Below are 144179 nucleotides of genomic sequence, written 5' to 3' on the forward strand. Positions count from 1 at the left end.
TGAACTTCCTCAAACCTTGGAGGTTAAAGGCGGAAAAAAATGAGGAAGTGAAGATGTTGATTTACCAAAACAACCGCTTCCAAAGAAAAGTCGTTTGTCATGGACACCCGACTTGGACAAACTATTCTTATCGGCTGTGAATCAACTTGGGGTTAATAGTATTAGTATGAATCTTTCCTCATTCTTTTCTTTTTCATCGCTATTTGTTTGTATTCTTCAAAAACTCAATAATGATAATCAACTTATGTGAATGTTTCTCTATGTTATTTTTCAGATGCAACACCCAAAAAAATTCTTAAGCTGATGAACTTTCCCGATTTGACAACAGGGCAAGTAGCTAGCCATTTACAGGTTTGCCTTAGTTTTAATTTCTTTGTTTTTCCTTAAGCAGATGAACTTATGTGTTTTAATGTTTGTTAGTGTTTTGCATGACTTGAAATTAACATTGTTATTCCAATGTTGTTTGTTTTGCAGAAATATAGGAAGTATTTAAAAGGGGAAATCAAAAAATCAAAGTTCAGTAGGCTATCTGCTTTTCAAGGTCACGATGAAATTCCTACACAACAACATTTGACCGAAATTGGCGAATGCGACATCTTTTTTGACCTGTCCGAATTGTTCCCAGATCTTGTCGAAAACTTATAAAAATGTTATGTCGTGACTATTTCTGCCTGAAGTAGAAATGAAGGCAGACTTTTTCCAAAAAAAAAAAAATGAAGGCAGAGAAGGGCAAGAATGGAAGTCCACATTAGCAACCTATGTTCTTATCTTTATCATTTGTTTTACATTGTCTTAATGTAATGTACTGTAGTTAAGCTTTAGGTATTTTAGCCTTTTAGACCTTTGTTTTGAAACAATGTCATATTGTAAAAGGTCGATTTCTATTTTCACTTTTATTGTTCATATTGAATCCATCAATGAAATCTTCTTTTTTACTTGCCTTCCATTAGTATTATAGTGATGTCTTCCATTCTGCATAATTGTGATTCTTACCCAAACTGTTCTGGAAAATCACCGCTCAAGAATGAGAAAATAACATAAGAGCAAGAGAACCAGTTGAGACCATAGAAACCAGCAGCATCAGCTGCACAAGTAGTGTACACTGGACAGTCTCTAAAGTCCATTACATAGATGAAAGATGACTCTCCATTTCGAGACACAATTTGAAAACCATGAACAATGTTGGTCAATTTAGTCTCACAAGTTTAAAAACCATGTTAGTTGTCTGTTATTTAGCACATTGCCACATTTGTAATTATTTGTGTTTTTCACGGTATGAACTTACTGAAGTGTATGTAGAATAATGCAAATTAAGATTCACCTGAAATGTGAAATTTTATTTTTAGGACACAGGAGGAGGAAAAGAAAAACCAAAAATCATGGAAATCCATTTCCGATACATTACCAATAAACAATATCATGGCCCTACTGACTGAATATTACATAATTTCGGGAAAATGAAAAGAACTATACAAATAAAACAAGACATAACAATACACACAATGGTCATAGACAATACAATAATGCAGATTAGTCTGGCAAGTGTGAATGTTAGAAAACACTTGCCAACCAGAACACAGATAAGTCAGGAATGTGCGAATTAGTTTGTTAGCAAACACTTAGCAACCATGGGGAGCTCATCATCAAATGTGTTCTGTTTGTTTAGTCCATTAGAAGTTATCTCCGGTGATTCAGTAAGCGGATTGGCAATTAACCTGAACAAGTTCTTTAGAAATTTTATGTAGTGTCCTATCAACCCCAAAATCATCTCAAGGCCTTCATATATTTGGGCTGGCCATTGCATCATTGATTCAACCTTTACGGGTCTGCCTGCAGGAACCCTTTTTTGTGACACAATGTGGCCAAATACTCTACAGATTCTTCAGCAAGTTTACATCTTCTCCTATTCACAACCAGATTATATTGTCGCAACAATCGAAAAACCTTCTTTAGGTGCTCGACATGCTTTTTAGCCCTCTACTACACCTTTTGTAAGGCTTCACAATTCGTTTATCAACTCTTGGAGGGCAAAAGGTGGTTAAGTAAGGCCGAATGACATGCTCAGATAGCAATTGACTGTATCAAACTATCAATTGCAATTTGTACCTCTTACACCCCCTGTTTCCTTCTTTAATCTCTCATAAACAGTCTATACCTTCAGCTAACTACACTACAGTAAATACCTCCTATTAAGTTTAGTTTTCTATTTGTTATAACTTCTCTGCCCTGTTTGCCCATTGCCTGGTTTATTCTCTATTCTTTCTATAAAACACACTCTTCACAACAGAGTGCATATCAAACACACTCTTTACCCCTGAAGAACAGAACTAACAAGGATATCAACTTTGAAAAGAACAAAAAGAAACCTTGAGCGGAAAAAATAATATACCAAGAGATAGCCTCATGTGTTTCATCTGTATGCTCAATGCTATCATTTATCTTCCCCTCGGATGCTGCCAAAGCTTCATATGGATGGAAAGCTTCATATGCCCTGTAAAGCTATTGATTCAAATAAACCAATATATAAAAATGATAGGTGAGTTTGTGCTGAATTTTTCTTAATACCTATTTTACCAATAAAACACAGTTATGTTAAGGTTATCATAACTGTATTTTTACACTCCAATTATTTTTCTTAATACCTAATTTGAGCAATATAAAAAATTCAGCTCAAACTCACTTATCTTTTTATATATTGTTATAGATTAGAAGTTTAAAGCAGATTTTATTATAAGGTTTGGTAAAATAATAAATAAATGAAAAGGTTAAATATAATTAACGTCAAGGGTATGACTTTAGTCTTAAGAATTTGAGGCCTCAATTTCATCAATTAAATTAAAAAATACTTGAAATTTAAATGTTATATTTTACAGGCTTAATTGCATTTTTGGTCCCCTGTCTTTATTTTAGGTTTTAAGTCAGTCCTTATCTTTTAAAAGTTTCAAGTTGGTCACTTATCTTTTCTGCAGGTTTCATGTTGGTCCCTTCCGTCAAAATTTTCACTATTACCGTTAAGTTTGGACACAAACGTAAACCACACTTGTAAATTTTTACTATTTTATATTTATAATAAATGAAACTTTTTATAGACTTTTTTTTAATCTAAAATTTTAGGGCCTAAAACTCTTCCTTGGATTGTTTGGCCCCGGCCCTGCCTTGACTAAAAGGGTGATTTCAGCATTGATTTTGTTATTGCACTCCCAAAATCAAAATGGTTTGATATAAACTTGGTGGTAGTTAAATTGATTATCAATATATTATATGTAAAACTTAAGCATCCATATTCAATTATTCATAGTTATAGCCAGTCACATTTTTGTTCACAAGGGATAATTGAAGTTAATGGCTCTCCTATCAAATATCATGGTACTACTAACCCATATAATCACTTACTATGGAAGAGATATCAACAACCACAAACATCTCCACAGCATTTAACATGTTTACATGTCTACTGCAAATGTGCAATTGATGTACATTTCAAATGCAACAAGTGCTTCCAATTCCAACCCTTCTATTGCATCATGCAGGGCTAATAATTACTACAGACGAGAAAGACAATTCTTTCTCGTGCAGTGAAGCATGCTTGTAGTAGAAGGGAAGTCATGACTCATGATAAAAGAAAACCATGATTCATATTTTTCGGTTCAATACTAAATGTAGCAGAGCTATCATTGCTGAATGTTGAGATTTCTATAATGCTATCATTTTGTGAATTTACAAGGTGATAGCACAAAAAAAAAATGTTTGGAAAGTACTTGTCTATTTGACATGGAGAATGGGCTAGGAAGATTCGCCTGCAGGATTGTCTAAAGTTCGTATACCAACCTCTTTTTGTTGCGAAGTCAAGTCATGTGCAACTTTCATATTCTAATTGCATATTCTGTCAATGGAGCTCAGGTAATATTGGAGGATGATAACAGAAACAATTACATGATGATTATGAATTCTAATAGGTAATGAATGTGTAAGAAAGCTGAAAGCGAAGGGTCCTATTAGAGTTTCAGTTAGTGATTCAATTAGTTAGATCTGCTATTCATTTTGTTTACGGTGGTAGTAGTTATTGGATGTAAATATTGCCTTAGCTTTAGCTTTCTATATATTGGAGGCTTGGAGCAGTGAGCAGTCCTTCTCCAATTGTATTTGATCATTATTTTCTTAATCAATGGATGAGTTCAGTTCTATCATTTTTTCTCGAGATCTTGTGTTTTGCACTCACTTTTTCGGTTTTCAATCGAATGATCTCAGATTGATTATGTTATTTTACAGAAATACTGTCAAGACTCAAGATGCACACAAACAAAACTGATATATAATAGAGATACATATTTACAAACCTCCTCTCTCTTCCCAGTTCCCACAATAAAGCAATACAACAAATGGTGTAATGACCTAGAGGAAGTAACTACAACGAATAAGATATGCACAATAACTCATGCCGGCTTGTTCACAACATAATGAAAATCATAAGAACAAATAAATTTGACGACCTTAGTTGCACGATCAATTACAGACCAATCATCTATGTGTTGATTTTTCCGCAGGTTCTGCAAGCTTTCTTTGATATGGAACTTTGATGGAAACATCTGCTTGAGAAGGCGCAGAATCTTTGTCCCTAATTGTACGTAGCTCCTGTTAAACAAGATAAATTTGGTTATTCATGGAAACTGAAGGAACATTTAAACAATGCTTAATAAATATGTACTTTCTTTTTTTGGCGTGGTTTCCAGGGGAAGGGAGCCCCGGTAATCCACAGTTCGGTCGGGAGGTAACTAAAGTCTAGCCAAGAATTGTTCCCAATAGGAATCAAACTCGGGTTCTCCCGAATGATTCGTCCTAGGGGGCCCAATGTCTTGGTTAATATGTACTATCTTTATGAGAGGGATGTTTATATAGCATAGTCTAAATGAGTTTTGGTCCACAAATTGAACTTCTAAATCTAATAATCATTATATATGAACAAAATTCATTTAGATCATACTCTACCATACTCTCCCATGAGAGAAAAAGTGGTTGAACTTGAAGCATAGAGGGAGAGCTTACAGAACGAAAGGGGAAATCATCTGACTCAAGCATATGAACAATTTGACCCATTTTCGGTCGCTTGATCACATCCAAATCTATACAGCGTAGGCAAATCAGTAAAACCCGCTTCAGAGATCTTGGACAAGGTGGAATCTCAATCAAAGGATCAACGAGTTCGTCACTGCAGCGACTGGCTACCTTTCCCTTAAACCAATCAACCAAATTCATCTGAAGCGAATCAAACAAATATGCAGGTAAGACTCCAATGTGTTCATGGAATGGAATGCAAAAATGAAAAAATTTGGACAAAACTAAAATCACCTCTCCGGGTGGTTTTGAATAATCAATAGGCGTTCTTCCTGTGATTATTTCCATGAGTAGAACTCCAAAACTATAAACATCGCTACGCTCATTAAGCATACCCGTGCTTGCGTACTCAGGCGAAACATATCTGTAGAAATTTAGTGTTAAGAATAATTATCATCCACTTTTATATAAGAATAGAAGTTGAAAATAAACTCAGATCCTTGAGAGAGAACTAATTACCCAAATGTTCCCATTACACGTGTGGTTACATGGGTTTTCTCGGATCCTAAGAGCTTGGCAAGTCCAAAATCTGAAACTTTGGCATTCCAGTTTTTGTCCAAAAGAATGTTGCTAGATTTTATATCTCGGTGCACAACTTTGGGTTCTAAGCCTTCATGCAAATAGCTTAGCCTGTTTCATATAATGTAGAAGCATTAAAATTTTCATGAAAGAACATCATGATTAAATAAATCGAACAATCACAGATGATTAGAGAAAATATGGCACATATATATTAGACTCGACAAACATTATATAATTCAATTAAAGGAAATCAACTAATAAAGTGATCCTTGACATGAAATTTCAAAAAACATTAAATTACACACCCTTTCGCAGTTCCAATGGCAATCTTCATTCGAATATCCCATGTCAAGGGGCTAAATGGTCCTACATTACCATGCAGCCATTGCTCCAAGTTTCCATTTTCAACATATTCGTAAACAAGCATCCTGAATTATCAGTAAGAACATCAATGAAAGAATTTAGAGGAATTCCAAATTTTCATCATGTAGTCAAAAGAATAACAGCCATGTAAATAGAATAGTACCTTCGAGCACCTTCTGCACAATATCCTACTAAACGAACTAAATTCTTATGCCTTACTTTTCCAATGGCTTCAACTTCCACCTTAAACTCCTTCTCAGCTTGACCCCTAGAGTCACGGTACAGTAACGCACATGATCAATTTTCAATAGGATAGGGATGGGACAGAACGCGTTAGTCAAAATTATGGTAATGTGGCATTGAAAGTGAGACTCGTGAAAAACAACATACTCATTTTATGTGACATGTCATAGCCTCTAACAATATAAGCTAATAGATGAATCATTTTGTCTAACACGCCACAATTTCATAGATGTATTTGTCGATTTATAAAATTTAGTTACTATTTTGATAGATAGTCACAATTTGATTATTTGAATGACTAAATTTTCCTACTCACTCCAAAATAAAAATAACCAAGGAAGAATTGAAACAAACTACCATAAACTTTTTCTTAACACAGATCAAAGCAAAACAATCCACATTTCTCTAAGTGGATTTCCTGCGGGACACGATAATTGATCTAAGCCATCCAATTTCAAATTGGCGGCTGAGATTGTTAGTTAGTGTAATGTTGAGTTTATAATCTGAACCGTCCGATTTAAAATTAATAGCTGAAATTCAGTACGGTGTGAAACTGCGTATAATATCTATAGCACGGAATTTAGATCCCACATTTCTCCAAATTAAGCAAGAAGTGTAGTGTAGTAATAAACATCAAGATATAATAAACAAATAAATTAAACAAACACATATATGAAGAAATTGAACTAGTAAAGCAAGAAGTGTAGTGTAGTAATAAAAATCAAGAACATACTTGTTGTTGTGAAGATTCTTCACCGCCACAACAGAATCTTGCAAAACACCTCTATAAACAACACCATACCCTCCTTCACCAATCACATTCCCTTCAGAAAATCCACGTGTCGCCATTTCCACTTCCTTCAAACTATACCACCGACCCCACCCTATATTTGGATCCTCCTCCATGTGGACCCCACCACCTGACACGTCACTTTTCCTAACTCCTCCAATTTCAACCTTAATCTCCGCCTCTTTCTTCTCATCAACAACATCACCATCATCAAAAATCTGAATCCGCGTTTGTTCAGTGGAGCGCGTGAGATCAATTTCCTTAACCACCGCGATTTCCTTAGAAACCAGAGGAGTGGTTCCGGAGCTATGTAGCTTCGGTAACAGCTTCCGTTTCTTGCTGGTTCGGTTACTTCGAAAACAGAGGAAGATGAAAAGCACGATTATTATGACGATGATGAGGAAAATTCCTGCTAGAATAAGTACCTTCAAACTCATGAGAGAAGTTGATGTGGCTGTGGACTCCGACATTGGTGTGACTGGTTGTTTGGAAGTAAGGTTTTGTAAGATATGTGAAAATTGATTGTAGTTTTAAGCATTGAAAAGGTGAAGAGAAAAGAGAAAAATTGTGTTGAAAAGAGTGGAAGTGGTGTTTCAACGGATAGAATAAAAACAAAGGAAAGTAGAAAAACATTTACAAACGAAAGGAGACTTGGTTGTTGTTGTTGGTTGGTGTGTTGTCTCTGTCTTTGGAGTTTGGAGTGGGACCGTGATAATGTTATGGGATGGCCACTCTCACTCGCTAACTTGGTGAGTGATGTATGTGCCAATGTTTCTATGAATTGGTGTGGGAGGGGAGGGATTCATACTAAGGAAGGGAAATGATGAAAGTTTCATTGTGGAGGAGACTGTGTAACGGTGTGCGATGTTGGGTAATGATGTTAATTGGATTTTGTATTATTGCATGGTTTTATTATGGTCCATTTGAAATAATTTATGCAACTCATCATTACTATAATACCTTTGTTAAGAAAAAGATACACTAACCCACAAATTGTTAAGGTGGTAGTTAACGCTAGATTTCGTAGGATTACGGTTCAATCTTCCGCAACAATAATCGGAAAGGAATTGTAAACACTTCGACACCACATATTTTTAGTTATTGGGTTAAATTAATTTTTAATTATTACTCTATCCGTTTCAAATTACTTGTCATTTCAGAAAAAAATAATAAATTAATAAAGTGTATTTATGCATCTTATTTTTCTATTATATTCTTATTTTAATTCACCAATAACTTTCTTTGTCTTGCACACACTTTCTCTTTTCAATAAATTTAATATATTATGTACCCAAAAAAATAATATGTTATGTACCAAAAAAAAATGAAAAATAAAAAACTTTAGTTTTTCAAATATATACTATATTAAATCTTTTACGGTTTCAACAAATTCTCCTAAATATTTGAAATTTATATGAGGTATAATAGACAAAATATAACCTTAAATTATCAAAACGACAAGTAATTTGAAACAATTTTTTTTTCTTCCTAAAACGACAAGTAATTTGAAGGATGGAGTATAAAATCACTTGTTTTTAAAAAAAAATTATTCCTTTTTTATTTTTATTTATATTTTATAGAGAATATTTTAAGAGATAAAAATATCCATTTTGATTGATAAAAATATCTATTTTAAATATAAAAAAATTAAAATCTAAATTATTTTTAAAAACTACATTATGAAGTACTACTATTTTTATCCACGGGTACTAACACCGACGTGTCACCATCGAAAATTTGCATAAGTCATGTTAATTGAATTGGGCAGTTGTCTAAGATGTAAACATTTCATTTTGTTTTGAACTAGTTTTTAACCCGTGCCTTCGCACGGTACGTTAATTTTAATATTTTTTTCGAAAAAAAATAAAAAATACTCTTAAAATAAAAATCGTGATTCTAAATTTATTTATTAAGATACACATAACAATAACCATATTATACATACCAACAATACTAATAACAGATATATTTAATTCAAAAAACACAAAATTATCAAATTTAATCTAAATTTTTTGAAATACTTCAGGATACACAACATTTATGGTTGATGTTTTTGGCTTACCATTATCATCAACTATAAGTATCTTCAAACCAGACCGACTCTTCACTCTTGATATAGCTACATATAACTGACCATGTGTAAAAACAGGTCTAGGGAGATACAAACCAACATGAGACAATGTTTGTCCTTGACTTTTATTAATACTCATAGCAAAACAAACACACAGTGGGAACTGACGTCGTTGAAAACTAATAGAAACATTAGCATCTGATGGAAATAATCTCATTCGAGCAAGATAAACAACATTACCAACATACTTTCCAGTAACAATTCGAGCTCCAATAACACTTTCTCCAAGATATGTCACCGTGAGACGGGTACCATTACAAAGGCCAGCCGAAACATCAACATTCCTTAACAACATAACAGGTACACCAATCTTCAAAATAAGACTATGGTTAGGTAAACCAGAACACTTAATTTCATTCAAGAACTCAGTTGTAATCCAACGATGATCAATAATCGAATCATTGTCACATCTTGACACAGAATCACAACTTAAATACTCCCTATCCTCACCAGGAATTAAAGATAAGACATAATTATTTACTTGTTCAACAACTTCCAGAGTGGGACAAAGAATAGCTCGATTCTCAAAAAAATTTGAGACAAACATATTCTTAAGAAAATCAGGATAAATCGCATCAACAATGTCCCCAATTGGATTAGTGATATTATGAACCAATATATCATGAGGAATTTCTACAATTGATTCACCATCCATAATATCACCAATTTTCCCATCACCAATATCAAGAATCCATTTAGCAAAATTAATAACACTTTCATTTTCAACCTGAATAGATGAATACTGAAGTCGCATGTTAATGAGAAGCCTTAATACCCGACAACTACGCCATAGATAAGAAGAATTAATGGTAGCATGAACAATATCAGCACGATTACCCTTAGGAACAACTGGTAATATTTGACGAAAATCTCCACCCAAAACAACAGTTTTTCCACCGAATAATAAATTAGCATTCTTCATATCAATATCACTCATCAGGTCCTTAAGAGTTCTATCAAAAGCCTCGAAAGCAAGTTTATTTATCATTGGAGCTTCGTCCCATATAATCAAACTCGCCATAATTAATAACTGAGCTTTATCGCTATTCTTTACAATTTTACAACAGGATTCTTTCGATAAAGCTAGCGGTAAAGCAAATAGAGAATGGGCAGTTCTACCACCTGGAAGAAGAATAGACGCGATACCGCTGGAAGCAACATTCAATACAATTTTACCCTCAGATCGAAGTTTATATGAAATTGTTTTCCACAAATATGTTTTACCAGTTCCACCATAACCATCAACAAAAAACATTGCACCAACTCCACTATCAACCATGCTAATAATTTCGTGATATGCAGCCATTTGTTGAGTATTCAAATTAGAAATGTGCTCTTGAAATAACAACTTCATTTCATTATAGTCATATTTAAACTCATTTTCAATCAAAATATTGTTAAAACGTCCATTATTTGATGAATGGAGCTTAGGCATGCAATCATAATCATTAAGACATTTTCCATTATCTCGAAGGAAATTATCAATATCAAGAAGACAAATCTGTTCCAATTCTTCCGAGGATATCACAAGATCTAAATTAAAAAAAAAAAATTAATAATACAAAAAAAAAAAATCCAAAAAAAAAAAATTAAAACTGAATTTTAAAACGATAAAAAATATAAATAGACTTACCAGGATCATTCAACAATTTGCGTTTTTCAAATAAAATACCATCGACCAGAACATCCTTTAGCTGAGACCATACATTAAAAGGATCACTCATAGTATTAGACATTAGTAACTCTGCAAACATCTGACGAATAGAATACCCCGAACCAAGCAAGGCAACCTCATTAATTGCATGTATGAATTCAAGATCATCATCTAACAAATGCAATGCACCACAAGCTTCTCTAAATGAATCATAAACATGACCATTAACAGTTCTTAAATCCTCATAACTTGTACAACCAACTTTAACATTCAATAGCAATCTCAAATAAAACAAATCTCGATTACTATGAGGTATAAATGTCAAACGACCAATAGAACAACCCTTTTTTCGAGGTTTCCAAAATCGACCATCGGAGTCATAAGTAAACATAGATGGATACTGACCATAAGTCAAATGCCGACCATGAGGATATCTCTTATTAGCTTCCATCCAAGCCAAAAACATAGTAGGTTTATTTCTATTATTGCTCAAAACAGATGTCAAATCCGATGAATCATTAAATACAACCGACTGCTTTCTTTCCTCATGAAAAGTTAATCTCATAACAGAAGGATATCTATTATGAATACTATAACGAAAAATCCTCCAGATAGATTCAGATGGACTAAGGAATCGACAGTCATAATATTGTTGTATCTCATCAACACACTCATCATCACGCAAATTCAGTTTAGCAGTAACCCGATCAACACCTTTATGTATATATTTGAACAAATATTTGATGCAATTCGATTTATTACAATATTCAATATTCACATGAGCTTGATACTTCATCAAAAGCTTTGGATTATAAGGAACAACACTTCGATTATCCAACACTATTTCTTTTTTTATCACAATTTGACCGAAATCCCTTCTTCTATAAACAGGATATCCATTGGCATCGAAAGTTGTTTGAGGTACAAACTTTTTGGGATAAAATTTCGAACAATGCTTATCTTTCATGCAAGGAGAAGCTTCAAATGAACTACCGCATGGTCCATGAACCATAAAATTACAAACGGTTGAATAAAGCTTCGGAAACAAATTCTTATCTGGCAACTCAGCACAAATAACAGAATCAATAGACTCAGCCGAATGAAGCTTATCTCGAGAATCCAACCATAAAAGAATATGAGCATGCGGTAGACCCCTTTTTTGAAATTCAATAGTATACATGCCTGCACAAAATAAATAAACAATATATTTGAGTTTTTTATAGGATAACAATAAATTTAGAATCAAATAATAAAACAAAGAAAACTCACTTGCAATAACTCTACCAAAAAAATTACCCTTCCGAAAATCAATCATCATCTCATTCAATTTTATTTGAAATACTCGACAACTGATGTCAGGTCTATACACAGCATAATTGCGACATTTATCCATATGACGCTGAATTTCGGGCCATTTAGGATTGCATGTAAAAGTCAAAAACAAATCCGGATAACCAATTTTTTTGCATATAGCCATCGCATCCTGACAATTATTGAACATATAACGCCTTCCTCCAGTAAAAGATGAAGGCAAAACAATTCGAGAACCAATGGAAGATGCAACTACATCACCACGATTTACCGCCTCCTCAATTCCAGACAAAAAATCAGATCGAATCTTGGGCTGATTTTGTCTAATATACGATAATCTCTGGGATTCAATCATTGAATACAAATCAACAACAAATTGCTGAAATAACCTCCTACTTTTAAGAATAACAGTATCCTCTAAATTTCTTTCCATTAATCGATACGCAATGAATGCCCGTAAAGACACGCGAACCAATTTTTTTTCTGAACAGCTTGTAGTTAATAAATTCAAAGGTATATTTTCTTGATATTGATCTTCACCAAAGGGAAATAATAATGGATATTGTAATGGTAAATACTTTGGATGTGTCTCATGAATCCTTTGTAAGAAGCCACCACACTTAGGTACAATTATATCCCTACCATCTTCTTCATCACCAATATCTCCAACAATCAAGGCAGCAACTTCATCAAGATGAGGAACATTATATATCCGAGGATCATATTGTCTACCACGAAACAAACGCAAAGAAACAGGAATAGCCTGATCAACTTGCAGAAAATCTCGAACCATCCTAAAACCTTCAACCAACAAATTATTCCCATCCATAACTTGCAATAAATCTTGAACCAAAATAGGATCAATAGGATTCTCTAATTCATATGATCTACATATAAAATTTTAACAAACTTTATGAAACACCCTAAAAAAAAAATGAAAAGAATAAAATAAAAAATTCAAAAAATAAATTTAAAATAAACCTGAAATGTGATAAGCGATTGGAAACTTCATTCTCAGTATCATATATATATAATTGAGCAAATTTTGGACGTTGACCAGGCAATGGAACTAAAGATCCAATTTGATGATAATTTTGGCCAGAAATAACAAAATGCGGAGGTCCAGGACTATTATCAGATTCAATTTTTCCACCAATTGATGTGAACGAAAACATATTATTATATGATCTAATATTTAATAAAAAATTCGAACTTTTTGGATGAAGACCATTGAAAAGATTTCGTAACAAAGAAGGAGGTTCAATCATAGGAGGTAATGTTACGTTCCCTTTTTTACAACACAATGAAATTTTAAGATGAGATTTTCCTTTATTTTTATCAGCCCTTTCTTGATACCAAATAAGAGCATTACAATCAACGCAGCAAACATCCATGTCACCAAAATCCATGTAATCTATAATTAAACAACCACCAATAACACAAGTAAGTAAACACACAATAATATTATAACAAACAAAACAGAAGATAAACATAAATTAGACGAAATTTACATGCACACCTACCCTGCGATTCACTTGATCGAAAAAGTTTACTATTTGACTCATCATACTGAACATGATATAGCTTTTGATACAAATCAATAGTAGAAGCTTCGATAAAATACAAAAATAAAAATCAAAAACCAATTAACAACAAATGTATACACAATAAAACATAAATATATAAAAAAAATAAAGGATTCTATACATGATGATTGATTTTCTGTTAAGTTCAATTTTTTCCCTTTCAAATAAGATGTTCCTGCCTTTGAACGATGCACTGCAACAAAGAAGAAATAAATAAATAATAAATATTATTATTGCTAATAAATTTAATTTAATAAATTACACCATATAAATAAACAACCAAAAAAAAAAAAAAAGCAAAATCTGAACACAAGCAAACTAATAAAATAAGAAATACACCATAACATAGTGCAAGTCCCAAATAGAATTATGATCTTACGTCCACGTCTAATACTAATCTTTTCCACAGCAACTCGAGGTCTCATACGCTTATTTTTCAATATTTGTTTGCGTAGATATCGCCTTTCTTTGCTAATGCTTGCAGCATACCGTAAATCATCCATTTAATTTATACTAAGTATGGATGCTAAATATTATATATAACGACCAAACCATAAATTACCTAAATCTAAATTTTTCAAACGAAACAACATGATTAACTATGATCTCTTGTTTTTTTACAATGTGTGGAAAGGATCACAACGATCACAATATATATAGCCAGGACTCAAATAAGCAAAAGTTGGACAACACACCATATTTCAAATTAATTTTCATTTTAAATTAAATTTATCCAGAAATAAAATCAAAACTACATAATTAACCATCAAATAAAATTTTTGTTTTTATTCCACGAAAAAAGAATCAATAGTTAACTTCTTTACTTGTCAGCACAACATGTTTAACATGTCAGCACAGAATGAAAAGATTCTACACTAATATTACCCTATTAGTATAGGTATCACAATAATAAAACCTAAACATAATCCAATTTTATTTATTATTAAATATATCAAAACTTCAACAATACAATTTTAACATTTTAACAGATGAACAAAACCAACAATAAGTGAAAAATACATGAAAAACCCCTAGGAGCAACTTGACACGAAACCGCCAAAAGCAAATAATAGCACTAACAGTCTAGGTAATAGGCTCAAATAAAAGTAACGCATGCAGATGTACACCACACCACATAGACAGGTGACTATATAAGCTATACAAAAATACCTATAATTTTCAACAAAATAACCCAAGTAGAAGTAATATCTACAACGCAACCCTATGCCATTTACAATCTACAACCTACATCTACAATCTACATCTACATCTACAATCCTATGACATGAAAATACAGACACTCCACGTGAAAGAACCAGAAAACAACACAAAACAACAATTTAACAAATCAACCATTTTAAGTATAATTTAATTATTACTTAAAATTTAGGCAAAATTATAATACAGGTCCTTTATCTTATTTTTTTGTAACACTTTGATCCTTTATCTTTTTTTGTAACATTTTAGTCACTTTTTTTGTAACAGTTTGGTCCTTTATTTTGTTTTATTTGTAACACTTTGATCCTTTATTTTTTATAAATAAATAAGATACGGATCAAAGTGTTACGAAAAAAAAAAGATAAAGGACCAAATTGTTACAAAAAAAATATAAAGACCAAAGTGTTACAAAAAAATAAGATAAAGGACTTGTAGTGTAATTTTGCCAAAAATTTATTTACACAAATAAATAAATACACACATACACATGCATACCAAAAAAATATTGATCAATCAAATCAAATCTCCATGAAATCGAAACAACCTTCCCATCAACGTTTATTAATTAATAAATATCTTCTTCCAAAGTTAATCACACCAGAATCAATTGATTTAATTGACATCTCTATAGAAATAATAATCACACATCTAACTCGATTAAATCACTTTTTTTAATCAGACAAACCAGACCACCTACTAAGCTAAGTAAACGAATCCATAAACATCTTTTAATCTTTTAAAGATAAACACACTGCAAGCAACCTATTTATTTGACAACGCAATAGATAAAACCGACACGTTTAAACAAACACCAGAACATTAATAAATTTCGATTAGCATTAACTCCTCCTAATAAAAATATCTAACAACTCGTCTAATCACAAAATAACTTAACACGTATATAAAAGTTTAGACGAATTATTATATTATTATATCATATCATATATCATACATCTATCATATACCATACATCACTAAGATGCACATATATCATTATATATTATATATCATTAAAATAGCAAAAAATTAAATTTAACGATCATCCACAACAAATTCAAACATAATAACTCTCAGTACAATTTAACATCTAATTAAAAATATTAAAAATAAAATAACCAACAGGAACATCTGTTAAAACATTAAACTGATGAAATCAACATCACTTAAGCATAATTTATTAAACAACAACACCAAAATTCGAAAACTAACTTCACTCAACATTAAGATGTGCGACGAACGATCTGCACTTCCAAATAATTGTCTCCTCTCGGTGCATTAAATATGACCTTGTCTTTAAAAAGCAAACATTTTTTCTTAATAAACTTCTTCCATCCAGAATAAATAAACTTATCCTCATCACTCTTTGACGAAGTAAAAATAGGAGATCTAAACACTTTCCCAGAAGCTACATCCAACAAATATATATGCCTGTGAGACTCCAACAAACAATTTCTTGAATATTCTCTTGGAAAATTCTGCACAAAAAAAACAAAATAGAAAAACCACTGAATTTTTTTTTCATTGAGACAAAAACAAAAATAAAAAAACCTTTTAAAACCAAAAAAAATAAAATTAACCAAATACCAGAACATTTCTACCCCTAGCAACAGCAGTAGTAACTTTCATCTCCCAAGAATAACAAACAGGAACTCGTTTCCTGCCACAACAACCAACCCACTCTAATCATAATGATTAACTAAACCAAAAAAAATATTATATCACCAAACATCAAATAACCAATATACAATCAATAAAATCAAATAGAATAAAATAAAATAAACATAAAAGCAAAACCAAAAAAACCCCAAAAGAGTAAAAAACTCACCTCTGAGCATAATCCATAGCGAAAACAAAAAAAAAAAGGAGATCTAAAAAACCCCAGATATGAATAAGTCCTTCAAAACATTTAAGATGAAGCAAGTAAGGTAGACACATATATATATATATATATATATATATATATATATCACGAGGATTCCAATTAAAGCTACATAAAAAACAATCAACGCTGACAGTTGCACATTAAAGGTATCCGACAATAAAATAAAGTAAAGAATTTATTCCTTACAAAAAGGAATATATTCTCCATTATTCAAAGCACATACATCCAAAAATATCCACAACAAAAATACACTTTTGGTCCATATGGCCCACCAACAAAAATACAAAAAACAACCCAAAACTTATCCATAAATAGAAACAACAGTAGAAAGGCCCAATAACGTCTAAAACAACACCATGCATCAACGTAAAATTAAAATTGTAACAATTGAACCAGACGTTGAACCAGACAAACCAGATAAAACTCAATAAAACCACAACACATTAATAATCTTATAAAAACAAATTCAACATTCACCATTCAAACAACTGTAACAAATACACCACAATCCACTAAAACCAAGTGGAATGCCATAATATAATACAATACATACCAGCATTTCCAAACCTATTCAAAATAAACTAAAACTTAGGTAATAAGTTACCGCAAAGACATCAATATTACAGACACACATCAAAATAACTAATACCATACATTAACAGAGCAATCCATCAAAATATTAACTTAATACATATCATACAATAAAACACAGAAACATAACATTCCAAATCCATTTCATTCTCTTGGACGCTTTGAACCAGATGAGGAAGCACGATCGTTGTCCAAGCCAATGGGATAAGCTGCTGACAAATATAGATCCTCAAGATCACTTGTTGTAGTGGTGGATGGAAGCAACTCATTTAATTCCCCAGCAATTACATTACTCAACAATCTCCTCCTAACAATCTGAATCCACACAAAAATGGTATCAATAAAGAAACAGACATCAATACAATCATCTACATCTATATCTATAATCTATAACCTATATTCTATATATTCTTTATATTGTATATTGTATATATACCACATATCTATACATATCTATATCCATATCCATATCTATTACATATATCTATTTATAAATCTATATAACACAAGAAAAAAACATGATCCAAAAACAGAAGATTACCTTAGATGGAGTAGTATAAAGTCCTTTCCCTCTAAAATATTCAATTACAGCTTTATGATTAGACACACGCACCAGATCAAAAGAACAACCAACAAAATCAGGCCCATGAAACGTTTTCTTGACAATCCACATAATACTCTTTCCCATGATAGCAGCAAAAGCGCGATAAAAGTTATCACTATTAATCTCCTACACAGAAGAATAATTTACACGCAAAAGAGCAGACTACATCAGAATAAGAACAACTATCACATAATCAAAAAATTTATCTGATCAATAGACCATTACCCGAGCAGAAGTATCATAGACAGCCAGTTTTGCCATTACATGGTCGAAAGAAGTAACCAACGCATATCCAGTTTCATCCTCTACTTCGACAGTTAACTTCACCCTATCCATACCAACACGAATAAAAATCATCAACAAAACATATCAATTGTGAAACACATATTTTAGATCTTCCAAATAATGTACTTACTTAGGAGCTGCTTTAAAATCAGCTGCATTGCATTTTGTACAATGGAATGCCCCAATATACTTATCAAATATTTTATTACACTTGCAGATAGGGTACCACCAAGGATCCATCTTAACAATATCAAGCATTCTTGCATTCACAATAAAGGTACCAAGCTCTGGATCAGATTTCAGCTCACCAATAGTCTTCACAGGATAATCCTTCAGGAAATCAAGCATCTCAGAAAGACGTGGTTCAAGAGAGGAACGAAGAAGACCACCATAATTTGCACTCCTACTTAAATATAACACCAATCTACAAAAAGATTTAAAAACAAAATCACTAACATATATAATAAAATTAGTTAATCACTCCTAGAATTCATACTCTCATCATAACACTCACCCACTCTTAAATCTCAGCAGCTCATCCGTGGCTGGATTCACATGAATTTTAGTAACATTTTCAACACCTTGAACTAATGTCCCACCTGCACTACACAAAAAAGGTTTCAATAACTTCGCAAGATACAAATAGCTAACAGAAAAGTATAAATATGAAAACTACTAAATGATAACCTTGAACATAATTGATCCTAACAAACTGCAACACCACTATAGGCAATCCATTGGAACAACTCTTCACAAGATTCTTGAAATCATCCACAAGACTACCATATAGCTCGCAGCAAAAAGATTTCCTGTACCACAAAATCAAAACATCAAAACAAACACATAGCTTACCAACCTCACAAACTACTCAAAATAAAAAACTTCAAACCTTTCATTGTTTAACTTAAAAGTCACAGATCTGATAACTTTTCCATCGGGATAAAAATCCTTATTATGCTGAACTTTAGTAATAACACCAACAACATCTAAAATTATACAAAAAATATTAATCACTTAGGGATAATACCAAAACAAAAACTACAAATTTCATAAAACACACACACAATAACAAAGAACAACATTCACTCACCAACCAAATACTTATAGCATTCCTTTTTTTCTTTTTTCTTAAGAACATCATCAGCACCAATCAAAGATAACCCGTATGTTGGGATAACAGCACAGTTACTACATGGTTCCACCTTTGTATTCTTGTTAAACTCAAACTTGTACCTGTGAAAAGTTGAAACGGAATGACCAAAATTCAACTTCACAGAAAGTGATGAAATCCTATAAACCCTTCCCTCAACAATCTTTTCGTCGAACACACAGAGAAGATTTTCTGGGATCACCGCTTCAATTTTGTGACCCTGCGAAAGACACAAGTAAAATCATCCAAAAAAAATTAAGAAAAAAAACCCAACAAAAAATCCTAATGTCCAGCTAAAAGCAAATAAAGTCACAATAGATCTAGGCAAAACAACTCACATGTTTGTCAATCAGAACCATTGCAACAGAATCAAACATCTCAGGCTTAAAAAAGTCAGGAACTCTCCATCTTTTGAGAACTCTAACCTCATAAATTCCATCATTTTTTGAGGATCTAACACTCAAGATGTTGTCACAAGAACTCTTTCCTTCGATGCATGCCATGATTCTTCAAATCTCAAGAACTACAACAAACAAAAACCCACCGAAATATTGTAAGAAATAAAAGAAATAAACGCTTCAGCACACATTCCAGGACAAACAAACAAAGAGAGCTACTCTACCCTATGCCAAATATGGAAAACTGAACAAAGCACACGCTCACCTGTCACACTGCAGTGAGCAAATAAACAACACAGCAGCTCTAAACTGAATATATAAGCAAAATGGAAGTATGAATGACAACCATGACATCACTTATAGCAATAAACAGTATAAGTTGAAATTTTGACTTCTAACCAATTTATTAATGTATTTTAAAATATTTTAATACACAACATAGAACCTTCTTTCCACTGATATATAGTAAAAATATAATATTAAGCATTAATATTTGATCCAAATAAATATAAAAATATATATATATATATATATAAATTTTGTATACAAAATTAGCAAAAAAAAAAATAGCATAATTTAACTTAATGAATAATATCATTCTTCATATATCAAATTTCACTCACTTATCTTTACAAAAATTCTTTTAATTTTGAAGCCAAAAAACAATACTCAAAATGTAACACAATAAACATAAAATCCATTTTTTAACTTAATATTTCATTTCTTATAGAAATCTTTTTTGGATGAAAAACACCAATACAAACAAAACGCCACATATATACTGGAAAAATAAAACTAAAACATAAACCAAGATACTAATAGACTGATCATTCTATTAATTTATCCAAACAGACAAAATACAACCACACATTCACAGTAATCGTTCATACTAAAATACCCCCACTTCACGAAATTCATGTTTCCATCGAATTCATTAAAAAATCAAAAAATTACAATAAATAAAAATATAAAAATAAAATCAACAATATGAACTCAAAGGTCGCCCAATCAAAGACACACCTAGATTTTAAATAAACTGCAATATTTCAATCATCTAAAATCATTAATAATATAACTATTAATATATTTATTAATTTCTTAGTTTCTTAATAACCAATAAATTATAAACACTACATTGAATAAAAATAAAAACTCATAAAACAATAGCTAATCAATAAACAACCATTAATAATTAACACTACTTAATTAACTAAATTAATAATTCATTAACAACAAAAGGACATATGTTTATACATATAGTACATAGTACATAATACATAGTACATTACACAAGTGATCACTAGTTAAAAATACCAGAAATACAATTAAAACTTAACCACAACACAACATAACAACATATTTTACACATATTTTACACAAACTAAAACTTAGATCTGGATACAAAACATCCTACTAACAGAACAACATCCATTTATCTTCAAACACAGCAAGCCAAGAACAGCTAACAACCACATCCACAAACAACACACCAGCTTATTTGTCATCAAATTCACAAATCTTAGAAATCTTGTTCTTGTACACGACATCAACAACATCATCATCAAATTCCAGCTTTCTTTTAGCAGATATTTTCCTCCTAGCACACATAAATTTCTCAACAACCATTGATCTTCCATTCCTATTTTTTTTTCTCTCAAAATCAACAGGAGCATCAAACATTACAGGACTCAAATTCAGCTTCTGAGAAATAAACTTGTTTGAAGAACTCACCTACAAAACAAAAAATAAAATAAAAATAAATAAATAAATAAAAAATAAAAAACTAAATTCCAACATATCAACTAAAACCCGCAAAAAATAAATAAAAATTGATACTAACTTCTTCATCAACAATTTGCATGGAAACAATACCAAGACCATCATTCTTGGAATCCACGTTCCCTTCAAACAAAGAAGACTTACCAACCTTGCTATCATTAATAAAATTTGACAATGAACTTTTCCCACATGCAATCTGCTACGCCAAAAAAATAAGCACCAAAAAAATAATCCAAAAACACAATAACAAACACAACAAAATTAGATAAAAGCTACTAACATTATTATCAACTTGGGATAGATATTCTTCATCAAACATAGTAACAACATCAGAATCATTGCACAATGAAGTGACTTGGAATGAAGGTAAATTATCAAAATCAGCATCATCCCTCTGTTTAACCTTACAAAGGTAAAAACCACCACAAATAGACTCCAATTCAGCTGGATATAAAGAGCAGCTTTCATTCTGCAAGCATTTAAACAGATCATTAGCAGAAAAAATTAAAAAAAAAATCAACAAAAACACAGCCAAACAACCACAAATACCATGGACAGCAAAATAGGACATGTCTCTACTGCTAATTTTTTAACATCTTCGTCGAAAATTGCAAACACAGCCATCTCATCACCATGCTTCACCTTAAGCTTCAACCTAAATCTATCACAAAACAAAGAAAAAAAAAATTATCTCCATGCAGATACTTAAAAAACTTTCAACAACTGTCTACAATATCAATATAAATTAAGTAAAATTTAAAAAAATTAACTAACAAAAAGGAAAACAAACCTTGCCATATTCTTTGATTCATCATCATTAAACCACATATCAACTCCCTCAACAACAGAATCGAAGGAAACAACTACAACAGCAACACCATCAAAATGTGAATCAAACAAATCAGCTAACTTTCTTACCGGAAGCCCAGCGACAAACTCATGCAATCTCCTTGAAAAATGATTTCGATTGAATTCCATCTCTAGCTATGCATGCAAATAACAATTGACTTAGGTGTATGCTATAGAACAGAGCAATACCACTATAAATAGGCAAAATAGTATGACAATAATTAACTTTAAATTTGCATTTAGGAGGGAAAACATTAACTGAAATAATGAAATTGAGCCAAAAAATAAAAATAGACTATAGTCAACGTAAAACAAAATCTTCCAAAGCTCCACAGTAACTAATAAATCACACGACCAATAAAATAAATCAACAATGGGCCCAAAAAAAAAAAAATAACAACTCAAACAAACAACAAAATAAATCAACAATAGGCCGAAAAAAAAAAAAACCTTCACACCAAAAACAAAATGAAACAACAATGGGCCGAAAAAAAAAACGAACCATTCTCTCCAAAATTACTAATTAAGCCCACAACAAAAACAACACACCCCCTAATAACAAAACACAAACCCACACCTTTAACACAAATCATTCTTCAAATATTTTAAAATTAAATTAAACTACAAAATAAAAAATAACATTCCCAAACAACAATCTCTTGACTAAAATTAAACCATTCTTCATTAAAATATCAACAAACTTATCTATACTATTTTTTTCCACAATAATACAATAAAGAATGAGCACCACCAATAAATAGGTACAAATTTTCAATACAAATTCATATAATATAAAACATAAAATATAAAATATAAAATCTATAACAAATAGAATAATAATAATAATAGAACAAAAATCATAAAATTCCTAAATACTACTAAAGATAAAAGCAAAAAACAAAGATCACTTAAACCTCCATCAATTGGGATTGAATATATAAATAAAAGACACACAAAAAAAAAAGTCAAAGTATAGTATTTGGGCCCCACATTTTAACTTGATGTCACATATGTGAATGAAATCTAAAGTGTCCAAAATCTGTATTCTTTGTGTCAAATATACATAGTTATATATATATATATATATATATATATATATATATATATATATATATATATATAATATAATGAACAAATAATTAACAAAAAAATAGTATCAACATATATAATTATCAATGCACTAAAAAAAATAAAATAAAATAAAATAAAATAAAATAAAAAAACACACAAACATTTAAACACAGCCAAACACAATACATCAAAACAATGATTTACTTCCAACCAAACACAAGATTATCACTCCGCCAAAAAAATATATATACCTTATTATCCAATTATTAGACAAAATAAAAAATCAAAATAACTACAACTATTAATATATTATAAATTAATTAATACATTTCGAAGGCAACATAAAGAAAAGCACCAAATAATTGCATATAAAAAGACCACAAGGAACAACTAAAATTAATTAACTAATTAATGGAATAACACAACCAAAAAACTACAAACCAATAGATAAATTGATACTCATAACCTGAAATACATATTGACATTGTTATAGATAGTGATAAATGGATCTGATATATTGATACTGAGCTACATAACAAACAAAATAAATCAAAAATAAACCAAAAATGGAACACACAAAACAATAGAGGAGACCCATAACCAGACCCAACAGATAATTCCATGTGAAACCATATTTCACTCAATTTATCAACTCATGCCATAAACCAAAATGACTGAAGGATACCACAAATTTTTTTTTTCTTTTCAATTGCTCAATTCCAGTTTATTATTTGAAAACAACATCATATATATTACAATAACATATTGTAATAAAGGAACAAAAAATTAAAAATTCAAACCAAATCAAATAAAATTCAATTCAACAATCAAAATTCAACTCAAATTTTCAAATTCAAATTCAATTCAAATATCTATACAACACCAATATAGTTGACATGAATACTTGACATGAATATAATTCTTATTGATATATACACAATACTGGAACTTATTTCCATTAAACTTAATATATATCTTACATATCTTGCATCTTACATATCTTACATCTTACACATCTTACACAAACAAACATAGATATAAATAAACAATATAAACATAGACATATTAAACACAACAACTAACATTTGTAGGACTTATTGATACGTTGATATATATACAATATACAATAGGTTCAACATACAAACAAACAACCCTACTATTTCTCAAACATGATTACACATCAATCCTTCTCAATTTTGACTTTTTTTAGACGAATACTACGCTTAGGCTTAGCAGCTCCATCAAATGCTTTGGAGAGATTCCTCTTAACAACAAACGGACCATCACTTTCATCATCAATGTCAACACTTGAAGTAGGTGGAGTAACTATAAGATTGTCAACAAATTGGAGAGCCTCAGAATCATCATCAGCAACATTATCATCACTCAAGCTTTCGGATTCGAAATCAACAACAGGAGACATCACCTAATATAATAATAAAAAAAAAAACACTCAATCTAAACAGCCAAAACAATCAACCAAAAAACTAAGACAACTAAAACGAAATCCACAGCATTCAAACAAAACTCACAAACAAACCTTTGTTGGAGTACAAAAACCTCCTTGAGAACAGAACTTCTCAATAATAACAGGGTCCATACAAATTCTTCTTACCCTATATGAACCATCACCCATAGAAGACTGCTTACCAGACACTGCAACAGCAAACAACATTTTCTTCCCAATCAAACCATCAAACTCAATAGGATGTGGTCCACCATTTCTAGCCTGTAATATCACCAAACAATAAGAAGCCATAAAAAACCAAGCCAAAGATCAAACACAAAATTAATTCCATACTTTACCTTTGATTGAGCAACAAAAAATGCACATGATTTTTCAAGAATATAGCTCATTTCAGAATCAAACACAACTACAATGCAAGATGATTCACCATCCACAATTTCAAACTTTACCCTAAACCTGCAAATAAAAAATCAACTACCATCAACAACTACACTCACAATAAATATCCAACTTAGAATATAAACTACAGCAACATAAAATCATAACAATATATAAAAAAAATAAAAAAAAACTCAAAAAAACAAATTACATTACCTTGGTATAACTTGGAAAACATGTCTGTCACAAGAACTACAGAAGTAAGAACCTGAATCAGGAACTACAGCTTTGTGACATTTGCACGCAGGATACCACCAATTCTGACTATCTACTACACCAACAACTTCACCACAAACAGCAAAAACACCATCCTCAACCAAAACATTCAACTGAGCCACCGTTTTTTTGGGATGCATCTGAAGAAATTCTTCTTCAAGAGAAGGTCTTGGCTGACTACCAATCAATGGAACAATAGTATCGCTCTCAATACCATGCACCGCAATACTGAATACAAACAACCACCAACAACCAAACCCAAAAAACATCAAACAAAACTAAACTAAACCAAATCAAAACAACTAATAAACAAAAACATCAAAAGAACTAATAACCAAAAACATACAATCACAGCATCAATGCAAACAACTAAACATAACACACACACACCTGCTCTTAAATGATTCGAGCTCTGGAATATCAGCATTAACAAAAATCCTAGTAGCATGTAAAACATTTTGAATAGATGCCTTGTCTGCAATAAATCAAATATCATCATAAACTATAAATTAGAAATCACAGATATAAATTAAAAATTACAAATAACAAATTACAATCAAAAATCAAAAATTAATAATAATCAACCTAACAATAACTCAGTCAAACACAGCAAAATACCTCTAAACATCTTCACCTTTGCAAATTGAACAGCAACAATGGGCAACCCAGAAGTCAATTTCCCCATCTTCTTATTTAAATCATCAACATAGTCACCAAACAAAGCACATTCACACTTACCACTGCATAAAATCAACAAAAAATAAATAACATATAAACAACCACACCAGAACTACAAAAAAAATCACCAAGCTAAACAACACATATCAAACAAACTTACGTGTGATCAGTAAGCTCAATGTTAACCATCTTAGTAATCTTGCCATCCCTTATATACTCTCGCTCAGCAGATATCCCAGTCATAACGCCAACAACATCTGCAATTAAGTTGACTAAATTATTAGCAACAGACCTCATAAAAAAAACATTAAAAATAAATATACCCTTAAACTAACACCCATCCACCACCACTTACCAACCAGAAACTCATAATCATGAGTAAACGAACAAATCTCATCAATGTTTGTGAAGCTAAAACCATATTGCGATATATCAGAACTCTGAGAAGGTTTGACTACAGTCTTACTTTGAAAACCAAGCTTGTATCGATGAAGAGTCGTTCGATACAAACCACTCTCGGGAAAAATAGACAGAGAGGATATCTCATACACTCCGCCCTCTTCCAACTTCGAATCAAACATATTAATAAGTTGCTTCCTAACAGAAGCATGAATTTTCCCCCCCTATCAATAGATAAACCAACAACTCAATCAATACAAACAACACGCATGAACAACAAAACAAACACAACAAAACTATATTAAATTAAATTAAATAGAAAACAAATACGTACCTTCCCATCACATAGAACCATCTCAAGTGAATTGAACTCCATTGGATTCATAAAAGCAGGTACTTTCCACAGACGAAGAACCCTAACCTTAATAGCCCCAATTTCTTTCCCAGGTAATAAATCAGCAACATCTTCAAACTTACAATCCAACTTCTTGTTTTCGCAAAACACCATATCTTCGGTCTTAACTATACCCTTTAGTAATCAGAACACAAGAAACAACTGTCCACAATCACCAATTTATAGGCAACAAAAATCCAATTAGGAGGGAAAATACCCTACAATTCAAAATTCAAATCACGAATTCATCTTTGGGGGGAAAAACTTAATATCCAATCCCTCCTCCCCCAAATCAACCTACCCAGATAAACCTTCTGACGAGAAGACGATTCCACCTCCACCAAATAAACCCAACCCAAACAAACCTACTCGACGAACCACGAACAACTTCACGGAAGACGACCAGATTCAGCGAAAATACACACTGGCAACCCTAAAACTGCAACCTAGACCTACGCAACCTCTTCCAGGAAAAAAAAATAAAAAAAAATAAAATAAAATAAAATGCAATATATTGTATTCTATTCACACACCCTACAAATACTACTCACACACACTAAAAACTTAATCACCTTGGCCCACCAAACATAATCCTACGTGGCATACCTAATATCAATCTACAGTTGCAAAAAAACGTATACCCTGTGTCAAGTATATAGATTCGTAGAATATAGATAATTAGATCCTTTGTGTACCCAAAAAAAAAAAAATACTATATAGATAACTAGATAGTAGATATAGACAATTTTAGATATAGTTGGACCTTATCCACATTGTTTTATATATTAATTTAAAATATTCCAATTATATTGTAAAAAAAAATCACAATCTATATAAAAAAACAACGATAAATTAGTTGAAATAGTAAGAGTTTTGACTTCTTAAAGATGAGGTTATGATTATGGATTCAATCTATGTCTTATGTATATGGTGAAAATTAGTTGGAATAAGAATCCATCTTACCTCACATGTTCTCAACAAAAATTAATCACTCTTAATGTCGATAGAAACTTTTATTTTAAAAAACGTTGACAGAAACTTCGTACTAATCATGGTAAAAAAGTCACAATTATATATGATGATAAGTAAAATAATTACCGCAAGTAATTTTGAATGAAAATTATTACGAGTATTAAGAAACTCAAAATAATTTATATTTAGGAAAGACAATCAACAAAAGGAAAGAAAATTAACAAATTAATTATAGAAATTAAAAAAACAATTAATGAATTAAATCCAAGAAATAAACAGTGGCATCTTCATCCAAATCCAATTATCCACTTCTCCCAAAACAGAAAAATCTTCACCAATTCCTTGCCTTCCAATTCCATTCATTTCCCTCAATTTTCTCCCAGAAATGATCCCCACCGCCGGTGTTCTCAGGAAGAGACAGCGCACCACTACCACCACCCGCCTTTCCTCCACCGCCGCAATTGCCAACTCCTCATTCTTCGACATAACTCATAACCGCCACCGTTGTTCTCCTACCACCGGCGACGTCTCCTCTCTCTTATTTAACGATGCATCCACCGCAGACGTCGTCCTTCGCCTCTTCACCGACGTCATTTCCTCGCCGGAATCTCCCTCATCTGTCACCGTCGATTCAGCGCCAATCTCCGATCTCCATGTTTATCTCCACTCAGACATCCTCCGCCGGTCCAAATACTTCTCCGCACTCTTATCCGATCGATGGATCGGCAATGTCCATCCTCAACCACCGTCGCCAAATCAATCCTCCGATCACGAACTCTTCCGTCTCAATCTCGGTGTTCCACCTTCTCCAGGCTCGATCCAGAATCATCTCACGGTTCTTGAACTCCTTTACACAAACGATTTCCCAAACGCGGTTGAAAATGCATCAACTGCACTCGATCTGCTTCCGGTGGCGCTGGAATTGCTCTTCGAAGACTGTGTTCGGTGGTGCGTGAATTACCTTGAAGCCGTACCGTGGACGGAGGAAGAAGAAAACAGAGTCGTAAACCTAATTCCATTCTTAAGCGAGGAAGAATCAAAGGAACTCGTAGCTAGGGTTTCACCTGTAGGAGAAGACGCGAGCGAGGAAATGCTGCAAGGTTTAATTTCATCGGCGATGAACAATTACGGTAACACAGCGTTCGTGAAAGCATTCGTAGGGAAAATACTGAGAGATGTATCTTCAAGGGAAACGGCGAAGAGAGTTTTGGAGAAAGCGTTTAGGAAGAGTTTGAAAACTGTGAAGCAATCATTGGAGGATTATTCGAGTCCTGTTTTCAGAGGTGATCATAATGAAACGGAAGCTATTCAGAGATTGAATCTTCATAAGGCTTCTACTATTGGGAAACAACTTTTGTGGCTTGTGGAGAGGATGATTGAGCTCAGGGTAGCTGATGCCGCGGTTCGTGAATGGAGTGAACAAGAAGCTTTCACTGGTGATTTGAAGAGGGCGTTTCGTGATGATGCTTGGAGGAATATTGTTCCTGGTCTTCCTGCTGTTATTCTTCGTTGTACTTCTAAGCTTGCTCATGCTGTTTGTGCCGGCACCATTTTGGCTTCTACTCAGGTACTTCTTCTAAGCTTGCCTTTTTGTTTTTCTATTGCATGTTAGTATATGTGAAGCACAAACACGGACACAGGATAGGTATTGACACACTTTGTGAAAATGGAAATGATCAAATGTAAAACGTTGAATGTTGTCAAATACCAAAATATGCCACATATGTTCAATCTGAAGTGACGGTGTTAATTACTATCTAGTGTGTGTCTTTGCACGGAAAATGCGGATGTGAAATGCTTGTTCAAGAAACTTCGAGAAAATGGGAATGGTGCAATATAACAATATGTGATGTCGTATCGTTTGTGTCAAATACCAGACACGTGTTCAATATGAAGTGTCGTCTATGCATGGAAAATGTGAAATGCTAGTTCAAGAAATATTTTGATAAGCTTCTCATTTAAGTTATATTTAAGTGGCAATAAACGTATCAGGAATTTTGCGTAGGCTAAGAACATGATAGATATTATAGTTGAGAAGCTTTTGTATGGCGTATGCTTGAAGCTAATTGCTTCTAGGTCATAAAACCTGCAATGAGGGTTTAGTTTAGCAGCTCTAAATTCCTGATTGCAATGTGGTAGAAGTTTATTAGTTTGAATTGTTCAGAAATAGTTAATTATTCACTTCCTAGTCCTCTTGGTTTGAAACTTCAAAAGTTACTTTGATCTGACTGATGCAAATTTGAAGTCTTTTGTCATTTTTCCCAATATTTGATTAAGAGACCATCGATGCGTCACGATATTCAATTGTGATTATGTGAGACCATATTTTAGAAATTGTCTTCGAATCGAACAGTTTAATCTTATATTTCTATTATGAATCTTTTGCTTGACTATATTACTTAAATAGAAAATTAATGCAATACAGACAAATATTGATTTTTTTTAGGTGTAGTGGCGTGATATAGTAGGTACAGGGGTTGCCATGACCACCCCAAACTCCCGTTTCCCCCCTTCTTAATAGGGATATATATGTTGGCATTCATATTTTCTATAGAGTAGTGTTATATTGACAACAAATTAGTGACAACTTAATGGACAATGTAGGTCCAAAGTAATAAAATATGATTATTTCTCTTTCTTTTAATTTTTTTGAGTTACCATTTTATTTGAATATAGAAAATAAAAGAATTCCCAACTTCTCTCTCCTCTTCGTGTTGTGTTAAGCAACCAGTCACAGGGACCATGTTGCCAACTCTCTTTTTCACTTCTAAATAGTAACTCGAATCAAAATTTCCAGCAAGCTAAATGCCCAATCAATTTTTGCACAAATAGTATCAATCACCACCCTGTGCTTCTTTCTGGAGTTGTACAATGTTGAATGAATATTCGTAGTCATCGACCGTTGTTGCTGAACAGATTTTCATAATCACGGCGTTGTCAGCTACAGATTTGGATTGGATTGTGACGGTGGAGAAGTGGTGGTGGTGGTGTGCTTAGGCTAGGTGAAGAGTGAAAACGGTGGTGAGAGTTAAAGAAAGTTGATCTGATTTTTTTTCCCACCTTTTTGACTCTCACTCACCCATTGGATTCATCAAGTGGCTGAGATTAACAGATAAAACAACAGAGAGAAATTGCAGCAGTGGGCCCCACAGTACATAAGTTGGCGATAATGTTGTCTAGATTCTGGTGTCAAAATATCATTACTCTTTCTATATATACACAAATCAAATGTTATAGGCCCTATGCATGCATAGTAGATCAATGGACTAATAATGCTTTTGAGAATATGAAGAATCTTAAAATTCTTATTGTTCGTAATGCAACATTTTCAACAGGACCTAGTTGTTTACCGAATAGTTTGACAACTTGATTGGATGGGGTTCCCATCAAATTCCTTTCCACCTGAATAGTTTACCGAATAGTATACTATTGCATAATATTTATAGTGGCCCAGTGTTGGCAGTCGGATCCTTCGCCTTTCTCAAGTTGAATTCGGTGTTTCTAAAAGCTCACATACCCTTTTCTTTTGCAATCTGGTTTCTAGCCTGTACGTGGGTTTGCTGGATTGTGCACCTGGTGTGTGGATTTTTTCTCCGGATTGGGATTTGTGGTTTCTGTACGGTACCCTTTAGGGTTGTTTTTGTACTACGTATTGCCCATCTAGGCTAGTTGTTTTTTTGTTTCTACTAGGTAAAGCTTTATGTCCCCCCAGTCTTTTGTACTTTCTCCCCTTTTAATATACTTAGGGTGTCGCAGATCCATCTACGCCCCTTTTGCTTTAAAAAATATATATTTATAGTGGCCCAGTTGTTAAGCGCAGTGGTTAAGCGCGCCTTTCCAACTAAAATGGCCCGGGATCAAACCTGTTTTACAACATTATTTTTATTACTATTTTAGCATTTCAATTGTATTTTTTAGTGTAAATAAACATAAGATTTTTTGGCAGATACGATTTTAACTGCAGTCATGATAACAAAAACACTTGAATCTTAACACTGTACCACACATAATTTTTAAAATATTTATTGAATTTATAATATGTTATAACTCTTTGGCCCCCTCCAAATATCCACTCAAGCTCGCCACTGCTTGGGTACCTTCCAAAATAGCCTATAGCCTGGTTGTTTTAACTTTCGAGAGATCTCAAATAAAGCAATAAAACTTCCTTTGATACAAGGTGTATCGCAAATCCCTTTTCTTTTTCCGCTTGCTTCTGCTGTAATCTAAGGCATACAAGTTTGTTACTTACCTAATTTTGATGTTTTCTTTCATTTGATAATGATTCTTAATCATGTTAGTTGCATGCCTTTCCAGAGTTTATTGTTAAATTTTCAAATATAACGATTTTCTGATTTGTTATGATTTTTTCCAACCATATAATTTATTTTGTTTGTTTCATTTTAATATTTGCATGTTTAGACAATGTTGACGTGCTTAGACAAACTTTTCTCTACTCAATTCAGGTGAGAAGGAAGCTCGTAGAAGATTGGCTTCCTGTTTTGGTTGTATGCAAAGACAATGTTTCACCTGCCAGCAACAAATCATTATATCTAGAGCTGGAAGAAACATTTTTGCGAATAATCTCCACATTGCCCATGTCAGATGCTCAAGAATTGTTGCCGCAGTGCCTTAGCTTTTCGACCCGAAATGTTGAAGATTGCCCTCACTTGGTAACAGCGTTCAACACCTGGTTCCGACGTGCAGCCCATCCCTTCAAACTAGATTCTTTCTGTGATCAATCAGATACCTGATCTGGATTTTTGTTGGCTGGCTTGTCAAATATTGTGCAAATGTATATACTTTGTTCAGAAAGTTTTAAGTTTAACTTAACATTGTACAGATAACTGTCTTCTAGGAAGAATGACAACCAAGATACTTAGACCCTGTCCTATGGTTGGCGGTTGTCGGTGTGGCTAGTAACTTGTTTGAAATGCAATATTTTAGTTGCATGTATTTCTGAGTTGTTGAAATGGTGCTTATCAAGTTTTAGGTCAAAGTGAAAATACAAGCATTGGTTCTCTTGTGGATAAATCCATTTCTATCAACTTAAACTTTTTGACATTTTATGACTAGTTCATTCCACCGGAAAAGTTTCAAATTTATGAAGTTCATAATGTGAAGAGAAGGTTGCTCACTATACGTATTTTTTTATGAAAAAATTATCACACTATCCAAACAAATATAATATGAAAGGCAATGGAGGTAATGTAATAGCGGTGTTTTACTATAAAAGGTTTTGAACATTTCAACCGGAAGCTCTATCAGGCATCCATTAAATTAAATGTTGATGGTAGCTCATTTGATAATTCAAGACGCTCAAGTTTTGAAGGTTCAAATTCTTATAACTTTTGATAATCGTAGTTGTAGGTGATAGCATGCCACCCCACCCCCAAATGTAGTGAAAGTGAAAAAGAACCCTATTTTTTACACAATCCTTTATTCTTCTATAACCATATAGTATATCCCAACACTTTACATGGATGATAAAATATATTTTCCATTATCTTAACGTGTAAAGGTATGTGTGAGAGTGTAAAAAGTAAAGGATGATGTAACAATTGATACATTTTTCTTTTAGGAAAGCCACAGTAACCGAAACAAATCATTTTGGGACCTCTCCCTTTATAAATATGGATTAATTATGATCACAAGTAAGATCAAAATTAAACTAATTTTCTAGTTTCAACCATAAATGGGGTGTATATATGTACTTGTTGAAAGAGAAAAAGATAAAAAGTACAAGAGGCATATGGCGAAAACCGTGTGTAATAGAGCATCACGGACATTCCATTATATAATATTAAAAACATTAATTACAAAGGAATATTACTGTTGAATATGCTATCCTAAGAATACTCTAGAATATATTTACAATAATATTAAATATCAACACTTCCCCTCAAGCTGGAGCATATAAGTCAAATGTACCAAGCTTGCCACATATGTAGTTGATTCTAGGACCTCGCAGTGATTTTGTAAAGACATCTGCCAATTGATCATTAGAATTGACAAAGCTTGTGACAATGTCGCCTGTTTCGATCTTCTCTCTGACAAAATGACACTTTATCTCAATATGTTTGGTCCTCTCATGGAAAACTGGGTTTGAGGCAATGTGCAGTGATTATCACATATCAATGTCATTGGTCTAGCATTTTCAAATTGAAGTGGGTAATTGCTTCAACCAAATCAGCTCACACGTTACTAGTGCCATGACTCTATATTCAGCCTCATCGCTTGATCTTACTACTACATTTTGTTTCTTACTCTTCCAAGATATCACGTTTCCTCCAACAAATACACAATACCCAGAAGTGGATCGTCTATCAATGGGTGAACCTGCCCAATCAGCATCCGAGTAAAAATGAGACCTTTTTCTAGTGCAACTTTGATGTATTTCAGAATTCATATTACAGCATCCATGTGTTCTTTGCAAATGAAATGTCTGGATGAGTGACTGTGAGATAATTCAGTTTTCCAACCAATATCCTATATCTCCCTGAATCTGATAAAGGCTCCCCCTGATTAGGTAGAAGCTTGACATTTGGATCCATAGGAGTATCAACAGGCTTTGCATTCAATAAACCTGTTTCTTCAAGAATATCCATAGCATATTTTTGTTGTGAAATCACAATACCATCCTTAGATTGAGCTACCTCAATGCCCAAAAAATAACGGGGTTTACCAAGATCTTTAGTCTGAAACTGATTTGAGAGGTATTGTTTTAGCTGAAGTATTCCCTGCTGATCACTATAGTTATGACATTATCATCTACATAAACTATCAAATAAATGCACCCTTGAACAGAGTGACGATAAAAGACAGAGTGGTCAACTTCACTGCGAGTCAAGCCAAATTGTTGGACTACAGTACTGAACCGGCCAAACCAAGCTCGAGGAGACTGTTTAAGACCATAAAGGAACCTGTGTAACTTACAAACCATATTAGATGACTCCCCCTGAGCAACAAACCCAGGTGGTTGCTCCATATACACTCCTCTTCAAGATCGCCATGTAAAAAAGTATTTTTAATGTCAAGCTGATGGAGATGTCAATGCTGAATGGCTGCAATGGAGAGAAAAAGTCGAACAGATGTCATTTTAGCTACAGGCGAAAAAGTATCACTATAATCCAACTCATAGTGGATCAAACATCTTTTTGTTTGAGAAAATCCACAGAATTGAGTTTTTTATATAACCTTTTTTTTTTTTGTCAACAAATCTAAAGTCATTCATTCAAGAAAGGCTGGAATGTCACAAATAATACACCAAGTGCAGACAACTACTCACCGGTGGGATAAAGTACAAGATTGTTTTTGAACAAGGGGATAAAGTACAAGATTAACGCAAATTCAAATTCAAATAATTACAACCATAAAGCTCTCGAATTACTTATAAATCTACCCGATCTTGATTATCTTATTTTTTTGGTCAAGTAGTCTAATGGCTAAAAACCCGATCCTGATTATCTATGCTAGCTGAAAATAAAATAGATGCCACACAGGGACACCACGCACAATAGAAACAAGACTAACAACACACTACAATCAAGAACCAAACTACAAAAAACAGGACAACGAGGAACACACAATAGAACTCATGACAAATCAAACAACGAAAATAGGGACTAATAGAACTCATACAGATTAAACAACTAAAAACACCACAATAAATAGACAAAGAAACTAAACCAACATACTAAAAACACCAAAACATTAGTGGTGGTAGTTCTGTTCCGATGGAGAGCAGTAACCTGCAAGAGGAAGGGAGGGTGGTCGAGAAAGGGAGATCCAACACATAGTGGTGGTGCTGTTTAGCGGTGATTAATCTATGTCAAAGAGCCTATTCAGACTTAAAAATACAACAATACAACGTGAGTCCGCCTCTCTTAACTGGGCTTTCTTTGTAAGCCAGAGTTAGGGATTGAACTCCTAACAACACTTGCATAAGTCGTATGAGACCCTTACCACCCAAACCAACTATATGTGATTGTTGGTTTAGAAACTGCGAAAATCATTTTGGGAAACCAATTTCATCCTGTTTTATTAAAGATGGATAGTTACGATCATAGTGAAAATCAAGACTAAACCCCCTTAAATCATGCTATTACCACCTTAATAAATGGGGAAAATAATAAAAAACTTCTTCATGCTTCACTCAACATTATAACTGGTATATAATGGTACAAAAAATAAACTATATTACATACAGCAAACAAGCCAAAATTATATTTATATATATCCTTTGCACTCAATGGACAAGACATTAAACATGTTGTCTTTGGACCAAGATGGAGATGGACAAAACTATGGTTAGTTGTCTTTGGATCAAGAGGGAGATAGACAAAAGAAGGAGAACTTGAGTAAATATTAGAACATTCGTCTTCTGAATTGGCCGGTGGCACCTTGATATGATTTAACGAGTATGCCGACTCCAATGCCTATTCCAAGACAAACACTAAGTCCAATACCAACACCAACCCTAACACCGGCGTTAAACCATGAAAGTTCTCCATCTTCACCATCAGCGTATGTTGTTCTCGTGTATAGGCTGTGATAGTCCTCATCTTCGTGTTTGTCGTACAGGTAGTCTGGGGCCTGCAGCATTAGCATATAAATTATTAAGAACGGTTATCTATAATTTGTTGGGAAAATACATCTTCAAGTCCAATTGGTTTGGTTATAAATTTTCTACATCTTGTCAAGGGAACTGATATCAAATTTTCAACACTCGGGTGGCAAGTGATGTTAATTTGCAGCCTGCATGTGCTCAAGAGGTGGGACAGCTATTTCTCAAACACAATACAGAATTGTGCAAAAAAAGTTAAGGAAAAAATGAAAACGAAACCTCAGAAAAGAGAAAGGTAATTTGCAAGTTATATTATAGTTTTATTACTTCCTCCAGTCTCATATATAAGCAATTTTCACTTTTTAGGTTCATTCAATTATTAATGTATCTGGTCCATATTATGAATCCGATACATTAATTATTCAACGAACCTAAAAAATGACAATTTGCTTATATATAAGACCGGAGGGATTATTTTCCATCTCCTACTATGATGCGACTTCGGTCAGATACAAATGGTTATATTTGTTAAACATCTCATGTTTCAAATGACTCAATGAAATTGCATTGAGCCAGTTAAAACTTAAATCAAAGCCACACGGTGTTGTCAATCGCATATCACAGAAAATAATATTTTGATCAAATTCCCCTGAACTACAATGCTACAGTGCCGCTATTTAACAACACTTTGTACTGAATAGTGTAGCGCAGAACAATAGCGATTTATTCAAATTCTGCAATGTCATTAGTGCTATAGTGCTGTTATTTGACAGCACTGAGTCAAACATGGCAAAAAACAGGCATTAGGCTGACAAACTGACATCTAAATAGGAGAATTTAAGAAGCACGCGAAAAAAAGTAATTCGACGAGCACTAATAATTACCTGTAAAGCAAGCGCAGTAGGATCTTTCCCATTTTCATTTGCTTCATCCTCTGGAATTGCATTCAACGCCCCCTTCCTTGTATGTCTTTTTTGAGAACTAAGATGCAGGGTCTTTGTTAAAATGATTGGAGTACAGGAGAACGACCCCGCAATGTAGACCTCAACTGTTGGAAGAGTAGTCTCCGGCAACAGCAATTGCTTCTCCTTAAAGAACTTGGTGCCTGGAATTATGTTTGACTCACACTTCATGCTCCAACTTTGTCCATTAGAATTTGATTCTCTAACAATACCATTGCTGTTACATAATTCTAAACCACCAAAAAGAAGCAGATTATCTTTATCAAACACCTCAAACTTCACACTACCACTCATCCTTATGCTATCAGTGCTTACAAATGTAACTTCTTCCGATTTTCGATCTACCCTATCCCTTTTGAGAAGGGTTGATATTCCATCAGAATATATACTACTACGTACGCCATTAACTTCAAGAAGGGTATCAGGATTCAACGGAACATGATTAAGTGTGAGTACCTCAGGAGCGGAATTATCAAGCTCACACTTGCTAACTCTTACATAAAATACCCTTATGTCTAACCAAGGTAATGAACCCTTCATGGAGGGTTGATAAGAGTGTGTGTGCCTAGCAATAGAGTATCCATTTTCAGTTGGTCCATTTCCATTAACCTTATAAGAATTCTCCATCGCGAGACAGTTCGATTTTCTTCCTCATGCAAATTCCTTCATTTCAATTGAACCAATATAACTTGTTCCAACACTAATCCACTGCAGGAACAAAATTAATCAATTCAGCTCAACTTACAGAAGAAAAATTGAACATGTAGAGAACTTAACTAAGCAACCATCAAAAAGTGGAAGGGTATTAAATTAAATCTAACATAAAAGATAATAATCTTCCCAAACATAAGAGCTCAAATAGATATGTGAATGAAACAAAGTAAAAATTAAGAAACTAAGTAAAGCTCACAGCTACAATGAAACAAGCCAAGTTCTACTCAAAACAATATACTTTTTGAGATAGAAACAAACCCTTACTCAATCAAATTGAAAAATAAATAAAATTACAAACAAGGAACAGGATTCAATAAACCAAAATAAAATTCAAGATGAATTTGTAAGCCAATTAAATATAGAATTTAAGAAGAAGAAAAAAAAAATTAAGTTATGAGTGAAAATGAAACAGTTACCAGACCTGAAAAACAGACAAAAAGAGGATAAGAAGGAAGAGAAGAAGATGAATCTAGAAACTCCTCCAACATAACATCATCTATTCGGTGGATAAATCTGCAGAAACCCTTTTCTCTCTATAATCCAATATATATACTACCAAATTTTTTTTCTTTCAAAAATCACATCAATTTATCAAAGAAAAACTGAGAAAAGAGAAATTGAAATTTGCAAAGCAAATGAATCTGCTTTCAATTCAATAGATTTAAGACAAAAACAGCCGGCGAAACACGACACACACACAACACAAACGTAATATAGGAACACGACAAAAACCGTCACTAACCGATTAATGAATGAAAAATTCAACTCAACAACACAAAATTAAAAACACATTATTTAAAAGCAAACCGCACTCACCACAAAATATCTCGTGGCTTTAACTTTTACCCCAAAATTAAAAATCAAATTTTGATAATTATTATTATGTGGTAATAATAATAAATCAAATAAAATAAAGCTTTTTGACTCACACCCAGAATCTATTGAAGCTTAGAGAACAAACACAAGTCCTCAAAATCAAATCTTGCAATGAAAAGAGAATAATGATCTTTAATGGGTTGTTGTTGATTTTGAAACAATGTGTTGAGGTGTATAGAAGATGTGGATATTGTTTGATTTATGGGTTATGTGGGTCCCTTTTTGTATATGATATTCTTGAGATCTTATCCACGAGAGAAAAAAAAAAGAGGAAGATTATTATTAATTGATTTAGATGAAGAAGAGAGAGTGTGAAATTGTTAAATAGAAAACTGAAAAGGATGTGCTGTGTTTTAAGGTTAGCAGGTTTTCTCCTTTCGGTAAGGAGATCGATTACTTGCAAGGTTGGCATTCAAACCAAAAGCTGTGCTATATGTGTGACTTATTATTAATCATATTATTCATATGTGATTTTATTTTTAGGCTTAAATATCACATTGATATCACATTGATGTTGTAGGTTCCCGTTTTTTTGGTTTTATTCTTTTATGTTTTTTTTTTAAACCGTCTCTGCATGTTCAATTCCTTTTGGTTTTTGTCCCTTCCCCTCAAAAATACTGATGTGGCATGCTGACGTGGCAAATGAAGAATCAAAACCAAAAAAAAAATTAATGAATGACAAAACAAAAAAACCAAAATCCCTAAAATAATTTTTTTTTTTTTAAAAAACAATTTTTTAACATTTTTTACTTTTAAAAAAACAAATTTTTTTCAAATAGAAAACAAAATTTAAAAAATATATATAAGAGTGCTAAAATTTAAAATTCATAAGCCTATAGTATAAAAACTTGTTCACAGTGTGCTAAAATTAATTTAGGACATGCTAAAAAATCTGGCTATAATGACAGTGTGCTTAAAATTGCAAATCAACTTAGGCCCCGTTTGAATTAGCTTATTTTTGAGTTTATACAAACAGCTTATGCAATTTTTATGTATTACTCCCTCCGTTTCAAATTACTTGACATTTTAGAAAAAAAAATATAATATTAAGAAAGTTTATTTTTGCACCTTATTTTTCTATTATACATTTATTTTAATTCACCAATAGGGAATATTATAAGTTTGTCAATGTAGTTTATGATAAAATAGCTTATACAATACAGTTTTCACTAGTGTGAACTTATAAAATAGCATAAAATCTAATTTATATTGTATAAGCTGTTTGAATAAGCTCAAAAATAAGCTAATTCAAACGGAGCCTTAATATTGCACAAACTAATAATAGGTGACCATTAAGGTACTAAAAAGTTGTTAATAATATAACTTGCCTTACATAAAAAAAATTGTTTTTTATTTATTTTTAAAATTAAAAAACGTTAAAGTAAAAACAATTTATTTTTATTTTTAGGGATTTTAAACTTTATGTTTGGGTTGTTTCAAAAAAAAAAACTTTATTTTTGGGTTTTGGTCCTTCAATAATAACTTTTTTTTTTATTTTGGTCCTTCATTTGCCACGTCAGTATGCCACATGTCATGTCGTTAGCCACATCAACATTTTTTAGAGGGGAGGGACGAAAACCAAAAGGAATTGGACATGCAGGGACTGTTTTAAAAAAAAAAAATACAGGGACTAAAACAAAAAAAACCGGGAACATACATAGACTAATGTGATATTTAAGCCTTATTTTTATCTTTTTCGCTACCAATTTAATCTGGTTCGGGAGTAAATTTTTGCATCAAGTGATTTCAACATCCTTCAGATCGCAGTTGCGGGGTTCGAATCGTACTTCTCCTGTAAATTTTAACGTCAATCACCATTAAACCAACTACCGATTAGTTGTCATATGTGATTTTAATTAATTACTAATAACTAACTAATTAATTAAATCTGTTCTGGACTGGGCCAAGAGCTGGCCCAATCACTTATGCCCGACATTTGGGGCATGGCCCAATAAGGGGATACTTCCCCGACACGTCAGCCAATGACGTGTCCTGCTCGACATAACAGATTAGCTCCACGCTAATCACGTGCTCGGCTATCCGTGCACGACGACTCATTCAGCCTTAGCTTAACAGCTAAGCAGCACGTTTAACACGTGCTCCATTGACCAACCATATCCGTCACGGAGTCATCCATTACCCGCCAATAGCGGAACGACTCCAAACCAGGATAGAGGCAAATAACTGCCTTCCCCTACGATACAGGGGCTATCCTGGCAGTTGGGCCTATTGGGCCGGTTATCCAGGCCCAATAGACCAACCTTTGGCCCAGCGCTGGGGGCACTATATAAGCTCTCCTATACAGGAGAGCCAGGTATTTTAAACCATTCTACACTTTCTTTCTCTATCTTCTTTGTATCTCTGGTCCTTTTTGCTGACTTAGGCATCGGAGCACCTGCAGGTACAAACCCCCCCTTCGGTGTGGAAGCTTGCTCAACGGACCGGCCTCAACCTTTCTGATCATCAGGTTAGATCAATATGTAACCAATAAACCAATTAATTAAAGATGACTTGTGCCAAAAAATAATTAAAGATGACAAACTTTGTGATCCATGTGAAGTTCTCGATTGTTCGATTTAAATTGTTTCACTGTATGAAATTAATTATGTAATTTGGACCGTTTGATTTCTAATTAACCGTTGAAATTAATCACCGCTTTAAATTGTGTTAAATTACAAAAATTAACTTATAAAAATAGTTTGTGCAAATAAATAAATATTTATGTTAATTCATAAGTTTTTATTAACAAAAATTATATCTTTATAAATTATTTTCTCATAAACTACCTTAAAAAAATAATGATAATGCATAAATACTTATTTATTTGTATAAGGTATTTCGCATAACCTCAAAAATAAGTTAATCCAAATGGTAGTTAAAAAAAAAAGTTAATCCAAACGAATCCTAAGTTTTACGGTAAATAAAAGTTTTAATTAAAATAATTTAAATCCAAAAAAATTGTGTATATACATTTTTCAAAACAAAAATATAGATTTAATTTTGGAGATTTACTTTTGTCACCCTACCGATTACTTTGGCGCCATACGCCTTTCCCATTTTCCCCTTCCGCTACTTTAAGTAGCGGATGTTACAAATTTTTTTTGTTTTTTAATAAATGTCATCTGCTACTTAAGTAGCGGATGTTATAAAGATAAGATGTTTTTGGGGGTGTCCGCTACCTAAGTAGCGGACGAGATATTTTGATAAATTTATAGGGCGCGCGAGATATGGAGTAGGGTGACAAAAATAAATCTCTTAATTTTGGTATAAGGCTTAACTTCTTCCTCAATGGCCCATCTATTGTCGGGCTTACCGATTTCATTGAGTTTGAGCACTCCAAACTCGGTGCAATCCTCCACTATGTAACTTTCCACTCCCTTCAACATTTGAAGTAAATTAAATGACACCCTTTGGATTCAACTTTGAAAGTCCTCCCCTAAAGTAGTGAACTGTATTCAACTTAGAAGTTCTCTCCTAAAGTAGTGAAAGATGGAACAAGCTGCATTTTCACATCAATCCTCATGCAAGTTTTTACAAATCTTCAATGAGAATGAGCATGTCTGTGCTCAATCGCTCATTAACCCTGAACATTGCGCCTAAATAATAGGAGTACTCTACTTTCCAAAGAAAGTATCCATAATTCTACTAGATGTGTTATTTTGATCTACATAACAATCTTACGAACATCCTCATCAAATCAAAGAAATAGAGAATACAAACGTTAAACTAGAAGGTAGGTTCTCTCACATAAGGTATGACTATTGTATCTTTCAAAGAAAACTCTGAAAGACTAGAACCATCCAAATCAAGAAAATTGAGCAATCCACAACAGCAACGAACCTTGCCAATTCAACATTTGTAATCCAAGGTTATATCTCTTTGCTAAGGAATTTCACCTTCTTTGTATTTCAATTTTGCTCATCTCTTTGCTAAGTTAAAGAATAATAGAACCAGCCCCAGAACATGCCCTTGGTGGAGGAGTTTGGCTTTCCTCACTATACTATATACTATATGTACCCGATAATTAATGCTTATATGATTCCATAATAAATAGGAGGCTTTAGAATAAGCAAAGGTATATTATCTATTTTTAAAACTATGAAACAGGTATTATTGTTTGATTGTTTCAACTTTTTTAAATATTCAAAATCTAATATAATCTGAAATCTAACTGCAATGCAAAACTTTTGTTTTATGGGATTGCAGTGAAAAACTATTTTGAATAATATATAAGAAATAACTTTTGATTATTATGAGCATAGCATATGAAAAAAGGTATGTGTTGAAGCAGAAAAAAAAGGATAGGAAAGAATGACAAATAAGTTCCAAAATAAACATAAATTAGTAACTTCACAGAACAATATTTTCAAAAAATCACTAAGTTATCTTCTGTGAAAAAAAATGCTCTTTTAATCTAAAAACAGGCTCTGAAATTTACCAAATATATAAGGAAATATCTATAATTTTCATTATTAGTCAATGCCCATTTTATACTATTTGACATCAAATAACATAACAAAACACAATGCGATACAATGTACTAGGTTGTCTTTCTACAATCATGTCAAATTGTAATATTATTTTATGAATACCTGATAGTTCCTATAATTCAAAAGACTGGGAGGTGAATGCTGATTCATCAAATTTGAGAATAATGTAATGCCTTATATCTCAAGCTTCTGAAAATTGATGGAGGTTTACATTACTAAGAATAACAAAAGTTTATTGTAAATAGGCCAAGATTAAGATGATAACCAGCGTTAACTCTAATACAACCCAACAAGGATTGAAATGATTGAATTCTTTAGTCTTTGTCACCGGGGAACTGCAAAGTCTAGGACACACCAACGAAAGATATGGATTACAATCAGCAAGAGGAAGTAAAATCTGGGCGAATTGCGTATAAAAACTTAAAAGTTAATCTTTTCATTAATTATAAACACCAATGAGGAACTTAAGATTAAGTTAATCTATCTAACCATAGAATTAACTTGTTAGAGCTTAGATATACTCGGGATCTGAAAAAATTGAGTGTGATGATCAGCACGCTGGTCATATTTTCAAGCAAATAAGGAAATTGAATAATACAAGTCTGCAGTTGGCACACAATACAGTGACCAAAATTTCAATTGTGAAGTTATTTTCTCATCCTACAGTGAGACAAACAAGGAAAAACAGTTTTTCATATTTTCTCTTTTTCATTCCTCTCATTCATCTTGAATGGATCCACCAGGCCTGTCACAATGTTTTTTCAAGTCCTATACAACAAAGTAAAAGAAGATATCAGGATGGAGGAATAACCTAGACTATTGACAACGTACATTTTATAACGAGTAACGTCAATAAATAATTGGAATGTAGGCTATTGAGAATGACAAGATTCCACTCTTTATTCCTAAGTGTCCCATATAGGTTTTTAATTAATGTAAAATACAATTTCGTTCTCTAAGTAGCAACTTGTGTAGTTTTGGTGTTTGAAAGTGCACATTTATACAAGTTGGTCCTTGAAGTGACGAATAATCCTTTCATCAATTTGTATCAACTTTTCACTATTGGATATCAATTTGTACAGATATGAACTTCGAAACACCACAGCAACACAAACTATCACTTTCACATACTAGAATCAAATTATTTAATTATTTTAATTTTCATAACAAATACGGTAATCTGAAATTTTATTAGTATCAAACGCGCCCTGTAGGAATACCAATGAACCAGTGTCCCCATCCAACCATAACAGAGTTCCAAGATAGAATATATTTTGCAGAGGAAAAACTAATTAAAAATTATCAATACTAACCTAAACAATGGATTTCGACAATCATATCAATCAGATTTTCTCTTAGTTACCAGAACTGTGGCAAGTTTTCTAAGTTTTACCTCTATGTATTTTTAGAATCAGCAAAATATATTGGATAGATCTTCCATGAGTATAAGAAGTACTCACTAGAAGATAAAAAGTTACAACCTGCATAATATTGCAGGGAAGAGAAACTCAAGGCCATTTACAAAAAATACCAAAAGAATATAAACTAAGAACACCATTAGTTGAACAAACTAACTGCCTCCTCACTAACAAAAGGCACTGCCGCACTACACACAAGCACTGCTTCACCTAGAAGGAAAATTACTACCCCTAAACCAAAAAACCACTATAACCTTAGAAATACAACTGCAAACCAGAGACCAAACAAAAAGAAGAAATCACAGTCTTGAAAACTCCTCAAAAAGAGAATCGCAGTCAGGTCCAAACTAAAAACGAGTTCCAGCAATTAGCGTACAAAACATAAACGGGGTTCCCACACCCATTCATACAACAAACATGGCTCTATCTTGAGCCTATGTACACTCCATTTCCAAGACAATATTTTAATCTCTTCCACTATTTCTTTAAAGTCCTTCGTAACATTATTGAAAATCTTATGGTTTCTTAATCTCTTCCACTGTGTGTAAATTTCACACCAATCTTTAACTCATCATATATATTTAATTAACGAATTTCACACTCATCTGGTGCCTATTTCTTAAAATCAAAGATTAAGCATCTCTTCTCTAAACAACATCATCCAAAACAGATCAAAATAAAGTGAACCGGCCAGTCTAAAAAACACTTAGCTTACCCAACTTAATCATCGACAATAATTGCAAAACACAGAAAATGGATTATTATAGAAACAACTGCAATAATAATTCTTATCCTTGAAATTATATACTACACAGAAAATGGATTATTATACACATTTATTTTACTAACCAAACAGAATAATAATACATCGAAAAAAAATAACAGAAAAAATAACAATGTAATCACAATAATAAAAAAGAGATTAAACAAAAGCAGTACCTTGAGAAAGCATGCTCCAGCAAGTGGAATTGGATGCGATATTAGAAGTGAGTCTAGCATCAGCAATGGCAGTATGAAGTGGCATCAAAGATTCAACGCTTCCAACAACGGACAAAATCCTTCAAAACGAATACATTATACATTAATAACTCCATAAGCATAGCTGAAAATTTTGAAGCTGAAAAATGCGTTGTTTCTACCTTGAAACACGAGGAGGAGCAGCTTGCGAAGAGAATAGAAGCGGGATTGATTGTTTCTGAGCGAAGGTTCTAGAACGATTAGCGAAGGAACTGGAAGCTACTCTCACCGCTGATTTACAGAACGAAGAAGCCATCGCCGACGACGGTTACTGATTCCACAGTCAACTCCACCAGTACTAGCTTCAACCCTAAACTGAATTATCATTGGGCCGGCCCATACATATTTTCCACCGGCCCAAACCAAATATAACCATTTAAGCATTTTAGATAGCAGAATTTTTTTTTCTACCCCTACATTTATCTCTTTACCCCAACATATTTTAAAATATTCCAATTATACCCTTGTGTTAAAAGTGTGCTGGTATGTTAAAATTGTATCAAAAGTGTGCTGGTTAGAGCTGGGTATACGGACCAAGGTCCGCGGGCCAACCCGTTTAACCCGCAGCCCGCGCGGTCTTAAGACCATTTTTTTTGGCCCGATTATATTTTTGCCCGTGTGGGTTGGACCGTTAAAACCGCGGGTTATGCGGGTTAAATCCGCGGGTTCGCGGGTTAGCCCGTGACCCACATTCTTTTTTTATATATATAATTAATTACAAAATTTACCATTTATAAATAATTTGGTCCATATCCAAATCGAACACTTTTATGAATTATGATTTATGATGTGACGAATTGTAGAAAAATATGAATGTGATGACGATGATGATGAGAAAGATGAACCAAGTATAACTATTGATGATTGATGAGATCTGCCGTCTGTTGTTTTGGGTTTGTAATCTTAAGCCCTCTTGTTTAACTATTAGACAGTTTATCTTTTATTGTTTTAATGCAAAATAACACAATTTAATCATATGCTTTAATGTAGGGATTTTAAGTGTTACAATGGAGGCATCAAGCAGGAGTGACTATTTTCCTTCAGTTTTCAATTAGTTAATTATATACATTACTGTTTTGTTTTTGAATCGGTTGGTTGTATTAGATTTTTGGTTGTACTTTTAATATTGGTTTGGACTATTAAATTTCTTTTTTATATTTTGAACAAGTTAAAGTTCTTATTCAATATCATCTGGGTTTATTTTATGGATTTGAGGTATGTATGGAGAAATAATTACGATAAAAACAAGTTGAATTTGATTTTAGTTGCATTACTTTCAAATATATAGAAGATAGATAAACTCAATGATATATCACAAACTTTATTTATTTTTATTTGTTAGTTCAAATTATAACATAAAATTATTAATAATATAGTTTTTTTTAACTTTTATTATATCAATATTTTACTAATTTTGTTTATTTTTTTGAAAAAAGTTTTTCTTTGTAATAGTCCGCGGGTTAACCGTTTAACCTGCGGGCTTATGCGGACCGAACTCGGACTTAATTTTAAAACTCGTTTATATTTGATGACGGGCTTGTTCGCCCCGTTTAATATGCGGGCTTATGCGGGGCGGATTAAACGGGGCGGGCTAGCCCGCATACCCAATTCTAGTGCTGGTATGTTAAAAGTGTGTTTATATGTTAATTAAAGTGTGCTGGTACATTAAAAGTGTGCTGGTATGTTAAAATTACATTTATCAAGTGTGCTGGTATTATCCAAATACAGATTCATCACATCATCATCATCAAATCCTTGAACAAAATCTCAAATCTAAAAATAAAAAACTCAAATCTTAAAACACCCTTGAAACCAAAACCACCAGATTCATCACTGTTCTTTAAACAGATCTATTTTCTCTCTTGTCTCTTACATTTCATCTTGCTTCTTTAGTCTCTACTCATTCACCTTCCTTGCAATTTCTGCATCGCATCTTCAAGAGAGAAGCACAGTAGACTTCGCCTCCTTGAGTTCCTCAACGAACTCTACTTCTCCTCTGAACGCAGCGTCAAACCCATTAGAACTTTTGAGCTTCGCGCCATCGCGACAGTGCTGCCAAACACCTTCTTTCTCTCCGGCGAGCAAAACGCTCCCTCATTCATCTCATTCTCCAGCAGCATGTTTAGATTGAGACGGTGGAGATGTGGTGGTGGTGGTGGTAGTGGTGATGATGGTGGTGGGGCTGTGCTTGGAGAAAATGGTGGTGGTGGTGGTGGTGAAGAATATGACGATGGTGAGAGGGTCGGAGGTGGTGTTGTTACTGTTGTTTTTGGTGATGGGTTTTTTTTTATCCCAATTTTTTCCAATTTAATCCCATTATTTTTTTATACTGATGTTTGATTAAGTGTAATTATTTTGGTTTGCTAACAAGAAAAAATTATAATCTGGTAATGGAAGAATGCATACTTTTTTGTCAAGATTGAGATTTTGTTTACAGATTTGATGTTGATGATGATGATACTCTAATGCTGATGAATCTGTATTTGGATAATACCAGCACACTTGATAAATGTAATTTTAACATAGCACACTTTTAACATACCAGCATACTTTAATTAACATATCAGTACATTTTTAACATACCAGCACACTTTTAACATAAGGGTATAATTGGAATATTTTAAAATATGTTGGGGTAAAGAGATAAATGTAGGGGTAGAAAAAAAAATTCTTTAGATAGTTTTTGTTAAAGTTTATGGAAACTAGTATCCGGACCCGTGCCAAGCACGGGTTAAAAATTGACTATAAAAATTAAGATTTTAATATTTCAAATTTCATAATTATCTAACACAAAAAATGATAAATTACACTAATATATGTATGTTTAATAAGTGACCAAATTTTTTTGTCTTTAAAAATATGTGTAACAAATTTTGCTACTTCAAAAATTAAAATGCCAATAATTAAATAATGACTAAAATTTTGGAAAAAACAAATAAGCCCAAAAAATCATTTTTTTTTTTAATAAGGGATCTAAATTTTACTTTTATGAAAATATGAAGACCAATATACATTTAAATTTATTTTTATTACAAAAACAATTTAACACAATTCAAATTTGCTGCGCACATAAAATAAAGTAGAGTAGTTACATTCGAATATCATCTTTTTATTTCTAAACTTTTGACTTTCTGCATTTTATTTAAAGTAAATTAGTTACATCCGAATATCATTTTTTTCTTACGGTTAGCCTGACATAATTCGGTTCTTGCTTTATCCTTACTCAATCATCGGAAGTTGGACACTTCCTCTATTTTTACTCGATGTGGCCTCCAGGAAACGACTTTCCTTCATTGTGTTCAGGACTATACATTCTCTAGAAACCTTTGGCACCACATTGAATTCAATGACTGAACTTTCTTCTCTATAATTGACGCACATGATTGGCTCAAGGTTGGCTCCATGTGTCCCCAAGCTAATTCCTTCTCGGCTGGTGTTTGGTGTATAGAGATATCATAATTTAATTTATTTAAACAATGAATCTTGTCCTTAAATCAGCTATCCTTCAACATCCAGAGCTTGGTCGAGATTTTCACGTCTTTTTTCTCCTCTAATCACGTTGGTACAGGTTCATCAAATGGAACAATGAAAACTTCTCTTGGTGGTCCTCAACGTTGACGGTAGTTGTTTAGGTTCCCCGATTAGAGCTAGTTATGAGGGTCTTATCAGATACAATTTATATTTTTACTTACCAGACTTTTCTGGCTTCATTCGTGAGTCGTCTGACATGATGCTTGCGAAACTTTATGTTGTTTATAGAGGTCTTACATTGACCAAAAACTTGATTTTCTATCGGTAATTACTCCCAAGCACGGGCTAGAAAGGCCTAATTTATTTTTACAAATTTAACAATTATTGTGTGATTTATATATTATTATTCTTTATTTTGAAATTAATTTTTTTTATGCTATTTTTTTTTGTTTAATTTTATGCTAAAATTTTATTAAGACAAAAAGAAATAGATTAAAACTAAGGGACGTAAATCGAAACGGCGATTTTTTTCTTCGATTTTTCCAATTTTAAAATTTTGTAGTATATCAGTTTTCAACCCGATATGGATCGGACATAGACACCGTTCAACTGATCAGACCAACCGGTTTAGTCCGATTTTAAAACTCGCTTGATTTAAGTTCATAAGAAAACTGGAAAAAAAAAATCATAATTTAAAAGAAAATGAAAACGACATAAAAAATATGAGAAAAATGAGTATGCACTAATGGTGTAAAATAATTTTATATTGTCAACCAATAACAATCATGTTTTCCGTCACTTCACCCCATTTTGTTGATATGACATGTCAAATTGACAATTTTTTATTACATGATAGTGTAAAATTATTTTACACTGTCAGTGCATCTTCATTAAACTCAAAAAATATTACACAATAGAATTTGAAGTAGAAGAGACTAACCAAAGTTTAAGTAGACAACACTTCAAGTGAAAATTTACTTTTTAAAGTTTGAAATGAATAGTAGTCCCCATATTAATTAACAAAAAAAAATAGTCTCTTGTATTATTATATGAGTAAAAATATAAGCCTTATATTAATATATGTGTAAAAAAAATAAGCCTCATATAAATTACAAAAAAATTCCTCATAATATCATTAGTAAAATAAATATGAAACAAAATATTAAATAAATATAGAACCATGTGTAACTTATATCATTTAATTGTACACGTCAATATCCTCTTGATTAGGCATGACAATGGGTAGAGTATGAGTAGGGTACTATAGTACTCATCCCCATACCCGCAGTTTGAAAAAAATACATATACTCGTCCCCAAACCCTGCATGGGTAACAACCTTTGTACCTGTGCCCATACCCTATGGGCACCTAAGTACCCATACCCGTACCCGTTACCCGCATTTTTGCGAAAAATAAATTGATCAATTATAAAAAATCATATCATTTTAATAGAAAATTATAAACAAAATCATTACTAACCTCAAGTTAAAATTCATATATTTGTTGACATATTCACATTGGATTTGCATAATCTTATAAATAAATATTTTTATTAAAAATGTATAAGAGTTTAATTTTTTAAAATTGATATACATATATATTATTATATAATAATATAAATAAAATAAAAAATAAATATTTTGTGGGTATGGCGCGAGGTGGGTACTAAGGTACCCGTACCCGCACCAATACACGCTCATTTTTATGGGTAATTACCTATACTCGTGCCCGTACCCAACATACGGGTTTTTACCCTATCCGTCGTAGGTTTTTTTGTGGGTGCCCATTGGGGATGTGTCAAATTGTCATCCCTACTCCTGATAATATGAGTAAAAATATAAGTCTCATATAAATTAAAAAAAAAATCTACGTAGATTACAAAATAAAAATAGGCCCCGTATTAATATATGAATATAAATATAACCCCATGTAAGTAAATAAAAAATTAGACCCTCATATAAATTATAGAAAAATAACGCATGTCCCTTAATATATGAGTAAAATATATACTCTTGAAGGCCTCTAAGCAAACAAAAAAAAGAGTTAAATTAATCTCATAATATCTATAGTAAAATAAATATGAAACAAAAATAACCTAAAAAAATTATCTTATATTAGTTAATTTCCACATCAATACCCTCAAAATAAAATTGTGCACGCATTCAAAATTAAAATGTTTCATTATTTGAATAAATAAATTATTTCTTCATATGCTATAAAATAGGGACCCGACTGAAGAACTCTTGTTATACTTTGTTAGAAACTGGTCATAAGATTGGACAAAATAGGTAGCAATGGACAAGACAAAAACAAAAAAATTTCTCATCACAGTATTATCACCCTATCTTTCTCCGGTACAGTTTTGTCTTTGTCCTACACTATTTTGTTCTGTCATGTACTGTTTTATCCAATGTTATCTGTTTTGCAAATCAAACGTACCCTTAATGCAATGTTTAAATAGTATCCCGAGATACCATTTAACATCACCCTCTTATTTTATGGAAAATGCTAAACAATGCCTCGGCCGGGACACTAGTTAAGCACGCTAATAAATAAATTTTATGTTGAAACTTGTGCAATCAATACATTAAAAATGTAACTTTTTAATATTAATTTATCTTTTAATTTTTTTTAGTATTCTTAACAAGTGTTCGGATCGCTGTTTAGCATTACGCTTGTTTTATTTATCATCCTATTACTGTTATTGTTTCTTTTCTTTTAAGTATTGAGATTTATTTTGATAAATACAGTATTGAGGTTGTATTGAGGTTTGACCCAAAAAATAAATACAGTATTGAGGTTTTAAGTTAGGAGGACACTTAACGTAAAAAAAAAAAAAAAAAGTTAGGAGGACACTGTTTTTTTTTTTTCGCGCGTTTGAGTTGAGGTTTGAGAATGGCGGAAGAAGCAGTTCTTGGTTACCTGAAAAATAACGATGAGATTAGAGATTCGGGTGATTTTGCAGACGAACGTGGCATTGACCACAATGAAATAGTCAACGTCATAAAGAGTCTCCATGGTTTCAGATACGTCGATGCTCAGGTAGGTGTTACTCTATCATCATATATCATAATCCAAATCAATCGTTTAACACAATTTTGGTTGGTTATGATGTATATAGGACATTAAGAGGGAGACATGGGTGTTAACTGATGAAGGGAATACTTATGCTACTTTGGGATCCCCTGAAATTCAACTCATTTTGGCTATTCCACCCGAAGGTATATCCAGAGATGAACTTCAGGTGAGTTTTTACACGTAATATAATTTCTACTTTGGGTTTTTTATATGTCCCTTCAAATTAAAGGCGTGTCTGGTGTCTGACACAAGTGTTTACATTTAATCACTACATTTTTCGTGTTTGGTGTCATGTTTCAGTGTCATGTTTGGTGTTTGTGTCTGTTTGAGTGTTTCATAGCTGAAATTTAATTTAATTGTTGTTTTGTTATTGTAGAAAAAGTTGGGTCCTTCTGTCTTCAAGATTGGTTGTTCTCAGGCTGCTAAGAATAAATGGGTGGAGATGGGAAAACAACTCATAACTAAGAAGGTATGTTAATTACTCCATCCGTCCCTAATTATAAGTCTCTTTTACTAAAATTGTTTTTCCATAAGTATAAGACCTCTACAAATTTTTTGATACATTTATACACAAAGAGTAATTTAGTAACAGTCACACATTTCAGACAAATTTATTACTCTAACAACTTTTTTTAATATCCGTGATTTTTGTTATAAATTTTTATAGTAAAGGATGGAGAGAGTATTCCAAATCTGTTACTTTTAGTATTTTGTTTGATCACATTTGCATGTAACAAAGTAATTCTATATTGATGTTAGGAGTTCTGCTTACTTTGTCTTTTTAGCTGTTAATTACTTTATGGTTAGTGAAATATTTGTTATAAACGTATTTCTTGATGCAGGTTCAACATGTGGAAGACAGGGTCAAAGACCTGCTTCTTCAAATACAACAGGGACATGTGTGTTTAGCATGAATAATTTTGTTTTTCTGAATTTCTTAATTGCGTTGAGACTTGAGAGGAGGGGATTGTCAATGTTGATGTTCTATTAAAATTGAGAAGGTTGCATGCTGAGATATCGTCAACTTTGCAATGTGAAATAGTATGTAGTATATATTGAAGTCAATCACCCTCTTTACCTGGTTTTGCATTCAACTTTAAATGAGGAGGATTGATAGTTTGTTTCTTTTCATCCATAAACACGATAGGAAATCGCTAGTTCTCTTCGATTCCTATACTTAATAGTTAATACACGCACCCATTGTGAGATAATACCTTGGGGAAAGTAGAATGGTTTTGTGTGGAGCATCAGATTCAACTCAATGTGTGAGACATGTATAGGAAGTTAGAAGCGGGGATTTGAGACGTTTCTTTCTCTTTATATTTTAGTTATGAGGTGTGCCTGAATTCTCATGGGTGAGTGGTGATGGAAAACAGTTTTATGGATGTCTCTATTTGCTTGGGTAGATTCTGGACTTATTGTTTCCTCCTTATGTTAATTTATATACGAGATCAGATACTTGTACTTATCATTTTCTTTATCAGTTTTCACTGTGAATACTTCATATCTCATTAGAAATTTTACGGTATGTTGCAAATGCAGGGCATTGGTGCAGATGATATCAAAGCACTCAAAGCAAGAAAGCTTATTGTTCCACAGTAATAATAATTTCACTTGATTGTTCTTCTGAGTTTTACCGATATAATGAATGTGTAGATGACTTGACATTCTTTCATTATTGATATCTTACAATCTAGGACCTGGAAGGGTTACTCAGTGAAAAAGGGTCCTAACTATGCTCCAAAAAGGAAGAAGGTTGTCACTGATTTAACTCGAGATAATTTGCAGAGGTACATTTTTTTTCTTAACTTGAATGTAAAGTTTGGGTTGGGAGGTTTAAACTCCGTTCAAGCTTCTACTTTGTGCAAGACATTTTAATGGATTTGCATCATATCTTATCAACACAGACTATATTGTGTTACTTTGTTGCAGTGGCGAGTGGAAAGAACTAGAGTTCAAAGAGTACAATTACAGTGCTAAAGGCCAGCCTCTTGAAGGTGGCAATCTTCATCCACTGTTAAAGGCAATAAGATATCCTTCCCCCTGTCTCTCCTTTCCTCCTTTCCCCGATCTCCTTTTGATTAACGGCATATCAAAACTATATATTTACAGAAACTTTATGGACTATAGAAAAATTCCTATTCAGGAAAACACAAGCCAAATCATAGACTGCTTTACGGAATGCATTTATCTTACACTCTTGATTTATATCAATAACGCATATACTAGTACATGTTTTTGTGGGTTTTTTTAGTATTTTCTATATGTGCTCTATAGTATATCATATGTATAAATATATTATGATTTTAACTGTGGTGATGCTGTATCCGTGTCCAAAAAAATACCTCAACATATATCATGCTTTGTTTCCAATCTTCATATTGCTGGCCATAAATAAGCCTGCACAAACGATGAAGATAAAAATATGTATGATGTGGACATGGTTTTATTATGTTATTTCACAAATTTATTTTCTAACAGCGAAGCTGTGTCATTTGATCAATTCTGTTGACCTTACTGAAAAAGTGAACCATTTGTTGTTGATTATGCTTTTATCCTGAACATATTTTATTGTTGTGTAGTTAATAGTTGACATTTTCCATTTTCAGGTACAGTCTCAAATAAAACAGATTTTCCTTTGTATGGGGTGAGTCTTATATTTGTCATGTGGAAGCCTGATGTCTTTTGTGGTAAATATTTGTTTCAACTTTTTAGATTAACATTTTGTAATGATAATCTAATGATGCAGGTTTGAGGAGATGCCCACAAATAATTATGTTGAGAGCAGGTAATGATTGTTTCTGTGTCAATACCTTTCTAGTGTTTGTGATTTTTTATTTTGGTGTGCAATTGTGGAAATGAGATTTGAACCTATGATATGAAACTATACAAACCCCTCAACACTAGTCCAGTCCTAGTGACTCTCCTGATTCATGAAGAACATACAAAATGTATAAATACTAAGGCTATGTTTGGATCGATGGAATGCGATAGAATGGAATGGAATGGAACGGGATGGAATATAATAATGTTCCATTGTTTGGATTTTTAAAATAATAATGGAATAGGATGGAATGGATTCCATTCAATACCACCACTTACCTTCAATTTTGTTCCTCTCCTTTTTAAAATATCCAAACAATGGAACGGAAGATTTTTTCCATTCCGCTCCATTTCATTCCACCCCACTTTATTCCACTCCATTCCATTATATTCCATCGATCCAAACAGAGCCTAAATTTAACATAGCCATAGAGTTAAAGAGTAAATAGTTGAAGAAAAAAGTCTCTCAAAGTTCCAATGTACCCCCTCGCCCCCCAATAAATAAATCAAACTTGGTGCTCTTTAAGGATGCTATCAAGCAAACATGTGAAAAATCAAATGTTTGGATGTTCTTGCTGCCTGATGCCTATAATAAAATCCTTAGTAGAGCTGATGATTAAATAAATCTCAAAATTTTGGATAGGCTTGGTAGTTGCAGGCTTGCAGACCTAAAATATGAAAGCTGAATCTGAAATTTTGGTACAGTGAATTGGTACACTCTAGTCTGTTTCAGTGGATATAGGGTAAGGTTGTGGAATAATTAAGGAGTTTCCTAAATCATTTATTTGAATGATGGTGAGGTGCTAACGTATTAAATTTTACTTTTTATGATTGAAATCTCCCCATGTTCTTGGAAAGGTTCCTTCAGTAGTGTGACCTGTGGTCATGACTCATGACAAGAAACTTTGTTGTTTTAACTGTTATAACTTATAAATATATAATCGTTTTCTGAATTACATGGATCATTTTGTTACTCTGCATGATCCATTGATTCTTTCTTGTTTATCTTAATTTGGTGCTAGATTTTATCTTTCAAAATATTGAAATTCAAGAGATTACACTCATTGTGTGTAGTATGGCAAGTATCAGCAAATCTCTGCTCTCACTGTAAACTTTACATCTGAATGTTTTAAATGGCAGCTTCTGGAACTTTGATTCTTTGTTCCAACCCCAACAGCATCCAGCTCGTGATTCACATGACACATTCTTTTTGGAAAGTTAGTAAAATCTTGATTTTTTTTCTTTCAATTTTAGTCAAATTTTCTTTACATCCATCTTGAGTACATGTTACACATCTGCAGCTCCTTCAACAACAAAGGAACTTCCTGAAGATTATGTTCAGCGGGTGAAGCAAATTCATGAATTTGGTGGTTATGAGTCTAGGGGGTATGAGCTTTGACTTTGAGCACCCACAATACACTTTCTATCCTAGGCTATTTATCGGTAGACAGATAAGTTCCAAATTGCTTTCTGACGGTTACTATTTATTCCTTGGTAGATATGCATACGACTGGAAAAGAGAGGAAGCAAATAAAAACCTTCTGCGAACCCACACAACTGCTGTTTCTTCCAGGATGCTATACCAGCTGGCACAAGTTGGTACTTGTGTTGTGTTTTTGTGAATGCATATGATTGTGTTGTGCTTGGGGTTGTTGGGCCTCCTATTATCATTATATTTCTCAAATTTCAAAGTAATATGTATTTATGTTTTAAAGGTGGATTAAGCTATTTTACACTGTGCTTCTTCACTATAGTTTCCAAGTTCCTGCTCTTCATTATAGTTAGCATTAATTTTTTGGTGTCATTTTTAATGTCTTTGCAGAAACCATTTTCTCCGAAAAAATATTTCTCTATAGATCGTGTATTCCGAAATGAAGCAGTTGATCGTACACATCTTGCCGAGTTCCACCACATAGAAGGTATGCGAGCTTTTAAGTTACTGGGCTCAGGGTTTTAGTTCTTAATGTGTTAATATTTTTACAAAAGAAAATGATTCAACTTTGGTCAAGTTATGATTTTTCCCACATCATATTTAAGAGGGGATGGGGAATTAGTGGAATATATTTTTTCACATCATTATTGATTATTGTGATTCCCATGTTTTTGCATGTCAATTCAGGCCTTGTATGCAATCGAGGACTCGGTCTCCGTGACTTGATAGGAGTTCTATACGACTTCTTCTCACGCTTAGGTAATGCTCTCTTATAATGAAAAACTTTGCATGGTTTAAATTTTGAATGCAAGTTTGATTAGTAAGCGATTATAGCAAAAGCTAAGTTTATAAAAGATAGGCTTTAAGAGTACATTTAATCTGTTATTGATCTTAGACAAAAATTTATTTATTGAGTTCAGGTATGACCAAGCTGAAATTCAAACCTGCTTACAATCCATACACAGAACCTAGCATGGAGATTTTCAGGTGACTCTTTCTGAAATATGATTATTTGGCATGGCGTTATCTTGATAATGGATATCCTAAGACATTATTTATTAGTCAAGTGTTGTTATTACAGTTATCATGAAGGCTTTAAAAAATGGGTAGAGGTAGGAAACTCTGGCATGTTTAGACCTGAAATGTTGCGGCCGATGGGACTTCCTGAAGATGTCCAAGTTATTGCATGGGGCCTTTCTCTTGAAAGGTGAGAACAAAACACTACCATTACGAGCTCAATATATACGAGTGTTATTCCGTGAAATAAATCGAATTTCAAATCACTCACTTGCTTTAACTACTCATGTGAGTACTCGTCGAGTTTTCTGAGAACCCCATAATTGTCAATAACAGTAAAATGAATTGACAAGTATCGTTGAAGGACGTTGTTGAGTTGATGTTAACTTGTTATTTTACCTGAAAACAGGCCAACTATGATAATGTATGGGATAGATAACATCAGAGATCTCTTCGGACATAAGGTATTGTTGCGGCATTTTGAGCTGATTAAACCACTGTTTATTTGGTATAAAACTTGATTGATGTGTTCTTATTTTTAAATGCTGTTTTTTTTTTTTAATTTCCGAAGTGATATTAATATATCATCCTAAACCATATATTTTGCAGGTAGATCTTGGTCTTATTAAGAAAAATTCAATATGTCAGCTTGGAATTGAATAAAGTGATCCATTCGTGTCTGATAGATTTGTTTTCGTTCATAATTATTTTTGTCTCTAACATTAAACAATGCATGTCAATTAGTTTGACTTATGTACGAAGAATTTTGTTTGTAGTAATAGCATTTTTCTTTTGATTTGGAAATAGTTATGACATGGGAAAGAACTCCATTGCAATGTCTATTGGTTTGTAAAATATTGTGACAGTGAAGTGTAATGACATTTTCAGCTTTGTTTTAACTTCTTACCAATTGAACAAACCCTCTATAAATTACTATTATAACTGGTGATAGAATGTATATTTTTTCCATGCAAATTGGTGCTTGGTTCCCTTGTCCTTCAGTTTAATGAAGATTTGTTGACATGTCACAGTTATTTACTACGTGTATTGCCACATCAGCGTTTTATGTGCCGGCTAATAAAAATTTGACACATCAGCGTTTATGAGCGACAAAATGAGGTTAGGAGCAAAACTAAATAACTATGACATGTCAGCAAATTTTCTTCATTAAATTGAAGGATGGTGCGTCAAAAAAGTTATTTTAATGAAGATTTGCTGACATGTCACAGTTATCTATTACATATATTGTCAGATCAATGCTTTATGTGCGGGCTAATAAAAATCGGACAAATTAGCGTTTATGAGTGACAAAATGGGGTCAGGGACAAAATTGAAAGGAAAAAAAAGGGAGGCAAGAATGTTTGATTTTTAATGAAGTGATCAAAATATGAAACATATAAAATAGAGGATCAAAAGTGCAATTAAGCTTAATAATAAGTTGGTGCTAAGTGCTAACCCACAAACACTAGGTAGTGTTGAAGACCCATCAGAAGAAGAAGCACTTGACGCAGGAGACTTCACCACTGACGAGAATTACTAGATTTTGGAATAAAAGAAGTGGAAAATCAGCTGCAATTTATACGGGAGTGCAAAACATAAACTCTAAAGTCCCTAGCCGTGAGTTTTTGAACCCATACACTTCTCATTTGTTGATTGTGAGAGTTCCACATTTATCTATTTATAAATAAACAACCCTAGTCATACTACCCATCATGTACACTAGAGGTTGGACCTACACTTTATTTCTACACAAATCAGAATTAGTGTCCAAAACTCATTATTCTTGATCACAATTATCGGGTCTGAACTATGGTGTGATCATCCGGATTACCAAAAACACTATAGGGTCACTACTGAAGGTGAACGAACCTATTCTCTAAATTATGAGAAAATGCATCAAGAATTTGTGACATCATAAAGTAATTATCGATTATCATGGGATCACAAATGTAATAAAAATCGGTAGACAGTATACTTTTTTATGCAGGCTATGGATCCAAATGATGGTCTATTTCCCCTTAACAGGGGACAATTATCCCTTTTGGGCTCAAACAGTTAAAAATATGTTGATCGAGGGTCAATCGAGTATTATAGATCCACTTACGGTCATTGTTCCAGGTATTTCTAGTAAGAGGTTTGATTCGTTGTATAATGAAAAACAAATTACAATATATTCAATTGAAAAACAAATGATATTTTGTCATGCTAGATATCATTGGCATAAGTCTGCCAACTAAAACAGCGGTAAACACTGTGACACGGTGGTTCATATTCTTAAGTTTACTCAAATTGTTCTCTCTATCCTTAGTATATTATATATGAGTACTTTTTATTCTTTATTAAATCAAGAGCATTAGTTATTAATGTAGAGATAGACATCTTAACTATGTTGGCACTTCTATCCTTCTTCATCCTTTCACTTATAGTCTGGGCTTTACAAAAAAATAACATAGAACAATGAATCACAACAAGTTACGAATTTATTGTATAAGAGTAAACTTGAAATTGTTTTCTATCATGCTCGTTTTGCAATAAAATCATAATTATACATCACCTATATCTACTATAATGAAAAATAGCATTGATATCCAAATCAAACTAAAACAACAAAACAGTTGTATTCCCTCTTTTCGTCTTCGTGAGCACAGGTGTGCCGTCGTTCTCCGACGCGAGCACAGGGTCTCCGTCGTTTGCCCAGTCCATTCTTATTTCTTTTGAACCCTTTACCCTTTCATGTTCTTCGATCTACCACCCTCTGCAAAATGTACCGGTAGGCTTGGGTTAGTAAGACCACAATCGATGCAGATATGGTTTCAAAACAACTTATAATGAGTTTTTTATGCTTTTAAATTCTATTTATTTTGTAATTAGATCTAAATCAAGCAAATTGGATAAATTTGTTGAATTAATAAAGAATAGAATGAGTACAAAGACACACGAGTGAGAACTGAGAAATGAGGATTGATGTGTAGAAAATAAAAGCAAGAGGAACTGAGAAGGGTGGAAGTTGTGTTTGAGAGAAAAAGGAGTTATGGGAAGGAAGAGAGAGTGAGAGAAGTAGAGGGTTTGTGTTGTGAGAAGAAAGAATCTCATGTAACACACTTAAAAGAGTCTTTTTTTAATCTCTGCCACATGTTTTTTATCACATGGCTCATATTTATTCTCATCATTCTCATATATAATTGACATTCTCATGATACAATATATATATATGTTGGCATTCATAAATTTTTTTATTTTTTATAATAGTATACGTTAATGTTTACGGAAAAACAATTTTTTATACTCATGCATTTCCAACTATGCATGTATGCATGCGGAAAGAAGAAATACATGAAAACAAATAAGAGACCAGATAATTAAGTAATTAATTTTTTATAAAATTTTATGTAACTATAATAAGTTATTTGATAAATAATAGATAAATGTAATATGCATTTCATAACAATAAAATAATAGGGTTAAAATTTACGATCAATTTGTATTTCAATCATATATAATATTCATTCTCATGTGACATGCATGACTCAAAAAGGCAAACTTAATACATGAAAAAATGATATATTATTATTTACGATATATATTGATGGGATATAGTTGTTGGTGTTCTTTGTTATTAAAATGCATGACTCTGGTCGTTCACGTGACCTTAGCTAAGTTGGCAGGGACATCACATATATTATGCAGGAGCCGATGTTTGAACCCCGAACACATCACTTATTACTTAGAGGGAAAAAAAATGCATGACTCTGGTCAAAAACTCATGCATAGGGGCATTCTATTTTATTTTTTTTTGTTTACAATGAGCTGGGGATCGAATTCAGGACCTATAACGTATAGTGGCATTCTATTTTATTTTTGCTCTGCAATTGAAATGGATTCAATGGGATTCGTGCTTTAGTTAAAATTCGTTTCTTTCTATTGCTTAAAGTTGTGGATCCTTGTTAATAGTTTTATCTAAGTTCCATTTGCAAATCTTGTAGTTGTGCCATTGAAAGGAAAATTAAGGCTTCAATCTATCCCCTTTACAAAAAAACTCACATTTGAATCCTCCATTGCAGTTAGCACCAACACAAGTATGAGATTAATTTTTCAGTAAAGAGATGTGTTGGAGGAGAAGGAAAGAAAGAGAAAGATACGGAATGAGGAGTACACAAAATGCCAACAGACACCACAATATTGGTAACCTTTTTTTAATCGAACTCATGACCTCCACCCCCAGCCGCCACTAAGTCATCCTTATAACTCGTTGTATTAATAACTAGTGATATCATGTAATTTATTAAGGTCCACCAATGATCCTTTTAAATTGAGGTTCATATTATTTATTTCTTCAAGTAGATTTTAATTTGTTTACTTTCTATCCTAAGATATATGTATAGTTGATGAGAGCGTGTTAAAAGTTAAGAAGGTAACAATTTCTTTTTAGTCATATTTCTGTCATACTTTATTTAGCGCTTGTTCAAACTCCCGATTAACAGTCTACTTCCCCGAGAACAAGAAAGTTAACAAAAAATAAAGTTAACAAGGTAAAAGTAAGAAAAAAAAATGTAACCTTTTGTAAACCAAAAATAAAATTGTCTGAGAAAACACTATGAAAATACAAATTAGTGAGACAAAATAATCAATCAAATACTCCACCTTTGTTCAACCAACCCTATATAAACCAGTCCAATCTGCAAAAGCTATATAACTAATGTGACTTATCAAATAAAAATACCACATTGGAATAACCATCCTTTATGACCCACCATAACAGATTAAAAAAACATAATCCGAGATAGCCATGTTATTTATGAATAAAAATGATTAAGAATTAATCTATATAACAAACTATCTAACGTCAGCATAGATTTATATATGCCTTAAGAATATGATGATATCCATAGTCTTCAGCAAAACATTTCACTACCATGGAACATTGTTATCCATATAAAAAGCAGCAACATGAGGAACTTTGTGTACTCATAAAGCTTGTAACAATATTGCTGTTCACATAACTGTCGAGCAAGATAGATTTAAAAGAGTTTCATATATAAAGTTGAGTGTTGATCTTTCACAAGGTAGGTTGAATTTAATGTTCAGCTAGTAGAGAAGAGTCAAGGCAAGAATGTTAACCGCGGCGATAATTTGTCAGTCTAGAGATTACTGCATTGCACAACAGTCAAGTACTCGAGTGTTCCCTTGTTCCTATCAGGGAGAAAAAATAAATCTAGAGATCAAGAGAGAAGATGAGCAAAACTTGAATTAGCCTCTGTTAGGATAAATTGTTTAATGCATAGCATAAGTGTTTATCATATAAAAAATGCTTATAACAAATGATAAAATAAATTCAAAATTCTTGACCAAAAATAAATAAATCATTTTGTTCTCATATAAACTATAAGTTGAAATGCTTATAACAATCCTGGAGAGCTTTTGAAAATAAGCTGAAAATAGTTTATGGATATTATTCATGTCATGTCATAAGCTGTTTCCACTTTCATAAGCTCTCTCAAGTCTCACAAGCAATTATGCCAATAAATAAGCTCAAATAAGTAATACAAACATACCCTTAATAAAAGGGTTCGTTTGACAAAAATAAACATAATAACAAGAAGAATAACATGAACATCTAAGGATTCAAAAAAAATATACAAAAAACATGAACATCTAAAGTGTATTATGAATGAGCATATACCTTAAACCTTCTTTAGACGTTGCAAGAAATACACAGGTCATGTCTCCACTCTCCACAATTCTATTCATCGGCACACTCCACAGTGGCATGTTTCATTTGCAATTCCGCAGCAATATCTTCACAAATGAGGTGGTAGATGACAAATTGCAAGCTCATTTAGCACTCCATCTTCAAGAAGAACAATTATGATTTTATGACAATTACTTGTCTGACCAACGAAGCTAATACGGGAAAATCATTATGTTGCTTTACTTCTTGAAAACTAAACCATATTCTGTATTCCACACACATTTTTCTTTTTACATCTAGGGGGTAGTAGTAATATCCCCTGCAATGAGAGATTGTGGATGAGTGGTATTCGCCTTCATGACAGAAGATTGAATTTTGTTGCGTTTTCTAATAATATTCTTGACCATTTTGTCAAATTCTTCATCTGTGCAAGCTAACATGCATTTTAGCTTGACATTAATCTGATTCTCTACCAGAACCTTGTGTCTTGGGATAATTCGACCCTCCAGAGAATAGCTGAAAAACCTGATAATAGCAAGTGACTCGGATGTTTGAAGTTGGAAATGCATTGGAATAAAAAACATTAAGAATCAAACAAGATTTTTAAAAATTATGCATCTATGGTCAAAATATCAATGTGATACCTTGGAAACTCAATGAGATCTTGCAAAGTTCGAACCATGGTTCTCCGCAGATACGTATACTTAGGACGGAGAACATCTGTATTGTATCTGAGCAGCATCGGGAAATCAGCAACCATTTCACCAAGTTGCCGAAGGCGTATGCCAAGAGACAAATAATATTTTACATTTACTTCCAGCTTATGTACTATGTGGCATCCTAAGAGTTGAGGTCCAAGAGCAACAACCTTTGCAATAGATTCTTCAGTGACTCCAGCCTTGGTCATCAAGAATATGACCTATACAACATGCAAATTCAGCAGATTAGTCAATTGAGGCCTCTAGATCAGCTAATATATTGAAAATTATGGCGATAAACTAATTACGTCTAAATGACAAAAAGACAATCACTACCACATGACAGGAAGGACAAGTAGCACTTGAAGCACATATTCTTATTTATTACTCGCCGCCAGCTTTTCATTTTTGGAGGTAGTTTAATGTGTAAAAAAATAAGAAAACATGACGATTGTATTGGCGAGGCTTTGGGAAAATAAATTAATGGAAACAAACTTTGAAGCTGGAAAGGAAAAGAACAAACCACAGGCCTAATCTTCTTGTACAGGCTGTAAGTGAGTAGAGGAGGAAATTTTACAAGCATGTTGGCAATCCCGTCATTTGTAACCCCCAAGTCCTGAAAAAACTTTACCTTCAAAATAAAATATGTAACAAAATTGTCAGTATTATCATGAGAAAACAATAGAGAAACCATTGCAAATTTTATCTACTAGATTTATCATTATTTAACGATACAAGCCTCAACTTAGAAGAGAATCAAATAAAAATTAGTTTTTGCATACCTTTGGCACAATAGTCATCTCCAAGTCAACGCAAAATACCATTGGTTTAATGATAAGCATTCTCTTCATCCCATCTCGGGTAATCCCATAATAGTACAGATACTTAACAAGAGGTTGCCACCGTTCTTCAATGCTGCACGCCATCAACTCTGGCCTAAATGCAAGCAACTTACCAACATCCTTACTTTCAAGTCCGAATTCTTTCAAGTAATCAACCTGAAATTTACAATTGTTTCATCATACTTTATGTCAGAAACAATTATCAACGCACGTACTACTAAAGCTGAATAAACTATCGAAGCATGAGAGAAAACAACAGGGATATATGACAATGTGACTTCGACTCTACAAAGTTTGCTAAAAATTAATGTACCTTTCGGTGCATTTCTTCGAGACTATAGTGACCAAGTGCTTTAGGAAAATCAAAAACCATGGTGCCAAAATCCTTCTCGTCTAAACCCATATCCAGATAGAACTGCACACGAGTCTTCACTTCTTCCAAGTTATAAGATAACAACTTCGGACACCGACTCAAAACATAACCCATCCAGTCCCTCCTAACTCCATTAGACATTAAATACTTAACAATCTCATCCAACTCCGCATCGCTCCGCTGCAAAAAATTATCTCCACTCTTCAACATTGCATCACCAATAAAATCTCCCTTAACCAGCACCGACTTCAACCACTCAACACGGTTCCTTATGGACTCAAGTTTCCCTCTTGACATCAAAATAAGCTTAGCTATCTCAGGATACGATAACGAATTATGCTTCAACCATCTAAACATTTAAACAAATACACACAATCAAAATACAAACACTTAAAAAGAAAAACTAACAACAATACACACAGCAAGTTTTTTTTTGTCAGGTAGCATAATGGCTAGAAATTCACCCCATGAGGTGAACAAGTGGGGGGTCGCGGGTTCAAACTCTCAGCCCCCGCATATATAATGTGATGTTCCTACCAATTGAGTTATGTTCACAGGACCACACAACAAGTTAATTCGGTTTAATGGTTTCGCATTAACAATAAATCAAACACCTTACCTACAATTTGAAAACATTAAAAACCAACACTAATCTCAATTCAAAACCACAATACCTGATAAGTGGCACAACTTGTGAATCTTCAATAACAGTTTTGGCGCGTAAATTAAAAGTTGAGTTGGAATATTCCGGTAATCTTTTCAAATTAGCAGCTTCAATCATAACATAATCAATGAAACCACCCAACCTATCAACCAAATTAGTACTATAAGTAATTCCAAATTTACCCTTTTGCATTGCACCTTTAAAAACTTCTTGAGTAACCTTCCTACGAATCTCAATAGCTTGCATAATCATCTTTTCCTCTTCTTCATCACCCGATTGAAAAATGGTACGAAGAGGAGGAAGAGAAGAACCCACATCAGGATCACTAGAAGATTGAGCATAAATTGAACCAGGAAATTGAGGGGTTCTTTTTCTTACTAAAGAAAGTTCTAAAAGTTTGATTTTTTCTTCATGGGGTGTTGGGTCTTGTAGCTCAGTGGGTGAAGGGTTAGTGTTGTTGTTGTTGTTGTTTTTTTGTGAAAGGTGGTGAATTAGAAATGATGTTGATTTTGAATTTTGTGTTCTTGGAATAGGGTGGTTTTTTTGGTGTTGTTGTTGTTGTTCATTTGGGTTTTGACAATTGATTATAATGAGTTTTGGGTTTTTTGAAGAGTGGATAGAATAAGAAGAATGATAGTAAAGGGTGTGTTTTTGACATGAAAGAAACATTGTTGTTGATTGTAGAAATCGAGAATGGATAAGTGATAACAGTTGGTTGAGATAATGTTCGTTCGTTTGTTGTTGTTACCGTAACGAAGAAGGAGGATTAAGAATAGCTACAACAAGAGATAAGTTATGTTTTTATAAGTAATATAATATTGATTTTGTTAACAAGTGAGGTCCCATGGTCTAGCGGTTAGGACATTAGACTCTGAATCTAGTAACCCGAGTTCAATTCTCGGTGGGACCTATAATTTTTTAATTTTTTCATATTAATGTGTGTATGGATTTATTGCTGGCTGTGTGTGAGTTGCATTTTTTATTTTATTTTTTATAAAAAAAAGTAAGCTGCATTTGATCCGATTTTGTTGAATAAGTTGCATTGTAGCCTACACGAGGTGAATAAATTAACTATGATATTGATTATACAAGTGGGGTTGGGAACAGGTGAGGCCTTGATAGGCCTGAGCCTGGCCTACGATTTTTCTTCAGGCCTGCGGCCTATCAAATGTTTTTTTTTTTTGGCCTGGCCTGAGCCTTTTAAAAGTCTGGTCTGGCCTTGTAGCCTATTTAAAAGTCTGTGTTACATTAAAGCTTCTCTATATAGTCTTTTTAAATAGGCTAAACAGACCTTAAAAAGTTCACATTTAAATTTTTATAATTTCTACAACATTAAGAAAAAGTTAATAATATGATTAGCACAATAATTAAAAACTACTAAAATAACAAATACGATTACGACAAAGTTGCCATAATACAAATTGTTTGCTAAGTGTAGTCAGCAACAAGCCAACAACCAAAATATAGGATGAGTTGCTACTTGCTCGAGAGAATAAGAGATGAAATGGAGGTAGGGTTTCTACTTTTAATTTATATGCGTGAAATATAAAAACAAATATATTTTCTCTGTTTTGTTAAAAAAAATATTTTATCTGATATTTTTATTTATATAAATAATATTTTTTTATAAAATATAAATAATTATTTCTATCAAAAAAAATATAAATAATTATTATTATAAACAGGCCGGCCTATCAGGCTTCGTAGGCCTTTTTAGAAGTCTAAGCCTGGCCTATTTATGTAAACAGGCCGTTTTCAAAGCCTAAGCCTGACATTTTTAATAACCAGGCCAGACCAGGCTTATACAGGCCAGGCTGAAGGCCCCTGTAGGCCGCCTGGCCTATTCCCAACCCTAGTGGTTAGTGAGTTTTTACCAGGACTAATCGTTTGATAGAACTCACGTTTGATTTTAGGTGGGAATAATTTTTTATGATGGTTTATTTATTTTACGGACGAACTTTGAGTTAGATTTTATTTACCTCGTGATCGAACTCTTAATTAGTAAGGGTTCTTTCCTCTAAAAACTAAAGAGTTAATACCAAAAAAATAAAGGTAAATAAATTGCATTCTAATTTTTTTTTTAAGTAGAGTTTATAATTTCATCATCAATAGAAGTGGATATCTTTCCATAGGTATAAAATGGATGTCATGGGATCGGCTACTTGTGCCAAACCCATTAGGGGATTTGGTTTTCGTAACCTTCAAACTTTCAACTTGGCGACTCGAGAAAAACTAAATTGAACATTTTGGTCAACTCAGGATCTTTGGCTACAGAACTACACAAAACGAGAAACTTTTCTAATGGGTCGTTTATTTGATCTAAGTTAGAACATAATTGTAGTTATTCTTAGGAAAGTATGGTTCGCCAAGACTTTGATGTTCCTGCGTAGAAGATTTGATGTTCGTGATAAGTAAATTTATCGACAGCTTCAACAAGACTTAATAGAACATATATGGGAACGTTTTGGGCACGACAACAACAATTGAAAAACATTTTAAATCTATCTTTTTTCATGTATTTTATTTTTATGAATTTCTTTTAATGTATTTTTTTAATTAAGTTATTTGTATTATAATATATTTTTATATGTTTTTAATTTTACTTTGTTTCAAATTCATCAAAGAATTTTAATTCAAATACATTTTTATATATTATTGTAAAATATAAATGAGTAAAACATGTGGGACCCAATGATATCCATTTAAGAGTTTTTGATAAGTTGTATGGATATTTGAGAAATGTGGTTGAGTTGTTTAAATAATTGAGAAGTGTAAAATAATATAAAGAATGAAATGGGACTCACTTAAAGAACTCATTGAGTTTTGGGATAATGGTGCTCTTATATATTGGTGTAAGTGGAAGATAGAAGACTGGAAAAATGTAAGACTAACGGGTGATCCTTGACTCTGCCAGAATGAGAGTGCATGGATTCCTTCTCCACAGCTTGAATATATGCGTGCGTTCCATTCATGTTAGGTTTTTTCTAGGTTAAGAGGTGTGCAAACAGCACACCATGATGTGGCACCAATAAAAATAAGACATGTGTACTCCATTATCTATCTCATATTTATAATTATATTTTACATTTTTACTGTGTAAGTTTAATTATTTGCATATTCATCCCTACTCTCAATTAATGGATTCAGTCCTCATTAAGTTAATAATACTAATAACTTACGAATTAAAAACTTAAAATTAAGTAGTACTATATATTTTAATTTTAGTAATAATAAAAATGAAATTAAATAAAAAAACAAGAGAAGAAGGAAGGACGCAGTCCAAAAAATCTTAAGCAAACTCGAATGAATTTGGATGAAAACACAGGAACGTAGATGAACTTTGTGACAAACAATTTTTAATGTCAATGAAATTTAGCAACCATTAGTATGTCATGTTCTTCCAGATCCATTGCTTTTGTGAGTTTGTCAATCTAAGATTTTAATCTCAAGATTCGTTGTTCTTCCAAATCCATTGCTTCCAGAAATTTTTATTAAACTCAGATTTCAAAATCTTATAAGAAAAAAAAAAGAGCAGAAGGAGGAAGGAAGCATAGTGGATTGCTTTTGTCATGTGAATTACGCGATACTGTGAAATGACGGCGACAAAACGACGACGAGACAGCGAGGGGCGGAGAAGAGACAACGATATTCGATTAGAAAGCGATAATGTCGCCGTTGTGTCCGACAGAGTGGTGCGGCGGCATGGAAGAGGGAGAGGCAGCAATGGTGAAGATGGAAGAGAGAGAGAGAGAGAGACAAGGAAGAGGGGGAGTTCGTGTTTCTTTTTTCTTTTGTTTAAAACATTCATTTTGTTTTATTTTGGTTTTGTTTTTATTTTATTTTCTGGATTTGTATGATGATGATGAAAGAATGAAGGAAGAAGATGAAGAAACTTGGCTGAAACACTTAGATGAAACAATTGTATAGAGACTATCATAGATCTAAAACACTGAATAATTTCTCTTTTTACTATTTTTCTCCTTTGTCCCGTCATTGCCAGCCTTTCTACTCTCTCTTGTGTCTCTATCTCCCGTCAACTAATCTCTCCATTTTCATTTCTTTTTTAAAAAATTATCAATTATATATAATAATATTAATATTTTATTAATTACTCCCTCCGTTCGTTTTTAATTGTCGTTTTAGAAAAAATATTTGTTTCAAATTACTTGTCATTCTGATAATTTAAGGTTATATTTTGTCTATTATACTCTCATATAAATTCCAAATATTTAGGAGTATTTGTTGAAACCGTAAAAGATTTAATATATATTTGAAAAACAATTTTTTTTAAATTTTTTTGGTACATAACATTTTTTTTTGTTACATAATATATTAAATTTATTGGAAAGTTGAATTAAAATAAGGGTATAATAGGAAGATAAGGTGCAAAAATACACTTTCTTGATTTTTTTTTTCTTTCTAAAACGGAACGGAGGGAGTAATAAACTAGTTTAAAGTTTTGTTTATTCGGACATGTCCATTTATTTTTATTTGATATTTAAGTTTGTTATTATATTAAAAATAGAAAAATATTGTTGGTTTACAAAGGAGTAGAGGATCGAACTCGGAATCTCATGCATACTACTCAAATTTTTCGCCATTAGATTAATCTAATGGTTTAGAATAGAAAAATATTTATAATAAAATATTTAAAAATTTGTTATAAAGTATAAATGAAATTATTGTGCTATTTCTTGAAAAAATTATTAAATCAATAAATTTGTTTTATTAATGATATTGTCCTTTATATATATTTAAATAAATTATAATTTTTTTTAATGAGGTAATAGACATAATATTTTTTAGGCTTAATTGTTATATTGGTCTCTTAAAAATATTTTAGGTTTCACAATGGTCCCTTAAAAAAAAGGTTCGGATTGGTCCCTTAAAGATAAATCTGTTAATCATAATGGTCCTTTCCGTCAATTTTTTCAAAAAAACGCTAAGTCCACTGTTACTAACGGTGTACCATCAACATACAATTTTTTCCCTTCCTTCATCTTTTTCGACAAACTCAAAATACAAATCCAAACACACATAATTTTATTTATGGTTGGATTATGCAGTTTTATTAGATCCAAACACACATAATTTTGTCGGGGGTAAAAAGGCATTTACGCTATTTTAAACATGTCTACAAAAAAATCATTCAAAAATTTAAGAGTTTAATGATACTTAAACAAATTTAGTTATAGTAATGACTATGAGAAAGAAAAAATTAATAGGGACTAAAAATATAATAAAAATTTCTCTCAATATTTTGATTGAATTTTTTACAAAAAATAATTAAGATGTGAGATTGAGGTTATGATCTCAATTGATTTACTTTTTACACGGGCTTGATTTAGTTCTTCACGCCGTAAGAGATTATCCTCTTCTGTTAGATCATATATCTTTGAATATTTTGATTGAAAATTTTATATAAATAATTAAAATGTGAGACCTAAGGCTATGGTTCAATTTTTTTGTATATTATACAGGTTTAATTTAGTTCTTCATACTATAAGAAATTAGTCTCTTCTATTAGATCAAATCTCTCTTGAAATTTTTATTGAACTTTTTATGCATATAATTAAGACGCGAGACCTTTTTTGTTGACATATATTTATACTCATATATTAATATCAGAACCTTTTTTGTTTTTAATTTCTACAAGATTTATATTTTTAATCATAATTTAATAAAATTGTTTAATTTTTTATAATTTTACGAGTTATAGTAGATCGTATATTAATACAGGGACCTAATTATTTTGTTGATTTTTATGAGACCTATGTTTTTTATTAATATATTAATAAGGTTGTCAATTCTTTCATAATTTCTACATGACATATATTTATTCTCATATATTAACACAAGAATCTAATCTTTTGTGTGATTTCTATAGGGCTATATGCTTTTACTCTTATTAATAAAGTTTCCAGTTTTTTACTATTTATTGTGAGATCTATATTTATACTCATATGTTAATACAATGACCTAATGTTTTGTGTAATTTTTGTGGGACCTGTGTTTTTTACTCATATTAATAAGCTTGCATGTTCTTTATAATATATACGGAACTTATATTTATACTCATATATTAACATGGAAACTTATTTTTTATGTTGTCTATTTTCTTTTTACAATTTTACGGGTTATACTCATATTTAATATTTAATACGGTGACCTAATTATTTTGATGATTTTTGTGAGTCCTATATTTTCACTAACATATTAATAAGGTTGCCTATTTTCTAATAATTTTTACGGGACTATATTTATACTCATATATTGAATACACATACATAAGTTTTTGGTTATTTTTACAAGACGATGTTTTTACTAATCTTTTACTAGTAAAAGGAAGGTTGAGTTGCTCATAAGCAAGCATTGTGATGATGTGACACCTCTAAGAAAACTCCACTTATTTGATAAAAAAAAAAAGAAACTCCACTTATAAATATTTAATTAAATTAAATTTTTCATAAGAATGAATTGCACAAAATATGTTTTTATATTATTTATAACTTTCCACTATCATAACCGTACCATTAAGTATTTTCCACTATTACACTTCCCTAACTTTAGAGCTTCTTGCAAATGTAACCAACATAGAGTAATAAAAGAAATATTGCTTAATTTTCAATTTACTCTAACCCTTTATAATCACCACTTATCACTTTTATTTTCATATTTGTTCTTACATTTGACACTTGCAATGGTACTCATGAGATCATATACATCTTCAAGTTGTACATTATGTCTATTATTGATAGCAATCTCAGCTAGATATGTAAACATTTTTTCAATATACCTGTGTTCATTTGTCTATTGTTACTTTTATTGTAAACTTAATTATTGTATATTATTTTGTTCTTTTGTTACTTTTATATTCATTTATTCTTTAATGTCATGAAGGGAAAACATGATTGATTGCTCGTATTCGGAATGTGAGGAAGATTTGAAGGAGAATTTAGGTGAGTTTTGTCAATCCCTTGAATAATTTCCTAACTTATCAGCTACACTCAAAACAATGTCAACAAGTAAGTAGATCACCTTTTACCAACTTTTTATCTATTGTGTTTTTAAATTTACATATTTTGTTTTTATATATGAACACATAGATGAAGACATATGGTTTTATGGACAACCTCACTATTAACACTAATATTCATTGCAATTTCATGTTTTTCAATCGTTACCAGTGTTATGAAGAATGATATGTTACTGATTGGAGAAGTGCAGAGCAATAGCAATTTTGGAGAAACCAACAAGGCAGACATTAGCATTGATCCCAAAGAAAGGTCCAAACCTCTAAGGTCAATGATGGAAGATAGAATATTTAGGAAAAACTAAAATTAACATGCAGGCACAATTAAAGCTCTTTAAAATAGTTAATAATTAGAAATGTTTAGTCCTACCAAAATATGAACAAGGCCTGGAGGAAGAAAGAAAAGCTAAGTTAGGCTGTGTAAGAGGATCAAAATTCAAAAAAAGTGCTTATTCGCGTCAAAATGCAAGCTCATTTTTATGTTGAAAAAATGCTCAATAATACCATTACCATAACCGAGGTTGAATAAATAACTTAATTGCTATGTTTCTCTCCAATCACAAGTATGCAACTATTGCATTTTGTGTAGCAGAAGATCTTTGGCAGCTTATAACTAAACTAAATCCTTTATAATTTCTGACTATACCTAGTATATTAATAAGGACCGAGGTTTAATGGTTTGGGAATCTTGTCCTATTGCTCTATCCATTACCTTTTTGAGTGATGCTATTTGTCTCATGAGAACTAGACCTTAATTTTTTCTTATTTTCTTACTGATAAAAAAAAAAGTATAATCCTCAATCAATCAGAGTATAATTTTAAGTCAAATTATATCTTATTTTTGAATTTCACTTGTTTTTTATAATTTTTAAGTCATTAACTTCAACCGAGTTATAACCATTAGTCAAAGATCAGAGTTTTTTTTTTTTTTGAAGAAGCTGAATTAGCCCACTCAAATTGGCGCCAGAGAGAATCGAACCTCAGACCTCAAGAGGAGCACACTCCCAGGTCCCAAGTCAATACCAATGCACCAACCCAAACATCAGAGTTAATAATGCTTCATAATAATTTTACTTAATTAAAAATGTTGCGGCTACAAGAAAACTTATAATTTGCAGCAACTTTTATCGTTGTCAAAACCTTAAAGTTGTTGGCAAAATTACTTTCATCAGCGAAATAAAAGTCGCTGCATGTCGTTGCTATAAGTGCTGTTGCAAAAAGTTTTACAACAATATTTAAAGTTGCTGCAATTTCTAATATTTTTCACAACAACCAGAGTCGCTGCAATAAAGAGGTTCTTGAATCAAATCAATATTATTAAAATATTTTTCTCTAGTCATTATATATGTTCTTGTAGTGTTTTTTTTTTTGTATAGACTTGTAGTGTTTCTTTATTATTATAAAAATAGTTAAATATTTAATATCTCATATAACAATTGATTTGAAGGAATATGTCCAGTTAAATTTATAGGTTATATTTCTCTTTTGTTTTGGTCTTTTTTTTAATACTGCTCACTCGTTCAAAGAATGAAGTGCAGGCTAGCTTTCATAGACATGACATTGGCCTTATTCTATGACATTTTTCTCTTTTTCATCCGGCGTACACCATATTCATGAATTTGATATTGACTTATTCTTTTGCTCTTTAATCTTTGCTCACTAAAATAGTTTTCTCAAATGCTCCCTTATATTAGATTGATTTTGTGCGCTGTAAAAAAAAAACAAAGTGAATTAGTAAATTAAAAATATGAAGAGCAAAGTAATCAACAAATTAAAATGAAGAATAGAGTGAAAGTAGTGTACCATGTTCATGAACTTGATATTGACCTAATCTTTTGCTCTTCAATCTTTGCTCACTAAAACATTTTTCTCAAATGATCCCTTATATTATTGATTTTGTGCACCATAAGAAAAAAATAACAATAACAAAGTGAATTAGTATATATAAAATATGAAGAGCAAAGTGATGAACAAATTAAAATGAAGAATAGAGTGAAAGTAGTGTACCTATTTCCCATGAGGTTTGAGAATTCCATACAAAAAAATGAGTGAGCTTTGAGCGATGGTTTGATATTTAACTTTTAAGGTTGAGAAACTTTCCCACAAATAACTCATGCACTTTCAAATTAAAAAATTAATAGTTATCACTACATTATTATATAACAAATTCTCTAAAAACATGGTAAATAAAAGGAAGGTTGTTCCACATATTATAACTGCGCCACTATTCTTGGTTTGAAACGTGATGGATTAGTGGATTTTTTTAGTTGATAATTATGGGTGAGTGGAGTTAAAAATGGTTGGTATTTTTAATTTATTTATTTTTAATTAATTATTTTTAATTGTTGTTGGGATAAGTCATTTTTTGTAGCAATAATAATATTGTTGAGAAAATAAAATCATATTGCAACATTTTAAAAAGATTGTTGTTAAATCTATATTTTTGCCAACAAGTTGATTTTCGTTGAAAAAATGTTGTTGCCAAAATTCTTTATTCTTGTAGTATACTTCCTAATCAATTAATATTATATAAGTTATATTGAAGTTTAATTATATTTTTAATTATATTTTATAACAAATATATTTATAATAATATTTTACAACAAATTATTTTTATCAGCAGTATAGTGATTAATTTTTTTTACTGTTAAGATGGATAAATGAGTTGTTCGAGGTTCAAATCTCAACCCTTGAATATGAAACGTAATATTCCTTACCAACTGAGTTTAAGTTAATGAGACAATCTATCTTTTATCTCTATTAAAGGTAGTAAAAAAGAGTATACTATATTGTAAAAAAAAAAACAAAAACATACCATCAATTTTTTGATTTTTCACGATTTCCCACGAGTACCATTCACCATGTCATTGAATGCAAATTGGGTAAACATGCAAATATGAGAAACATACTGAGAAATCTGTAAAACAAAGTTATAATGGTGACATGAATAGTGAATTCCACATTACTATTTTTCATTAGTGCCACATCAAGTTGTGCTAGTTGCACACATCTTTCTAAAGACAACCTAGCACACACCTTCATGTTAACAAACTCCTTAATCAAGAAGTGATGTCTCGGAACAAGAGCTTGATTATAATTGGTCATAAAATTAATCTTTTCAATTTTTTCAATGTTAACTTCACGATCAGTGAGGCAATTTTCCATGTTGATATATGGAAGTTGTGGTATAACACGAACACTATGGTATGATTTAAATTAAGGATTAAGTTGTTCACATAAAGAACTAATGATACGTTGTAGAATTGGAAATGGTGTTTTTCTTTGGGTGGGCGTTGGGGGATTGAAAATGCTTTTAGTGTGTGTTTGGTTATGTGCTGTCAAAAATTAACCATAAATAAATTAAATTTATAATAGTGATTTTTGTTAAAAGTGACTTAGGCTCTGTTTGGTAACACAAATAAGCTAACTTATAGCTTATTATATGAGCTTATAAGTTTGTTTCAAAAAATTAGAGGTGTTTGGTAACAAGCTTTTTGTACTAGCTTATAGCTTTTTTTCAGATGCTATTTCAAGTAGCATTTGAGCTTATAGCTTATAGCTTTTTACACTTTATTCCATTTTTACCCTTTAATTTAATAACTACCCACTCTAAAAAATAAACTACCCACTATCAATTATGTAATTTTATATTTAATAACCACTTTAAAAGCTAATTTTACCAAACACTTTAATTTCAATAAGCTAGCTTTTCAGCTATCAGCTATAAGCTAGCTTTTCAGCTATCAGCTAGCTTATCAGCTATCAGCTAGCTTATAGCTTATTTTTACCAAACAGACCCTTAAATGTGAAATTGTTTATGTTTGAATGCATTTGCTTAAAAATGAGTTAAAAAATAAATCTGAGCTTAAAAATCATGCTTAAATCCAAAAGCTATAAATCACAACTTCATATTGTAATCAATTTTGGAGGCAAAATCAATTATGCTATGTTTACACCTAAAAAAAAGTTATGTGACAATCGATGTTAGCAAGACAAGCGATTAATGGATAGTCGAATTCCCCTAAGCCAATAACATCCATGCTAGGCGAGTTCAAACATAGCCGAACATGAGGAAGTCGAATTTTTCTCAAGTCTATTCGGGGTCTATCATGGTCGCGAAGACTTTAGATCTGGTCAAATTGTAGTACAACTACACACAGAGGCGGATCTTCTTGGGAGACGGGAGGTGTCGCGACTCCCGTCAATTTTTTTTATTTCATATATAAATATATGTATTTTCATATAACAACAAAATTAAATTTCTATATATATTATTTGAGGCTTTTTCTAACATGCATAAGCAAGGTAGGTCTTGTATGATGCACGACATATTTTTTACCATTGGATTAAAGAGATCCACAAAATATTGTGGTACATCTGCCGTACTTAATTAATCCTTATCATTATCTCTCTCCAAATTCCTCTATACACCAGATCTGCTCCGTCAACACCGTCCACCCACCAACCCACGTCACCATCTCGACGGCGATCTCAGCACCAACCTCTATTTGCCTCTTCCTCCATTCGTCTGACCCAACAGCGCCGACCACAAACTCGCAGCGTCGCCACCATGAACATATTGTCACTGTTGCAACTCTTTCTCTTCGAGCTTTCTACAATTTTTTATTTTTATGAAATTCACCAGAAATTTTGAAACCATTTATTTATTACCTGTTCGGAATCTTTTATCTTTTATTTTTGTTTCTCTTTTATCTTTGAATCATTTTTTACATGTTCTTTTGTCATTGTTTTCCAAGCCTATGCCAAAATGTGAATATTATTTATTTGAAGAAATACGGATTACGGACAATTAGTTGAGTGTAAGGATCAAGGATGAGATTGAAGTACAATGAATGGTAAAATAAAAAATTGGTCTTTCCATAACTGAGAAACAAACCCGCATTGCTATTGTGAAGAAGAAGAGTGGGAGAGTGAAATTGGAAGAGACAGAAAGCCGAAGAGAGAGAGGGATTGGAATATAGTAGTGGTCAGTGGACTTAAATTTGGGTTTACCGGTGGTAGTCTGCGGTGTTATTCCCACCATATGGAGGAGGAAGAAGAAAAAAAAGAGTGGATTTAGTATGAATGGCGTATTATTATGTTTGTTGGAATCTTAGATCTAACGGTGGAAAATGGTCTTGCATGGTGCAAGACTTAAACAAGTTGTGCACAGTTGACTTCGCCATTATTTGATTCCAATAAATGATGCAGTTGTGCGCGCAGTCCAGTGATTTCAACTAGTCATATCCACATCCTTTATGTTATGGGTTCAATATTTTTTTATTTTTATATAATTTGTTCAAATACTCCAAAAGCATTGAAGCATATGCATCCACAAAACTACAATTTTTTTTTAATGGAAAAAACTAAAATGTTATACCATTCAACCATCAAATAAATTTCCTTAAAAAAATCAAATAAATTATATATTTAAATAAAGTGTTAATAAATAAATTTATTTTACAAAAAAAAAAATCATCTCATTGCACCCCCTAACATTTTAAGCAAGATCCGCCACTGACTACACAAATAGGTATTTATAATCTTGTTCGATGTTAATAGTGTCATTAACCATAAAGGGTGGAGTTCGTGGAAGTCACAATGTGAGAAAGTTGCGCATAAAGAACAAGATGAACAAGGCAAAGATTTATTGATCACGCGTTCTAACTAATAAAGCTAGCATTTTTCTATAAATATTGAACTTGTATTTATTTTCTCACACACAATCAATAAAAAAGTTATTTATGACTTGTCTTTTTTACTTTACTTTATTTTATGCATTTATTAGTTCAATAATGCAATATATCTAACATTATACTTAACACTTTTTGAATTTTGATGTAAAATCCTATAGTTGAGGGATAAATATTTTCCCGGTGCACAATCACTTAAATAAAAGGAAATAATTGTAAGTAAATTTTATCTAATATGTATAAGTAAATAAATTTTTTTTTGGTACATATAAGTAAATAAATTGTTTATAATGTACAGATTTATTTTCATTATGTACAACCTTAATAAAACATTATTTGTAAAAAATGAGAAAATAAAAAACTTAGTCAAATATCAGATGTAGCCATCTAGGATTGTGGGATCCAATGTCACATCTCAAAATTATTCAAAGAAAAACCAGGATAAAATAGACATTTTCTTATTTTCTAGGGTAGTAGAGACCAAGTGTGAGAGAATACAGACAAAGTAGAGAAAATATCTCCGAGAAAAATATCTGTAAAGAGAGATTACAGTATCTTTGTGTGGCCCAATAGTCCATAATGAAAGCCGGTAAACTTAACTCTACAAAACGACCCATTCCTTCATAACTCTAACCCTAGGTAGTGTAACCCTAGTTAACAAACCCTCCTATCCCTCTGCTATATAATAACCCTTTCAGTGTGCTCTTAAAAATATCTTCAACTAATCTTTTCCCTCTATATCCCCCTAATTTCAGTTTTCATCCATGGCTTCCGCAGATGTTGAGTACCGTTGCTTCGTTGGTGGTCTTGCATGGGCCACTGACAGTGATGCTCTCGAGAAAGCCTTCTCTCAGTACGGCGAGGTCATCGATTCGAAGGTCGGTTTGATTGCAGGCTTCGGATCGGATCTGACACGATTTTGATTCGGATTCATCTTGATTGAACCTTTCTGATCTGTGATCTCCGATCTGTTCTGTTACTGTGTTACTTGATTCTGTTACTCATTATGTTACTCTGATTCTGTTACTGTTACTATATCGTTTGATTGATTCTTTTATTGCTCTCTCTCTCACCAATAGGTACGTTCATCTTCTTCTTTGAATAAAAGGCGAAGATCGATCGGTTACTATTCGGTTCTAGATCTATGGATCTGGTTTTTTTTAAGTGATTTTTCGTTAGATCTGATAGTTTTTTGTTGTTTTTTGTTCAGATTATTAACGATCGTGAGACTGGAAGATCAAGAGGATTCGGATTTGTGACTTTTGCTGATGAGAAATCAATGAGAGATGCTATTGAAGGAATGAACGGTCAGGACATGAACGGACGTAACATAACTGTGAACGAAGCTCAGAGCCGTGGAAGCGGAGGAGGAGGCCGTGGTGGTGGTGGATATGGTGGAGGAGGTGGTGGCGGTAGCTACGGTGGTGGTCGCCGTGAAGGTGGAGGTGGATACAGCAGAGGTGGTGGTGGAGGATATGGTGGTGGTGGTGGTTATGGTGGTGGAAGGGATCGTTCTTATGGTGGTGGAAATGACGGTGGTTACTCCCGTGGAGGTAGTGGTGGTGGAAACTGGTAGATTAGAGTTTAATGGTTTATGATAATTTATGTTCTGATGTAATTCTAGTTGTTGGGATCTACTGACTGATCTAGAATCTGGTATCTGTTTTGTTATGGTTTTGTTTCATCGTGTCTCTGTTGTTGTGTCTCTGATGCTGTGTCTCTGAATGAATCTGATGTATCTTTGAATCTGATTGTTGATAACGATCAAATGAAAAAAATAGTGAGATATTAGTGTTGACTAATTTTCAGAATAATTTTGTTTTATTTTAAGTCTTCCAATTAAACTCATCATATACGTTCACCATCGGTGTTCTTGTGATGAGGTTCATGAACGAATGTTGTCAAGCCTTTCGAAGAAATGTGTTCCGGTAGTAAATGCTAATACTGTTTTTTAACCAGAGATTAAAAAAATTGTTTAACATTACTAGCTCACTAATTGAACGAGATTAAATCTGCCCAAAATATATGTTTGAAATAAATAATCATTGGAGTTTTGATTTTCTTTTATTAACAAGTATTTTAAAAAAGGCTTAATTAGTAAAATGGTCCTTTAAAGACATTTTAGGTTTCATAATGGTTTCTTAAAGAAAAAAAAGGTTCAGATTGGTACCTTAAAACATCTCTTTTAACCACATTGGTTGGTTCTTTCCGTTAATTTTTAACCCCAAAATTATAAGGTGGACCGTTATTATAGTGGTCCACCATAAACCTCTTTAATTTTTTAAGTTTAACCGTTTGATACTTTTGTCTAAATAAACACCATTGAATCTTATAGGTATATTGTATTCAATGATGAATCATCAACACCTAATTTTGTTTTCCTTTCCTTCGTCTTCTTCATTTATTTGTTCTTGATGTTCTTCATCATCTTCATAATACAATTAATGGGCAGAAAGTTATTTATCCTCTCAAAACCATGCTTTCAAGATCTTACTAGAACCGGGAATCCATCAATTGACGGTTCAACCCCCGAAATTGGAAAATCTCATCATCATAAGAGTTATCTTCACCATCGATCCCTCTTCAATTTCTCTCGAACCTTGAACAATGTTTCAATTGATATAAAAACACAATAAAAGAGAAATTGCATATCAATTTAAAGATAGTAAAAGTATGGGTCAATGTTTGAACCTTGTTATTTTGTCTCTGAGACCAATAAAAAAAAACAATAAAAACACATGAATGGTTTGAGAACTATACAGAACATGTTTCTTCTTCTTTACTTGTTATGGGTAAGCATTTTTCTTATGGGTAACCATTGATTTGCTTCAAATTTGAATCCATTTTTTGTTGGGTAAGTATTGATATAATTTTTACTTGTTATCTCTTCTTCTTTACATGGTTTTTTCTTCTGGGTAAACATTGATTTACGTTAAATTTCGGATCTTGAAAGCTAAAAGAATGATTTTTAGAGGATGAGAAGTTTCCATATCTTGCAACGGATCTAAACAAGAGGGATTTTTTTTTTGGATTTCAATTCTTCAGTTTGATGGGCGGAAGTAATTTATGTGTTTTTTAATTTAAATTTTATGGATTGAGTTGTGTTTCTTGTTCTTGTTCTGGGTTTCATTAGATAGGTGTTGAAGAACAAATGAGTGAAGATGATGAAGAAAAGGGGAAAAAATAGGTGTTGATGATTTATCATTAGATACATAGATCTACAAAATCCAATGGTTCTCATTTAGTCAAAAATATCCAATGGTTCTCATTAAGTCAAAAATAACTTTTTGTGTTAAAAGTTAACGGAAAGGACTAATGTAGCAAACAGAGATGTCTTTAAAGGACCAAAACAGACCTTTTTTTTCTTTAAGGGACTATTATATGAAACCTAAAATGTCTTTAAGGGACGATTTAACTAATTAAGCCTTTAAAAAATTGGCTTGATGTTCCAAGTTCATTTTTTTTTTAATAAGATCAAAGGAAAATAACACAGGAACAAGTAGAAAAACTAAGCCATAAATAAATGCTTGAAAATTGAAATGCCTACATAATATTTCAATCAGCGTGGTGCTTTGGTGGAAACATAACAAATTTTTGGTGAAAATCTTAGATCAAAATTGTTTCATAAGCTCTCAAAACTTAGTACACCAACAAAAGCCATAAATATCTCAAATAACCATAACCATTGAAGAGCTAGACCTAAATCTCCACATGTATGTATACCCGGTGTATTTTAGCAAAAACCAATTTTTTTTTTTGAAATAATCAAAACTTAGTGACAATAGTGTGATTTATGTTTAAAAAGTTAGGCTTCTACGGTGTGGTTTAGATATATTAAAAATTAAAATGAGAATATTAACACATTTCTATACACAATCCACAAGCCCGCCCCTTTCTTGGTGGGGACTTGGTTGCCCATCTCATAAAATTGGGTCACCAGCCCATCCTATGTGTCTCTAATATATTGGTTTAAAAATGTGTGTTAATAAAGCATTTAATTATACAATATCACTATTTATAATTACAAACTTGCCCCGTTTTATTACAAATCTGCCCCATTTTAATTAATGCATAGCTGCAAACCCGTATCCCCAATTCCCCGTAAACTATCCTTGCAACTTTCAAAGCACAAATCGAAAATTAAAAGGTTGCCTTATTGTGTTCTTGCTATGGCATGGCAGCTATGCTTTTAACTTTTTTTTACCGGGAAAAAAAGGTAAAGTTTATTACTCCTACTCTATACTTACTTTTTTTTTGGTACAAACTTAGGGGGATGTATTGGATTGAGATTTCAATGGATTTTAAAAGATTTTTTTATTATAAAAAAGTCTTGTGGTATTCAATCAAGACTTTTACAAAAGTTAAGTAAATCTAGTGGTATTCAATTAAGACAATCATGATTTTTTTTTCAGGGCAATGAAATCTGTTGGTATTCAATTGAGATTTCTTGTCATTTATAAAATGTCCATTGGTATTCAAAAGTTTACCGATTTTGATGGATTTTGTTATGGAATGGATTTCGTGAGACTTTTTAGTTGAAAGTATAAATACTACACTTCTCAAATAATCTCACTCCAAACCCTGGGATTGTTCATGCTTTCCCATAGACTTTTTTCCCCTATTGCCGTTGGAACTCATCGGTTCAAAATATGTTCTTCTCTTACAACTTGTTATATAGTCCATACATATAATTATAAACCTCTAACATAATTTTACAGAGTTTCTTCTCTTACAAGTGGAATGGATTATATATACTTTTCAATCAATTATAACTTGCCGGATCAAAAATTTCTTCAACGTATATCACTGACAAAAAACGATTTGCTATATTGTTCAATAATCATCATACATATATCACTCTCAAAATTCTTCAACATAACTTTTTTTTTTTGTTTTTGTACCAATTTAACGTGTAATTTTTTTTTCCCATCTGTTATGTTGTTTATTTTTTATTTGTTTTGTTTTCTTGATTGATTGATTTTTATTTTGTTATATTGATTAATTGTTATTATTAATATTGGATGTTATTTTAGGAAATCAATAACTTTGTTTCTTTTTTTTAAAAAAATTACCGAATCATTTGAAATCATAAAAATCCATAAAGTACTTTAAAATCTAGAAAATCTGTGTAATCAATTCTTAAAAGTCTTGATTTGAAAATCGTGATTGTTGAAAATGTCATTTAAAATCTCACAATGTCAATACAATCCCACAAAATCTTCAAGACTTTTTTTGTTAAAATAGTCCTTTGAAATCTCAATTCAATACACCCCCCTTATACTACTACTTTATTTATTATAAGAGATTAAAAAAATGTTACCGTATGGTATATCAGACCAGAAATAGTAAATTATTGTTTATGTTTTTGTTTAATTTTTTTTCTATATTTTCCATAATTTTTTATTGTTTTTTTTTATTCCTATTTTTATGCAGAAGTTTACGGATGACAAAGTGGACGGTCCGCCCTATTTGGGCCAGTCCAAAAAAGGGGCGGACCAGGCCAACTTGGACATCCGAGCTCAAAAATCAAGACCGTCTTGTTTATTAACGAGTTGGCGGGCCGACCCATAAAATTATTATTATTATTTTTTATTTTCTACTTATATAATTACTATATAATTTACTATTTTTATATTTTTTATGACAAGAAATATTAACGCATAATATAAAATAACTAAAAAAATTAACAAACTTGAACTGGATGTTCGGAAATGTGTGTGCTAAGTTGGTTGATTCTGAACGGCGACGTCTCAGCTCGCGGTAGAGGGTTGATGATGGTGGGGAAAAGGTACCTGCAGTCATGTTAGCATTCCAACGCTCAAGTCATTATTTGAAAGAGGTTTTCATTTAGAGTATAAATGGAGGCGCATAATGTCATACCTGGAATTGATGTATGAAGTGCTTACATAGGAGGATTTTTAGGGTTTACGGACGGTATTGTGGAGTCCCCCACATGGAGTGAATCAGTCACAGATAACACATGTATTGTCATTTCGTATGAGCACTTGAGGACGGTTTATGCTCTTCACCTTTTGTCCGTGCTCGTTGGTATGTTCGCTATGGTGGTTTCGCCACATGCTTATTCTTGTCTCTAAGGTGGAGGCAAGAAGGGCTAAGGAGTTCTTAAGGCATAAGGTTATTCTTTATGCTTGTTTTTTTATACATACTTTCTCTTTCCAATAAATTTAATATATTATGTACAAAAAGAAAAAGAAAATTTAATATGTTATGTACCATTTTTTTTAAAAAAAATTTAGTTTTCCAAATATATAACATTAATTAGTTTTATTGAAAAATATAAGAGTAATTGGCAAATCGTACTCATAAAATACCAAATGGACAGTTAAATAGAAACGTTAAATCCGACTTAAATGGACAATAAAAAAAACGGAGGGAGTAATAATTAATAATTCAGCATGAAACCAAAATGCTTCATGTAAACTATTAAATTATTAATAGTTAATTTTATTTTTAATTCGGTACATCCTCGCAATATCGATTTCATTCTTTAAAATAAAAAAAGCCTCAATAAAATAAAGCATCAATAACAACATTAAACAAGTTTTAAAATAAATTCAATCAGTTAAATAAGTGTCAAAATGATAATAAATTGGATTTGGAATGAAAATAATGTAAGTAATGTTTAATTCGATTCTTTCTTTTGTTGGGTTAAAAAACGTAAAAAATAAATAAATAAATAAACTCATTCGTAAAGTTTAATCTGTTTTCGCTATTTTTCATCTTGAATTAATCCTAGTAAAAAAAAAAAACTAAAATGCATGTGGGGTCAACTCGGCCCGCCCGGTTTTTTTGGCCGGGTGCGGGGCAACTTAAGGCACCGAGCCAAAAATCTAGGCTCGGCCCGCCAAAAATTGTGGTTTAAACGGGCGGCCCGACGAGTCTGACTGGTTTTGCCACCCGTACATAGGCTCTTATATAATCTTTTTATTGTATTCATCATATCCTTTCTATATTTTTTGTATAATTTTATTTTTTTTGTAAAATTACAATGAAAGATACAAAATTTAGAATATTATCAACAAAATTAAAAAGTCACTTTTTTCAAAAAATAAACTAAAATATTGATATTATAAAAGCTAAAAAATACTACTCCCTTCGTTTCTTTTTAAGTGTCATTTAGTGTTCTTATTTAACCGTCATTTTGGTATTTCAAGGGTATGGGGTTTGTTAATTGTATCATTTGTTAATTACTCTTATTTTTTAAATAAAACTAATTAATGTTATATATTCGGAAAACTATTTTTTTTTTGTACATAACATATTAAATTTATTGGAGACAGAAAGTGTGGACGCAAAAAATAGAAATTTATTGGTGGGTTAAAATGAGGTTATAATATGAAGAAAATGCGCAAAAGTACACTTCAATAGGTTAATTTGGTGTTACTATTTTAAAAAGGAGTGGAGGGAGTATATTGTTAATAAAAAAAATTTAAGCAAATAATTTAATGTTTTTATGTTATAACATAAATTGTAAGTAACAAATAAAAAAAATAAAATTTGTGACATTTTTTAGTTTATCTATCTTTTCTACGCAAGTAATGCAATTAAACTCAAATTCAATAGGTTCTCATCGGCACTCTTTCTCCACACACACCCCAAATTCATAAAATAATCACAAATGATATTTATAAGAACTTCAATATTATTTTTTTTAAGAAAAATATTAGATTTGGACATGGACCAAGTTATAATTTATAAGTGATAAAATGTGTAATTAATTATATTAAAAAAAATAATAAGGTCACGGGTCAACCCACAAACACGCGGATTTAACTCGCATTACTCACAATCTTAACGATCCAACTCACACGAGCAAAAAAATAAAATGGATTAAAAAATTGGTCTTAAGTCCGCACGGACTACGGGTTAAATAGATCTAATTTTATTAGAATAAAAAAGAAAGATTAAAAAAAAATGATTTATTTTAAATACATGTCGAAATATAAAATAATTAAATTTTAATTAGTTTGTTTTCGAAGAACAAAAATGGTGGCATAATTTTGAAGTGAAAGTAAGGACAGTGATGACAAACCAAAGTAGTGGGAATTTCTTTGAGAAATTGGTCGAGGGAACACATAAATTATAATTGAATAGGAAATGATAAAAAGTTTCGATTAATGCATTTGGGTTGAATATGCAATTACATATAATAACATGTACCAATCTATCAATAATAATGGCACAAAGAAATAGACATATTGATATCTCTACAATTGACAACTAGGATGGGTTGGGATACCCAACTTTGTTAAATGGGTAAATAAGAATTTGCCCCCTTTCTTTGTCTCACAAAACCCTTGTTTTTTTTTACACACTGGCAATAATCTGTAGAAGATACTTGCTGAAAGAAAAATAAATTGATCACTGTTTAATTTTATATTCTCAATTTGTTTGTGTACATGTTTAATTCAATTAACGAAACTTCATTTGTGTGTTAAGAGGTTAGGACCAAAAACTTTGTGTGGGGTAGTCATCAACGTTAAAGTCCTACAATCTGACAAATAAACCGCAAGCAAAATTTGGAACAATAATACCATAACAGTGGCGAATGCTATTGTGTAAGGTATTTCACATTAGACAAAGCCCCATAACAGTAATGATTTTTCAATTGTTGATTTTGCATTCATTTTATCTATCATGTATAATAATACCTCTCACTATGCATTTTTCAGTGTGAAACATTTTGTGAAAGAATTCTGATCGTATCTCCTATGCAGCTTCTCAAATTAGGTGTTTGCAAACATTATTTTATCACAAACATTGTATTGATTTTGAGAAAGTATATTCTGCAGATTTTTGTGAGTTAAAAGAGGAAGAGGATGCAGATGGGAAAGAAGAGATATGGGGTATAATAAGATTGTGTGCGGAAATATGTTGATATTCTCATTTTAATATTTAATAAATCTAAACTGTTGAGAAAATTAATACCTCACCGGTGAGAGATTTAATTGAACCCTTACCTTAGAAGCCACCCTTTTTTTTTTCTTTCTTTCTTTGTTATTTTTTTCGTGACTTTTTGCGGATCCACTTCATTGTCTTATCTTTGTTTGATTCTTGTTCTTGCTGTTTTTTTTTTTGTTCTCCTACTCTCTAGAGTACAAGACCCTCAATAACGGGTTGTCAGACTTTTTGAAAAACTCTGTCACTTTTTGGTGGTCAGGGCCCTCAATAATGCATTTTATAACTTATTGACGGCTTTAAGCCCTCAATAAATTATTGAGGGCTTAAAGCCCCCAAAAAAGTTTGTCAACATTAATTATGAGGTTTTCTTGTATGTTGAACTTTTTTTTAATCAACTGCTTGCCTTTTTCTTTGGCCACATAAGTTTAGTTTAGTAAGGCCATATTTTGAGTTTATAGCTTATAAGTTTAGGAGAATGTTAACATGTGCATATATGGCACATGTTAAGGTAATAAAAATAGAAATTATGTTTTAAAATTTGTGCATTTTAACTTTTCAAGCATTAAATATCTTGTATCATTAAATGTTAAATTTTTATATTAAGATATCTTATCATGTGCTTTATATTAGGATCCTCTCCATTTCCAATTCTTTCCATTTCCTCCATTATTATATAGTTTTGGGAATATAAATGCAAAAATGTGACATCAAGTGAGTCCAAATGTCATTTATACACCCCAAAATATTTAAAAACTTTGGTAATGGAAGAAATGGAAAACATAAAAAATGGAGAGGATCTCAACTCATCAACAAGACCCATAAGTTTATATGATAAAAAAAATCGCTTGGTAAATGTTTTTTAAAAAGGGTTTATAATTTATTTTACTAGTTTATAACTTATTTTTCAAACGTTATTTCATGTAGCTTAGGAACTTATAATTTATTAATTTTTCTTTCAATTTTACCTCAATCATTATACTTCAAGAAAATTAAATATCAATTAAACATACACTTTTATGTCATTTCATATTTATAAGCTACTTTAACCGCTGATTCTACCAAACATTACAAATTCAATCAACTAGTTTATTCGCTATAAGCTCATCTGCTATAAAACAACTGAGATAAATATGAAGTCAACACGTGACATAAAATAACTTATTTTACCTCTAACCTACTACCAAAACACCTCACCACTAGACCAAATTTAGTGGCTTTTCTTTTATTAGGTTTTTTTTGTATTGCAAAAAAAAGGACCACAATATTTCAATTTGAATTGCACTTGTTATTAATCATGTTCATAGCTTTTACAGATTTACATGAAATTCTTGTAAATTGTAAATTTCTAAGTTAAATTAAAGTGCATTTATTTATTTTGGTTGCAATGATACATAATAACTCATTAATGAAAACAACAACAACTCGTTTTCATAAGTCGAACATAACATTGTCCACCTTTCTGGAATCCACTGGCACGACAATCTCTATCGCAAGTTGGGGGGCAGGGCCCTTCTATACATACTCCTCCGGGAGGAACTTGCAAACTAGTAACGCATCCTGAAACAAAGCAAAGATAAAAATATTATGCATACGTAGGGATGGCAATTTAACCCATATCCAGTGGGCACCCGCAAAAAATACCCATAACGGGTAGGGTAAAAACCCGTATTTTGGGTACGGGCACGGGTATGGGTAATTACCCGCAAAAATGAACGGGTATGGGTGCGGGTACGGGTACCTTAGTACCCACCCCGCCCCATACCCACATAATATATTTATTTATTTTATATATGTTTTTATATAATAACATATGTATATCAATTTTAAAAAATACAACAACAATTAAATTATTAGACATTTTTAATAAAAATGTTTATTTATAATATAATACAAACACAATGTGACAAGGAAATAAACTTTAACATGATATTGGTAAATTTTTTGTTTATAATTTTTCTGAGTCAACATTAAAATCTTTTAAAAAATATAATTATATTAAAACGATATGACATTTTATAATCGATCGATTTATTTTTATCAAAAATGCGGGTAACGGGTACGGGTATGGGTACTTAGGTACCCATAGGGTATGGGGACGGGGACAAAGATCGTTACCCACGCGGGTATGGGGATGGGTACGGGTATTTTTTTAAACTGCGGGTATGGGGATGGGTACTATAGTACCCTACCCATACCCTACCCATTGCCATCCCTATGCATGCGAGGTCGCATCAATTTTAAAAACTACAATAAACAAAATTTTATAGATTTTGATATATATATATAGGGGGCTGCTAATTTAGACCCAGTTGGGTCTAAATTAGCAAGGTGCACCTTTTGAGTTGGACAAAAATACCCTTTCTTTTTTTAAAAAAAAAAAAAAAAAAAACATATTGGCGCTGATCCAGTGTCGCGCGCCTACCGCAGGACCACCGTTACAGACCGTTGATTTCCATCAGACGGCCAAGAGATGATCTCATCATGGCTGTCGGATCAATCAGACAGTCCAGATCATCCATCTCCATGATAAGCCAGCGCGTGCAACACACTAGATCTGCGCCTGGAGAGAGAAAATTTCATTTTAAAAAAGCAGGACACGTGTCAACTGCTGGGTGGTTGGCGTGTTTTTTTTTTTTCATTTAATACTTTAAACTCAATTATTTCGTTGTAAATTAATTTTTTAATTTTTTATTTTTATACCAAAATTCATAATTTTTTTTTGTCTACAAATAGAGACTTGGTTCGTTTGATTTGGACACAAAAAAAAAAACTCAATTTTTCACTCCCTTTAATTATCTTTATATAATACTGTGAAACCATTTAGCTGGTAGAATGGTTTCACAGTATAACTCTCTGAAACCATTTTACTGGTAGAATGGTTTCAGTGAGTAATTTCTTAATTGTTTGCTTCTGAAACCATTCTGAAACCATTTAGCTGGTACAATGGTTTCAGAGCGTTGTACTTTGAAACCATTTCACTGATAGAATGGTTTCAGGGGAGTTGATTTTTAATTGTTTGCTTCTGAAACCATTTTACTGCTAGAATGGTTTCACAGTATAACTCTCTGAAACCATTCTTCCAGCTAAATGGTTTCAGAAGCAAACAATAGTTTTTAATTACCGTTTTATCTCATTTAATTAACGAAAAATAGTTTCAGGTCTCAAAAAATTTCATAAAATATACCAAAAGTTCCAGAATATTATCTAATATTTTATTAGAAACAAATAAAAAAACAATTGGTTTCAGAGTACAAATCTATGAAATTATTATTATTATTTGTTAAATGGTTTTAAATAATCAGCGGAATTTGTAAAAATAATTTCATGACTTGAACTAGGGAGAGTGAGGTACACAAGAGGGTTCTAAATAATTCATAGTACTTTACATAAAATTTTGGAAATTTTTTATGGAATTATAATATTTTTAATTACCTTTTTACTCATTTAATTAACTAAAAATAGTTTCGGGTCTCCAAAAATTTCATACAATATACCAAAATTTCCAGAATATTATCTACTATTTTATTATGAAAAAATAAAAAAAAAATAGAGCCTCCCTGAGGCCGCACGCGCCCCCACGCGCCGCCGGTGAGAGTGGGCGTGGGCGACGCGCACTGTTCATCGTCCCTCCCACCCGTTTTATGCAGAAACGGGTCGTGCGACCCGGTTTTTGACCCGGTTCGATCTCCCTCAATACTCAACGAAACTCGACGTTCCTTATATGGATTTTGATCGTTTTTCAATTTTACAAAGGTTTCCGGTATTAGTTTTTGAAATCGGCGTTCGATTCGCACGTAAAATGAGGTCGAAATTTGGAAGAAATTTAAAAAATGTAATAGTTGTTCTATTGTTTCAAAAAAAAAAAAAGGGTATTTTTATGATGCAAATTACATACATGCCCCAGTTGCTCTATTGTTTCAAAAAAAAAAAATGGGTATTTTTGTCCAATTTAAAAGGTGCACCTTGCTAACTTAGACCTAACTAGGGTCTAAGTTAGAAAACCCCATATATATATATATATATATATATATATATATAAATCATAAAAATACAACTTCATGATGGATTTATCGAGTCATAACAATTTTATAAACATAGTATTTTTCTTTTCATTTGATTAATTATTTAAAAAAAGAAAGCAATATAACTTTTAACAAAAAATTATAATAGGAGTTTCTAAGTTCTACATAAACACTACAAGATAAACGATAAAATTATTTTTTGTTGTTACCTGAACCAATGATCAAAATAATGCATAAAACACAATAAATGAAAGATTGATTGTTGTAGAAGGCCATTTTGTAAAATTTCAACCTTTTTATTTTGAAGAAAAGAATTTCAAGTTATATTTCACTTTGTGTGAAGGTTAAGCTTAACATCATTGCCATTATATAGACATAAAAAGTAGTGTATTGATGTTATAAAATCTTTTTATTTTATAGAATGTCATTAAATCTCATTTAACTATTGAAAGTATATATCAATATAAATGCATTAATAAGAGTCAAATTCATAAAAACTAAAGTATTCAGTACAATAAAAAAAAAGTATTCAATTCTGTCAACAAAAAAAGTCAATAAAATAACTTTATAACATAAAAAAAAAATTGTCAAAAAAAAAACATAAACAAAAAATTTCTTCATTATAAAAAAAACAAAAAGATTTCTTCTTTAAAAATTTGGGAAAGGGTTACAGTATAATATTCTATATCATTGTATGCTTATAATTTATATTTTAGTTTCACAAACTAATTTTAAAAATAAGTTCATATATGATTATTTATTTATACTTTATCTAAATTAAATATAAAACACACCATAACATAATGCATATTTTTTTTGACATAAGTTAGACACATTGCTTGGCCCGCTAGTTCTAAATAAATTTTTTACATTAATGTTTTTTGTCAAATAGTCTAATGTTAGGAATTTCATCTTAAAGGTAAATCAATGAAATGTCTGAGGTTTGAACTCGAGGACAAAAATAAAAATTTGTCTATGAATCGAACCTGCATCCATGACTTAGCAATAAAGTTTTTCAACCACTAGATCATGGACAACAATTGTGAATAATGATTTAATTATACAACAAAAAATAATTTATTATTAAATTGACATCATATTATTATTATTTTTTTGATCAAGTAGCATAGTGGTTAGAAAATTCACCTTAAAGGTGAATAAGTGGAGTGTTCTAAATTCGAACCCAAACTCCTGTACATATAACACGATGTCCCTACCAACTGAGTTAAAATCACGGGGATACATCATATCATATCATAATTTTAATTTTTTTTTTTGAAAATATATCATTATTTTAATCATAAATATTAAAAGAGTCGTGTTTTTTTATTTTAAAAAATATTACTCCGTATTAACAATGATAAAATATAATAATTTCTTGCTATATAAAAATAAAAAAGAATATAATTTCTGGATTTTATCGACAAAAAAAAAACATAGAATTTCTTGACAAAAAAAAATAGAATATTTTTTCGTTGATTTTATAAAAAAAAGCATAGAATTTCTTGACAAAAGAAAAAAGAATATTTTTTTCATTGATTTTATAAAAAAAAAACATAGAATTTCTTGACAAAAAAAAAAATAGAATATAATTTTTTTTCATAACTGTGAATAAAAAAAGAAGAATATTTTTCATAATTTTAAACATCAATCCAGACCAGTGGTGAAAATATCTTAACGAATATACTCCTACCATAGTAGCATAGCCCAACGGCGCATGAGTAAAAGTGGAGTCTACACACCTCAGATTAGGATTCCACGTAGCCCTAATTTTACCCCAATCCGTAACAAATTTCACAAATCCCTTCCTATATAAACACCCCATTGTATTCAGTGCCGAAAATATCTTCAATCTCTTATCGCTCTCTTTCCCCAATTCGATCATGGCCTCTTCTGATGTTGAATACCGATGCTTCGTCGGCGGTCTTGCCTGGGCCACTGACAGCGACGCCCTTGCCAAAGCCTTTTCGTCCTACGGCGAAATCACTGATTCCAAGGTCCGTTTGTTGCAGGATTCACAACCAATTCTGATCTGTGATCTCTCTCTGATCTGTTGTGTTACTTGATCTATTGTGTTCTCTACTGTTACTGATTGATTCAATTGTTACTGATTCTGTTACTATATGATTTGATTCTTTTGTTACTCACACCAATAGGTACGTTCATCTTCGAACCAAAGACGAAGATCGATCGGTTACTATTCGGTTCTGAATTCTGTGATTGCTGTTCTTAGATCTGATTTGATTTTTTTGTTTTTTTTTGTTTAGGTTATTAATGATCGTGAAAGTGGAAGATCAAGAGGATTTGGATTTGTGACTTTTGCTACCGAGAAATCGATGAGAGATGCAATTGAAGGGATGAACGGTCAAGATATTGATGGCCGTAATATTACTGTGAATGAAGCTCAGTCCCGTAGTAGAGGCGGTGGAGGAGGTGGTGGTGGATATGGTGGAGGTGGCGGTGGTGGATATGGAGGAGGTGGCGGTGGATATGGCGGTGGTGGCCGTCGTGAAGGTGGATACAACAGAAGCAGTGGTGGTGGAGGTTATGGTAGTGGAGGAGGAGGTGGTTATGGTGGAGGAAGGGATCGTGGATATGGTGGTGGCGGTGATCGTGGTTATGGTGGTGGAGGTGGTGATAGGGGATATGGTGGTGGTGGTGATCGTGGATATGGTGGAGGTGGCTACTCACGCGGTGGAGGTGGTGGTGGAAGCGGTGGAAACTGGAGGGATAGGGATTAGTTAATGATTTCTTAGCTTTTGGATTTATGGTTATGATTTCTTACGTGTTACTTTAGTTGGTTGAATCTATAGGTTTAATTGCTATGTTTTCTGTTATGGTTACGATTATGTTTATGGATTTTAGTGTTCGTGTTACTCGTTTTTGTTCTTCTGAATCTGATTGTTACGTATGAACGATCAATTGAAAGAATAATGAGAAATTGAGTACAACAATTTTTTACATATTTTGCTATTGTTTTTATTGAAATTTCATGTGGTTGAAATCTTGTGATTATATCTAGCTTTGTGGATTCCTACTACTATCAGTTGTATTGTATCCAGCACTTAATTCTAAATTATTTTTTATTACAATTTTATATTAAAAAATTTAATTTGTTTTGGGTAGGAATGGAACTCTCATCTTTTACTTACAAGAAAGTTTTTCTAAATTAGTTGAAATAGAATAACATGATATGAAAACAGAAGTCTTTGATTGCAACACAATACTCAATGCCCACGCTTTTTTGCCTTTAGAAAAATTTAAAAAAAAATAATTCAGAAGAATTTAAGGGAAAAAAAATAATATGCGCACGGTTTTTGGCTTTAGAAAAATTAAAAACAAAGTAACAATCTTTTGTTACTTAACAAAGTAGTCTAACCTCAAAGAAAAAGAAACTAAAATAAAATTAAGCGGGTGTAGAGACACGTTTAAGATCAATAGATCATCAAAAAGAGCCCAAGCCACCCGTACATGATTAATTACTCTAAACACATGATTAATTTGGATCCAATATTCAACACATCTTTAATCTTCTTAAAGAGGATGGGTCAAACTGTACTTCCAAATTTGTAAATAACAATGATATTTCATAGATTTATCTTTATAATTGTTATTTAATTAAAAAGCAAGTTATTCCAAAAACAAAAAAAAAGTTAGTGGTGCATTAGGTCCGCAGCATAACATTAATTGACGTGCGAAGGAAATGATTTTTTGGATCAGTGTGCAAATTAAAAAAATTCAGGAGTGCACAAATTCTTAGACTTGTGATACTCCAATTTTTAATCTCAACTCGTGATTTTGAAGACATTACTAATAAAAATAAGAGATAAAAATAAGAGATATTATTCATGTTATTATGTTTGTTACGAATTTTGGATGTGTTCTCAACAATATCCACATCATTGCTTTCTTTGATGCTTCCATCGCTAAGACCAAAAACTCATTTAAAAAATAATATTTTTTCTTCAATATTTAAGCTTGAAGCGCCGCTTAGAAGTCTTGTGTTTTTAGATAGTGTTAAAACTTCACAAAATCTAAGAGATATGATGAATTAATGGAAGCATAAACAAATTCTTCTCTACTACCTTTGATTATAATTGGTAGTATTTGTCAGAAATCTCCATCCAAAACTACAACCGTTCCACCAAAAAGAATTTTCAATTTTTGTTCATTATAAGAAGAACTAGTGTCCGGACCCGTGCCAAGCACGGGTAAAAATGTGACTACAAAAATAAACATTTTAATATTAAATTTTTCTTATTTATCAAATAAAAAATGCTTAATAAGTCACACTGAATAATTTTGTCTTTAAAAATGTCAGTTTTTAATTTGCATACAAATTAAAATGCATATAAATAAATAATAACTCAAAATTTAATTCGAGACCAAAATATCAGTTTTAGAACGGAGAACGTAAATTTTACTTTAATGAAAATATAGAGATGAAATATACATTTAAATTAAGTTTAATTTTAATAACAACTTTTTGACATGGTTAAAAAACATAAACTCTCTAAATTGCTACTTTGTATCTGGGTGGTTATTGTTGTCTCAAACCAAGTGATTAAAATCTAGTATATTATTCGATTGAAGTGAGACATGCGACTTATTCAAAAAATAAATTGAGACATGAGCTATTTTATTATAAATAAATAATAATATATGTTGAAATATTCCAATATGTAGTTCTCATATATTATCACTTATATACTTCAATAGGAAAAACAACTGCACATAGGATAAACCTAGTGAAATCAATCAACAACTTAATAATACCACTAACATTTTTTACACACGTTCAAAAAAACATTTTATACACATACCAACACATAAAAACAATGCTAGACCGAAAATGAGTTCCTCATCAGGCTTCTTGAATGTATTTGAAAATAACATCGGCAAGCCCTTTGCATTGAACTTGCGAAACAATAACAGTAAAATCTGAAAATGAAAATTTAAGGTATTTATAGAACCTAGAATTGCAATTGTATAAACATGAAAATGAAAATTATGATGGTAATTAATTAATAGCCCAACATCAGGCAACACGATCATAAGACCAAATGCAACGAAAATACACTCATAATGAACGAACTCAATAAACATATGTATTGCAAATGAATAAGCTCAATAAACATATGTTATCATATAACAAACAACATAGCAGAAGCTTCCTCTAACATCTGGTTTGTTGCCTTTCAAGTTATGATTAAAATCTTATGGGACTATAATGATAGAGAAGTTTGCAGCTCAAATATGTGTCGTTAATACACTAAAGAACAAAAATAATTAAGAAAATATGCACAAACAATATTATTCTTAAAAAGCTCTACCTGTTTCAGTATCAATTGTTCATCCAACACAAAAAAGAACCTAAAACAAATTTTTTTTTTTTGAAAAGTAACAATTATTACCAATTAAACAATAAAAAACAATTATTTCCTTGTCTACAATGTTTGTGCAGAAGTATAGTCCGAGAGACCTCAGGCAGGGGCTCATGTTTGCCTTACCAATTCACACCATCATCTGCAAGATTATCCAAAATTCATATTCCTCTTTCATATAGGCATCTCATTAAAAAGCGACCTTTAAAAAGTGTCTTCTCACTTGTTTTTTTTTTTCTCTTCAAAGATAACATGCTAAACATCTTCATTGACCATTGAATGTGTAAATACAATTTTCTGGCATTTTTATGTTATTTGGTAATCTCTCAGAACTAACATATTCTTATGCTAAACTGATCACTCGAAGTCCAACATCAGCAACTCTATCACACCATCTAAGTTTCAAAGACTGTAACTAATTGTAGTATCAGCAAACACTGGTTTACTACTTTGATTTGTTTGTCTCAAATTCTGACTCAAAAAACTGAACCACTATATTAAGGAATACTACTCACTCAAACAATAGATCAATTCCATTGAAAATTAGAAATCTACTAATAACACAATGGTTTAACTCCAAATCATAATAAGCTAAGCAAGTATACCTCTAGAAAAAACAATCAAAACTTGTTTTAACTTACATCTAAGTTATGACACAGAGAATTATCCTTCCAATATGCACAATAAGTAGTAGCTGCAGAACAACACAAAACAATCATGTTAAGTTCATGTCTTAACTTTACATTTGGATACACTGAAATTTAAGTTCCAAACAAAACAATTAAATCATGTCAAGATCCGATAGAACACAAACAAATTAAGAAATTAAGAACCATACTCAAACTAACAAATGGTTCCAAAAATAAGGAGAAATGAATAATATGTGATGAAAAAAAAACAATAAATAATAGTGATAAAAGATTACACACATATTCAAAGTTAAGATTCATAAAAGAAGAAAAGAAGAAAATACCTTTGGTTGGATTGGTGTGTCAAGAACCTGAAAAAAATACATAGCAACATAGCATCTATGGGATTGGTAGCAGAATCAAATCAACCAAATAAAGAACAATAGAAATCTTAATCATCGCTACAATCACCGAAAATCCATAATCTAAGCACTTTGGAATTACCATGTCAGTTTCAATTTTGAAATTTTGAAAAGAGAATGGTTTTGAACAAATGACTTGAGAAGTTTTCTGAATGAAGTTTATAGAACTCCAATCAAACTACTATATCAATAAAAAAAATCCAAAAAAATAAGAGGGGAATTCAAATTTCAAACTTACATTGGCTGGAATTCAAATTTCATATCTTGTACAATTCTTCCTCTAGAGCTTACCTTTAGAGCTTGTACTTCTTATATTGTTTTGGTTATGCTTGCATCTCCATAGCTACTCTTACCCCATGTGGAGAAGAGATATCCTCTGTCAAAAGACAACCAGTAGATAATAAAATGAATATCAATATCAATCATAAAAGGAAGAAAGAAAGCAAATGACCTCACAGTGTCATTATGCATTTTCATTATTATATCAACACATTTTATGAATTAAAAATAATTATCTATCTGAAATAAGAAGATAGGTGACAGTGTGAAAATCACAAATGGTGGCAAAAAATACTCCAGCAGTGGTTCTATTGCATGCAACTCTAAACCAAAAAGAAATTGAAGGAAAACAAAGGGACTCAATAAATAAGAAAATTAAGCTCAACCTGACCAGCAACAACATCAACAATGACATGAGCTCTCACACAAGCAGCAGCAGCAACCAATTGCCCGAAATAACATGATATTCATTAGGTAAAATGCCTACAACCACAATGAACATAAATCAGCCGTTGTGAACTATGAATAAGAAAGTAATGAACACAGGGCATAAATCATCCATTGCTTTGATTCACTTAAAACAAATTCGCAAGACAAAAAGTATCACACTATAAGTGACCCACTTATATTGTGACAGAGGCATCACAAAAACACTATCCACAAAACAAAACAAAACAAACAATTGAAGAGAAAAACGAAATCTACAAATAAACAATGAAGAAATTGCAGAAATATTGTAAATAACTATAACTATAGTAAAAAAACTATAACTATAACTATAGCTATGAAAATATACCTTTAAACCCCATTTCTCTTCGCAACAACAATGAACCCCATTTAATTAGATGTCTTTAGACATGTTCCATGACACCATAGCAACCCATGTCTTGTCATGGCATATCAAATCTTTAAAAAACAAAACTGTTGTGAGATTAATATAGCCTTAACTTAAGCTCTACCCAAACTCTTGATTAGGCTTTACAAAATTGAGCAACTAATATCTGAAAAGTAAAAGAGCAAATTACCAAAAAAGTTCTAGTTAGTCATGCTACCATAGTTTTGAGTTTTTCCTTGCCACAAACTAAGCAGCAAACATATTGGGAATCATTTCATATGCTACCATAGTTTAGATATTGTGTTTGGTGGAGTTTTAGTTTTTGTCCCGTCTATCTTGTTTTGTTGTTCTCTTTTTCTTATTATCTATATATTTTGGGTTGGTTAGCTTGCTGCTACCAACTTCTTTTGCTTAAAAAAAAAGCCTTATAAATGGCAAGGCACAAAAGTCTGTCATATATAAAGCATTATAAACCAATAATCTTTACTTGGCATAAATAATCAAAATAGAAAAGACAATGTTGTATAGCAAGCATGTGAAAATGGAATAAAAAAATTAGATCTAGTATATACCTTTTTTTAGCCATGACTACACCTTGTTTTGTATTATATTTAGCTTTTGCTTGTGCTACAAAAGTGTTTGATGTGAAATTGCACCAAGAAAAATGGTGTCACATTTAAGCTTTTGTTTGTGCTACAAAAGTGTTCAATTTAATTACATTCCTGTATAAACCTGCATGATCGATTTTTGAGCATGGAGTCACATTTAAGCATAAGAAAAATGAAAGAAAAAATTAAAAAATAAATAAATCAAAGGAGTCATTTATCAAGCAGTGAATGTGATAAAAAATATCAAAAAATATAATAAAATCAAAGGAGTCCTTCATTAAGCAGTTAACATAACGGAAAGGCTATATATACCCATTAAATTAAACGGCAGAAATAATCCTCCTCCTTCGATTTGCAGGGATGAACAGTGGTCAAAGGGAGATGAGTCGTTATTGACGAACAAAAAGAGTGAAGCGGATAAGGAAAAAAAAGCATCATTCAAACACAATGTTTTTTTTTTTTTGAATAGGCAAATATTATTAAGCTATCTCTCAATAACAATAGGTACAGGAGAAGCAAAGAACAAAAATTCAAACACAATGTGTGATCGTCATTTTGGAAAAGAGTTTTCGAAAAAGGAAGCAATGGCAAGTTCTCGATCCTTGCTGCAAAACAACTTATTGGCCGTTGATGTTAGAGCATCACCGGTGAGCAGCCCATTGCGCGAGTAATCTCTTAGTGCACATACAGTTATTGCACTATTGAAAGTTGCAATTTTTTAAAGTATTCATTAATGCATTCACTATGTGTGTTGCAATGTAGGAAACTTGAACAAAAGAGTATGATGCAAACATACCAATTATACTCTTTTCCTTCATAGTAAGGGTAAACTCCAGATGCTAGCTTTTATAACTCAATTTCTGTGAAAGGCAAAATCAAAATTACAGTAGCAACAATAAAAAAACATTGCAGTAGAAGGAATAAAAACTATTGGAGAAATCAAACACACAAAAGAATAGAAAAAAAGAAAGGCAGGAATCATATGATTTCACACTTCATCAAAACAAAATCAAATAGTAATCGCAATAGCAAAATGAAAGCCATTAACAATGGAGAATTCCAATTATATAACACTCACACCAAAAGTATTCTTCTGTTATGTTTTTCATGAATGCACTTTCACTATTCCTTGTCTTTTGCAATAATCATTATGTCGTCCGAAATTTCCCAAACCAACGGAATCCACATTAGCAGAATGTAATGAAGCTAAGGTTTTCGCAGTGTCACGATAAACCGCCCTCCTACTTTCTGGCGCCATACCCGAACACATTCATTTAACAAAATTCATCAACAAAACAATTAACAATCATGGTTTTAAGTTGCAGCCATAATTGCAGCTGCAAACTAAAGGTTTGCAGCATAACCGTAGCTAAAAACCACAATTTAAAACCATGATGACAATCCAATCTAGCAATCGGTAATTTTAGTTGAGAAAACTAAAGAAGACATGTAAAGAGATCATGCTGGTAATTTGGGATCAATAAATACTCCATGATATAAAATTTCTAACTCAACATGAAAACACAATAAGAAGGATTGAGTATCTGTATTTATTCGATCAATCAATCAAATAAACAAATCAAAATTTCCCAAATCAAAATTTTCCAGAAAACTAAAACCTAGAAAAATTATAGATTTAAAAAAATTGTACCTTTCTGTGGTGGTGGCGAAGACTGACTTTTCCGGCGATTTTGATAGAGAAAAGGGAGAAGGAGATAGAGAAATTTTTTGTGGTGGTGGCGGAGACTGACTTTTCCGACGATTTTGATTTGATACGGCCGAGCAGAGAGAGAGAGGTGGTGTGGTCGAGCAAAGAGGCGTAATGTGGCGTTGCAATGTGAAGTATACGATTATTTGGGGATGAAGATAGTGTAAGATGAAGGATGGCGAGAGGGAGGTGATTTGAGAAAGGATGATAACGACACCACTGTGAGGAGTGAGACGGCTAGGGTTTTTGTAAACTTCTTGAGTCAAATTCAAAGTAAAGGACTTTTATTTTAGCATTAAATTTTGCACCGAGAATAAGGGAGAAAAGACTGGACTTTTAATAAGGAGCAAATGAAATAATGACATTAATGGTTAAATGAAGATTGGACTTTTAATAAGGAGAGAGTAGAGTTGCTAAGAGGCCAGCATTTGTGAAGAAAGAGAAAGAGGCCAACATTAAATGTGAGGAATGAGGTTGAATGTGGAGAGGAGAGAGAAAGAGAAATATGTCTGGCTTATTACATACTAGTATCCGGACCCGTGCCAAGCACGGGTAAAAAATATATTTATAAAAGAGTTAAAAGAAATTTTTCATCTCTATAAATATTTTAAATTTTATTTTTAGTCCCTGTATTCTTTTTAACATATTTTAGTCCTTTAAATATTTTTTGTCACAATATTTGATTCTTGTTTTTAAGTCAACTCATATGCACTCTTTATATTTCTAAAAGAGTTTTTTTATTCATATTTATGTTTATTTTGTTATAAGAATCTCAAAATGATGAAATTTTGAATTTTTTTCACGGTCATATTTATTAAATATATAGAAATCTATCTTGCAAAATTTTAATTGTTTTTAGCATGGGATGAGTTAAATATCAATTTTTAAGTTTGTGACGCTTAATTCGTCAAAAAAAAAAATTTGGCATTTAAAAATTCATCTTTTGTTAAAAAATTTATCGAAATTCTCCTATTGAAGTTTAGAATTTTTAACAAAAGATGAGTTGACTTAAAAGCAGAGACTAAAAGTCGTTACGAAAAATAAGACACATGAATTGACTTAAAAGCATAGACTAAAAGTTATTACGAAAAATATTTGAGGACCAAAATTTGTTAAAAAAAAATTATAAAGAGTAAAAACGAAATTTGAGATATTTATAAAAATAAAAAATTTATTTAACTCTTTATAAAATTTGCAATTTTTTAATATAAATTATAAAAGATGTCTTTATAGTCGTAAAAAGTCAATAATAAAAAATTGTAGATAAATAGTGGAATTATCATGAACCTTTAAAGTCAAATTTTCATGTTTTTATTTATGACCACTAAGTAAATTTTCATAAACGATCATTTTAACGTTCGTCAAGTGGAATCATTTTGTCCACATAAGGTGGAGGATATGAGAATTTCAAGTATAACACATGCTAGAGTTATTCGCATCATGTGGCAAAGAAGCGAGAACTTAAAAACTTAATTAGTTGAGTCTAAAATTAATCCCTTACCTTTTGTCAAAAAAAATATAATCAATTTTTGGCTATATTGCACTTTTGGCCCAAGTTTTGCAAAGTTGCAATTTTGGCCCTCTATGTTTCAAAATAGCATTTTTGGTCCCCTATGTTTACCTCATTTTGCAAAAGGTCAATTTTGACCAAGTCAATGCTGATGTGGTAAGTCACTTAAGTGACTCAGCTGCCACATCATCTTTTTTTGTCACTTATAATTTTTTTTAAAAAAAAAAAGAAAGTAAAGGAACTATAGTATAGTAGAACGACTGTAAAATCTATGCACATAAAAATGGTCCTTCGCTAAAAAATGGTCCTTCGCTTTTAAAAAAAAGTAGTCTCCCTATTAATATATAACTAAAAATATAGATTCCGTGAAAATTATAAAATAAATAGGTCTTTATATTAATATATGCAGAAGTATAAATATATGTTATCATATAAATTACAATAAAAAAATAGGCCCCTATTGATGTATGTTGTAATTTTTTTATGCTTGTCCAACTCAAATTAGGGTTATATTTCACTTTGATTTCTTGGAAAACACTACCCCTCGAGTGATTTCTATGTAATTGTTTTTCTTTTGGGATTTTAGGCCTCCTTAATATATATAAAAAAATTGTCATCGTATTAATATGAATAAAAATATAGATTTCATAAAAATTACAAAAAAAAAATATGGGTCTTCATATTAATATATATTAATAGATATATAAGTTTTCGTAGAAATTACAAAAAAATAGTCCTTCATATTAACATGAGTAGAAATACAAACTATAATATATATTACAAAAATAGAATAGATCCCGTAATAATGTATGAATCTATAGATTTCTTTATTGTCATAATTAATGCATATTAATTTATTTTGTTGGGTGAGAATGCATATTTTTGTAGACTTGTTATTTTCTTTTGTTAAAAAACTATACTATGTGTTTTTCTTTGTGTGCCCAATTTTGTGTTAGTGTAATATTAATACGCTAGCTATATATTATTTCTATATTTGACTTGAGCAATTGAGTGACAATGAAACTTTTTTTTTTATCGAAATTGGCAGTGAAACTTCTAAATAATATTCCACGTACAAAACAAAAATTTACACACATAAACTTTAATTTTCTCCGTTTAATTACCTTTTTCCGTTTTTTTCTTCATGTTTTCCTTATATAAACTTTTTTTATTTTTTTTGGACACATAAACACTTTTTTCTTCATGTTTCCCTTATATAAACTTTTTGGACAAAATATCCAAATTTCCATGTTACAATTATAAGATCAACCAAAAGTGACAAACACACAAAACTAATTAAATGATAAATCAAATTTCAATCGACTCTATAACATATTCATATGAACAATAAAAATTGTATTTCAGGTAAACATTTCAAAACTCTAATTAATTCAAATTTAATTACAATAAAATCAATAGTTTATGAATCTTGAAACTGCCAATAAAAAAAATATTGAAAGTACCAAAAATAAACCTTGAATCATCTGCAAAAAAGAAAAAAGTTGGATCAAATAAATCACATTCAAGTTTTGAAAGAAATTAACAATAAAGATTAACTAACCAAATATAAAAGAATAAAGGAGTATGAGAAATTATATCGCCTTTTCTCCTCTTTGGTGGTCTACTCTAAATAAATAAAAAATAATACGGAAAATAATTCTAACCTAATAAAAAATAAATCAATTTTCTCCTCAATTGCAATTATCTTGATCTTAATTGAGTCATTTCACATTCTTTCTACATATCTGCAAATGAAATATAATAGATGATTAAATCCAATATAAAACATGATATTGACAAAATCATAATAAAAATAAAAAATCGGGAGTAAATACTGATAAAAAAAATACATCATATATTTGCAAGAAAAATAAGATATGAGAATAAAAAAAAAAGAACATAAAGACATCAAATAATCACATTAATTATTTTCCCTGATTTATGGATGAAATATCTTAAAATTAAAAGTGTAAATAAATACTAACAAATAAATCTGTACAATATTAGTCATTTTCTAAATTTGTAATTTTGAATTATAAACACAATCGTATAAAGCTTCTCAATTTTTAAAAATAAATTAAAAGAGGATATCACACTTTTTTTTTAATAAACATGTTTACAATCATTTTTTTTATCCTATTACAATTGCAATGACTAATAATAATTCTTATTTTAAATTGTTTTAATAGTAAGAATAATTCTTATTTTATCGGTTATGTATATTCATCATTCATTAATTTCTTAGTCTTTAATGGCATATATTTCTCATATGTACAGCTTTTTTTTATGTCATTCTTTAATTACATAATTACATAATTATATTGATTACCATTTATACGATTTTGGCCAAAAATAAAAGTATAAATTGAACAATTTATGTGAAATTTTTTTTTCCGCATAAAATTGTGGAATTTATTATTGCTATATTTAGACAACTTTTTTCTTGTCATAAAAAGATTCAAATAAATTTTTAAGTCATTTTATTATTTGTATTTATATCAGTCTAATGTTATAGAAAAACTTTTCCTTATTAAAAACACATTATTGGTCTAACAAATGGAATGACTTTTATTTCATTAAATAAATAAATCAATGATGTTCAAATAGAGAGTTCCAAATTTTTATTTTATAACAATAGAGATGTTCAATAAACATGTAAGATAAATATAATATTTCATCTTCTTAATAACAGAGAGGTCCATTAATATAGATGTCTACTATATGTAATTATTTCATCTTCTTAACATGTAAGATATGAATGTCTATTGTCAAAAAAAAAAAAGATATAGATGTCTAGAAATACCAATATAAAATAAAAACAACATATCTTGACCAAATAAATAAATAAAAACCACAGATCAATCACATATATAGATGGTATAACATTCTTATCTTTTTACTGGATCATGAATCTACAATAAACAATGAAAACAATTATAATCAAAATTAGAAACCATGTATTAAGGTTATACACGTTGCAAACACTCGAATCAGGGTATTCAATTATGATAGAAATGTATAAAAAATTAGACCAAAAAAAATGTCATACAAATAAGTCACACAAAAGAGGTGAAGAGAAAAAGAGAATACCTATGATTGTTGTTGCTGGAAAAAACAAAAGGTTAAACAAAAGTATAAGAAGATTAAAATTAATGTGAGGAAAATTTGATGAGAAAGTGAATAAAAAAATAAAGACAAAAAAAGAGTGATATTACTATACCTGAAATACCTATCACATAAATAAAATGGTGATATCTACATATTGCTGGTAAATATAAATCAATATCAAAATAATAGCATGATTAATTATAATTGTAGGAAAAATAATACCTATCACATAAATAAAATGGTGATATTTATATATATATGAATCGAGTATATGTTTAGTCCTTCATAACATGATTAATTATAATTGTAGGAAAAATAGAAGAATAAACAATTGCACAAAATAATAGTACCTCAATAATATGAATGTTGCATATATTTTGTTACATGAATCTCAATTTTATCTCCACAAATCAATCTCCATGGGAATCCCTGGAAATCAAAACATGTATATTTACATCAAATTAACAATAAGAACCATAACACAAAATTCTACCAATGCAAAACCACATAAAAAAGTATATTGTATAAATTAAAAGTAAAAATATTAAAAAACATATACATAAAAATCAACAAAAATACAACGTATGATAATAAATTAGTTCAAACATCTCATCCATCATTATGTATGATTTTCATTCACAAATAATATAAGAATTTATCTTCTATTGCCAAGAAAAACGTATTTTTACCATAATTAGAAATAAATGTATTACTGAAATTATATCACATTTATTGCTCCGTGAAAATTAAGGAAATAATTTTTAAATTCAAAATGTGAGAAAATGGACATTAAAACTCATAATTGTATTTCTTCTCTTAATTAATATGTATATCAACATTAAATGTGAGGAATGAGGTTGAATGAGGAGAGGAGAGAGAAAGGTAAATATGTCTGGCTTATTACATACTAGTATCCGAACCCGTGCCAAGCACGGGTTAAAAAGTAACTATAAAAATTAAGATTTTAATATTTTAAATTTCATAATTATCTAACACAAAAAATGATAAATTACACTAATATATATGTTTAATAAGTCACCAAATTTTTTTGTCTTTAAAAATCTGTGTAACAAATTTTGCTACTTCAAAAATTAAAATGCTAATAATTAAATAATGACTAAAATTTTGGGGAAAAAAACGCCCAAAAAATCATTTTTTTTAATAAGGGATCTAAATTTTACTTTTATGAAAATATGAAGACCAATATACATTTAAATTTATTTTTATTACAAAAACAATTTTACACAATTCAAATTTGCTGCGCACATAAAATAAAGTAGAATAGTTACATTCGAAGATCATTTTTTTATTTCTAAACTTTTGATTTTCTGCATTTTATTTAAAGTAAAATAGTTACACGCGAATATCATTTTTTTCTTACGGTTAGCCTGTCATAATTTGGTTCCTGCTTTATCCTTACTCAATCATCGGAAGTTGGACACTTCCTCTATTTTTACTCGATGTGACCTCCAAGAAACGACTTTCCTTCATTGTGTTTAGGACTATACATTCTCTAGAAACTTTTGGCACCACATTAAATTCAATGACTGAACTTTCTTCTTTTTAATTGACCCACATGATTGGCTCAAGGTTGGCTCCATGTGTCCCAAAGCTAATTCCTTCTCGGCTGGTGTTTGGTGTATATGGAGATATCATAATTTAATTTATTTAAACAATGAATCTTGTCCTTAAATCAGCTATCCTTCAACATCCGGAGCTTGGTCGAGATTTTCACATCTTTTTTCTCCTCTAATCACGTTAGTACAGGTTCATCAAATGGAACAATGAAAACTTCTCTTATGTGGTCCTCAACGTTGACGGTAGTTGATTAGGTTCCCCGATTAGAGCTAGTTATGAGGGTCTTATCAGATACAATTTATATTTTTACTTACCAGACTTTTCTGGCTTCATTTGTGAGTCGTCTGACATGATGCTTGTGAAACTTTATGTTGTTTATAGAGGTCTTACATTGGCCAAAAACTTGGCTATTGAAGAACTTGTTTGCTACTCTGACTTATTACTCTACATCAAATATTGAATGTTAATATTCAATATAAGTATAATATTACAAAACAAATAAAATTCAAGATAAAGCTTGTTATAGTAATTACATAAGCCACTATATTTGGTCTAGTGGTGAGGGAGTTGGGTAGTATGCATGAGGTATTAAGTTCGATCCTCATTGTCAACATTGTAAACCAAAAAGAAGATTGACAATTACATAAATATTTATATTTATAATCTTATTATAATATAATAATTAAAATAACACTGTAAAATTTATGTATAGTGTCATGAGTTTTCTTAGAGAAGATTCTTATAGTTCGTATTTTTTTTTATCAAATCTATAATATGAATAAAGCCATACATATTCCCCTTTCTCTCTCTTATAAAATACTTGTTTTTCATGCATTCTATTCTCTGATGCATTTGACAATTAATTCATTTGTCTATAATAATTGCCAATAATTTCAAATTATCTCTATACAAATGGCCTTCTATAATTTTGAAATATAATTGATGCATTCTCTTTTTGTACTCATGTCTAACAATAAGTAATTAATTTTAGAAACATAGAGTATTTGGGCCACGTCTCATATGTCTTTTCCTTCCAATTTTCAAATTTATTTGTATTTCAATCATAAGTGAGATAAGTGAGAAAAGACATAATATAATATAATAATAATTAAATCCAATACAAAATATCATATTGACAAAATCATAATAAAAAAAATAATTTGGGAGTAATTACGGATAAAAAAAATATACATCATATATTCATCTAAAAACATATAGGCATGATTTGAAAATATATAATTGCAAGAAAAGTAATTTATTTATAAGAATAAAAATAAAAAATAAGAACACAAAGAACAATATAAAAAGAACAAAGAAAATAGAGGTTTAGAGAAGGCTTACAAAAATGGTGTAAAAACTGTAAGTCTAAAAAGCATTATTTATAGGCAAAGACATAAAATAATCCCATTAATAATTAGTTTTCCTGATTTATAGATAAAATAGCAGGAAATTAAAATTGTACATTAATGCTAAAAAAAAAAGTCTATACAGTAGTAGTAATTTTCTAAATTTGTAAATTTGAATTATAAAAGCAAAATTGTAGTATTAAATAAAACCTCCCAGTTTGAAATTTTTAAAAATAAATTAAAAGAGAATACCAGACATTATTTTTATAAACACGTGTACACTCATTTTATTTATGTAAATGTGCATAAATATGAGATGTATGCTTTTTTCGAAAATAAAAAAGAAATATAATATTTGTGAAATTAAACAATAACTATATTTTATTTTTTTCGTCAAAAAAATAACTATATTTTATTGTATACTTGTGTATATAATACTAATATAAAGATGTTGTAGAAGATTTTATCACTCAATAAAAATTTAAAACTTGTTTTTCTAATCTTCTTTTAAAAATTTGTTGTTTATTGCATATTAAAATTTTGTAAAGTCTCATTGAAATTTCCAAATTAGTGGCTAGTAATAAAGAAACACATCAATTTCGTTGATTTTCTGTAACGATAAATTAGCGGTAATAGTACAACAATAAATATACGTACAACAATTAAAGGTAAATTGGGATTTTCAGCTATACATAGATGTTTTATGTCCACAAATATACTTTGGTCAACATTTAATTAATTTGCTTATGAGATTATAATTAACCTGAATTGCCAATCAATATGGGATTAAAGAAAGAAAAAAAAACGAAAAAACTAAAAATCATATATTGTCATATAAAGAATAAAGAATTATATTAAATACATTTATGACCAAAACAATATGGAAGAAGAAAGCATTTGGAGACGCCACGTATACACTATCATTTGAGAAAAGGCTCCCAAATAATATATGAATAGATTTGTTGATCTTATCTCGACCAAAGAAAGAATTTTAAGATCTTCAACATTGATATTTAAGTCTAAAAGTAATGATAATGATATACATCAAATTATAATTAACCTTGATTTGATATATACATCAAATGTCCTTTTCCATTCTGTGTTTAATTTACGGGGCAGTAATATCATTATTTAAGGCAATAATAATGATATTACTGCGAAAATAATATTTAAGGCAATAAGTTATTTTAGTCAATAAAAATGATGATATTACTGCGAAAATATTATTTGAGGCAATAAAAATGATGATATTACTGTGAAAATATTATTTAAGGCAATAAAAATGATATTACTGCCAAATGAATAGACGTGAAAGTTGGCACCTCTTGTAATATCATTATTTAAGGCAATAATATTTAATTTGCGAAAATAATGATAGATGACAACTATTTTACAGTTTTTTTCGAAATGAAAAATTAATCCAATGAAATAAAGAGATAATAATCAAATAATGATATTGAATGCTAAATGAAGAATAAATTATTTTACAGCAAATCATATGCCGTAATGACTAATATTATGAAAAAAGGCATAATTATCAACAACAAAAAAAAAAAAACAAAAAACCATATAAATTATTTAATAGATTAATGGCTAAAACAATAAGGGAGGAGAAAGAATGAGAGATACCGTGTACAATTGTTTTTCATAAGGGGCTCTCAAATAATAGATAATAGATTCAACGCAACAAAATTGTTTGGGAAGTGTAATTTAGTAGTATTAATTGTCATAAATTTTTATTTTAAGTTAGCAACTAATACGATTATTTTTTATGATGACCTTTTATAATTTCACTCAACTTGAAAACTTTAATTACAAACCATAGAATAACATTATCATCTCCAACATTAGAATTCTTCTAAATGTTGAAATACCAACAAAAAATATGACTACATTGTATACATGCATTAGGAATTGGGAAATTCCCCCCGAAATAGACCGAGTAAACGGAACAGGGGACAATTTGATTGACATTTTATAATTTAATTTTAGGGGAGTATTTGCCTATTTCCAAATTTCAGCGGTATATTTGACAAATTTTAAAATTTCAGGAGGGTATTTGACAGTTTACCTATTAGGAACTATTTAGGATTGAACAAAAAATAAAATAACAATTGTAATTGAACTTGCATGTTTCTTTCACAGAGCTCATCAACTTCAACACCTGTAACCATGCCCATTAGATCTAGGTACACAAAAACACACAAAAAAGATTAATAATTCATTTAAGAATTCAATGACAAATAAAATAAATAATTTCAAAATGTGGATCCTTGCTTGATCGAAGAAAAAGAGAAAATTAAATAAAATACACACCACAGTTTGAAGATAGCACAATCATAAGAAATTGTTAGACCAAATATATATAACAGAAAATTGAGTTAAGAGGAATTAACAATATTAATTGTCCGTTAAAACTTACCAATTGGAGCCTAAAGGAATAAGAGGAATATTCTTAATTTATGCATTAAATGTGAGGAATGAGGTTGAATGAGGAGAGGAGAGAGAAAGGGAAATATGTCTGGCTTATTACATATTATAGATTATAGATTATAGATATCTCTACAAAATTTATCAACAACTTTAAAGCAATGTTTTTGCATATATGATAAGAAATTTAACTAAAAAGACCAATAAATTTAATAATGATTATAGGTTGTTTCATCCAAAATTAAATTGTGTCATGATATACATTTATCATGTTATGTTTGTTATCCTAACCAAGTAACCATGAAACAGACTCTTAGAGTGAGCTTTTTTGACATATGCCAAAAGGCCCAAAACCAATGTTATCTATAAAACAACTATATTTTATTCAATTTTCTATAATATTAATAACCAAAACTATAGTTTGAATATAGTTTTAATTTAGTTTAATCAAAACTAAATATAGTTTGAATTTACCAAAACTATATTTTATACGGCAATGAAATTACGATTTCACGGATTCGGAACATTGGTGATAGTTTAATCAAAACTAGGTGATAAAAAGGGAAGGGATCGAATTACACCGGTGTAACATTTGATTAATGTTACACCGCTCATTATTGCTTTAACGAATATAAATTTTACAAAATTCACCGTTAGATTGAAAGCTTATATCGTATAGATCATCTATGTTAAATTTTACAAAAATCTAAAATCGTTTGATATATTATTGAGACCGATAAAGATTAATGATTTATGCGTTTTGATATGTTATTCACCTGTGTAATACTCGCGCATCGCACGAGTGAAATATCTCGAGTTCCTTCGGGTGAGAAATAAAAGGAATTGATCTAGCTATAGATATAGATAGACTGTTAGATGAAAGGTTTCGCCCCTAACTCCTTTACTTATTGATGTCGCTGATCCGCCATTATCGTGTCAAGAAATGTGGGGCTGCTCTTTTTGACATAGGAACTTACTCAAAATCGAAAGTCCACCTAAGGAAGAGAGAAGACTATAAACAATAAATCGCATGACCGATGTCACATCAAAATGATTAAGATGATTCTTTCTCCCTTCTATCATTATCCACTTCAACTAGAACTAGGAGAGGACTTCCTCCCCAATTTTAACACAAACGCCTTGTCTGTTTAAAAAAAAAACACAAATGCCTTGACTGCCTATCCGAAAATATAAATGGATAAAAATAATTGATGGTTTCTCTCTCCACTTCCAATTTTCTCTTTGAGCAAAACACAGTTTTTTTTTTTTAAAAAAAAATTAGTGAAAAAATTAGAAAAACATTTTTCGAAATTTTCTACACAAGTGAAAAGAAAAATCATCAAAACAATTGATCTTAAAACTGCACGAATTAGCGATTAACCTGTTCAGTAGCTCAGAGAAAGTCTTACTTGGGCACTGACCCAACACATGATTTGGACACATCCAGTAAAAATTTGACAGCACATAAATAACAATTACTATTTTAAAAATAAAACAAAAAATGTTTTTCCTTCTCTCTCTTTCCATTCTTCTGTCTTCTTTCTCTTTCATTGTCTCTTCTCTAATTTCTCTGCAACATCTTATGATTCTAATCTTCTCAATATGTTTTCTCAACTACACATTCATTTTCGTGTTTATCCAATAATGATGAAAAAACAGCACAAATGTTGGAAAAAAGAGCAGAGGAGGTCACTATTTACGAAACTTGGAGAGCCAATCAACGCAATCAGCGGCGGTGACAGCGAAGGAGCGGCGATAATTGGAAGAATAAGTGAACAGAGGAAGTGAGTCGATTACTGAAGGAGGTAGATCATCGGCGAGATTCGGTTGTGTGAGGTGATGATTCATATGTTGGTGTTGGATTGACAGAGATAGTGGCAGTTGACCCATTATCATTCACTGGATCTTGATTTTTTCAAACCATTTCCATTTATTTGTGTTGTTGCTGTTCAAACTTAGATTGGAGATAGCTTTAGCTTTGGTTGATTGAAGGAGATTTATGGATTTTGTAGAGAAAAAAGACGGGAGAGTGAAGAGAGAAGAAAACACTTTTTATTTTATTTTTAAAAAAGTAACAATTATTTAAGTGCTGTCAAAATTCTACTGGATGTGCCTAAATATTACGCGTTAGGTACTAGTATGTGCTTAAGTAAGACTTTCTCCGGTAGCTCATATGACCAAGCAAGTATATTTAAATCAGTCCTGCCTCAAAGTTTAACCCTTGTTGTAACCGTAGTAAAGTTTTGAAACAAGTGTGACCATAGTTAACACATTGGGAAGAGGATCAAAAATATCTTCTCCCGTCATTTACCCTTATATCCCTACCATTCCAACACATCACCTTCTATATATAACTCCACCTTGTTCAGTATAAAATCACAAAATATCTTACACTGCAATCTTCTACTACTTCTCTTAAATAATTTTTTTTTATCCTAAAATCTAGGGTTTAGTTTTTTAACAATGTCTTCTGCAGATGTTGAATACCGGTGCTTCGTCGGAGGTCTTGCATGGGCCACCGACAGCGACGCTCTTGAGAAAGCCTTCTCTTCCTATGGCGAGATCATTGATTCGAAGGTCCGTTTGTTGCAGCGGATCTGACACGATTATGATTCTCATTCTGATCTGTGATCTTTTGACCTTTTATTCTGTTACTGATTCTGTTACTATATGATTTGATTCTTGATTCTTCTTTTGTTACTCACCCCAATAGGTACGTTCATCTTCATCTTTTTACCAAAAGACGAAGATCGATCGGTTACTAAATGGTTCTTAAATCGTTTATAGTTTGTATGCTTTTGGATCTGAGTTGTTTTTGTTTTTTGTGTAGATCATTAACGATCGTGAGACTGGAAGGTCAAGAGGATTTGGATTTGTGACTTTTGCTGATGAGAAATCAATGAGAGATGCTATTGAAGGAATGAACGGTCAGAACATGGATGGACGTAACATTACTGTTAACGAGGCACAAAACAGATCCAGTGGTGGAGGAGGTGGTGGTGGTGGGTATGGTGGTGGTCGTCGTGAAGGTGGATACAATAGAAGTAGTGGTGGAGGTGGAGGATATGGTGGAGGAGGTGGTGGTGGTTATGGTGGTGGTGGTAGGGACCGTGGTTATGGTGATGACGGTGGTTCCCGTTATTCTCGTGGTGGTGGTGGTAACTGGAGGGAGTAGTTTTATGACTTATGATTAATAATAATGTTTAGTTGTTAGATTAGATGTTGGGATCTAATTTATGTTAACTGTTTTGTTATGGTTTCTTGTTTCTAGTATGTGTGCACCTCTGAATCTGGTTGTTGTGTATAAACGATCGATTGAAAGGATAATTGGAAGTAACAAAGCTTAGATCTAATGAAAATGACTTTGATTATGGACACTTTTATAATAAAATATTCTTAACTTTATGGATATTCAAGTAAAATTAATTCAAATTGTGCATCCTTGGACCTTGGCTATTGTCTTTTGGAAGGGATATTCTGCATAAAAAGTTGACAATGCCATACAATGAGCACATACAAGCTTAAAATGCACCAATACTAAAAAATGTACGTGGAATTATGGACTTAAGCCACTATATCTGTTTGAACTAGTCAATGATGGTTGGTAAATGGAACATTATTTTCTTGGTGAGATTTTCAATCACCCACCATTTTAAGAACAATTTTGTAAGGTACTATAGTGAGTTTTTGGTTTGATTGAGAGGTCAATATAGATTTTATCAAAGAGCCTTGGACCATAGCTAAAATCAAACGAACTATTTTAATGTTATAAATTTTGAGATTACATGAGAAGGTTAAATTGCAAACTAAAGAAATTGGAAATTTAGTGGTTCTCTCCAATTGAGGAAAGGTAGTAAAACGTATAACTAGTTCACAAATGATATATGGGAACCAACATAAAAGATATACCTTAACTTAGATCAACTAAGTTTGACTTGTTTCGTCGACTAAGTCTGACGTTAAAAATGACCGTTAACTTTTTAAAAATGTTGATGTGGTATTTTTTGGATACTGGTATGCTGAGTAAACACATCAATTGGACAAGTGGATTGCTGACATGACCAGAGACCAAAATGACAATATTTTTTTTCTTCATTTCTTCATCTTCCTCATGCATTCATCAATGAAAACCAGAATTTTAAACCCATGCTTAAAAAAAATTCATCAATCCAACATTTTCAAAATTTTAACCAAATCTTCAAACAAAATCCCTAAAACCCCAAAATTTTAAATTTTAAATTTATAAGAATAGAAAAAGTAAAGAATTGACACATAATAGTTAGGTTTCAAATTCATCTTTTAATTCAATGAAGCTTTATAAATGATGGCAAATAACAACTACAAAAATCACAATTTTCACCATCTTCAACAATTGAAAACCATCTTCAAATCCTACAATTCAACCAGCTTTACCAATCTCCCAACAACAACAACAACAATCTCCTTCAATTGCGGTAAAAAACAATCTCCTTTAATTCTTATGCCATAATGCCACCATCATCATCACTTTCTCTCTCTCTCAAATGTACCGGTTTTTATTGATGAATGTATGAAGAAGAATGAAAGGAAGAAGATGAAGAAATGATTTTTTTTTGTCATTTTAGTCCCTGACCATATCATTCAGACACTTGTCTCACAAATGTGTCAACTTTGCATGTCATGTGCCAAAAAATGTCACATCATCTCTTTTGTAAAGCTAACAGTCATTTTTAACGCCAAAAAGCAAAGTGATTAACGGATTGCAGAATCAGATACTATTTTGTATTTTTTCTTGAATCAGGAATCAGAATGACAACGAGTTACACATTCAAAGACCAAAATGGTTGTTTTCCCTAATAATATAATAATAAAGAGAATAGTTGCACTCTATCTTGAAACCGGTAGCAAGTAAAAATAAAATAAAGAGTGAATGATGTGAAAAATTATTACTAGAGTGTGTTAAAAAATTGTGATAGAGAGTGTGACTCTAGACTCTTGTAGTACTCACATATTAATTACTAGGACTGTATTCCTTAGAAACCGGGGGGTTAACCCACAAAAAACAATTGCACGAGTTCATAAACTTATATCTCAGTTCATCCTTTTTTGGGTAGGAGGTTGAATATCTCATCACTCAGTCACACAAATTGCCACAACTTTCCAACATCTGATACTAAATCTGTTTTTGTCCATGTAGCTTCAATTTCTCCTCACTTATTTGATTCCATGCAGCCCTGCTTGCATGCCTCAAAATTATTTTTCTTATATTTTGTTTGTCAGTTTGGAGGGAAGAGGGAGACCTTTAACAGGAGGAAAGTAAATGAAAAAAAAAATCACATTTTTTGAGATGGTGTTTTTTTTTACAGAAAGACAAATGCTTGTTATTACTACTAGCTAGTAACCAAACAAAACCCGAAGAACGAACCACACCCGCCCATTCAATCACCAACCCTCTCATGTATTATGCGACGTTCAGACTTTGATTTCATTTTCGCTTTAAGGAACAACTCTTGCCTTTTGTCGGTGTGAGTTTCGTAATAATTAGCAACACACTTATAGAAAATAATAACGAAATATTTATGATTAATTTATTTTTGATTTAGAGAATATTACTATAACAATATTGATTAAATTTGAAGAATTCATCAAAATTTTCAAAAACCTTCAAATTTCTAAATCTCTCTGCAATACAATTTTGAGCTCCACCAAATTATTTGATTTGTTATTATGAAAAAACTGAACGCTTCAAAATTCTCAATCTCATCTCCCAAGCTACTCAAAATTCTCAAATCTGATCTCCCAAACTACTCTCTTCCAAAGACATAGTCATGTAGTCTAAGGGAAGAGTTCTTCTTTTCGCGCTTGCACCGTTTCTCACATGCCCTCTAAAATGACCAAAATATCCTCTCGCAATGTAGAGTGTGACCTGTATTCGCACCGTAACTAGTGAGTGGCAATTTTTTTGGCCCAACCCCAACGTCTGCACTCATCACGTCCCCCATATCAAAATTTCTCGGAGAGGACGTAGTTGAAACAATTAATTTATCTGATCCATAGTCATGTTTCCTTGACTTTTTTTAAAAAATATATTTGTTATGTTAATTTCAATGTTCTTTGTTGTTGTTATGCAAAAATCCATATTTAATATTATTCTGGTCTGGAAGGCGTTCGCACTGTAGGAAGCGAACATAACAAAGGTTCGCTTTGTTGAAAGCGGACTTTGTATATGTTCACATCCTAACTTGCGAACCATGAAAATTACAGGTTCTGCAGAAGCAAACAATATATATTAGAGCTTATGCAAATTTTAGTATAAGGAATGAAGAACGATTACATAAAAAATGAGTTTATTACAACGTAAAAAATATTAGACAAAAAAATTACATTGGAAAAATCTTTATTGGACAAAAATTACATCAAAATTAAAATAAAATAAAGACCAGAAGAGAAGGACCACCAGGGGGATAAAAGAAGGGCATGTTCCTCTTGGAAATTTTTGTCCTCTTAACGAAGAAGAACAAGGTCAGATTCTTCATCACTTTCAGCAAATTTGCACTTAGAAGGCCAATGTTCCTCCTGTGTTTTTAATCTAATCAAATTAAAAGTCTCTCATCGATTACCATATCACTCATAACAATGGTCACTAAACAACACTAGTGGAAATCAATATGAGTAACTGACGACGAACTATATGGTCGTTTACACGAAACTAACTATAATAAAAACAACAAATAAAGTAAAAAAATTCAAGAATGAGGGAGAATCGGAGAATTTGTGTGAATTTCCCTTTTATAGAATTCACCTAGAATTTTGATTCACTGAGCCATGTCATTGTCTTCCACGTGACCAATCACATTTGGTCACGTGGAAACACATTTTGACTGTGGACTGGTCGATGGAACATTTGGCCCAATACAACCAGGCCCAATATGCACTAATAGCCCATGCTGCATAATAGCCCATACCAGCACTAACCTTTGAGCCTTGTGCTTGGGGGACTGTGGACCGGGCGATGGAACATTCGGCCCAACTCAACCAGGCCCATCGCTATATTGGCACTAGCCCATAGTCCTCAAATAGCATGACAGGCCCAATCCTAATAACAAACCCTAACCGCATGGTAACCCTAGTTCGCCCACGATCTAAGCCACAAAGGGCACGTGATAAATACCGCCTTGACGGGATAAAATGGATAGACCCACGATCTCCACTACGCCATAAACCTGGAACGTGGGAAATAGGGGCTCCAAGGCCAAAAAACAACTACCTCTGAGTTCTATAAATACTTGACCCCTGAGGGAAAGAGGACAAGACAAATTCAATACTAGTCAGAACCATATACTTGTTTGGTGATCCACCAACGAATCAACCCCCTAGTTCCTTAGCAGGAACAAACTGCATACGAAACAATTTTTTTTTTACTGCCGCCAAGTTCGCTATGTAACATACGAAGGCAGTTCGAAGAGTAGCATGCGAATATTTTTTTTCCCAGTTTTCATATTTTTACACGTTCCCATCCTACATTACGAGGGGGTAGAATTGGAAAATTAAGAGGCCCGTGAGAGACTCGAAAAACATGAAAAGAAGAACTCCTAAATGAAATGACGTCACAACTATTGTCCAAAGCCCGTAAATATACCTCTTGGGCCAAGAATACCAAAAATGGGCCTGCGACATCGGGTGTAACCAAGGGACAACCATATTTGATTCTTTTAACAGTAGAGGAATCTACTTGTACTTCCTACCCCTCTCCAAGTTCCTATACCCCCAAAATTTTGACTAAATTCTATGTTGGCCTCTCTAGTTCTTTAGAAAACCTCTTAGTTCCCAAATTTTCTCTCTACTGTCGTTAATTTGTAGGAACAATAAGTTTCAGTTCCGTTTCTAACATTTTATGAGTCATAGGCAAAAGTGTGAGAAAATCTAAGAAGATTTGACTAGAAAGAAGTCCTCTCGCCGGAAGAGAGACATGGAATCCCACCAAAGGAAACCTGTAAATTCCATGCTCATGATTTGCTAGCCTGTCGTCATAAAATCATATTTTCGTTGACAATATGGATCGAGAAGGAAGAGGACCCTTTGAACGGGTATTATAATTACCAACGCTTTTAGCTTGCTTTTTCTATTTTTTCTTCATGTGTTTGGAGACTAACGGTGTGAACATATCTTTATCCTCATGTTGTTCAGTTGATGCCTTATGTACCACAAGTTAAAATATCAATTACATGGAAAAACTTAAAATAACCTCACTTAATTTTAGGACAAATCTAAGAATATATTAATGATGGATGAAAAAGATAAGTTAAAGAAGATGAATGGATTTGAAGAATCGTCTTATTTGGTCTCTTAGATTTATTTTAAATTTTAAATTGTCTTCTATGTTGTCGGTCCTTTACGTTACTCATGTCAAGTTGTCAACATATGTTTGTTTCAAAGAAGATAAAATTTCATAGGTAATAAACTAGGATAACGCGAAAGAAAACTACAATTCCCTAGACACATACGAAAAATTCATAGGAAAATCCGAAAGAAAACTACAATTCTTCATTTAAATTACTTATTTTAATAAAAGAGAAAGCAATGTAAATGACTTATTCGAGACCAAATAAATTATCCAAAACCATCATTCTTTGATGGACAAGGAAGAAGGAAGATATGAATATATGATTAAATAAAAAATTGAGAGACTACTAAATTTACAAGACGTCGTGCAGGTAAAAAGATACATAAAAAGTGTAGTATCTGAGAATAATAATATAGATATACACAATTCAGTTGATAGAAACACTATAATATATCGAATGGACCAAACATTTAAAATTTATCATTAAATTGAAAATTAAATGTACACCAAACATTTTCTATAAATTAATCAGCTATATTTTACGGACCAAAGGTATTTCATACAATGATATACAGTGTGAGTAAATAAATAGGAAATAAATTTTTTGGGAAATATGAACCGAACTTGAGAAGCTTCACACAACTCACATGCCACATATCAATGCTTTCAACTTAATAGCATCCACAATGGAGCACTCTATTTTTGAGTACTTAAATGGTCCCACATAGACACATCATCAATTTATTATTTTTTTAATAATAGTACCTAATAGGTACTCAACCCCTCCAATGGAGCATTTCTTAAAAAGTTCTAAAATGGGTCCCATCAATAACTCCACATCATTAAAATTTAAAATATAATTTAAAATAAAATTGCCAAATTAATTTTTTTTGAATATATTAAATAAAGTGGGTCCCATAAAAAGAAGAGAGAGAGAGTTCTTATATTAGAAGTGGTACCTATTAGGTACTAAAATATTTTGTGCTCCAATGGTAGTACCTAATAAATACCATGAGTACCTAATAGGTACTACACCATTGGAGATGATCTAAATCCATCTCTAAACAGATACCAATACACGATTCCAACAATCATCTTGTATGTGCAAGTGTGTTTTTTTGAAAAAATGGGTTGTTTACTTGGTGTTGGTGCTCGAGCAAGGAGGAGAGGAAAGAAGCATGAGCTGTGATATGGTGTGAGAGACTTAGGATAAGATTCAATAGAGCTGCATAATCCAACTATTAATCTCATGTGGTTCAAGGTGGGAAAGTTTTCTACTTCACCATACTAAATGCTACCGTCAATTTAAATGAAACGAATGTCTCTCCAAGACGACATACCAAACAATATTTAATTTAGACAAAAATTTCATAGGAAAACACGAAAGAAAATTACAATTCTTCATGTAAATTGCTTATTTTAATAAAAGAGAAAACAATATAAATGACTAATTCGAGACCAAATAAATTATCCAAAACCATTATTTTTTGATGGACAAGGAAGAAAAAAGATATGAGTATATGATTAAATAAATATTGAAAGAGACTACTAAATTTACGAGATGTCATGTAGGGAAAAAGATAAACAAAAAGTGTAATATCTGAGAATAATAATATAGATATACACAATTTAGTTGATAAAAACAACGTACGACAGCAGTTTTCTTAATAAGCGCTGTTAAATATGGACAAATGATAGCGTTTTAAAGCGCTATTATAGGTATCAGACCTATAATAGCGGTATCAGTAATAGTGTTTTAAAACGTTATTAAAAGTCAAAACAAGTGTTATTAAAGGTCTCTTTTTGTTGTAGTGATTATAATATATCGTATGATTGAAATCTATCGTTAAATTGAAAATTCGAATGTACACCAAACATTTTATATAAATTAATCAGCTATATTTTATGGACCAAACGTATTTCATACGATGATATACGGTGTGAGTAAATAAATAGGGTACTGTACTACAGAGGACAACAATTACAACACAACCCAAGCAGTAAGCAGTAAGCAGTAAGAAGCATAATTCTCAAAGTAGTCGCGTTGTGTCCTCCGCTTCTTTTATTTTTTGACAAGTGGCCCCCGTTGTTTTCTTTGGGTACAATGTGGCAAATTGGCAATGTGCCGTCTTCTTTTGCTAATACTCTTTTGGATGTATTAGTTTCAAAGAAAATTACTCCCCTAATATTTTGTACTATATACATTTTGTACACGTTCTCCTTTTAATTATATATATATATATAGGGGTTTGCTAACTTAGACCCACCTAAAAACATGAAGGTCTAAGTTAGCAAGGTGCGCCTTTTCACTTTAGACCAAAATACACTTTTTTACTATTTTAATATAGTTTCAAGCCAAGAGTAGTTTAGTAAAACTGATTTGATGTTTTAACATGAAGGTCTAAATTAGCAAGGTGCACCTTTTCAAAGTTGAGTAACATGTTTTCTTAAGTTGTCATTTTTTTATTTCCTATGTTGTTTATTTAGATTGCATATATTTATAATTAAATGGGTGTAAATTAGCAAATGAGTACACCAACATTTAATAAAATTTACATAACTAACCCTCAATTTTCTAGTGTAAAATAACTAAATGTCAAGGGTTGTTTGGTCTAAAGTGAAAAGGTGCAGCTTGCTAACTTAGACCTTCACGTTTTCATGATGATGATGTTGTTGTTTATTCAAAGTGGGAGAATTTGTAGTGATGATGATGTTGTTGTTTATGTTGGTCACAATTGATGATGTTGTCTAGGGGTGATCGTATCCGAACCAATCCAAAAGTAAAACCGCAAATCGAACCAAACCAAACCGAAAACCGCAAAAACCGCATTTGGTTTGGATGTATTTGGATGGCTTTCTTACTGAACCGCAAACCGCAAAACCGCAAACCGCAAAAACCGCAAAAACCGCGGATAACCGCAAAAACCGCATTAAGTTACTATTATATATATTTATATTCCAATATCGTAAAAGAAAATATATTTATATTCCAATATACATGCCCAATTACCAAGTCAGTCGACCAAATTAATCGAACTTCAAGTTGTTTTTATTTTTTGTACTGAAATTTTATTTTGGTGTTGTAATGTTATTTTAAATAAACAAATTTTATCGGTACCGTGATGTTATTTTGAAAATTCAATTTTTTTATATATTTAAAATTGTAAGTTACTATAATGTTATTTTGGATAAATAATTTTTGTTGGTACTACAATGTTATTTTGGAACTTCAATTTTTTATTTTTTTTTATGCTTAAAATTGTTCGGTACAATCGTTATGTTTTAAACCGCACCAACCGAACCGATCCAAACCGCATTGGTTTGGTTTGGTTTGGATGACTTTTTAAAAATCAACCGAACCAAACCGAACCGCATGCATTTTTATCTCGCGGTTAGGATGACTTTTATGCTCAAAACCGAACCAAACCGCACCGCGATCACCCCTAATGTTGTCAGAAAAGAGAGTGTGTTGAAGTGAGTGCTATAGAAATCAGAACATTCCTTAATCTAATTTCCTTGTACATGATACTCCCTCCGGTCCTTTTTATAAGGAACACTTTGAAAAAATCACATAGACCAAGGACACACATTTAACATAGTTATTTTCATTTAATACTCTTATAAATTTAAATTTATTCCATGTTTACCCTTATTTAATTACTTTTTATTCAACTAACTTACTTATTTTTAAACTCTCTTTCATAATAAATAAGGGCATAAGTGAAATTGAACATTTAGAACATTTGAAAATTGGTCAAAGTTTCTTATAAAAAGGACCAAATTTTTTTCCCAAAATGTTCCTTATAATAAGGACCGGAGGGAGTATATTTTATGCTGTTGAAAAGTGGAAGATATACTGGAGTAACATGTCAGTGTGGTAGTTTGTAGTGATGATGATGATGTTGTTTATGTTGGTCACCAATTGATGAAGATGTTGTCAGAAAAGAGAGAGTTAAAGTCTGAGTGCTACATAAATAAAAAATCAGGGGGAAAGATTTATGAAGAGTGAGAGAATTTGTATGATGATGATGATGTTGTTGTTGTTTATGTTGGTCATCAATTGATTGATGAAGAGATTGTCAAAAAAAAAAGAGAGAGAGAAGGTTAAAGTCTGAGTGCTTCAGAAGTTGATCATCAATTGATGAAGAGGTTGTCAGAAAAGATAGAAAGGGGGTTAAAGTCTGGGTGTTACATAAACCAATCAATTGGGGTTAAAGTCTGAGTGCTACAAGTTTGGATGAAGAAGAGATCAAGTCAAATATAGAGTAAAAAGTGGGGAATTAGTTGTCAAGTTAAGATTAATTTTTTTAATATTTTCATTAAAAATAATGACATGGTCAAATAGAAGAATATTATTTGTAAAAAAAAGAAGAGAATATATTTATAAAAAAAAATAAAATATTATTCGATGTCTATGTTAAACTGCATCCTCTTTAAATGCATTTTTTTTTATTTAAAACATACAAGAAATAAAAAAAAATATTGTCAAAAAAAAAAAATCCCTAACTTGGAATATTACCATGCGGCGTTTCCGTGGTTTGACCGCTACCTACACCTCTCTTCCCTAATCCTTTTTTATTTTGCCCCATTTCATTTTCCTTCATTCAATTCAATATTCTCTCTTTGATTTCCTCAGCAGCCATTACCAATTCCAAAACTCAAACCCATTAAGTTTGGGTTTCTTCAAACCATCCCAATTTTAAGCGAGAATAAAAATTATAACTCAAAACTGATATCTAACGGGGATCGGATATCCCCAACGGGGTTCGGGTTTCCTGTTACGTATTTTTTCACATGAATTTTTATTGTATTTTTGTATATTTTTTATTAAAAAAAGAAGTTAAAAGCCCAAAATTTATGTGTTTCAACAATTTTTTTAAATAAAGTCACTAAGTTTGGTCCAGTGGTGAGAGATTTGAGTAGTATGTTATAGGTCTTGGGTTCGATCCCAACTCATTGTAAACAAAAAAAAAATTAAATAAAGAAAAGAAATAGAGAAAACAGTTTATTTATTACTCAAACTAAAAATAAAAAATAAACATATGAATGTAGTTTAAGAGATTGCTTGAGAATTTCTAATTTAAAAGAGGTAAAATATACTGTCTCCATTACCCGCCCCAACCCCGTCTTTAAACAGATACCAACACACAATTCCAACAATCATCTTGTATGTGCAAGTGTGTTTTTTTGAAAAAATGGGTTGTTTACTTGGTGTTGGTGCTCGAGCAAGGAGGAGAGGAAAGAAGCATGAGCTGTGATATGGTGTGAGAGACTTAGGATAAGTTTCAATAGAGCTGCATAATCCAACTATTAATCTCACATGGTCCATGGTGGGAAAGTTTTCTACTTCACCTTACCAAATGCCACTGTCAATTTAAATGAAACGAATGTCTCTCTAAAACGACATACCAAACAATACTCAATTTAGACAAAAAATTCATAGAAAAACGTGAAAGAAAATTACAATTCTTCATGTAAATTACTTATTTTAATAAAAGAGAAAACAATATAAATGACTAATTCGAAGATATGAATATATAATTAAATAAATATTGAACGAGACTACTAAATTTATGACATGTCATGTAGGGAAAAAAATAGATAAAGAGTGTAATATCTGAGAATAATAATACAGATATACACAATTTAGTTGATAAAAACATTATAATATATCGTATGGATTGAAATTTTTCGTTAAATTGGAAATTAGAATGTACACCAAACATTTTCTATAAATTAATCACCTATATTTTATGGACCAAAAGTCAATGATATACGATCATGTACTACAGTGGACAACAACACAACCCAAGCAGTAAGTAAATAAATAGGGTCACATATCACATTGTGTCCTCCGCTCGCTTCCTTTATTTTGTGGCCTCCGTATTTTTGACATGTGGCCCCCGTTGTTTTCTTTGGGTACAATGTGGCAATGTGCCCACTTCTTTTGCTAATATTCTTCTGGAAGTATTAGTATCAAACAAAGGCGGATGCTAGTGTGAGGAAGTGAAATAGGTCCCTCATTGGTGAGGCAGTAACAAATTGTCTTTTCAACCATCCAGATTAAATCAACGGTTTACATTAAAAAGAGAACATGTATCATTGTTTGCACATGATTCCGTCATGTAAATTGAGCCCAATCACTTCTTCTCTAACCTTGCAACTCTGCAACCTGCGAGACATGGTCATGGCTGCTTAGAAGAAATTTTTTGGGAGGCCAGCTTTGGTGAACATTGGAAATCTTAATATTATGATATTTTTTGTCTCTCTTCATGAAAGTCATCAAACTCCGCTATCATAAAAATCATAAAACCATATCGGAAAATCTCCGATGTCGGAATTGTCTTTTTTCCGACGGAGATTCCTTTCAACTCGACACCAACAAAAAATAAATAATAAAATAATTGCAGTTAAAAAAGAAGAAGAAGGCAGCACACAGTTTTTTCTGGGTTTGTTGTTCATATATTTCTTGGTCACTTTGCTTAATCTTGATGGTAATATGAAGGTTTTTATTTTTTTTTTATACTAATCCGAAGGTTTTAAAAAACACAAATTTCAATTAAAAGCTCAATGTTGCAATTAAAAACTTAAGTCCTAAAAATCCATACAAAACCTAAAATAAAATAGCAGATCTGAGTTTAGTCAAAAAATTAAATAATAGCAGGTCTGAGTATTGAGAAGAAGATATTTGTGGTTCATCCATGGCATATTTGGGTAAAAGGCGAAGAAGACGAAGAAACAAGACGAAGAAGAGGAAGTACATGACGGAATCATGTGCAAACAATGATACATGTTCTCTTTTTAATGTGAACCGTTGATTTAATCTGAATGGTTGAGAAAATAATTTGTTACTGTTCACCAATGAGGGACCTATTTCACTTCCTCACACTAGCATCCGCCTCAAAACAAAATTACTCCCTCTATTATTTTGTGCTATATACATTTTGTACAACTTCTCCTTTTAATTCTATATATATAAAAATTATTTAGTGAATAAAATTAATGTATTTACTTTACAATTTATACAAAATACATAAATTTGTTTTTTTGGTACATAAATACATAAATTTCTAATACGATTGTGTTTGACTGCAGTCGGAATAAAAATTAAACCACAAGCATTTGCATAATACATATATGAGCCAACAATTTACCCACCTAAACAATATTCATTGCCAACAATTCTTTATTAATTAGTACTATCATAATTTTGGTATTTTGTTTTAGTTTATAGATAGTATAAGCAGTTAGTGTAATAAAAGTTTATAGATAGTATAAGCAATTAGTGTATTTTGATCATGTATTGATTCTCCATTTGATTCACCGCCATGATTCATTCTTCTACCGACAACCAACACTTGCATATAAAATCCCATACACTTTTTCTCTAAATATGGATTCAATGTTCTATTTTAGAGAGAAATATATATATCAAAACATAAGTATATCAAAATCTTCCTTAATCTAATTTTCTATTTGTTTTGTATATCATTGTTTTGTCTTTTCTGCTGTTGAAAAGTGGAAGATACTGGAGTAACATGTCAGTGTGGTAGTTTGGAGTGATGATGTTGTTGTTTATGTTGGTTACCAATTGATCAAGAAGTTATCAAAAAAGAGAGAGATAAGGTTAAAGTCTGAGTGCTACACAGAAACCTGTGGGAAAAAAATTTATGAAGAGTGTGAGAATTTGTAGTGATGATGATGATGATGTTGTTTATGTTGGTCACTAATTGATGAAGAGGTTGTCAGAAAAGAGAGATAAGGTTAAAGTCTGAGTGCCACTGAACTCAAAAACCAATGGGGAAAAAATTTATGATGAGTGGGAGAATTGTAGTGATGATGATGAGGATGTTGCTGTTTATGTTGATCACCAATTGAAGAAGAAGTTGTCAGAAAAGAGAAAGAGTGAGTTAAAGTCTGAGTGCTACAGAAATCATCAGAAATCACATAAATCAGGAGGCAGAAGATTTATGAAGAGTGGAAGGAGTTTGGATGAAAAAGAGATAAATTCAAATATAGAGCAAAAAGTGGGGAATTAGTTAACAAGTAAAAGATTAATTTTTTCAATATTTTAATTAAAGATAACGACATAGCCAAATAGAAGAATATTATTGGAGGTCTGTGTTAACACATTTTTAGACTGTCACTGATCCTCTTTAATTTTTTTTTTTTTTTTTTTTGTATTTAAAACATACAAGAAATAATAAAAAAAGTAAATTTTCCCTAACTTGGAATATGATGCATATTGTGTGCGTTTCCGTGGTTTGACCGCTAACCTACAGCTCTCTTCCCTAATAATTTTTATTTTGCCCATTTTCCTTCAACTAGTAACCGACCCGTGCGTTGCACGGGTTTTTAGGAACGTCAAATATATTTCAATCATGGATGCTGTCAATCAAAATGGGTTAAGCATCACAATATATATGTCAATTATAGATGTTATTAATCAACGGGGTTAGACATAAGTACAACAAAATTAACATAATAGAAGTCAAGTCCGATACAAATTTAAATATAATAACTTTAAAAACAAACAATACGAAGATAATCTGAAATGAAAATAGAGGGAATCCTAGTAATCGGCTCGTGCATTGCACGGGTTTGATGGAACACCATATATATTTCAATCATGCATGCTGTTAAGCAATTGGGTTAAACATCACCATATATATTTTAATGAGATTGTTATTAATCAAGTGAGTTAAGCATAATCTATCATTGCAAATATAGGATGTTGTTTTAAATTAAAGACATCATATAATTTAATTTTAATTAAGTCAACATTATTTAGTTGCATGTCATCACAATTTGTTTAAAATCTCATAAACCTGCTACAAAATATTACAAACTTTTATCAACGATAAAAATTATCATCTTCGCGTGAATTATAAATTTTTATCATTAATAATTTGTAATAGTGATCTTAAATTTTTTATCATCAATAAAAATGGTCATCTCCCCGTGAATTATAAATTTTTATCACTAATAACTTGTAATATCTCCTTGTGAATTTTAAATTTTTTATCGGTGACAACATTTTAAAATTTATAATTCAGTGATAATAGGATCAATAAGTATATTGTATAATCGCTATATCCAAAAGAGTAAAATACTTAAAAACCAAATCTTAATAACTACAATACAAAAGTGAACCACGTTATTGTCGGATGACTCAGTTACATCAAATTTTATAGTGGAGTCTTAAACGACCCGTGACATGAATAAAATATAATTTTTACAAATTTTTTTGCCTAGTTAATATGATTCTAAAGAACAAATATCAATAGATTAAAAAGAAAAAAAAAATAACAGGGAAGGGGGTCAAACTGAAACGAAGGGGTAAGAATAACAAAATAAAGGTTAAGGCCCAGTCCAACAGACCCAGCTGAGCTAAGCTTTAAAAAAAATCCGAGAAACGATCAGGACCGTCTAATTAATCAGACGTCCCTGATTTGATCAAGTGATAAAGCATCTGGGCCATTGGATTCGACAAACGGCTGTAATGGGAGACGCATGGTAAGCGCGCGTGCACTGGAACCAACTGGGTATAAATACCCAAATTCTTCACATAATCCTCATTTACTATTTTTCCTTCTCTCTCTTCACTTGCTCTCTCTCTCTCTCTAGTCTCTCTTTTCTCCCACCTTGTTCATCATGTTCATCCTCCTGGATGAGTTTTCCGGCGGCGGTCACCGTCCGACCAAACTTTGGTGGCGGCGCCGCGGTACCGGCCGCCATCTACTTCTATCGGAATGCCAAAAAAATCCAAAAATTAACCCAAAATCCCTATTTTTAAGTTTTAAACACCAATCAAACAATAAAATATCAAACAAACCTTAAATCCGAAAATTCCCAAAATAGAAAACCTAGATCTTTACCTAATCATGCATAGAAAATCAACAAAAATACATGCAAAAGAAAGGTAAGTTTTTTTTTTCTTTTATTGTTTTTTCTGTTATTCTCTTTCCTTTTTTGTCTGCTTCTTCTTTCTCTTAGGTTACTGTTAAAAGAAGGATTTTTTTTTTGTTTAGGTAGAACTTTTTTTTAGGTAATTTGATTTTGATATTTACACTAAAAAGATCTTTTATAATTTTTCTTTTTTTAGATGTTTCTGTTTTTTTTTTATTAGATCTAAATAGATTAATATATAAAATAATTTCTTCTCATCTCTTTATCTCTTTGTTGTCTTTTCTGATTCCTCCATTAGTTACAGGCTCAAGGATTGAAATTGTATAAACCCTCAAACTTACCAATTTTTTTTTTACGGTTAATTTTTTTTTTTTACGGTTAATTTTTTTTTTTTATCTTCCTTCTTTCTCCTTCTGAATCCTTTCTCTTTTTGTTGCAAGGCTTTGCTCTATATTGTGGAGGCAGGAGGTGATTTAAGATTCTGAGTTTTCATGTGTTTTTTGTATCTCAATTTTTTATTTTTTTTTATATTCTGTGTGGATTCATATTATGTTATAAAGAAAAAATTATGATAAATATTTTTTTTTTGAATTGTTTATATCTCCTTGTGTGTTTGATTTATGTTAACAATACTTTATAAAGTTCTAAATTAAGACCTTCTTTACTGTAAGTGATGTATGCTCTTCATAGTGGGCTTCCTCTTCTACACTTCTTCTCTGCAATGACTTTTCTATCCATCCTTTGTTCTTTCTTTTTTGACAAACACAGTTCTTTATTTTCTTTGTTACCATTGTTATTTGTTTCTATGTTTGTTTTCTTCTGTAACAAATTTAAACCAACATAATTGTTGCAGTCCTATTTTTAATAATTGTTGCAATCCTTTTTCTTTTGATTTTTTTTTCTTCAGTCATCCACACCTGTAAAATCATACAAGTTGTTTTTTTTTTTTTTCCACTTGTAAATCCTGCAAAAAAAAAACATTTGTTAGTAATATTAAATTGAAATTGAGAAGAGAAAGAAGGTGAATGAAGAGAGATGAGAGAAAAATTAGAATTTAATGAGAAAAAAAAAAGAGGGAGTGTGTGAGTTGAAGGAGAGAAAATGAAAATGGTGGGTTTGAAGCAAGTGAGTGTGTGAATGTAGTTTTAGGATGAGTTGGTTTATATAGGATTGATGGATTCATCTATGGAAGACACTTGTTCATTGGCCTACATGCATGATACCACTTGTCTATTCCTTTCTATACACATCTTCCATGAAGCAAGTAATAGAGGTAATAGATATAATCATGAAAGGAATATAAAACCTTCTAGTAAGCCATGTGTAAGATGACTATTGAATGGATTTAACACTAGAATGAAGATCAACATGTAAACCTAGAATGGAAATGCAAACCTAGAGGTGTCAACATTTTATTGGCTAATACACAAAGTTGTCAAGTGACAATTGGGCAAGAAATTAGGGTAAAGCAATTAGGGTTTGGAAAACAACTCATCCTTTAGTATAATAAAGATTTCAATTTCAATAAAAAATTGGACAAATGTTGAACCCAAAATTATAGCTATATATGGTGCATGTGTCGACCACCTGTGATGTCTACAAACATATAAGAAAGATGATTAACTATACCACTCAATTGAGTGAGCACATATTGAATGAAGCAGAGGAAATCGTTTAAAGAGAACCCTATTTTTTTTTCTTTCTGTTGTTGAACGCGTAGACAAGGGAAAGAAAAAAAAATAGTGATTATGCGAGGTGAAGAAAAATATTGATCAAGTGAAATAAAATTATAATTAATTAGGATTATTAGATTAAATGAGATGAAGGGTCGAGGAGATTTGGAGTAACTTTAGAGAGTTATTCCTGTGATCAATGGATCATCCCTTTCTCTCTATATATAAAATTTAAAATGACCAAGATAATATACCAAAAAAAAAAGAAAATTAAAATGACCAACATACTCATTTCTCTTAATATGTAATGTTGACACCCAAATTATTGATTGAATTTGTATTGGATCAAAGTTATGATGTCAATTTAAATGAAACGAATGTCTCTCGAAGACGACATACCAAACAATACTCAATTTAGACGAAAAATTCATAGGAAAATGCGAAAGAAAACTACAATTCTTCATGTAAATTACTTATTTTAATAAAAGAGAATAATATAGATGAGTGATTCGAGACCAAATAAATTATCCAAAACCATTATTCTTTGATGGACAAGGAAGAAGGAAGATATGACTATATGATTAAATAAATAATGAAAGAGAATACTAAATTTATGAGATGTCATGTAGGGAAAAAAATAAATAAAGAGTGTAATATCTTAGAATAATACAGATATATACAATTCAATTGATAGAAACAATATAATATATTTTATTGTTGTTTTTGGATTTTAAAAAATAGTTAAAAAATAATTTTTATAGCCACCGAAGATATTACTGGGTTGAGTCGCAGACTAGGTCACTTTCTTTAAGACGTTTCGTGGCACTTCCCAAAATTGTGCAAGCAGACTATCAACCATGCCGTCCATAGGATAAAACTGCCCTGTTACAACTGTATACCGATTTGCTACTGCACTGTAGAAATCAGTCAAATAATACACCTTCTTGAATGGTACTACTATGTCACTCGAATTGATGCTACGACATCAATCTATAATTCATCGGTGATTCAGTGGTACTACAATACCACTCAAATTGATGCTACGACATCAATCTATAAATCAATAGTACTACGATACCACATGTGGTACTACAATATCACATGTATTGATGATATTACAATATCAATCAATATACTACACTGAGGTCATTCCAATATGGTACTAAAACCATTTTTAAATCAAAGGGATCATGATACTAAGACCATTTTTTATTTGAAGGAACTAATGATACTTGATCACTCTTAAACCAAATAAGATTTCTCTTTATTAAGAAATTTTCAACTTATAAAATATACAATATTTTTTTTTTTATCTTATGTTCTCTTTGAACAAAAATTATAAGTCTAACAAACAATGGAACAAGTTCAATATAGACATATCAAACTTAAAATCTCCAAAAAAAATTCATATTTATAATCAAAACATAATTTGGAATCAAATAACTTTCTAAATCATCTTTAGAAAAATAACTTTCTAATCACCTTAAGTGACCTTTTTCAAGAAAAAGAGTTTTAACATGTTTAGTATAAAATTTTAAACCATGACAATTTCATCGAATTCAAATGAACAGATTTTATCTATTATAGTTCCATCAGCAAATAGTTTTATATTATATCATGTTCACACTAATATCAAATTTTATGATGACATAGCATCACTACATAATAAAAGGCAAATAAGAGATATTAACTAACCTCAAAATTGAGCCTACAACAGAATTACAGTATGGCTAGTAAATGAAGACCAAGATAAAAAAACAAATAAGGTCTTCGCCGTATTTTGTAGCCACCATCATTTTTAGTAAAAAACAAAAGAACTAAAACTCACATGTTCACAGGCTTACTAAATTAATGCAATCAAGAATCACAATGACAAACTTCATTCTAAAGCATTTGCAGTGCTAGGTGTAAAAATATCAGTTTTGGTTTCTGATCTTCCATACAATCATATGTGCTACTCTTATTCTTAGTTCTAATACGATTGTGTTTGACTGCAGTCAGAATAAAAATTAACCCACACGCATTTGCTTAATACATATTTGAGCCAACAATTTACCCACCTAAACAATATTCATTGCCAGCAATTCTTTATAAGTTAGTACTATCATAATTTTGGTAATTTTTGTTTGAGTATATAGATGGTATAAGCAGTTAGTGTAATGAAATTTTACACAGACAATCAATTAAAATCTTTCTAGACATGATCAAGTATAAACTCTAGAAAGATATACTAGAGAAATCACATTTGATATCAAGAGTAACACATGTCATTGTGGTAGTTTGTAGTGATGATGATGTTGTTGTTGTTTATGTTGGTCACCAATTGATGAAGAGGTTGTCAAAAAAGAGAAAGAGAGGGGTAAAATCTGAGTGCTACAGAAATCAGAATCAGAACCTAAGTGGAAGATATACTAGAGTAACACATGTCAGTGTGGTAGTTTGTAGTGGTAGTTTGTAGTGAAGAAGATGATGTTGTTGTTTAAGTTGGTCACCAATTGATGAAGAGGTTGTCAGAAAAGAGAAAGAGAGTGAGTGCTACAGAGATTAGAACCAGAACCTTCCTTAATCTAATTTCCTTATACATGATATCTTTTCTACTGTTGAGAAGTGGAAGATATACTGGAGTAACACATGTCAGTGTGGTAGTTTGTAGTGATGAAGATGATGTTGTTGTTTAAGTTGGTCACCAATTGATGAAGAGGTTGTCAGAAAAGAGAGAGGAGTTAAAGTCTGACTGTTACAGAAATGAGAAACCAGGACAAAAATTTATGAAAAGTGGGAGAATTTGTAGTGATGATGATGTTGTTGTTGTTTATGTTGGTCATTAATTGATGAAGAGGTTGTCAGAAGAGAGAGGGTTAAAGTCTGAGAGCATTCACAATGGAGCACTCCATTTTTGAGTACTTAAATGGTCCAACATGGACATATCATCAATTTATTATTTTTTTAATAATAGTATCTAATAGGTACTCAACCCCTCCAATGGAGCATTTCTTAAAAAGTTCTAAAATGGGTCTCATCAATAACTTCACATCATTACAATATATTTAATTATCTATTTTATAATATAAATTGATTGAATTAATGATAAAATTACAAAATTATTATGGACTATTTTTTTTATAATTCGAAAAAATAATTAAAATTCAAAATTTAATTTAAAATAATATTGTCAAATTTTAAGAATTACATAATTAAAAAATAATTTTAAATAATTAATAAAATGGTAATTTTGAGAGGATTAGAATCCTTCAATTTGGTTTTGATTTATATGATAGGAGTATTTATTTTTTTCCAACGGTAAAAAGAAACAAACAATGACTACCAACGTCTATATATGGTTGACATTAAATTTTTATGCGAATTTAAAAATTGTGATTTTTTAATTTTTGAATATATTAAATAAAGTGGGTCCCATAAAAAGAAGAGAGAGTTCTTATATTAGAAGTGGTACCTATTAAGTACTAAAATGTGTTGTGCTCTAATGGTAGTACCTAATAAGTACCATGAGTACCTAATAGGTACTACACCATTGGAGATGGTCTGAGTACCACAAAAATCAGAAACTAGTGGAGAAAAGATTTATCCAAAGTGGGAGAATGTGTAGTGATGATGATGTTGTTGTTTATGTTGGTCATAATTGATGAAGATGTTGTCAGAAAAGAGAGAGAGTGTGTTAAAGTCTCAATGCTACAGAAATCTCAGAAATTAAGTGAGAAGGTTTATGAAGAGTGGAAGAAGTTTGGATGAAGAAGAGATAAAGTCAAATATAGAGCAAAAAATTAGTTAACAAATAAAAGATTAATTTTTTTAATAGTTTAATTTTAAGTAAAGATAATCACATGGCCAAATAAAAAAAATTATTGAATATATGTGTTAATATTTTTAAACCGTAACTGCATCCTCTTCAAATCGATTTTTTATTTATTTAAAACATACAAGAAATAATAAAATTAAGGTAAAATTACACTACAGGTCCTTTATCTTATTTTTTTGTAACACTTTGATCCTTTATCTTTTTTTGTAACACTTTGGTTCTTTATCTTTTATTTGTAACACTTTAGTCATTTATTTTTTTTTATTTGTAACACTTTAGTCCCTTTTTTTTAACAGTTTGGTCCTTTATCTTTTTTTATTTGGAACACTTTGGTCCTTTATTTTTTATAAATAAATAAGATAAGAACCAAAGTGTTACAAAAAAAAAGATAAAGGACCAAATTGTTACACAAAAAGATAAAGGACCAAAATGTTAAAAAAAATAAGATAAAGGATCTGTAGTGTAATTTTGCCTAAAATTAAAATATTTTCCTTAACTTGGAATATGATGCATATACATGTCTTTCCTTAACTTGAATAAAAAAATTCTTAGTCAGAGAAAAAAGATTTATGAAGAGTGAGAGAATTTGTAGTGATGATAATGATGTTGTTTATGTTGATCATCAATTCATGAAGAGGTTGTCAGAAAAGAGAGAGGTTAAAGTCTCAGTGCTACAGAAATCAGGGAAAAAAGATTTATGAAGAGTGTGAAAATTTATAGTGATGATGATGATGTTGTTTATGTTGGTCACCAATTAATGCAGAAGTTGTTAGAAAAGAGAGTGTTAAATTTTGAATGCTACAGAAATCTCAGAAATCAGGAGAAAAGATTTATGAAGAGTGAAAGAAGTTTGGATGAAGAAGAGATAAAGTCAAATATAGAGAAAAAAATGGAAAATTAGTTTTTTTTTTTACAATAAAATGGAAAATTAATTAACAAGTAAAAAATTAATTTTTTTAATAAATTTTAATTAAAGATAATGACATGACCAAATAAAAAAATATTATTGAATATATTTGTTAACACATTTTTTTTTTACGCATGTGTTAACACATTTTTAGATTGTCACTACATCCTCTTTAAATCCATTTTATTTTTTGGTAATTAAAACATACAAGAAATAGTAATTTTTTTTTCTTTCCCCTGACTTAGAATATGATGCATGTGTGCGTTTCCGTGGTTTGACCGGCCCGCTAACCTACAGCTCTCTTCCCTAATCTTTTTTATTTTGCCCCATTTTCATTTTCCTTCATTCAATTTGAGTAATTCTCTCTCTTTTATTTCCTCAGCAGCCATCACCAATTCCCAACACACCTAGTACTACCTACCCTTCTCTTTCATCATCTCTTTCATTATCAGATTCATAGTAACCAAATTCTGTTACTACCAGAAAAAAAAAAAAAAGTACTCTCTGTATCACAGTCAGTTATTTTAGCTTCAGTTTCAGATCACTTTTCAGTTTTTCCATACAAAACCAAAAATCAATATCCCTCGTCATCATCATCATGAGTACTGATAGTGAAGAACGAGTTCCGATCCACACAAATCATCGTCGATTACCAGATTTTCTCCAAACCGTAAATCTGAAATACGTTAAACTAGGTTACCATTACCTAATCACACATCTATTAACACTATGCTTAATCCCTCTTATGTCAGTAATCATAATCCAAGTTTCTCAAATGAATCCAAACGATATTCACCAACTTTGGCTTCATCTTAAATACAATCTCGTAAGTGTCATTACTTGTTCCACTTTTCTTGTTTTCGGATCCACCGTTTACATCATGACCCGACCCAGATCCATTTACTTGATCGATTTTTCTTGTTATAAACCACCTTCAAATCTTTCTGTTAAATTCACTAAATTCATTCAACATTCAAAACTCAAAGGTGATTTCGATGAATCTAGTTTGGAATTTCAGCGGAAGATTCTAGAACGTTCTGGTCTTGGTGAACAAACTTATTTACCTGAAGCTATGCATAAGATTCCACCAACACCTTCTATGGCTTCTGCTAGAGAAGAAGCTGAACAGGTTATGTATGGTGCTTTAGATAATCTTTTTGCTAATACCAAAATTAAGCCTAAAGAAATTGGTATTCTTGTTGTTAATTGTAGTTTGTTTAATCCAACACCTTCACTTTCAGCTATGATTGTTAACAAGTATAAATTACGCGGTAACATTCGTAGTTTTAATCTCGGTGGTATGGGTTGTAGTGCTGGTGTTATAGCAATTGATCTTGCTAAAGACATGCTTCAAGTTCATAGGAATACTTATGCTGTTGTTGTAAGCACTGAGAATATTACTCAGAATTGGTATTTTGGTAATAAGAAATCTATGTTGATACCTAATTGTTTGTTTCGTGTTGGTGGCGCCGCTGTTTTGCTTTCGAACAAAGGATGTGATAAAAGAAAAGCTAAGTATAAGCTAGTGCATGTTGTGAGAACACATAAAGGTGCTGATGATAAAGCATTTAAATGTGTTTATCAAGAACAAGACGATGTCGGTAAAACTGGCGTATCTTTGTCCAAAGATCTTATGGCCATTGCTGGCGGAGCTCTTAAGACTAATATAACAACTTTGGGTCCTCTTGTTTTACCTGTTAGTGAACAGCTTTTGTTTTTTACTACTTTGGTTGTTAAGAAGCTGTTTAATGCAAAAGCTAAACCTTATATACCTGATTTTAAGTTAGCTTTTGAGCATTTTTGTATACATGCTGGTGGTAGAGCTGTGATTGATGAACTTGAGAAAAATTTACAGCTTTTGCCTAGTCATGTTGAGGCATCTAGAATGACTTTGCATAGATTTGGGAACACTTCATCAAGTTCAATTTGGTATGAGTTAGCTTACATAGAAGCTAAAGGGAGAATGAGAAAGGGTAACCGAATTTGGCAGATAGCATTTGGGAGTGGTTTTAAATGTAACAGTGCTGTTTGGCAAGCTATGAAACATGTGAAAGCTTCACCTATGAGTCCATGGGAAGATTGCATCGATAGGTACCCTGTTGAGATTGTTACATAGGAGTGTATTTCGTTAATAGTTTTCTAGTATTCTGAGTCAAATCAATTAGAGAAGGGTCTTGCACATGTATGATCTTCAATTGTTTCCAAAATTTATTGTTGGGTCAGTGATGTTATTTAGAAGTGTCAGTGTTACTTTGTCCAAACTAGGTTGCTTTGAGTTGTAGTTATTATTACTATTATTCAACCGTTATTTAGTGTCAATATCATTGTGGATTTGTTCATTCAAATTTCAAACTACTATGCATGCAACATCATCTATTTCGCATGTTTAGATGTTCTCGAATAGAATTAATTTTAATTTGAAGCTGCTACTTGAAACTTCTGCTTTTTCAATTGATTTTTAATAACTTTATTATTCAACATACTTTTACATAAATATATACATACATAAATCATTTTATGTTTAATCGGCTTTAACCCGTATCAATTAACTTAAAGATCTATGCGACATAATATTACTGTGCATGGCCCTTTGAACTCATTTCAAATGTCTACGACCTCTGGTGCTAGTTTTTCAAAGATCGAGTTTTGCTATACAGAAAAATTGTTTACCTTTTGTTTATATATAATAATTATCTTATATATAATCTTAATGTTGAATTTTTTTTATTAACTTAAAATCATTTTTTATGATTGCACACTAACTTGGTATGTAGCCTCTTTGGAAAACAGAACTTTATTGGAACTTTAATAACGCATAAAGATGCACGAATATCATATGGGGGATAACAAAAAATTCTAAATTTATAGTAATGCCAATTCATTCATTGAAGCATCATCATATATTTTTTCCAATTATTTAAAAAAGCAAGAAGCTGGTAGAGAAAGTTGTAACAAAGTATTTTATTCTTATTCCCACGTCTTACCTACGCACTTCTGAGATGCATTTTTTTTAGATACTGCATGACAAAGTCACATGGCCAGCCTTAATATTGAGAGCATTTAATTATGTAAATGGAAAAAGTGTTATTCATTTCTTTGCTGTGTTGCAGCACTTTGTGCGTTCTACCACACGAAGTGTTTGTTTTGTACTATGCTTTTAGGCCATACAAATAGGGTCTCATGTTTTTTGTTTGTCATTTGTGCCTACATTCGTTGGCCTAAGCTGGAGTGCTTTTATATTTTGGTCAAATTCATTATGATAAGGAATCTGTGTGCTACAATTAATGTAATTGTTGACGATCATTGCAACTTACAATGCTTCCAACTTTATTGACTATGATGCGATGGATAATTTCGATCATTAAAATTTTAATTGTTGCCGGAGTGATGCTAATAAGCAGTACGGTCCAACCAATTGAGGTTAACAACAATAAAATTAGAGATTTTTTAAGTCTAATTAATTTTTACGATATCTTTTTTTTGGTACAAATTAATTTTTACGATATTATACAACACAAACATAAATATTAAATATATTAAAAAGATGGATTAATTTTTATTAAATTAATTAGTAACAAAATTAATGAGTAAAATTTATACTATAGGAACTAAATGATTCATTTTTATAATATTAATACCATTATTTAAATTAAACTAATAAATATGAGGCCTAAATAAATTTGAGACCTAAGGAAGATGCCTCACTTGCCGGTGCCTTGTGCCTTGTGCCGACCCTGTTAAGAAATGAATGAAGAGAAGAAAGTTTTGTGTTGAAATTAATTTTTAGACATTTATTATGTGTGAGTAGTTAATTTTTACGTAGTGGGATATAAATGAGAAAAATGTTGGATATATAAGAGAGGTGACCTATGAATAACTCCAACAACATTATTTTAATTCAGTCCGCAAGCATGAAGTTTTAAAAAGTCGGGAATTTTGTAAATAAGGCTATTGGGGTCTACTAGCTTGGAGTTGTTCTATTGACTTCAGTTAGGGATGACAAAAAAAACTAAACCCGAGAGACCCACCCGAACCCAAATCCAAGTCAACGGGCGAAATTCGATTTAACTGAGTTTGAGTTTGGGTTCAGGTGACACCCGATAATATGGGTGTGAGTTTGGTATCAGTCAAACCCACACCCGAAACTCATACACCCACCCAAAATATTTTATAATTACCTAATTACCCCTCATAGTCTCCCTCAATGTCTTTGGAAGACCTTAATTTTAGTTGTAATTTAATTTCTTGAAAGTCTATGTTGTAATTTCTTGAAAGTCTATGTTTGAATTTTCTTGGAAGACTTTAATTTTAGTTGTAATTTAATTCAAAGTCTATGTTGGAATTTAATTTTTTAAATTTGCAAATTATTTTCAAATGTGATGCGGGTTTGGGTTTGGGTGGAAAAAATCCGAACCCAATCGGTGTGCGCGTGTGTGTTGTTTTGCCACCCGAACAGCCTTTGGGTTTGGGTTTGGGTGATGATTTCGGGTATGAGTTTGGTAAGTGTCAAACCCGTACACATGGACGCCCGTTACCATCCCTAACTTCAGTAAATAACCTAGCTCATGTGTAACTTTGATTAAAAATATACTCTAAGAAAGGCTGTTAAAATTGCGATTTAAAACTTAAAATCGTAGTTTTTACGTTTCTAGGTAGCAATTTTGAGTTAAATTGGGTAAAAACAATTTTGAGTGATTTAAATCGTGGTAAAATCAGTGAAATCGTGTAAAATCGTAGGTTTTAATAATTTGAGACGATTTTACCTTTTTTTTAAAAAAAAAAAGTTGGATAATTTTTTGGATGTTATTTTAATGACTTGGTGGGTAATTTGTGTAGTTTGATCCAAGTTTATGAATATTGCATGTTATTATGGTAATTTAGGATATTTTAGCTTTTAAATTAAGTTGAAATTTTAAATTATTGATGCATTATAATATATATATATATATATATATATGGGGAGGGATTAAATTGCACCGGTGTAACATTTGACTAATGTTACACCGCTCAATAACGCTTTAACGAATACAAATTTTACAAAATTCACCGTTGGATTGAAAGCTTATATCGTATAGATCATCCTTGTTAAATTTTACAAAAATCTAACATCGTTTGATATGTTATTAAAATTGATCAAGATTAATGGTTTGTGCGTTTTTATTGAATACCGTTAATCTTGATTTGTTTCAATAATATATCAAACGATTTTAGATTTTTGTAAAATTTAACAAGGATGATCTATACGATATAAACTTTCAATCCAACGGTGGATTTTGTAAAATTTGTATTCGTTAAAGCGTTATTGAGCGGTATAACATTAGTCAAATGTTATACCGGTGTAATTTGATCTCTCCCATATATATATATATATATATATATATATATATATATATATATATATATATATATATATATATATATATATATATATATATATATATATATATATATATATATATATATATAAATTTAATATTATTTTAATATGATGTAAAATCGACGATTTTACGTTTCGATGTTACCTAGGCAAAACGAGTTAAGATAAAATCTCGATTCTGACAACCTTGATTATAAGTGTATAACTTTAATAACGTAGATTGGAGCTCTCTCTCTCATGGAACATTTGGGCTTGGTGTTTCTCCCATGCCCTTGGACTCTTTAACAGTGGTATAAGAGTTTGGTTCGATTTTATGAGGGAGCAATAGTGAGTGGTGATAGACCGTGGACGTGGAGAGACTCACACTTCAAGGAAGATGTTGAGACTTGAGATATATTAAGTGCGAGTGAGCTAAGTTTCACATTAATTGAAAGAGTTAATGTTGAACAACATATAAATGAGATGACTATAAATCTATTACATTAAGGTTTTAGATAAAAATGTGGTGTCAAATCACAAATTTAATTGTGAAAGGATCAATGTACGGATCCAACCGAAGAACCTCCTCCTCACGACCAAACAGACTAAAATAGGGGTGCTCAAATTCAAACCAATCCAAAAAATAACCGCAAACCGTTTCAAAAAAATCGAAAACCGCAAAAAATCAAATATTTTTGGATGTGTTTAGATGTCCTTTTGTGAAAACCGCTGGATCAGATCATATTTTGGATAGATTTTTCAAAACCGATCCAAACCGAACCAAACCGTATACATAATTTTTAATAGTTATTTAACTTTTTATTAATATGATATATTGTATTAACATATTAATTGTTGGATTTTAATTTTCTCAATAATACTTATTAGTTCAATTCATCTACCGAACCAAACCGTATACATAATTTTTAATAGTTATTTAACTTTTTATTAATATGATATATTGTATTAACATATTAATTGTTGGATTTTAATTTTCTCAATAATACTTATTAGTTCAATTCATCTATTTATTGTTACTATTTCATAGGTTTCAAATATATTTGATAATTTTGTCAAAAAAAAAAAAAAATATATTTGATAATTATCATTGCAAAATATTAATTTTTAACATATTATGTGTTATATTTTACATCAAATATATTATTTTACCATGTATTTATAATATTAATATTTAATTAAATAAAATTTAATTTGTAATTTGGATGGCCAAAAACCGATCTAAATTAAACCGCACAAAATTGGATAAGATTGGATCAGATTTTTTATTAGCCATCCAAAACCGAACCGAACCGCGAGTAATTTTAACTTTGGATCAGATGGATATTTGCCACAAAACCAAACCGCGAACACCCCTAGACTAAAATATAAATCATAAGTACTAATTGTGGTTTGAAAAATGAGAAAATTTTAATGTTTGCCTTGCTAATACATCTTTAATTTTTTTATCCCATTAAAATCTAAAATCGCCACCATTGTCCTTGGTGTTCATTTTGGACAGAATAAATATATATATATATATATATAAATAATTTGAAGGCTAGCTTAGGGGGTAATACTTTGTTAATATAGCACACCACAAACATAAGTGTTTTCTTTTCTATAAAAGACAAAAAAAAAAAAAATACTAGTGATCGAGTGTTACGTAAGATGACCACATTGCAACTTAAATTTTTTTTTTTTAATTTTTTTTATATTTTCACCGTCAGTTTAATGTGGTTTGGAGGTCAGCTTCAAACCCTCTTCCGATCGCAGTTTTGAGAAATCGAACTGTGATCCTCATTACTAAATTTAGCACCGATCACCACTAAATATACTATATTGATCACGTACTCAACTAACAAATGAATCATAATGATCAGAAAACAGCCATTTCAAATTTCGTAGAATTAAAGGAATTTGTTTTGTAAGCCTAATAAAACAAAATTCACTTATATGGTACGCACCTAACCTTTTATTTTTGGAATTTTCTAAGATAACGTGCTAAAAGAAAGGCTACTATACCATATATTATTCAATTTCTTTCTTTCATCCTTTCTTCAGCTAGCAACTTACAAAACAAGTAACAAGTGAAAATGATAGAGAGAAAGTTTTCAACCAACAATGTACTAATGGTATTAATTAATGAATTAGAAATGCTTGTAGCTAAAGAGTAGTATTAGCAACTTCCTGGCTTGGATTCTTGCTAACGGACGAAAAATGATGGAAAGTGTTATTTATACCGTGCTTCAATGTTATTTTTTTAATAAAGTAATTTAATGACTAGATTTTTTTTTAAAGGTGAATAAGTGAAGTGTCTGATCCTACATATATAATATGAAGTTATGAATTTATTTTGAGTAGTCTTTTTCTGAATTTATTTTTAGCTTATAATCACCAGATGTGTGCCCATGACATTTACCCAAACCTAGCTATATCTTTTAAATACGGAGCATTTA

The 144179-nt window shown here is 31.4% G+C and overlaps 13 protein-coding genes, 3 long non-coding RNA genes and 1 other non-coding gene across 26 annotated transcripts in view; 9 read left to right on the top strand and 8 right to left on the bottom strand.

The window, feature by feature from the left end:
• LOC123913153 overlaps positions 1-503 on the top strand; it is a 1041-nt gene extending 538 nt beyond the window's left edge. The window contains exons 3-5 of the long non-coding RNA XR_006811580.1: positions 1-164; positions 275-351; positions 475-503. The exon at positions 1-164 is cut by the window's left edge and continues 141 nt beyond it. This is a non-coding gene — a long non-coding RNA (uncharacterized LOC123913153). The remainder of the gene's footprint in view (positions 165-274; positions 352-474) is intronic.
• A 3787-nt stretch (positions 504-4290) lies between these two features.
• On the bottom strand, positions 4291-7632 carry LOC123913149 (probable receptor-like serine/threonine-protein kinase At4g34500). 2 transcript variants are annotated; one of them, XM_045963752.1, is made up of 7 exons: positions 6974-7632; positions 6161-6265; positions 5940-6062; positions 5572-5742; positions 5347-5476; positions 5044-5253; positions 4291-4632 (listed from the first exon to the last, which is right to left on the bottom strand). In XM_045963752.1, the coding sequence occupies exons 1-7, from the start codon at positions 7498-7500 to the stop codon at positions 4519-4521; spliced, it is 1380 nt and encodes a 459-aa protein (XP_045819708.1). In that variant the 5' UTR covers positions 7501-7632; the 3' UTR covers positions 4291-4518. The 2 variants fall into 2 exon arrangements, with proteins under 2 accessions (XP_045819708.1, XP_045819707.1); XM_045963751.1 differs by having other exon boundaries at positions 5044-5476.
• Positions 7633-9033: 1401 nt separating this feature from the next.
• LOC123914761 lies at positions 9034-14215 on the bottom strand. The gene is made up of 7 exons (XM_045965933.1): positions 14092-14215; positions 13834-13905; positions 13650-13736; positions 13108-13540; positions 12085-13013; positions 10795-11997; positions 9034-10694 (listed from the first exon to the last, which is right to left on the bottom strand). Exons 1-7 carry the CDS (start codon positions 14213-14215, stop codon positions 9034-9036), a joined length of 4509 nt encoding a protein of 1502 aa, XP_045821889.1.
• A 3332-nt stretch (positions 14216-17547) lies between these two features.
• Positions 17548-19945, bottom strand: LOC123914763 (replication protein A 70 kDa DNA-binding subunit B-like). The gene is made up of 9 exons (XM_045965934.1): positions 19781-19945; positions 19383-19662; positions 19182-19278; positions 18980-19101; positions 18807-18891; positions 18423-18716; positions 18233-18335; positions 17945-18133; positions 17548-17718 (listed from the first exon to the last, which is right to left on the bottom strand). The coding sequence occupies exons 1-9, from the start codon at positions 19943-19945 to the stop codon at positions 17548-17550; spliced, it is 1506 nt and encodes a 501-aa protein (XP_045821890.1).
• Positions 19946-24719: 4774 nt separating this feature from the next.
• LOC123914764 (replication factor A protein 1-like) lies at positions 24720-27772 on the bottom strand. Its single transcript, XM_045965935.1, has 9 exons — positions 27073-27772; positions 26695-26962; positions 26500-26596; positions 26280-26401; positions 26052-26136; positions 25602-25889; positions 25346-25463; positions 25080-25268; positions 24720-24965 (listed from the first exon to the last, which is right to left on the bottom strand). The coding sequence occupies exons 1-9, from the start codon at positions 27244-27246 to the stop codon at positions 24720-24722; spliced, it is 1587 nt and encodes a 528-aa protein (XP_045821891.1). The 5' UTR covers positions 27247-27772.
• Positions 27773-28313: 541 nt separating this feature from the next.
• LOC123913154 (BTB/POZ domain-containing protein At3g05675-like) lies at positions 28314-33128 on the top strand. Its single transcript, XM_045963761.1, has 2 exons — positions 28314-29671; positions 32568-33128. Exons 1-2 carry the CDS (start codon positions 28490-28492, stop codon positions 32853-32855), a joined length of 1470 nt encoding a protein of 489 aa, XP_045819717.1. The 5' UTR covers positions 28314-28489; the 3' UTR covers positions 32856-33128.
• A 3102-nt stretch (positions 33129-36230) lies between these two features.
• LOC123913155 (uncharacterized protein At1g01500-like) lies at positions 36231-39718 on the bottom strand. Of its 3 annotated transcripts, none has more exons than XM_045963764.1 (3): positions 39160-39718; positions 37552-38337; positions 36231-36696 (listed from the first exon to the last, which is right to left on the bottom strand). In XM_045963764.1, exons 2-3 carry the CDS (start codon positions 38254-38256, stop codon positions 36469-36471), a joined length of 933 nt encoding a protein of 310 aa, XP_045819720.1. In that variant the 5' UTR covers positions 38257-38337; positions 39160-39718; the 3' UTR covers positions 36231-36468. The 3 variants fall into 3 exon arrangements, with proteins under 3 accessions (XP_045819720.1, XP_045819719.1, XP_045819718.1); XM_045963763.1 differs by having other exon boundaries at positions 39273-39675; XM_045963762.1 differs by having other exon boundaries at positions 38765-39673.
• Positions 39719-43665: 3947 nt separating this feature from the next.
• Positions 43666-46503, bottom strand: LOC123913156 (protein NONRESPONDING TO OXYLIPINS 2, mitochondrial). Of its 3 annotated transcripts, XR_006811581.1 has the most exons (4): positions 46267-46503; positions 46067-46185; positions 43975-44053; positions 43666-43898 (listed from the first exon to the last, which is right to left on the bottom strand). XR_006811581.1 is itself a non-coding variant. In XM_045963767.1 (3 exons), the coding sequence occupies exons 1-3, from the start codon at positions 46398-46400 to the stop codon at positions 44034-44036; spliced, it is 273 nt and encodes a 90-aa protein (XP_045819723.1). In that variant the 5' UTR covers positions 46401-46503; the 3' UTR covers positions 43666-44033. The 3 variants fall into 3 exon arrangements, 2 of the variants coding, with proteins under 2 accessions (XP_045819723.1, XP_045819721.1); XM_045963767.1 differs by having other exon boundaries at positions 43666-44053; XM_045963765.1 differs by lacking the exons at positions 43666-43898; positions 43975-44053 and adding an exon at positions 44412-44477 and having other exon boundaries at positions 46267-46500.
• Positions 46504-52363: 5860 nt separating this feature from the next.
• LOC123913157 (phenylalanine--tRNA ligase alpha subunit, cytoplasmic) lies at positions 52364-58972 on the top strand. Of its 2 annotated transcripts, XM_045963768.1 has the most exons (18): positions 52364-52657; positions 52737-52859; positions 53070-53162; positions 53536-53592; positions 54236-54291; positions 54391-54483; positions 54626-54716; positions 55303-55340; positions 55443-55481; positions 56657-56733; positions 56818-56902; positions 57015-57111; positions 57339-57435; positions 57636-57707; positions 57869-57935; positions 58030-58155; positions 58375-58429; positions 58575-58972. In XM_045963768.1, exons 1-18 carry the CDS (start codon positions 52511-52513, stop codon positions 58626-58628), a joined length of 1467 nt encoding a protein of 488 aa, XP_045819724.1. In that variant the 5' UTR covers positions 52364-52510; the 3' UTR covers positions 58629-58972. The 2 variants fall into 2 exon arrangements, with proteins under 2 accessions (XP_045819724.1, XP_045819725.1); XM_045963769.1 differs by lacking the exon at positions 53536-53592.
• A 3549-nt stretch (positions 58973-62521) lies between these two features.
• Positions 62522-67005, bottom strand: LOC123913158 (transcription termination factor MTERF2, chloroplastic). Of its 2 annotated transcripts, none has more exons than XM_045963771.1 (7): positions 66242-67005; positions 65508-65916; positions 65135-65350; positions 64876-64983; positions 64299-64573; positions 63646-64179; positions 62522-63155 (listed from the first exon to the last, which is right to left on the bottom strand). In XM_045963771.1, the coding sequence occupies exons 1-6, from the start codon at positions 66898-66900 to the stop codon at positions 63951-63953; spliced, it is 1896 nt and encodes a 631-aa protein (XP_045819727.1). In that variant the 5' UTR covers positions 66901-67005; the 3' UTR covers positions 62522-63155; positions 63646-63950. The 2 variants fall into 2 exon arrangements, with proteins under 2 accessions (XP_045819727.1, XP_045819726.1); XM_045963770.1 differs by having other exon boundaries at positions 62522-63177; positions 66242-66985.
• Positions 67006-67069: 64 nt separating this feature from the next.
• TRNAQ-CUG lies at positions 67070-67141 on the top strand. The gene has a single exon. It is a non-coding gene; the product is annotated as a tRNA-Gln (tRNA).
• Positions 67142-79599: 12458 nt separating this feature from the next.
• Positions 79600-80759, top strand: LOC123913373 (glycine-rich RNA-binding protein GRP2A-like). The gene is made up of 2 exons (XM_045964090.1): positions 79600-79835; positions 80168-80759. The coding sequence occupies exons 1-2, from the start codon at positions 79722-79724 to the stop codon at positions 80531-80533; spliced, it is 480 nt and encodes a 159-aa protein (XP_045820046.1). The 5' UTR covers positions 79600-79721; the 3' UTR covers positions 80534-80759.
• A 12914-nt stretch (positions 80760-93673) lies between these two features.
• Positions 93674-94866, top strand: LOC123913374 (glycine-rich RNA-binding, abscisic acid-inducible protein-like). Its single transcript, XM_045964092.1, has 2 exons — positions 93674-93898; positions 94169-94866. Exons 1-2 carry the CDS (start codon positions 93785-93787, stop codon positions 94640-94642), a joined length of 588 nt encoding a protein of 195 aa, XP_045820048.1. The 5' UTR covers positions 93674-93784; the 3' UTR covers positions 94643-94866.
• A 2203-nt stretch (positions 94867-97069) lies between these two features.
• LOC123913375 lies at positions 97070-101901 on the bottom strand. Of its 3 annotated transcripts, XR_006811628.1 has the most exons (8): positions 101710-101901; positions 100855-100918; positions 100023-100182; positions 99002-99098; positions 98628-98712; positions 98259-98285; positions 97927-97979; positions 97070-97427 (listed from the first exon to the last, which is right to left on the bottom strand). It is a non-coding gene; the product is annotated as an uncharacterized LOC123913375 (long non-coding RNA). The 3 variants fall into 3 exon arrangements; XR_006811626.1 differs by having other exon boundaries at positions 98259-98712; XR_006811627.1 differs by lacking the exon at positions 101710-101901 and adding an exon at positions 101137-101209 and having other exon boundaries at positions 98259-98712.
• A 12199-nt stretch (positions 101902-114100) lies between these two features.
• Positions 114101-115109, top strand: LOC123913376 (glycine-rich RNA-binding protein GRP1A-like). The gene is made up of 2 exons (XM_045964093.1): positions 114101-114315; positions 114569-115109. Exons 1-2 carry the CDS (start codon positions 114202-114204, stop codon positions 114911-114913), a joined length of 459 nt encoding a protein of 152 aa, XP_045820049.1. The 5' UTR covers positions 114101-114201; the 3' UTR covers positions 114914-115109.
• Positions 115110-129468: 14359 nt separating this feature from the next.
• Positions 129469-130630, top strand: LOC123918678. Its single transcript, XR_006812870.1, has 2 exons — positions 129469-129983; positions 130411-130630. It is a non-coding gene; the product is annotated as an uncharacterized LOC123918678 (long non-coding RNA).
• A 5947-nt stretch (positions 130631-136577) lies between these two features.
• Positions 136578-138739, top strand: LOC123915703 (3-ketoacyl-CoA synthase 4-like). Its single transcript, XM_045966907.1, has one exon. The coding sequence runs from the start codon at positions 136966-136968 to the stop codon at positions 138481-138483; it is 1518 nt and encodes a 505-aa protein (XP_045822863.1). The 5' UTR covers positions 136578-136965; the 3' UTR covers positions 138484-138739.
• The last annotated feature ends 5440 nt before the right edge of the window (positions 138740-144179 follow it).

The sequence above is a fragment of the Trifolium pratense genome, linkage group LG3 (assembly GCF_020283565.1).
Source record: "Trifolium pratense cultivar HEN17-A07 linkage group LG3, ARS_RC_1.1, whole genome shotgun sequence".
Taxonomy (NCBI): Eukaryota; Viridiplantae; Streptophyta; class Magnoliopsida; order Fabales; family Fabaceae; genus Trifolium; species Trifolium pratense.

What these genes read in the sequence shown, in the direction of transcription:
- LOC123913149 (XM_045963751.1), bottom strand. Translation starts at nt 7,500, where the DNA reads ATGTCGGAGTCCACAGCCACATCAACTTCTCTCATGAGTTTGAAGGTA. An exon ending in AAGAATCTTCACAACAACAA is followed by an intron (nt 6,266 to 6,973) that starts GTATGTTCTTGA and finishes CCGTGACTCTAG; the next exon opens with GGGTCAAGCTGAGAAGGAGT. An exon ending in CGTGTAATGGGAACATTTGG is followed by an intron (nt 5,477 to 5,571) that starts GTAATTAGTTCT and finishes AAATTTCTACAG; the next exon opens with ATATGTTTCGCCTGAGTACG.
- LOC123914761 (XM_045965933.1), bottom strand. Translation starts at nt 14,215, where the DNA reads ATGGATGATTTACGGTATGCTGCAAGCATTAGCAAAGAAAGGCGATAT. An exon ending in AATCGCTTATCACATTTCAG is followed by an intron (nt 13,014 to 13,107) that starts GTTTATTTTAAA and finishes TTTTATATGTAG; the next exon opens with ATCATATGAATTAGAGAATC. An exon ending in TTTTGGTAGAGTTATTGCAA is followed by an intron (nt 11,998 to 12,084) that starts GTGAGTTTTCTT and finishes TATTTTGTGCAG; the next exon opens with GCATGTATACTATTGAATTT.
- LOC123914763 (XM_045965934.1), bottom strand. Translation starts at nt 19,945, where the DNA reads ATGGCATGCATCGAAGGAAAGAGTTCTTGTGACAACATCTTGAGTGTT. An exon ending in ATGCTATAAGTATTTGGTTG is followed by an intron (nt 19,279 to 19,382) that starts GTGAGTGAATGT and finishes GTATAATTTTAG; the next exon opens with ATGTTGTTGGTGTTATTACT. An exon ending in TTTAAGTTAAACAATGAAAG is followed by an intron (nt 19,102 to 19,181) that starts GTTTGAAGTTTT and finishes TTTGTGGTACAG; the next exon opens with GAAATCTTTTTGCTGCGAGC.
- LOC123914764 (XM_045965935.1), bottom strand. Translation starts at nt 27,246, where the DNA reads ATGGTGTTTTGCGAAAACAAGAAGTTGGATTGTAAGTTTGAAGATGTT. An exon ending in TGATTATGAGTTTCTGGTTG is followed by an intron (nt 26,597 to 26,694) that starts GTAAGTGGTGGT and finishes ACTTAATTGCAG; the next exon opens with ATGTTGTTGGCGTTATGACT. An exon ending in TTTTTGTTGCTCAATCAAAG is followed by an intron (nt 25,269 to 25,345) that starts GTAAAGTATGGA and finishes GTGATATTACAG; the next exon opens with GCTAGAAATGGTGGACCACA.
- LOC123913154 (XM_045963761.1), top strand. Translation starts at nt 28,490, where the DNA reads ATGATCCCCACCGCCGGTGTTCTCAGGAAGAGACAGCGCACCACTACC. An exon ending in CCATTTTGGCTTCTACTCAG is followed by an intron (nt 29,672 to 32,567) that starts GTACTTCTTCTA and finishes TACTCAATTCAG; the next exon opens with GTGAGAAGGAAGCTCGTAGA.
- LOC123913155 (XM_045963764.1), bottom strand. Translation starts at nt 38,256, where the DNA reads ATGGAGAATTCTTATAAGGTTAATGGAAATGGACCAACTGAAAATGGA. An exon ending in CTACTGCGCTTGCTTTACAG is followed by an intron (nt 36,697 to 37,551) that starts GTAATTATTAGT and finishes CTAATGCTGCAG; the next exon opens with GCCCCAGACTACCTGTACGA.
- LOC123913156 (XM_045963767.1), bottom strand. Translation starts at nt 46,400, where the DNA reads ATGGCTTCTTCGTTCTGTAAATCAGCGGTGAGAGTAGCTTCCAGTTCC. An exon ending in GCTCCTCCTCGTGTTTCAAG is followed by an intron (nt 46,186 to 46,266) that starts GTAGAAACAACG and finishes TTCGTTTTGAAG; the next exon opens with GATTTTGTCCGTTGTTGGAA. An exon ending in CTGGAGCATGCTTTCTCAAG is followed by an intron (nt 44,054 to 46,066) that starts GTACTGCTTTTG and finishes GGTGTGTCCTAG; the next exon opens with ACTTTGCAGTTCCCCGGTGA.
- LOC123913157 (XM_045963768.1), top strand. Translation starts at nt 52,511, where the DNA reads ATGGCGGAAGAAGCAGTTCTTGGTTACCTGAAAAATAACGATGAGATT. An exon ending in ATCTTCATCCACTGTTAAAG is followed by an intron (nt 54,717 to 55,302) that starts GCAATAAGATAT and finishes TTCCATTTTCAG; the next exon opens with GTACAGTCTCAAATAAAACA. An exon ending in GGTGGTTATGAGTCTAGGGG is followed by an intron (nt 56,903 to 57,014) that starts GTATGAGCTTTG and finishes ATTCCTTGGTAG; the next exon opens with ATATGCATACGACTGGAAAA.
- LOC123913158 (XM_045963771.1), bottom strand. Translation starts at nt 66,900, where the DNA reads ATGTTTCTTTCATGTCAAAAACACACCCTTTACTATCATTCTTCTTAT. An exon ending in CAAGTTGTGCCACTTATCAG is followed by an intron (nt 65,917 to 66,241) that starts GTATTGTGGTTT and finishes TTAAATGTTTAG; the next exon opens with ATGGTTGAAGCATAATTCGT. An exon ending in GATCTCATTGAGTTTCCAAG is followed by an intron (nt 64,180 to 64,298) that starts GTATCACATTGA and finishes TGCTATTATCAG; the next exon opens with GTTTTTCAGCTATTCTCTGG.
- LOC123913373 (XM_045964090.1), top strand. Translation starts at nt 79,722, where the DNA reads ATGGCTTCCGCAGATGTTGAGTACCGTTGCTTCGTTGGTGGTCTTGCA. An exon ending in GCGAGGTCATCGATTCGAAG is followed by an intron (nt 79,836 to 80,167) that starts GTCGGTTTGATT and finishes TTTTTTGTTCAG; the next exon opens with ATTATTAACGATCGTGAGAC.
- LOC123913374 (XM_045964092.1), top strand. Translation starts at nt 93,785, where the DNA reads ATGGCCTCTTCTGATGTTGAATACCGATGCTTCGTCGGCGGTCTTGCC. An exon ending in GCGAAATCACTGATTCCAAG is followed by an intron (nt 93,899 to 94,168) that starts GTCCGTTTGTTG and finishes TTTTTTGTTTAG; the next exon opens with GTTATTAATGATCGTGAAAG.
- LOC123913376 (XM_045964093.1), top strand. Translation starts at nt 114,202, where the DNA reads ATGTCTTCTGCAGATGTTGAATACCGGTGCTTCGTCGGAGGTCTTGCA. An exon ending in GCGAGATCATTGATTCGAAG is followed by an intron (nt 114,316 to 114,568) that starts GTCCGTTTGTTG and finishes TTTTTTGTGTAG; the next exon opens with ATCATTAACGATCGTGAGAC.
- LOC123915703 (XM_045966907.1), top strand. Translation starts at nt 136,966, where the DNA reads ATGAGTACTGATAGTGAAGAACGAGTTCCGATCCACACAAATCATCGT.